At 64.1% G+C, this 135,224-nt stretch overlaps 6 protein-coding genes across 11 annotated transcripts; 3 read left to right on the top strand and 3 right to left on the bottom strand.

Moving 5' to 3' along the window:
• Positions 1-4,117: 4,117 nt before the first annotated feature.
• Positions 4,118-22,260, top strand: BRD2 (bromodomain containing 2). Of its 5 annotated transcripts, none has more exons than XM_075917112.1 (12): positions 4,118-4,268; positions 12,793-13,093; positions 14,177-14,365; positions 14,480-14,621; positions 14,724-14,938; positions 15,097-15,468; positions 15,632-15,760; positions 15,869-16,120; positions 17,574-17,800; positions 18,063-18,373; positions 20,116-20,238; positions 21,335-22,260. In XM_075917112.1, the coding sequence occupies exons 2-12, from the start codon at positions 12,821-12,823 to the stop codon at positions 21,463-21,465; spliced, it is 2,364 nt and encodes a 787-aa protein (XP_075773227.1). In that variant the 5' UTR covers positions 4,118-4,268; positions 12,793-12,820; the 3' UTR covers positions 21,466-22,260. The 5 variants fall into 5 exon arrangements, with proteins under 5 accessions (XP_075773227.1, XP_075773228.1, XP_075773225.1 ...); XM_075917110.1 differs by lacking the exon at positions 4,118-4,268 and adding an exon at positions 8,286-9,319; XM_075917111.1 differs by lacking the exon at positions 4,118-4,268 and adding an exon at positions 8,290-9,319 and having other exon boundaries at positions 14,228-14,365.
• A 13,126-nt stretch (positions 22,261-35,386) lies between these two features.
• LOC142825293 (HLA class II histocompatibility antigen, DR beta 4 chain-like) lies at positions 35,387-49,648 on the bottom strand. Its single transcript, XM_075917122.1, has 6 exons — positions 49,469-49,648; positions 45,232-45,501; positions 44,431-44,712; positions 38,826-38,936; positions 38,466-38,489; positions 35,387-38,372 (listed from the first exon to the last, which is right to left on the bottom strand). Exons 1-6 carry the CDS (start codon positions 49,572-49,574, stop codon positions 38,359-38,361), a joined length of 807 nt encoding a protein of 268 aa, XP_075773237.1. The 5' UTR covers positions 49,575-49,648; the 3' UTR covers positions 35,387-38,358.
• Positions 49,649-51,849: 2,201 nt separating this feature from the next.
• LOC102453680 (HLA class II histocompatibility antigen, DR alpha chain-like) lies at positions 51,850-77,182 on the top strand. 2 transcript variants are annotated; one of them, XM_075917121.1, is made up of 10 exons: positions 51,851-52,002; positions 60,789-61,046; positions 61,337-61,618; positions 62,042-62,192; positions 64,163-64,910; positions 73,464-75,320; positions 75,419-75,476; positions 75,574-75,637; positions 76,759-76,878; positions 77,019-77,182. In XM_075917121.1, the coding sequence occupies exons 1-5, from the start codon at positions 51,921-51,923 to the stop codon at positions 64,164-64,166; spliced, it is 777 nt and encodes a 258-aa protein (XP_075773236.1). In that variant the 5' UTR covers positions 51,851-51,920; the 3' UTR covers positions 64,167-64,910; positions 73,464-75,320; positions 75,419-75,476; positions 75,574-75,637; positions 76,759-76,878; positions 77,019-77,182. The 2 variants fall into 2 exon arrangements, with proteins under 2 accessions (XP_075773235.1, XP_075773236.1); XM_075917120.1 differs by lacking the exon at positions 64,163-64,910 and having other exon boundaries at positions 51,850-52,002.
• A 1,988-nt stretch (positions 77,183-79,170) lies between these two features.
• Positions 79,171-91,907, bottom strand: LOC142825296 (HLA class II histocompatibility antigen, DR beta 4 chain-like). Its single transcript, XM_075917126.1, has 6 exons — positions 91,817-91,907; positions 84,934-85,053; positions 80,216-80,491; positions 79,705-79,815; positions 79,412-79,435; positions 79,171-79,319 (listed from the first exon to the last, which is right to left on the bottom strand). Exons 1-6 carry the CDS (start codon positions 91,905-91,907, stop codon positions 79,306-79,308), a joined length of 636 nt encoding a protein of 211 aa, XP_075773241.1. The 3' UTR covers positions 79,171-79,305.
• Positions 91,908-99,599: 7,692 nt separating this feature from the next.
• On the bottom strand, positions 99,600-104,515 carry LOC142825290 (HLA class II histocompatibility antigen, DR alpha chain-like). The gene is given in 5 exon segments (XM_075917117.1): positions 99,600-99,754; positions 100,095-100,376; positions 100,696-100,953; positions 104,381-104,473; positions 104,476-104,515. Coding segments are annotated over 5 exon segments (828 nt in total).
• A 7,868-nt stretch (positions 104,516-112,383) lies between these two features.
• On the top strand, positions 112,384-116,846 carry LOC142825292 (HLA class II histocompatibility antigen, DR beta 4 chain-like). Its single transcript, XM_075917119.1, has 6 exons — positions 112,384-112,550; positions 114,042-114,311; positions 114,944-115,225; positions 116,156-116,266; positions 116,579-116,602; positions 116,694-116,846. Exons 1-6 carry the CDS (start codon positions 112,445-112,447, stop codon positions 116,705-116,707), a joined length of 807 nt encoding a protein of 268 aa, XP_075773234.1. The 5' UTR covers positions 112,384-112,444; the 3' UTR covers positions 116,708-116,846.
• Positions 116,847-135,224: the final 18,378 nt, after the last annotated feature.

Below are 135,224 nucleotides of genomic sequence, written 5' to 3'. Positions count from 1 at the left end.
GCGAAGTCTCGGTTCCACGGGGGCTCTGGCTTTCAAAAGTGACTTTCTAGCCTCAATGGTTGTGGAGGAAAACTTGACGGGGCGACTCCCTCCGGCTCCCGCGCGCCAACCCCGAAAGCCGCGAGGCGGAGAGAAAAGCACCCGGCGTTCCTCTCTTTCCGCTGGGAGATTTCCAGTCACGCCGCTTTAATTCTGCGCCTCTGACTCGCACCAGATGCTCCGTCGGGGGCAATTCTGAAATGGTGCGTCGCTCTTTCCACCAGCTCTTCTAGCTCAGAGGGGTGAATCCAGGGTACCTGGTGGCCTGTACTGGACTATGTCCGATCCCTCTCTGCTCTTTGCATGCGGCGTGTCCCTGCCTGCCCTGTGCTGGTCAGGACCGCACCCCCAGGGCGCGGGAGAGGAAACTGTCCAAGTTAATGTTGCTTGTTCGGGTAATTCCTCCTGAGTCCACTGCATGCAAATCCCAGCCTTCGCGTCCCATCCGCGGAGTCAGCGGTCAAAAGGTCGAGCTGTGAGTGGAGTAACTTCAGTGAGAGCCAGGCCTGGGGGCTGTAAACACCCATTATAGGACCGCGGGAAACTCAGCCACCCCACGAAACGTGGACATCCGGCTCACTGAAATCATGCTGGACCACGGATGTTGCCGGACGAGAGAGGTTCGACCTGCGTTCAATTCCTGCAGCGCTATTTGGGCTCCCAGAGTAAGAAGCAGCGACAGGGTTAGCTTCATCTGTGCCGCACAACTCCACAGAAATCAAATCTTAACTGTGCAGGAGACGGCCCGTGGACTAACCTCTCGCCAGTGCCCCAGGGCCTGTAGCCGGTTCCGGCAGCAGCTAGAGCCCGATTTGCTTTGGGATTCCTGCCTGCCCGGCGCGGGGCCTGAGCCCCTCACGCACGAGGAGCAGCAGGGAAGGGGCGTTCAGAGCTGTACAGCACCTGCCTGCTTCCTCTGCCAGGGAAGCGCGTGACTTGGGCAACGTGACGTTCGTAGTGCCTCGCTCACCACTCTTTCGCCTTGCACAATTAGCCACGGGGCTTCAGGGGCCTGCCCTGTTCCGGGCTGTGGCTGGCGGTCGTGCATTGCATCGCACTTGCCTTTCCATTGTGTGGAGTTATTTCCTGGGCACACGTCTCCACTTGCACAGTGCATTAGTCACCCGGGCACTATTCTACGTGGCACCCCCGCTGCGTTATTTCAGCCTGTGCGGCCTTGTGTGTTTCACAGGCCACAGGCCCTGGCCCTGCGCCCCTGACGGTCGATAGGAGGCTTGCTCCCTGCGTGATCCTGCCACAAGCTGGAGTGCTGATAGCTCTGGAGGTGGGGGGGGGGGCTGACCTCCCCGCACTGCAAAAGGTGGTGCACATGTCGCACGCAAAGCACCACAGGCGTCGGGTCGTGGTGTTCATCTGTCTATGCAAAACAAGCAGGAGTGCTGCGGCACCTGCGCGATGCACGGGTGGGACCTGGTGCGAGTAACACCCTGCACTGCACACTGCAGGGACTGCTTGTGTCACTGCAATATCCACCCCCACGCCCCCACCCAGTGCGCCCTCGCGGATTCTGCACTGCACACTGCAGGGACTGCTTGTGTCACTGCAATATCCACCCCCACGCCCCCACCCAGTGCGCCCTCGCGGATTCTGCACTGCACACTTCAGGGACTGCTTATGTCACTGCAATATCCACCCCCACGCCCCCACCCAGTGCGCCCTCGCGGATTCTGCACTGCACACTGCAGGGACTGCTTGTGTCACTGCAATATCCACCCCCACACCCCCACCCAGTGCGCCCCCGCAGATTCTGCACTGCACACTGCAGGGACTGCTTGTGTTACTGCAATATCCACCCCCACGCCCCCACCCAGTGCGCCCCCACCCAGTGCGCCCTCGCGGATTCTGCACTGCACACTGCAGGGACTGCTTGTGTCACTGCAATATCCACCCCCACGCCCCCACCCAGTGCGCCCTCGCGGATTCTGCACTGCACACTGCAGGGACTGCTCGTGTCACTTGTGTCCAGGTGAGCCCAACCCCGTCTCACGTGGCGCCCTGTGTTGTTAAGCAGCACTTGGCACTGCCCCAGGGCAGCTTTGCCTTGGCAGAGCTGCCAGCGTCTGTGCGTGGCAGGCTGGGTGAGCGAGGCAGTGGGAAACCCAGCGCCACCATGGGCTGCGTCTACGTGTTGCACCGAGCAGCCAGCTGCTGGCCCTGGGCGCTAGCTCCCAGCTCACCGGGCCAGGCCCTGAGCTCTGCTCCCAGCTAGCTGTCAGGCCCTAGGGCTGGCCACTGCACAAGGCTGGGCCTGCCCCCCCTTTCTATGAGTGAGTGGGGGCTCATTGCAGGGGCTGCCTATTTCACTGCAGTATCCCCCCTGCAGGATTCAGCACTTCCACTGCAGGGACTGCTTCTGTCTCTGCAATACCCCCCCCCCCCAGCGAGCCCCCATCCAGTGTCCCCCTGCTCAATTTATCACTGCAAACTGCAGAGACTGCATGCGCGTCTGCAATACCCCCCCCCCGTGAGCCCTAATGCAGTGCCCCCTGCAGGATTTATCACTGCAAACTGCAGAGACTGCATGTGTGTCTGCAATATCCTCCCCCCCCCCGTGATCCCCCATGCAGTGCCCCCTGCGGGATTTATCACTGCAAACTGCAGAGACTGCATGCGCGTCTGCAATATCCGCCCAGCAGTGAGCCCCCATCCAGTGCCAGCGGATTCCACACTGCAGGGATTACTTGTGTCACTGCAATAACCCCCCCAGCAGTGACCTCCCCATCCAGTGTCCCCCTGGTGGGATTCAGCACTGCACACTGCAGGGACTGCTCGCGTCACTGCAATCCCCCCCCCGCAGTGAGCCCCCATGCAGTGCCCCCCCCACCGGGAAACGACACTGCTCACTGCAGGGACTGCTCGCGTCACTGCAATCCCCCCCCCGCAGTGAGCCCCCATGCAGTGCCCCCCCCCACCGGGAAACGACACTGCTCACTGCAGGGACTGCTCGCGTCACTGCAATCCCCCCCCGCAGTGAGCCCCCATGCAGTGCCCCCCCCACCAGGAAACGACACTGCTCACTGCAGGGACTGCTCGCGACACTGCAATCCCCCCCCGCAGTGAGCCCCCATGCAGTGCCCCCCCACCAGGAAACGACACTGCTCACTGCAGGGACTGCTCGCGTCACTGCAATCCCCCCCCGCAGTGAGCCCCCATGCAGTGCCCCCCCCACCAGGAAACGACACTGCTCACTGCAGGGACTGCTCCCGTCACTGCAATCCCCCCCCCGCAGTGAGCCCCCATGCAGTGCCCCCCCACCGGGAAACAACACTGCTCACTGCAGGGACTGCTCGCGTCACTGCAATCCCCCCCCGCAGTGAGCCCCCATGCAGTGCCCCCCCCACCAGGAAACGACACTGCTCACTGCAGGGACTGCTCCCGTCACTGCAATCCCCCCCCCGCAGTGAGCCCCCATGCAGTGCCCCCCCACCAGGAAACGACACTGCTCACTGCAGGGACTGCTCCCGTCACTGCAATCCCCCCCCCGCAGTGAGCCCCCATGCAGTGCCCCCCCACCAGGAAACGACACTGCTCACTGCAGGGACTGCTCCCGTCACTGCAATCCCCCCCCCCGCAGTGAGCCCCCCATGCAGTGCCCCCCCACCGGGAAACAACACTGCTCACTGCAGGGGCTGCCCCTGATACTCCCACCCCCCCCCCCAGTGCCCACGGGGTTCCGCGCTGCTCACTGCAGGGGCTGCCCGACACTGCACTACCCCGGGGCGGCACGTGGCGCGCCGCGCGCACTGCACCAGGGCCACGTGCGCCACGCCCGGGCGCTGCAGCCCCGCCCCCTCCCCGGCGCCGCAGCGGAAGCCCAGCGCGCATGCGCCCCCTCCCGGCGCGCGCCCCCTCTCCCCGCGCATGCGCGCTGGGCTCCGCGCGCCGCCGCCATGCGGCCGTTGACCCAGCCGGAGCCCGGGCGGGGGGGCCAGGAGGGGAAGAGCGCCCCTCCCCCCGCGCGGGTCCCGCGGCTCGCGCCCGGCCGGCGCGCGGCCCCGCCTCCCTCCCGTGGCGGGCTCCCCGCGCGGCCCCGCGGCGGGGGCGGGGCTTGGCGCGGCGTCACGTGCGCGCGGCGGCCAATGGGCGCGGCGCTGACGCAGCGGCTGGCGGCGCCCCGGGAGGCGGCGGGTCCCGGCCGGGCGGGGCGCCGGGGGACCGCGGCGATGGGAGGCCCCGGGCCGCGCCGGGCCGGGGGGGCCGCGCAGCCGGTGAGTGCGCGCCGCGGGGGGGCCGGGCCCGGCGGCGGGGGGGGCGCGCCACGTGGCGGGCGGGGCTGTCAATCACGCCGAGGGCCCGCCCCCTCCGCCGCCGCCCGCCAATCGGGGCCGCGCGCGGCGAGTGGGGGGGGGGCGCTCGCGCCGCTCGGTGCGTCACGTGGGAGGTGGGGGGGCGCCGGGCATGGGGGCAATGAACGGATGGGGGTAATTAGCATAAATTAGCATGGGGGCGAGGGGGGCTGGGGTTTGCTGGGGAAGGGAACCAGGAGTGGGGGGGCTGTGCTGGGGGGGAGGGGGATGAGGAGTGGGGGGGCTGGGGTTTCCTGCGGGAATGGGGGGCTGGGGTTTGCTGGGGGGGAGGGGGATGAGGAGTGGGGGGGCTGGGGTTTCCTGCGGGAATGGGGGGCTGGGGTTTGCTGGGGGGGAGGGGGATGAGGAGTGGGGGGGCTGGGGTTTCCTGCGGGAATGGGGGGGCTGGGGTTTCCTGCGGGGAATGGGGGGGCTGGGGTTTCCTGCGGGAATGGGGGGGCTGGGGTTTGCTGGGGGGGAGGGGGATGAGTGGGGGGGCTGGGGTTTTCTGCGGGAATGGGGGGGCTGGGGTTTCCTGCGGGGAATGGGGGGGCTGGGGTTTCCTGCGGGGAATGGGGGGGCTGGGGTTTGCTGGGGGGGAGGGGGATGAGGAGTGGGGGGGCTGGGGTTTCCTGCGGGAATGGGGGGGCTGGGGTTTGCTGGGGGGGAGGGGGATGAGGAGTGGGGGGGCTGGGGTTTCCTGCGGGGAATGGGGGGGCTGGGGTTTGCTGGGGAAGGGAACGAGGAATGGGGGGGCTGGGATTTTCTGGGGGGGAGGAGGCAGTGAGAGCCTGGGGGGCAGTGAGAAGGGGAAGGGGGGCCGGCTCTGCAGTGGGGATTGCTTGCAGGGGGCGTCCCTGGGGGAAGCGAATGGGGGTGCCTCTTATCTCGGGGTTTGCGGGGGGGTTGGGGTCTGGGTTTCTGGCTGAGTGGGGCAGGGAGGCACAGGCAATGAGCAGGGCCTGGTTGTTTTGCCTTGGGCCAGGGTCTCCTGCTGACCTTGAACAGAATGGGGCGTGGTCCCGTGGGGAAGCAGCTGTGGGGGTGATCCAGGCAGGGGGTTCTGGGGGGCAGAGACAGGCGGGGAGCTGGGGCCAGCCAGCACAGCCACTTCCAACCGAACAAGACAAAGCAAGCGGGTCCCACGTAGCCAGTCTGCTGTCTGCCCGGCAGAACGGGGGCTGCTCCGTGGGATTGTGGGGCGCGGTGCCCCCAGGAGCACCCCCACGGGCGGGCCTGGCCCCGCAGGAGCAAGCACTGTAACGTGTCCGCCTGGTTTCCTGGTGCCGCGCTGAAACTGCTGTGTCACGGCCGTGGGGGGGAGCAGGCCCGGCACCGGGGTGGGCCGACCCGGCACAGAGCCCTGGTGACTTCAGGGGCTGGAGTGACTCATGTGCCTCGCTGGCTGCCTCGTGGTGCCACCCCGTGGGGGCCGTGCCAGAGCCGGGTGGCTGGGGCATGGGACCCGCGCGCTGGTACAGCAGCCGTTTCCTAGGGAAAATGGCTGCCGTGCTCAGACCCGAAGGGTGGGTGGGATGTGTCTCCTGGCTGTGTGTGGCACTCCTCCCCCCCCATTGCTCACTGTTCCCCCCCAAACACACACACACTCCACCGTCCCTTCTGGGGGGCCAGACCCCAGCCAGAGCGGGGAATTTCCACCCTGCCGAGGCCGAGGAGTGTCGAGGGGAAGTGGGGCGGGACCGAGGGGAGGGAGGGATCCAATGCCTGCAGGAAAAGGGGGGGGAAGCTACCAGACGCTCCCGCGACTCACCCCGCATTTGCTCCCCTTTCCCCGCCCCCCCAGAGAGCTTTTGGGAGGAGATTTGTTGCCTGGGATGAAGGGGGGGGCGTGGAGGGAGCTGCCAAGATGGCGGCTGCCTGCGCCTTGGAGACAGGCTGACAAGGGGGGGGAGACAAGCGAGAGCGAGCGTAGGCCGAAGCCTTAGCTGTTTGGGGGGGGATCGTGTGACTTGGGAGAAGCCTGGCTGGCTTGTCTGGGCTAGTCACTGGTGGGGGAGGGGGGCGCTAGAAACCCTGGGGGGTGCTTCCCCCTCTTGGGAAGCAGGGATTGATGGCAGTGTCAGCTGGTGGCGGGTGTGTGTGTTTGGGTGGGGGGGTGGCACCGGTAGCATCTGTGCTGGGGGCTCAGCGGAGAAGGGGGCAGCTATGTGGGGCTGGTAACAAGAAGGTGGGGAGGTTGGTGGAGTCTGCTGGGGGGGGTGCCGGCAGAGTTACATGGGGGAGGGGGAAGGACTGGAGTTGTCTGACTTGATTTTGGGTGATGTCTGTGTTTGATGGGGGAGTGCTGGGTTATGGGGTGAGGTGGGGCGGGAGGGGACATGCACTGATGGGGCGCTGAGAGGGGTTGGCAGGAGAACAGGCGGGGGGCACAGGGCTGTGCTCCTGGGGAGTACCCCTGTGTTTGGGGGGGTTAGTGTCTACATGGGGAGGACAGTGACATCCATGGGGGGGAGCACAGGGCTGTGATTCTGGGGAGTACCCCTGTGTTTGGGGGGGTTAGTGTGTACAGGGGGGGACGGGGCCAGTGACATCCATGGGGGGGCAGAGAGGGGCACTGGGAATGGGGGGGCACAGGGCTGTGCTCCTGGGGAGTACCCCTGTGTTTGGGGGGGCCATTGTGTACTGGGGGGACGGGGCCAGTGACATCCATGGGGGGGCACAGGGCTGTGCTCCTGGGGAGTACCCCTGTGTTTGGGGGGGGCCATTGTGTACTGGGGGGACGGGGCCAGTGACATCCATGGGGGGGCACAGGGCTGTGCTCCTGGGGAGTACCCCTGTGTTTGGGGGGGGCCATTGTGTACGGGGGGGACGGGGCCAGTGACATCCATGGGGGGGCACAGGGCTGTGACTCTGGGGAGTACCCCTGTGTTTTGGGGGGGTTAGTGTGTACGGGGGGGACGGGGCCAGTGACATCCATGGGGGGGCACAGGGCTGTGACTCTGGGGAGTACCCCTGTGTTTGGGGGGGTTAGTGTGTACGGGGGGGACGGGGCCAGTGACATCCATGGGGGGGCACAGGGCTGTGATTTTGGGGAGTACCCCTGTGTTTGGGGGGGGCCATTGTGTACAGGGGGGGACGGGGCCAGTGACATCCATGGGGGGGCACAGGGCTGTGACTCTGGGGAGTACCCCTGTGTTTTGGGGGGCCATTGTGTACAGGGGGGGACGGGGCCAGTGACATCCATGGGGGGGCACAGGGCTGTGACTCTGGGGAGTACCCCTGTGTTTTGGGGGGCCATTGTGTACAGGGGGGGACGGGGCCAGTGACATCCATGGGGGGGCACAGGGCTGTGACTCTGGGGAGTACCCCTGTGTTTTGGGGGGCCATTGTGTACAGGGGGGGACGGGGCCAGTGACATCCATGGGGGGGCACAGGGCTGTGACTCTGGGGAGTACCCCTGTGTTTTGGGGGGCCATTGTGTACAGGGGGGGACGGGGCCAGTGACATCCATGGGGGGGCACAGGGCTGTGACTCTGGGGAGTACCCCTGTGTTTTGGGGGGGTTAGTGTGTACGGGGGGGACGGGGCCAGTGACATCCATGGGGGGGCACAGGGCTGTGACTCTGGGGAGTACCCCTGTGTTTTGGGGGGCCATTGTGTACTGGGGGGACGGGGCCAGTGACATCCATGGGGGGGCACAGGGCTGTGACTCTGGGGAGTACCCCTGTTTGGGGGGGTTAGTGTCTACATGGGGGGCAGCGAGGGGCACGGGGCTGTGATTTTGGGGAGTACCCCTGTGTTTGGGGGGGCCATTGTGTACTGGGGGGACGGGGCCAGTGACATCCATGGGGGCGGGGGGCACGGAGCTGCGGTTGGGGGGACCCCGTGGGGGGAATGTGCCGGGGGCGGGGCGTTTTGGGGCACCCCGGGGGGAGGTGTGTGACGGGGGGGGGCGGGGAGCGGCGGCTGCATTGTCCGGCCGCGCCGCCGCCGCCGCAGCTCAAAATGGCGCCTCCGCGTTCGCCCCTCCCCCTCCCCCGCGGGGAGCGAACAACAAGACCCAACGGCCGGCGCCAACCGCCGCCCCGCCCCCACGTGACTCGGCAGCCAATCGGCCGGCCACGAATGGCAGCGCCGGCCAATGGGTGCGCGCGCCGCCCGGGCCTCTGGCTCGAGCGTCCGGCGAGGGGGCGGGGGAAAGGGAGAGGCGAGGGGTGATCGGTGACTGACAGGCGCACGGACCCATCGGAGCGCGCCGCCTGCCCAGCTTCCGCCCAATGAGGCGGCAGAGGGGCGAGCCCGGGCGGCGAGGTGATGTCACGACCGCCGTCCGCCAATCAGAAGCGAGCCGCTGTCTTTATAAGGCGGGCCGGGGCTAGGCCGAGCGGCGCCATTTCGCTGAAGCGGAGGACGGAGCTGGTCTAGGCCTGGTCCGCGAAGGGGGCGGACTCAATCCGGATCCATCCTCCGACAGGCGGCCCCTTTCCCCCGCCTCCGCACTGCCGACGGGCTCGCAGCGCCTCCCCGGCTTCCGTAGCGGCCCCCGCCCGCCGCCTGCAGGGCCCTCGCGCAGCGCCCCGTCCCGGGCAGCCAAGATGGAGCCCTGCCGGTGACCCCGCGCAATCCAGTGCCATCCGCCTCCCGGACCGGCCCCCGCCCGCCGGGCACCCGCCCCCCCGGGCGCAGCAGGCGCCGAGCGACCCAGCCAGCCCTATATTGACCGGATCCCCAGCGGACTGGGAGCCCGCGGGGGCTCCGAAGAGGCCGCCCCCCGGCCGCCGCCATTTTCTGCGCGCCCGTTCATGTGAGGGCCGCTGGATGGTGCTGGGCGGCGCGCTAGCCTGAGCCCCGGCCCCTGGGCGCGAGCCGCCGGCTGGGGGAGGGGGGCCGGCTCATCCCCCTCCCCGGGGCCGCCCGCCCGGCATGTGCCGCTAGGCCCCGCGCGCAGCTGGGCGCCGTGGGGGCCGGGACGCCGCCTGCAGGCATGTTGCAGAATGTGAATCCCCACAGCAAGTAGGTACCCCGGGCTGCGTGGGGCGGGGGTGGCACTGGGCCCCTGTGGGGCTGCGTGGGGCGGGGGTGGCACTGGGCCCCTGTGGGGCTGCGTGGGGCGGGGGTGCCACTGGGCCCCTGTGGGGCTGCGTGGGGCGGGGGTGCCACTGGGCCCCTGTGGGGCTGCGTGGGGCGGGGGTGGCACTGGGCCCCTGTGGGGCTGCGTGGGGCGGGGGTGGCACTGGGCCCCTGTGGGGCTGCGTGGGGCGGGGGTGCCACTGGGCCCCTGTGGGGCTGCGTGGGGCGGGGGTGCCACTGGGCCCCTGTGGGGCTGGCGGGGTGCTCAATGTGCCCTGGGGCTGCGTGGGGCGGGGGTGGCACTGGTACCCTGTGGGGCTGGCGGGGTGCTCAGTGTGCCCGGGGGCTGTGTGGGGCAGGGGTGGCACTGGTACCATGTGGGGCTGGCAGGGTGCTCAGAGTGCCCGGGGGCTGTGTGGGGCGGGGGTGGCACTGGGCCCCTGTGGGGCTGCGTGGGGCGGGGGTGGCACTGGTACCCTGTGGGGCTGGCGGGGTGCTCAGTGTGCCCTGTGGGGCTGGCGGGGTGCTCAGAGTGCCCGGGGGCTGTGTGGGGCAGGGGTGGCACTGGTACCATGTGGGGCTGGCAGGGTGCTCAGAGTGCCCGGGGGCTGTGTGGGGCAGGGGTGGCACTGGGCCCCTGTGGGGCTGCGTGGGGCGGGGGTGGCACTGGTACCCTGAGGGGCTGGTGGGGTGCTCAGAGTGTGCCCTGCAGGCAGGTGGGGGTTGCTCTGGTACCTTGTGGGTGCTCAGTGCGCCCAGTGCCCTGGGGGCTGCAGGCAGGTGGGGGTTGCACTGGTACCTTGTGGGGCTGTCGGGCGCTCAGCAGGCGGGCGGGGTTGGCAGCCCCATGGTGCTGGGCGGGGGGGGGGGGGGTTGCCCTGATACCTTGTGACGCTGTGCAGTGTGAGGGGTTTGTATTGGTCCCTTATGGGGCCGGTGCCCGGGGGGCTGCAGGCGGGCGCACGGGCTTGGTGGCACCTTGTGGGGCTAACTGGGGGTGCCTGCTGGGCCCTGCTCAGCTGGCTGCTGTGGGCGGGTGGGCGGGCGAGTGCCAGTTCTGTTCGGGGGTGATTGCTGGCTCTGTTAGGTTAAGTGGGGACGGGTGTCGGAGTGGGGGTTTGTGGGGGGGGCTGGGGGTCTTCTGGACCATGTCGGTGGGAGGTTCCCTTGGGCTTATTTACACAGCGTTGTATTGGGGAGCTTCTAAGCTAGCAGCTACCGGGCTAGGACTGGCCTGGTGTGTGTGTGGGGGGGGGGGGGTGCATTGATGGGTCCTTGGCGAAGGGCTTTCATTTGCTGTTCATCTTGTGGTGGTGTTTCTCTGTTGGGGAGCAGCGGGGGGGGGGGGGCTGTGCTGTCACTGCTGGGGGGCCTAGCTGCAGGGCCCTTGGAGTGGGCTCAGGGGCTGCCTCTTGCCATGCCTTGGCTGTCTGGGTAGCGGCTTGGGGAGGGTGCCTTGTGTTCAGGCACATGCCAGCTCTGTGTGGGTGGCCAGGTTGTCCCTGGAGCGGAGTCCTAGTGAGCAAAGGCAGGGGCTCCTACCTGTGAGCTCTTCCTCCTGCCCCCAGAGCCACAGGTGTGAGGGCAGCCCTTTGGGACTGCGTGCACGGCCACCTGTCCCCAGCCTGCCCACGGGGCGGCCCTGGCTCTGAACCCAGCCAGGTGTGCGGCCTTGGTGGGGTGACTCCGAGACATGAGCAGGCCCAGCTAGCTTGCCTAGTTGCCTGGCCTCCATAGGGTGCACCGGCCTGCTCTGTGGCCTGGGGGGCTTACAAGGCCCTGCCCTGGGTGTAGGGAGGGTCCCTTCTCCTTCCTGTCCTTCTATTACATCCCTTGCGTTGGAGCCTTGGCTTGCCCGGCTGCAGGGAGACATTGCTGCTGCTTGCCCCTGTGTCAGCTCAGGGCATGGCAAGGAGACCGCCTGGCCCCTCGGAGTCTCCCAGCTAGCCCCCTGGCACAGCCGTTTGCCTGAAGTGAAGAGGTGGGGATTTTGTTGGGAGTCTCCCAGTGTTGGGGAAACCTGTCTCCAGGTGACAGCAGCCAGGCACCTGGTGCTGCTTTGCTGCTGCAGGTTTCATCCTCTCCTGGCTTCCATGGGCCAGCCCCCCCAGGCCCTGTCTGAGGGGGTGGATTTTCCCAGCAGGCACCACCATCTCAGTACCCCAAGATTACACCCTGACCACCCAGCTTCCCACTGGAGCCAGGACACCCCCACCCAGTCCTTGTCAGCGTGCTGTGAGGTTTGAGCTGGGATTCGAACACTGCTCAGGCCCCTTGGTTCTTGAGGGCTGTGCTCGGAGAGCCTGTCTCAACCTGTGTGCCGCCAAGGAGAGCAGTGCCTGGGTGTGGTTCCTTGGCGTGTGGTCCTGGGGATGCTGCTCCCTTGCCTGCGTGCTGTGGCTATGCTCTGCACAGCTCCCTACAGCACAGCTGGCTTGGTTCCCAAGGGGCCCCAAAGTGAGTCTTAGCCCCATTTTAATGGGGTTGCCAGGGCTGACTTAGACATCCTTAGGGAACCAGGCTTAGGGGCTTTAGGGTCCAGGCCATCGGCCGGGGGCTGAAGTCTTGGGCTTTGGTCCCCTTCCTCGGTGGCAGGCTTGGGGCTTTGATCCCCCTCTTGGTGGGTAGTAGTTTTCGTTGCCCAAAGGGGGCTGTGGTGCAGTAAGGTTTGAGACCCTGCCTGCATTAGAGGGAAATGGGTGGAAGGTGCCTGTGGCACTTGAAGTCAGGTTGGCCTTGGTCTGTACCACCTTTCATGCTAGATGGCTGAGCAATAGGAGAGCTCGGGGCTGCAGAGATGGAGCCCAACCTCCTGTCCCTTCCACTTGCTGGGCCGTGGCATGAGCTGCCTTCTGGGTGGGACGTCAGGCAGTGATTTACAGAGAACAGCCCTGTCCAGAGAGTACAGGAACAGATGAGGCTTTTCACAGATCTAATCTGCCACCCTTTGTTTCCAGACATAAGCTGGATGTGTGCCAAACCCATGGCTCTGCAGCCCTGAACCCCTCCGGCGTCTGTAGTCTGTCACTGGTGACACACTGCTGTGTGCGCAGCATGAGACCATGAGATCTCGGGGGTTGGGACGCGGGGGCTCATGCTCCCCTGGAAACAGCTGGGAAGGCAGGCCTGGACTAGACAGCTAGAGTGCACGGCGTGAATTCACCTGCAGGCTGCCTTTGTACACCTGGCCTTGCCCTTGCTCCCGGCCCCAGCTGTGTCCCGGGAGTGGGTGCGTGTCAGACGGTCACCTCCGCTTTGCTTCGGGACTGGTCTTGGGGGCTGGGACCCAAGAGGCACCGGGCAAGTGTGTCCTGCCCCTGTGGTGTCTGCAGGCCCTTGTGCTCAGGGCCGCGGTCGGTGCTGAGCGCCTGGGTTCTGGGGCTGCCCTGCTAACGGTGTCTTTGCTCCCATTTCAGGATTTTGGGGGAGGGCAATCCTGGGCTCATGGGCCTGGCAACGGAGTCGACCCCCGGCAAGCGGATCCGCAAGCCATCCCTGCTCTACGAGGGCTTCGAGAGCCCCACCATGGCGTCGGTGCCAGCCCTTCACCTGCCTCAGGTGAACCCTCCACCGCCGGAGGTGGCCAACCCCAAAAAGCCAGGCAGGATCACCAACCAGCTGCAGTATCTCCACAAGGTGGTGATGAAGGCCCTGTGGAAACACCAGTTCGCCTGGCCCTTCCGCCAGCCCGTGGATGCTGTCAAGTTGGGCCTGCCGGTAAAGAGCCCTGGGGGGCTGGGCATGGGGGCGGGAGGCGGGCGGCGGGTGCGTCTGCGTCCCCGGTTGGTGGTTATTGGCTGGGGCAGTGTGTGTGTGTGTGTGCGTGTGCGTGTGCGTGTGCGCGCGCAGTTCCAGGCGTGTTAGGAGGGTGCGGCGTTCAACTCTTGTGTGATCATGTGGGCTGACCTGAGGTGTCCCCTCTCCCCCCAGCCTGACCGCCCCATAGACAGCACTGTCCTGGGCTCTGTGCCACAAACATTCAGCTGCAGGTGCCTGGGCTGTGCCGTCCTACCCCACCCCAACCTGTGGCGTTCACTCAGCTGGTTCCATGTGGTCCCAGAGCTGAGGTTCCCCAGGTCCCTGTAGATCCGGCCTGCTTGGCTTGTCCCGGGGGCGCCCCCCGCTCCCTACAAAGGTATGGATGAGATGCTGCAGCCACTTGCCACGGACCCCAGCCACTTCCCCGCCTAATCTCTTGTGCCCTGAATGCGTTTTGCAGATTCCCATCCATGAATTTGTAGAAGACATCACGTGACCCCAATATTAAAGGCCAGCCCCCCGTGCACCTGTGGCGCTCAAGGATTTAAAGCCCGGAGGTAAATTCCACTTAGGTTTGCTCTTTCCTTAGCTTTAGTCTCCCCTGCCCCGTCGTGCCTTGCCTGGCACTGGAGTAGTCCAGGCTGTGGGTCCCAGGGATCACCAGCTGGCCCCACAGCCCAGAGTTCCGCTCCAGGTCCCTGAGACGCCAGGAGAGCTTTTTGTACCAAGCCTGAGTGTGGGGCTGGCTGGAACGCTGCAGGTGTTTCCCTGAGCCGACGAGTCACCCGAGAACAGGCAGGAGCTGAGAGTGAGGTCTGCGTGTGTGTGTGTGACGTTACACCGCGCCCCTGACTGCGTGCTCCCCGTGGGTATTTCTGGACCAAGATCCCCCCCTGGATCGTCTGCCCACGGCCCGGACAGGGCCCAGAGGTCTGGAGGAGCGGGGCTAGCAGGAGGCTGCTGTGTGAGTGCTGGGGGCTGACTGGCCAGGAGACGGTCCTGTGCGCAGGGGAACAGGCGTGACTGGGATCCTTGTTGTAGGGCTCGGCTGCTCTGACTGACCTCCGGCCCCTTGTGCTCTTCTGCCGGCAGGATTATCACAAGATCATCAAGCAGCCCATGGACATGGGGACCATCAAGCGGCGCCTGGAGAACAACTATTACTGGGGGGCGGCGGAGTGCATGCAGGACTTCAACACCATGTTCACCAACTGCTACATCTACAACAAGGTGAGCGCCGGCCCGGCCCGCCCCGCAGCCGGCTGGCCCGCGGCCTTCCCCTGGCGCAGGCCGGAGCCCCTGCCCGCCCCCTCTCATCCCTCCTCTCCCTGCCTCGGCCTGCAGCCCACGGATGACATCGTGCTGATGGCTCAGACCCTGGAGAAGATTTTTCTGCAGAAAGTGGCTCAGATGCCCCCGGAGGAGCAGGAGATCATCATCACCGTGGCCAAGAACAGCCACAAGAAGGGGGCCTCGCGGGCGGCAGGTAGGTGTTGGCTGCGGCGTGGGGGCTCCGAGGGGGAGGCTTGTGGCCGGGAGCCGGTGTTCCCAGGGGCTGGTGTTAACTGGCGCTTGCGTATTCTCCCAGCTCTCCTGGCAGGGGCAGTGGCTGCCGCTCACCAAGTACCCGCGGTCTCCTCGGTCTCCCACACCTCGCTCTACACCCCGAGCACTGAGATCCCCACCACGGTCCTCAGCATTCCCCACCCCTCGGTGATCTCTGCCCCGCTTCTCAAGTCGCTGCACTCCGCTGCCTCCCAGCCAGTGCTGGCTGTGCCTGCTCCCACGCAGCCTGTGGCCAAGGTAGGCACTGCCTGGGGGGGCTGCAGCCAGGCCTCTTGTGGGGGGGTGGCCCTGGCAGGGTGGTTGTGGGCTGGCTCGGACCTGCAGTATGGGAACGGGGTGGGGGGCTGATCCCACACGGCACCAGCGCCCACAGATTCTCTGTCCCTGCCCCACAGAAGAAGGGCGTGAAGCGGAAAGCGGACACCACCACCCCCACCACCACAGCCATCATTGCCACGAGCGGGGAGTCATCCCCCTCGGCCAGCCTCCTGGAGACCAAAGCGGCCAAGATCCCCGCCCGGCGGGAGAGCGGGCGCCCCATCAAGCCCCCCCGCAAGGACCTGCCCGACTCGCAGCAGCACCAGACCTCCAAGAAGGGCAAGCTGTCGGAGCAGCTCAAGTACTGCAACGGCATCCTCAAGGACCTGGTGTCCAAGAAGCACGCGGCCTACGCCTGGCCCTTCTACAAGCCCGTCGACGCCTCGGCCCTGGGCCTGCACGACTACCACGAGATCATCAAGTGCCCCATGGACCTCAGCACCATCAAGGTAGGCCTGGGGCGCGGCCGGGGCTAGGGAGCAGGCTTCCTAGTGCGGGGTCCCGCCCTGGGGAGGGCTCTGGCCGTGGTAACTGCCTGCTGGGTTGGGACGAGCCTCTTGCTGCAGCCCGGTCTGGGCCCCGCTCACCCTGTGTTCTCTGCCCATGGCGCAGCGGAAGATGGAGAACCGGGATTACCATGACGCGCAGGAATTTGCTGCCGACGTCCGGTTAATGTTCTCCAATTGCTACAAGTACAACCCGCCCGACCACGACGTGGTGGCCATGGCGCGCAAGCTGCAGGTGAGCGGGGCGGGCTAGGCGATCCCCCCCCCCCCCCCCCAACACGCGCACACACGCCTCTGCCTCCCGCTGGCGCCCGCTAACCCTCCCCTCCCCTCCCTCCTGCAGGATGTGTTTGAGTTCAGCTACGCCAAGATGCCGGATGAGCCCCTGGACAGCAACCCGCCCTCGGCCACGCTGTCGGGGGGAGTCCTGAAGTCCTCCTCCGAGGAGTCGTCCAGCGACGACGAGGATGAGGACGACGATGATGAGGATGACGAGGAGGAGGAGGAGAGCAGCAGCGAGAGCTCGTCGGAGAGCGAGGAGAGCTCCGACTCAGAGGAGGAGCGCGCCAACCGGCTGGCTGAGCTGCAGGAGCAGGTGAGGTGTCAGCCCTGGCAGGAGGGGGGGTGTGTGGAGCAGGAGCCTTCTCGAGGCATGGGGGGGGAGGGGGTCCAGCACTCCACTCTGTGGGCAGCTGCTTCCTTGCCATGGGGCCTGGCCGTCACCGTCTCCCTCCTGGCCACAGGCAGCGCCTTGGGTTCCCTGGCTGTGTCCCGGCCCCTGTGCAGGGGGAGGGAGCTCGTCTCTGGGCTGGTGTGGAGCCGCCTGGGCCCTTCCCTTGTTCCTGGCATCTCCCAGCCCTGCGACAGGGCTGAGTGTGAGCAGCCTGTGTCTCTGGGGCCTCCCCCTGGCGTGGGGGCCTCCCCACCCCCGGCTACAGGCAGTGCACGAGCAGCTGGCTGCCCTGTCGCAGGGCTCAGCAGCCCCTAGTGTCTCTGGGGGCCTCTGACTGTGTGTCTCCCCCCAGCTGCGGGCGGTGCATGAGCAGCTGGCTGCACTGTCACAGGGCTCAGCAGCCCCTAGTGTCTCTGGGGGCCTCTGACTGTGTGTCTCCCCCCAGCTGCGGGCGGTGCATGAGCAGCTGGCTGCACTGTCGCAGGGCTCAGCAGCCCCTAGTGTCTCTGGGGGCCTCTGACTGTGTGTCTCCCCCCAGCTGCGGGCGGTGCACGAGCAGCTGGCTGCACTGTCACAGGGCTCAGCAGCCCCTAGTGTCTCTGGGGGCCTCTGACTGTGTGTCTCCCCCCAGCTGCGGGCGGTGCACGAGCAGCTGGCTGCCCTGTCGCAGGGCTCAGCAGCCCCTAGTGTCTCTGGGGGCCTCTGACTGTGTGTCTCCCCCCAGCTGCGGGCGGTGCATGAGCAGCTGGCTGCACTGTCGCAGGGCTCAGCAGCCCCTAGTGTCTCTGGGGGCCTCTGACTGTGTGTCTCCCCCCAGCTGCGGGCGGTGCACGAGCAGCTGGCTGCACTGTCACAGGGCTCAGCAGCCCCTAGTGTCTCTGGGGGCCTCTGACTGTGTGTCTCCCCCCAGCTGCGGGCGGTGCATGAGCAGCTGGCTGCACTGTCGCAGGGCTCAGCAGCCCCTAGTGTCTCTGGGGGCCTCTGACTGTGTGTCTCCCCCCAGCTGCGGGCGGTGCACGAGCAGCTGGCTGCCCTGTCGCAGGGCTCAGCAGCCCCTAGTGTCTCTGGGGGCCTCTGACTGTGTGTCTCCCCCCAGCTGCGGGCGGTGCACGAGCAGCTGGCTGCACTGTCGCAGGGCTCAGCAGCCCCTAGTGTCTCTGGGGGCCTCTGACTGTGTGTCTCCCCCCAGCTGCGGGCGGTGCATGAGCAGCTGGCTGCACTGTCGCAGGGCTCAGCAGCCCCTAGTGTCTCTGGGGGCCTCTGACTGTGTGTCTCCCCCCAGCTGCGGGCGGTGCATGAGCAGCTGGCTGCCCTGTCGCAGGGCTCAGCAGCCCCTAGTGTCTCTGGGGGCCTCTGACTGTGTGTCTCCCCCCAGCTGCGGGCGGTGCATGAGCAGCTGGCTGCACTGTCGCAGGGCCCGGTCTCCAAGCCCAAGAAGAAGCGGGAGCGGAAGGAGAAGAAGAAGAAGAAGAAGTCGGAAAAGCACAAGGGCCGGGGTGGTGACGAGGAGGCCCGGGCCCGCCAGGCCCAGCTGAAGAAGGCCAAGAAGGCGGGGGGAGGCAGCGGAGGGACCAGCGGGAGCAGCAGCAGCAGCATCACCAAGTGAGTGGGGGGCCGTGGGGGGGATGGGGCAGCAGGGCGGGCAGCGGTGTGATGACTCTCTTTCCCCGGCGGATCGACCGTGGCGATGGCCTTGTTTGAGCAAGCCAAATCCTGTCTGACTGCTGCTGGGCCAGAGACCCCCAGGCATGTCCGTCGGGCTCCCCTCCCCGCAGGAGCCCCTCGGCTGGGCCTTGGGGGCGGAGATGGGGCCGGGACTCGGAGGCGGGGCGCCGGCCCTGCGTGACACCCCTGTGCCCCCCAGGACTTCCAGCAAGCTGTCGAAGGCCGTGCTGCCGGTGCCCCCAATGCTCTACGACTCGGAGGAGGAGGAGGAGAGCAAGCCCATGACCTACGACGAGAAACGCCAGCTCAGCCTGGACATCAACAAGCTGCCGGGGGAGAAGCTGGGCCGGGTGGTGCACATCATCCAGTCGCGGGAGCCCTCGCTGCGCGACTCCAACCCCGAGGAGATCGAGATCGACTTCGAGACCCTCAAGCCCTCCACCCTGCGGGAGCTGGAGCGCTACGTGCTCTCCTGCCTGCGCAAGAAGCCCCGCAAGCCCTACAGCGAGAGTGAGTGGGGGCGGCGGGGGCTGGGTTCTGCCCCCCACGGCCAGGCCCCTGCCCGGCTGCCCAGTATAGCGCGGGGTGGGGGTGGGGGTGTGCTGGGGGTAAAGTTAAGGTGAGAAGTGGACACGCCTTGGGGGGTTGGGGAGCCTCCCAGAGAGATGGTGTGTAGGGGGGTGGGGGGGGGGGAGTCATTGGGGCAGTCCCCCACTGTCCTGCCTTGACACACTGCTGTGCCCCTTACAAGGGAGGGGGTGGGGAACTCTTAGCCCTGTCTCCATGGCCCAGACAGGCTGTAGTGGGGGGGGGGGGGGAGTCATTGGGGCAGTCCCCCACTGTCCTGCCTTGACACACTGCTGTGCCCCTTACAAGGGAGGGGGTGGGGAACTCTTAGCCCTGTCTCCATGGCCCAGACAGGCTGTAGGGGGTGGGGGGGAGTCATTGGGGCAGTCCCCCACTGTCCTGCCTTGACACACTGCCGTGCGCCTTACAAGGGAGGGGGTGGGGAACACTTAGCCCTGTCTCCATGGCCCAGACAGGCTGTAGTGGGGTGGGGGGGGAGTCATTGGGGCAGTCCCCCACTGTCCTGCCTTGGCACACTGCCGTGCCCCTTACAAGGGAGGGGGTGGGGAACTCTTAGCCCTGTCTCCATGGCCCAGACAGGCTGTAGGGGGTGGGGGGGAGTCATTGGGGCAGTCCCCCACTGTCCTGCCTTGACACACTGCCGTGCGCCTTACAAGGGAGGGGGTGGGGAACACTTAGCCCTGTCTCCATGGCCCAGACAGGCTGTAGTGGGGTGGGGGGGGAGTCATTGGGGCAGTCCCCCACTGTCCTGCCTTGGCACACTGCCGTGCCCCTTACAAGGGAGGGGGTGGGGAACTCTTAGCCCTGTCTCCATGGCCCAGACAGGCTGTAGGGGGTGGGGGGGAGTCATTGGGGCAGTCCCCCACTGTCCTGCCTTGACACACTGCCGTGCGCCTTACAAGGGAGGGGGTGGGGAACACTTAGCCCTGTCTCCATGGCCCAGACAGGCTGTAGTGTGGGGGGGGGGGGGGGGGGGAGTCATTGGGGCAGTCCCCCACTGTCCTGCCTTGACACACTGCCGTGCGCCTTACAAGGGAGGGGGTGGGGAACTCTTAGCCCATGGCCCAGACAGGCTGTAGGGGGTGGGGGGGAGTCATTGGGGCAGTCCCCCACTGTCCTGCCTTGACACACTGCCGTGCGCCTTACAAGGGAGGGGGTGGGGAACTCTTAGCCCTGTCTCCATGGCCCAGACAGGCTGTAGGGGGGTGGGGGGGAGTCATTGGGGCAGTCCCCCACTGTCCTGCCTTGGCACACTGCCGTGCGCCTTACAAGGGAGGGGGTGGGGAACTCTTAGCCCTGTCTCCATGGCCCAGACAGGCTGTAGGGGGGTGGGGGGGATTCATTGGGGCAGTCCCCCACTGTCCTGCCTTGGCACACTGCCGTGCGCCTTACAAGGGAGGGGGTGGGGAACACTTAGCCCTGTCTCCATGGCCCAGACAGGCTGTAGTGGGGTGGGGGGGGGTCATTGGGGCAGTCCCCCACTGTCCTGCCTTGGCACACTGCCGTGCGCCTTACAAGGGAGGGGGTGGGGAACACTTAGCCCTGTCTCCATGGCCCAGACAGGCTGGGGGTGAAGGCGGGCCCCCCGGGAATCCATCAGCTGCCCCTTGCCCTGGGCAGGAGCCATTGGGGCCCCTCTGAGCAGGCCTGTGCCCCCCTTGCAGCCATGAAGAAGCCGGTGGGCAAGACGAAGGAGGAGCTGGCCCTGGAGAAGAAGCGGGAGCTGGAGAAGCGGCTGCAGGATGTGAGTGGGCAGCTCAACTCTGCCAAGAAGCCTCCCAAGAAGGGTGAGTGCTGGGCGGGCGGCGCGAGGGTCTGCCGAGGCGGGGAGTCCGGCCCTGGGCTGCCCCGCTTCTGCCCCTTCGCCCCTGCCTCAAGAAGGGTGAGTGCTGGGCGGGCGGCGCGAGGGTCTGCCGAGGCGGGGAGTCCGGCCCTGGGCTGCCCCGCTTCTGCCCCTCAGCCCCTCCCCCAAGAAGGGTGAGTGCTGGGCGGGCGGCGCGAGGGTCTGCCCAGGTGGGGAGTCCGGCCCTGGGCTGCCCTGCTTCTGCCCCTTCGCCCCTGCCCCAAGAAGGGTGAGTGCTGGGCGGGCGGCGCGAGGGTCTGCCCAGGTGGGGAGTCCGGCCCTGGGCTGCCCTGCTTCTGCCCCTCCCCCAAGAAGGGTGAGTGCTGGGCGGGCGGCGCGAGGGTCTGCCGAGGCGGGGAGACCGGCCCTGGGCTGCCCCGCTTCTGCCCCTCCGCCCCTCCCCCCAGGAAGGGTGAGTGCTGGGCGGGCGGCGCGAGGGTCTGCCGAGGCGGGGAGTCCGGCCCTGGGCTGCCCCGCTTCTGCCCCTCCGCCCCTCCCCCCCAAGAAGGGTGAGTGCTGGGCAGGCGGCGCGAGGGTCTGCCGAGGCGGGGAGTCCGGCCCTGGCTGCCCCGCTTCTGCCCCTCCGCCCCTCCCCCCAAGAAGGGTGAGTGCTGGGCGGGCGGCGCGAGGGTCTGCCGAGGCGGGGAGACCGGCCCTGGGCTGCCCCGCTTCTGCCCCTCCGCCCCTCCCCCCAGGAAGGGTGAGTGCTGGGCGGGCGGCGCGAGGGTCTGCCGAGGCGGGGAGACCGGCCCTGGGCTGCCCCGCTTCTGCCCCTGGGCTGCCCCGCTTCTGCCCCTCCGCCCCTCCCCCCAGGAAGGGTGAGTGCTGGGCGGGCGGCACGAGGGTCTGCCGAGGCGGGGAGTCCGGACCTGGCTGCCCCGCTTCTGATCCTCCAGCCCAGCTGGGAGCCCTTCCCAATTTCCCTGGCGGTGCCCCTCCCCCTTGCCCCTGCCGGTGCCCCTCCTGCCCCCCAGCTCTGCCCCCCAGGGTAGGAGACGGCTTGGGCTTGGTTTGCTGAGTGGCTCCTCCCTTCCCTGCAGCCAACGAGAAGCCGGAGTCTGCCCAGCAGGTGCCCGTGTCGCGGCTCAGCGCCAGCAGCTCCAGCTCGGACTCCAGCAGCAGCAGCTCCAGCTCCTCGTCCTCGGACACCAGCGACTCGGACTCCGGCTAGAGCGGCCGGTGCGATAGCGGCGATGGCGGCGGGCGGGTGGCGTCGCAGCTGGGCGCAGGCACGGGCAGGTTCAGGAGAGGCTCTGCGGGCCCGGACCCCACGTGAACCGGACTGAGCGGCTCCCCCGGCGGGCCAGGGAGGCGCCGGGACTGCTCCCTGCGTGGCCGGGGGCTGCCCCGTGTTTACAGTTGAGAGGCCCGTGGGGCTGTGGGCGCAGAGGCGCCTGCGGACACAGCCTGTGCAGGCCCGGGGCGACCCCAGCCAGGTTTTACTGGGTTTGGTTTGGTTTGATTCCGGCATCTGGGAGCCTTTCCCAGGCCCCTGTTGGGGTTTTTAAAGGGGTTGGAAGCCTCCACGTTTGGGTTTGCTCTTGGCGGGCTGGAGACTTGGGGTCTGGCCGGAGATGGACGCGTGGCTGGGCCCCCCATCTCATGTCCTGACAGCGGCCTCGGCCCCGCTCCAGGGCGGGTTTATTTATTTGAGCAGCGGCTGGGCGCGCGGGGCCCTGCGGAGACAGGCCGCCCGCCCGGCTCCAGGACTGCGCAGTGTACAGAGCCCGCCGGGCACGGCCCGGGCAGCATGCTCCTACCGGGGAGGGGGGCGGGGCGGGACGGGCGGGGGGGCTGTTTTTTATGTTGACTGTACAATTGTTTTCTACTTTTCCTCCCTTTTTCCCTCTCCCTCCCTCCCCCCAATCCCCTGCCGGCCCCTGTGAGACCTGGGGGGCGGGATTGTGACTGGCTCTGTTCATACCTTTCCAGCCTGGAACATGTAAATAAAGAAAATATTATTGGAGGTCCCGCTTGTCTGCAGCCAGGGCCCGCTGGCCCCGGGTACCCCTCCCCTGGCCAGTGGGGTGCTGTGCTGACTCCCCCAGCCCAGGGGCTCAGCTAGGGTGGGCTGGGCAGTGCCCCCCAGTGGCTGGGAACGGGGCCCACTGGGGCTCGAGTGGGGGATTGCTGGGCTCTCGGGAGGTCCCCTTCCTTCCCACTGCCTGGCCCTGGGGGGGGGGAATCTCGAGATTCTGGCCACGGATGGAGGTGAGGGCCCTGGGCCCGCCACCTCCCCTTCCTGGCACAGCCTGGAGCTGGGCTGTGCTCTGGGCTAGTAACCCCCAGGGCCCCTAGCACTGTGGTGTACACCATTGGGCGTAGGCATCTGCCCTTGCTGAAGGCACCTCTGGGCCGCGCGGGACCTGGGTGGCTCACGTGGCCTGTGAAATCTGTCGGAGGGAGAGGCCACACGGGGACCCCCCTTCCCCTTGGCACGATGGCTCCCACCCTTCCACGGGGCCTGCGCTGGAGGCCAGCCGGGGACCCCCCTTCCCCTGGGCGTGATGGCTCCCATCCCTTCCCCGGGGCGTGCGCTGGAGGCCACACGGGGACCCCCCTTCCCCTGGGCGTGATGGCTCCCATCCCTTCCCCGGGGCGTGCGCTGGAGGCCACACGGGGACCCCCCTTCCCCTGGGCGTGATGGCTCCCATCCTTCCACGGGGCCTGCGCTGGAGGCCACACGGGGACCCCCCTTCCCCTGGGCACGATGGCTCCCATCCCTTCCCCGGGGCGTGCGCTGGAGGCCAGCCGGGGACCCCGCCTTCCCCTTGGCACGATGGCTCCCACCCTTCCACGGGGCCTGCGCTGGAGGCCAGCCGGGGACCCCGCCTTCCCCTTGGCACGATGGCTCCCATCCCTTCCACGGGGCATGCGCTGGAGGCCAGCCGGGGACCCCCCTTCCCCTGGGCGTGATGGCTCCCATCCTTCCCCGGGGCGTGCGCTGCAGGCCAGCCGGGGACCCCCCTTCCCCTGGGCGTGATGGCTCCCATCCCTTCCACGGGGCGTGCGCTGGAGGCCAGCCGGGGACCCCCCTTCCCCTGGGCGTGATGGCTCCCATACCTTCCACGGGGCGTGCGCTGGAGGCCACACGGGGACCCACCTTCCCCTGGGCGTGATGGCTCCCATCCCTTCCACGGGGCCTGCGCTGGAGGCCACACGGGGACCCCCCTTCCCCTGGGCGTGATGGCTCCCATCCCTTCCACGGGGCCTGCGCTGGAGGCCAGCCGGGGACCCCCCTTCCCCTGGGCGTGATGGCTCCCATCCCTTCCACGGGGCCTGCGCTGCAGGCCAGCCGGGGACCCCCCTTCCCCTGGGCGTGATGGCTCCCATCCCTTCCACGGGGCGTGCGCTGGAGGCCAGCCGGGGACCCCCCTTCCCCTGGGCGTGATGGCTCCCATCCCTTCCACGGGGCGTGCGCTGGAGGCCAGCCGGGGACCCCCCTTCCCCTGGGCGTGATGGCTCCCATCCCTTCCACGGGGCCTGCACTGGAGGCCACACGGGGACCCCCCTTCCCCTGGGCGTGATGGCTCCCATCCCTTCCCCGGGGCGTGTGCTGCAGGCCAGCCGGGGACCCCCCTTCCCCTGGGCGTGATGGCTCCCATCCTTCCACGGGGCGTGTGCTGGAGGCCAGCCGGGGACCCCCCTTCCCCTGGGCGTGATGGCTCCCATCCTTCCACGGGGCGTGCGCTGGAGGCCAGCCGGGGACCCCCCTTCCCCTGGGCGTGATGGCTCCCATCCCTTCCACGGGGCGTGTGCTGCAGGCCAGCCGGGGACCCCCCTTCCCCTGGGCGTGATGGCTCCCATCCCTTCCACGGGGCGTGCGCTGCAGGCCACACAGGGTCCCCGCCTTCCCCTTACGCAGGGAACGGGATTTGAGTCCTGGCACCACTCCGGCACTGGTAACCGTGGCGCCGGGCCCTGTGTGCAGCCCTGGCTCTGCCATCCGCTCCTCCGCTCTGGCCCTTGTAATGCCATCTCCTTGGTGCTGGGAAGCCTGACTGGCCGGGCCCTGTGTGCGGCCCTGGCTCTGCCATCCGCTCCTCCGCTCTGGCCCTTGTAATGCCATCTCCTTGGTGCTGGGAAGCCTGACTGGCCAGGCCCTGTGTGCGGCCCTGGCTCTGCCATCCGCTCCTCCGCTCTGGCCCTTGTAATGCCATCTCCTTGGTGCTGGGAAGCCTGACTGGCCAGGCCCTGTGTGCGGCCCTGGCTCTGCCATCCGCTCCTCCGCTCTGGCCCTTGTAATGCCATCTCCTTGGTGCTGGGAAGTCTGACTGGCCCGGCCCTGTGTGCGGCCCTGGCTCTGCCATCCGCTCCTCCGCTCTGCCCTTGTAATGCCATCTCCTTGGTGCTGGGAAGCCTGACTGGCCGGGCCCTGTGTGCGGCCCTGGCTCTGCCATCCGCTCCTCCGCTCTGGCCCTTGTAATGCCATCTCCTTGGTGCTGGGAAGCCTGACTGGCCGGGCCCTGTGTGCGGCCCTGGCTCTGCCATCCGCTCCTCCGCTCTGGCCCTTGTAATGCCATCTCCTTGGTGCTGGGAAGCCTGACTGGCCAGGCCCTGTGTGCAGCCCTGGCTCTGCCATCCGCTCCTCCGCTCTGCCCTTGTAATGCCATCTCCTTGGTGCTGGGAAGCCTGACTGGCCTGGCCCTGTGTGCGGCCCTGGCTCTGCCATCCGCTCCTCCCCTCTGGCCCTTGTAATGCCATCTCCTTGGTGCTGGGAAGCCTGACTGGCCGGGCCCTGTGTGCGGCCCTGGCTCTGCCATCCGCTCCTCCGCTCTGCCCTTGTAATGCCATCTCCTTGGTGCTGGGAAGCCTGACTGGCCGGGCCTGCCGCAAGCTGCGGGTCAGTTTTCCACCGCTACCGCGTTGCCCTGGTTGGCTTCTGTGACGGCGCGTTGGGGGTTCCCCGTCTCCTGCACCCCGAAATGGCACAAACAGACTGCACCAGCCAGTGGAATTGAGGGTGGTTTATTGCTCCTCCAGCACAGCGCAGCACAGATGTAATCTGGTCACAGGAACTGGGCTAGGATGCCTCAGGCCCCCTTGAGATGGGGGAGACTGGGCCCCTAAACTCCAGCCCCTTCTCCTAGGCTCTCCTCCATGCCCTCCGACAGCCAGCAACCAACTCACTCACTTCCAGCCCTGCCCCCCAGCCAGGGCAGCATTCCACCTTCCTTTGTTCCTCTCCATGGGGGGTGTCTGGCCACTGGTTTGCATAGTGACTCATCCTGTTTTGCTGGGTCGTGGTACCCACGGCAGCCAGTGGGGGTTACCCCAGAGCCAGCAGCATAGAAACCAGCCAGGTACCCCCACTACGTCACAGCTTCCAGATACTTCAAGCACTCGGAGGCTGTTCTTTCACCCCGGCCGTCAGCTCCAGATTGTGGCCTGGGTCCTACTCCCCGCGTTCCCAGCAGTCCTGGCCCCCTCAGCCTGCTCCACCCGCAGCAGCAAACCCCCAGCTGGTGCCTGTCCTGGACAGCCTGGGCCTACCATCAGACCTGGGGCGTGGGCCCCTCCGGGCCAGGGTCTGTCTACTTGGGGACCAGGGTTCCCCCCTCCGTGATCCCAGTGGTGCGCTCCCCCACAGCGGGACAGTCGGTGCCTCCGGAGTGCCACCTACAGCTCCGCCCACGATGGCATCTCGGGCTGCCTCATGCCCGTCCGCTGCCCCTTTGTGAGGAAGATCGAGCCCCCGGCCTCTGTCCTGCCGCCTGACACGGGCGATGCGATGCTTTGTGCTGCAGGAGGGGAGGGCGCGCCACTTCTCCCCCCTCCCCGGGGCTCTCTGCTTGTCCAGGGTGTCTCAACACGAGGGGCAGGGCCGCCGGACCCATGGGCCTTCTGGGGCAGTTGTGAACCAGCGAGTGTTGCCTAGTCGCCATGGTAAGTTAGGGCGGGACTCCAGGCCTTGTCCCTCACTGAAGAGGAGGGGGGTTCCCCGTACAGGCGGCCCCCACGGTGGCAACAGGCACGCAGTTCATGGCAGCAGGTGTGTGGGGAGCCCCCTCCACTCCAGACCTGCCTCTTGAGGGGCCGAGTCTCGGAGCAGACCGGTGATCGTTTGCATGGGCTGGGAGCCACGCTCACGGCCTTGGGGATTCGCACCCCTGCCCCCGGAAACATTCCCCCTCGGGAAGAGACGCTCCCCAGCCCCCTCAACAGGGTAGTGGGGTAGTAGGGGGAAAGGCAGGGACAACGGGTGCCGTTCATGTCCCTGGGCCGGGCCCTCCAGCACGGCCCTTGCTGGGGGTTCAAGGGGAGCCCGAGGACAGCCTGCCAGCCACTTACCCCTTTCTCGTGCGCGTGGGAGCCCATCGCCCGGGCCCAGTGGGTCCTAGAGCCAGGAGGGAGGGGCTACGCCATCCCCCTCCCCCTCGCCTTGTCCCTCACAAGCGTCTGTGGGGGGAGATGCAGCAGCTCCTCCGGCTGGGGGCGGCTGCAATTGTGCCCCGGGGTTTGAGGAGGGGTTTCCACTCCCGGAACTTCCTGGTCCCCAAAGTGGGGGGAGGAGGGAGAAGAGAGGAGATGGTTCCAGCCCCCTGGGGACTTCATTGCCGAAGCCAAGTTCATCCTGGTGCCGCTGGCGTCTGGCTCCCTCCCTCGGGCGAGGAGGCGGGTACGTGGCCCTGGCTGGCCAAGTTCATCCTGGTGCCGCTGGCGTCTGGCTCCCTCCCTCGGGCGAGGAGGCGGGTACGTGGCCCTGGCTGGCCAAGTTCATCCTGGTGCCGCTGGCGTCTGGTTCCCTCCCTCGGGCAAGGAGACGGGTACGTGGGTTCATCCTGGTGCCGCTGGCGTCTGACTCCCTCCCTCGGGCGAGGAGGCGGGTACGTGGCCCTGGCTGGCCAAGTTCATCCTGGTGCCGCTGGCGTCTGGCTCCCTCCCTCGGGCGAGGAGACGGGTACGTGGCCCTGGCTGGCCAAGTTCATCCTGGTGCCGCTGGCGTCTGGTTCCCTCCCTCGGGCGAGGAGGCGGGTACGTGGCCCTGGCTGGCCAAGTTCATCCTGGTGCCGCTGGCGTCTGGCTCCCTCCCTCGGGCGAGGAGGCGGGTACGTGGGTTCATCCTGGTGCCGCTGGCGTCTGGCTCCCTCCCTCGGGCGAGGAGGCGGGTACGTGGCCCTGGCTGGCCAAGTCCATCCTGGTGCCGCTGGCGTCTGGCTCCCTCCCTCGGGCGAGGAGGCGGGTACGTGGCCCTGGCTGGCCAAGTCCATCCTGGTGTCGCTGGCGTCTGGTTCCCTCCCTCGGGCGAGGAGGCGGGTACGTGGCCCTGGCTGGCCAAGTCCATCCTGGTGCCGCTGGCGTCTGGCTCCCTCCCTCGGGCGAGGAGGCGGGTACGTGGCCCTGGCTGACGGCCCTTGCCACGGAAAGTTCCCGCGATTCACTGCGCTGCCATCACTGCCGGTTTACAGCCCTTCCCTGTGGCCTCCCCGCAGCGCCGTGGGACTTTGCGCAGGGCCTGGCCCCCAAGCATGTGGCCCGGAATTTCCCTCTGGACCGCTGGCTTTGGTAATAGTTTGTGGGCGCTCGCCTGGCCGCAGCCTTGGCTCCAGCCCCACGGCTGGTCCCACTTCCCAACCAGCGGGGAGCCTCTTCTGGCCACGGCTGCAAACTGCACCCGCCTCCTGGAGCTCGTGGCCACCTGTGCCGAGGGCGTGCGGCCGTGGCTGGCTCGGCTGCAGCCTGGCTTGCACCTGTGGTGACTGCTCCCTGCTCCCGGGGCTGGTGGCTGGGAGGAGGCGGTCTGCAGGCCTGTCCCCTTCCCCAGGTCTGATGGGGGGCGTCCCACCCTTTGGGGAGCCTGTCTCGGGGGTAGGAGGACTCAAGGTAGGGGGCACCAGGAGGACCTCTCCCTGCTTGTCAGTCTCCTGGGTCGGGCCTGTCTCCCCGGCTTCTCCACCCGCCCCACATACATGGGCAGGATGGTGCACGTTCCCCTCCCTCTGGCTCGGGGATCTGTGTATTGAGGTGGCACCCAGAGCTCTCAGGCAGTTTGCTGGCCACGCGGGCGCTCAGGGTGACTGTCCCTCCAAGTCTTCCACGCGTTGGGGGGTTCCCCTCCTGGATGTGCTCGCAACCCCCCAGAACAGGCCGTGTCCCAGGTTCTGCTCCCTCGGGGCCGCCGCCCTCACCCTGTGGCCAAGGCATCCCTGCCATTCCCACAGCTACACGGTAATCCCGGGCGGGTGGGGCTTCCCGCGCTCTTAGTGCCGGCGTAGCCCGGGCAGCGCTGGTACACGCCTTTCCCCTGGATCTGGATGTGCTAGCCCAGGTCGGTGGCAGGCTCTGACGTCCCTGTGCCGGCTGGCTCGGAGCCCCATGGCTGAGAGCCTTCCTCTAGACCCTCTGCCTGGCCAGACGGAAGCGTTTCTGGGGGTGTCTGCCCTACAAGGGTGTTTTGAAATCTGTCATTCTGGAGTAACAACTGCCAAGAACCCTTTCCACATGGCACGTCCACGCCCGGGGGCCTCGAGATCGCTCCGAGGCAGGTTCCCGTGGGGCCAGGCCCCTCAACGTAAAGCGCTGGGCCACGACGCCTGCACGTGGCCCTGGGCAGGCGCCATTCTGGCAGCGGGGAAGCCGCTGTTCTGGAACAGCCCTTTGGAAGTCAGCAGGAGCGCGTGGAAGGAGGGCGGCTTGTTCCCGCTTGTTCCGTGGTAGCATGAAATGATTTGGAAATACAGGGCTGCAATGTAGACACTTCGGGGGCCTGTACTCCGGTACTGACCCTGGGCCTGGCTCGCTGCTTCACCTGGCCTGGAAGGTGCTGCTCTTAGTGACTATCCCGGCAGGCAGGTGAGTATCTGAGCTCAGGGCTCTTCCCTCAGGACCCCTGGGCCTTCCATGGTGCTTCCCCCCCCAAGGATCAGGTCTGGCTCTGCCCCCACTCCGCCTTCCTGCTGACAGTGGTGTCTGTCGTGTCTCCCAAGACACTTCTCTTCGTATTTCCTTCTGCCAAAGAACAAGCTATGTTTACGCTGGCGGCTTCTTGCGCAAGAACGACCGTTCTTGTTGTGGAGCGTCTACACGGCACGTGCGTTCTTGCACAAGTAAGTTTACAGTACAGCGTCAGAACGGGGCTTCTTGTGCAAGAGTTATTCCTCTCCCCACGAGGAATAAGCCCTCTTGTGCAAGAAGGCAGTGTAGATGGGCAACAGCGGTTTCTCGCACAAGAGTGTCTGTACTGCCACGGACACGCTTGCGTGAAAGCACATGGCGGTGTGGACGTGCTCTTGTGCAAGAACTCTTGTGCAAAACAGTTCTTGTGCAAGAAACTGCAGTGTAGACAGAGCCTAGCTGGTAGGGAGAGGCCCAGGACCCGGCTCCTTCCTTAAGTCCCCCTGGCTGTTTGGCCACTGCAGGGAGGCTGAAGGCGCAGCTGGACTCTGCTCAGAGGCTTTCTCTGTGTGTCAAGCAGTGTTACGCTCTGGCCAGGGTACTGGTCCTCTCCCCTAGGCCCAGGCCTCCGCTTCTGCCATCCTGCACAGCCGTGGGGTGGCCCCATGGCCTCGGGGCCGCACTGCTGGCTAACCCGCTTGGGGAGGAGGCTGCTCGTGGCACTGGCGTGGCTTAGAGCTCCGCCCCGCCGCTGTGGGTGCTGCTTGGGAGGCAGCGTCATGAGCTGGATGCGGGTCCTTCCGCGACTGGCCCTTAGGAAGGCGAGAGCCCGTTTCGTGTCTCCGACCTGCCGTTACTGTTTCCTGTGGCCTCAGCACCGTGCGCGGCCCCTCGCCACGGCAGCTCTGCACCGGGACCCGTGGTTCTCACGACGCTGCAGCCTGGGCTGTTCCCACCACCTGTGCCCTGCCCGGCCTGCCAGGGGCAGCCACCAGGGGGCAGCACAGGCCAGTGCAGGGAGCCAGAACTCCCTTTCCAGCCATGTCAGTAACCCAGCTCCTCTGGGGCAAGTTCCTGGGGGTCTAGTCCCTCCCCCCCTTTGTCCTGTGGGCCGAGCCCCCGGGTCTGGGCAAGCCCTGAGGCCGGCTGCGTGCAGCCCTGGGGCAGAGGGGGGACGGGCTGCAAACCCCTCTCGCCCTGCACCCCAAAGGCAGGGGATGTGGGGCCACCGCCCGCCCAGCTTGTGGGCTGGCCAGGCAGGTCTCGCTGGGCACCTGGGCCGCGGCGCGGGGCTAACACCCGGCGAGGCAAGGCCAGTCCACCAGGCGAGGGGGGACGCCGGAGCCTGCTCCCTCTGCAGCGGCCTCGCGCTCTGGAGGGCGCCCTCTTTGCAGGCTGCGGGTTGTCTGCCCCCCACGGGGGGGCCCTACCCCTAAACCTCCCTCTCCAGGGCTGGCCAAACCCCTTGTCCCCAGCCGAGCCCTTGGGGGGGGGGGCAGCCTGCCCCGCCCCTTCCGGCTGCACCCACCCCCCCTGGGGCCAGCAGCCACCCTCCCGAGGGACGCTGCAGGCAGCAACTGGGCCCCTCCCCCTCTTCCTGGACGGTCTCGGCCCCTTCTGGGCGCGGGTAACCTCCGGCTGGTGCGGCCTGGGCATCGTAACCCGGGGCTGCACCCTGCAACGGGGGGCTCCTCTCGGCAGCAGCTCCTGGGGCAGCAGGTCACAGCCTCGTGGCCCCGAGGCCCTTTTACTCCCTTGAATTCCTAATCGCGAAGGGCCCCGGGGCCTGTGGGGCTGTCCATCTCCCCTCCCCCCCGCTGGAAGGGGGTTCCCTGCTCCGTGAGCCCGGGGCCCAGGCTGGGTCCTGCAGGTGCCACCTCTGGGCACTCCGGCCCGTCGGCCCCCGGGGGTTCACCCAGCACGTGGTACTAGCCACCCCCCCCCAAGATGTCAGGCATCAGGTTTTCCTGTGTCCTCGAGGGCAGGGCCCTGGGCCGGGGGGGGCTTGATGTGGGGCGTTGCACGGGCCGTGGCCTGGGCCTGTTGGTGCACGTGGGAAGGTCCGTGCTCACGGGTCCCACGCCGGCAGAAACCTCCCACCCCCTGCTGTGGGCTGGGACGGACGTGGGCCCCACCTCTTGAACAGCCGGTGGGAGGGCTGGTACCTGGTCTGCTGGTGCAGGTGCAGGCTGGCTGGGCCCGGGGCCCTTTGGCCCCTGAAAGTGGGGTCTGGGGCCTGCAGGGGGCCCGAGCCCCCTAGCCTGCCCTGGGGGCTGCCCCGATGGAGGATGGCCTGCCCTGCTGTTCCTGCCGTACCCTGCAGAGGGCGCCCTCCCCTTCCCATGGGGCTGGCTGGGGACTCCAGAGCGGCTGGCCCTGGGGGGCTCGGCGTGGGGGGCTCTTGCCCATGGCTCTGTCCCCAGGCTGAGGCCGGGGCTTGTTCTGCCCCACGTTTGGGGCACCAGTTGGTTAAAGTTGCGGTTTTGAGCCCTGGTAAAATAATTGCTCTTCTGCCCCCCATCCAGCCCTCCTGCCCCTGCTCCCTGTGGGGGGGGCTGCCCTGGGGGAGTCAGTGGGGCATGGCCCAGGCTCCCCTCCACCCTGTTGGGCCCTGCCCCACGGGCTCTTCCAGCCCCCCGGGTGTGGATGCCCCGTAGCCGGCGTGACTGTGCCAGGCCCTGCACCCCCCCCCCCCCCCCCCCCGCCACTCAGCCCCGGGGGGAAGCTGCGGCCCTGGGGCGCCCGGAGCGTTGTGGTTATCACAACCCTGCAGCCCGGGCTGGGCCCACAGCCTGCACCCTGGGGCGGTCTGGCAGCCGCCGGCTGGGAGGGGTGTGAGGAGGGGCAGCCCCCAGGGCCAGCCCAGACGTGCAGGGGCGGGGGCGTCTGGGAGTCCACACTGGATTCACCTCCCCCTTTGCCACTAACCCGGCTCATCTCGGGCAAGTCCCTGGGTGCCTGGTCCCAGCTGCCCTTCGGGGACCCACTGTCCCCCCTTTGTCCTGGCGGCGCCTGCGGGCCAAGCCCCACGTCTGGCAAACAGGCCCTGCTCTCAGCTGGGGCCGTACAGCCCCTGGGGGTGGGGGGCTGGGCCCTGGGGCCCTCCCCTCGAGAGGGCCAAGCTCTGAGCTGACCCCAGGCTGCGGGCGCTGGCAGGCTCAGGGGCAGCGGGAGGGGCCCAGTGCCCCCTGTAAGCTGGGGCTCTGCAGCCGCTCAGGAAAGAGTCCAGCCAGGTGGTGTTTCTCCTGGTGGTGCACATTGGCGCAGGCCTCGGTGCAGAACATAAAATTGATTCTGCCCATGGATGGGAAAAGATTGGCAGGCACCCGGACGGGAGCGGGGCCGTTCTTCACGCGTTGGCTCGTGTCCTCTCCGTGTCAGGTTTGAGCCGCATGCACCGTGCCTGGAGATATTCCCCCCACACCAATAGACGGCTGGCCCTGTGCCCCCGGGGGCCCACACTCCTGCCAGCCAGTCGTCCCACCAATCTTTTTCCATCCGTGTGCGGAATAATTCTGCATGTGCACCACCACTGGGGCGCTCTGCCAATCAGAGGGTGCTCCTTTGAGTGCTAACTCACGTCCATGCAGCGGCGGGGGGAGGGTTCACCGTGTGCCATGGGGCTGGCAGATTTCTCCCAGCAGTACCCGTAGGGCACCGGGTCCCAGCGCCCCCGGGGTGGTGCGCAGGCAGCACTATATAGGCCGCTCCCGTGTCCCTCCCTCTCCAGTCCCCTCTTGCCGCCCATGATGGTGCTTGTGTGACGGTGCGTCGGGGACCCCCGACCCTGCCCCCCCGTAGCAGCCAGACCAGACCCCTCCAGCTGGTAGAACAGGGGGGTTTATTGCTTCTCCAGGACACGGCCCAGCACAGACGCGATGTGGGTACCGGAGCCAGGGCCAGGCAGCCTCAGCCCCCTTGGGGTGGGGTCCCTGACCCCTAAACTTCGCTTAGTCCGTTCTCTTCATGGTTCCCAGCTAAAGCTGACCCTTCCCCCACGCTCCCTTCCCCCACGGGTAGGACCGGTGGGGTCACTGTCTAGGTGACCTCAGGCTCTTCAGCCGACCCCCCGCTGGGCAGTGCTACAGACACCGGCCAGTAGGGGTCGCCCACCGCCCACAGCCACCAGTGACTGCCCAGCCCGGCCCGCCCGCTGCTCTCAGCTTGGACCCGGCGCCGGCTGCCGCGTTCCTGGCCCGGCTCTCCCGGAGCCGTGTCCCTTGCAGGCTCCGCTCGGCGTGGCCCCGGGGCCCCGGCTTCCAGCCGTCTGGCGGTTCCCTTTGCCGCCCCGGGGCCCCGCTGTGCCTGCGGACCGGGTCGAGGAACAGCCGGGCCAGGGAGACCTGCCGGGTTTGCAAACCTCCCTGAGCCAGGGACCCAGGAGAGGGCCTCTCGCCCCCTCTCCCCCTGGCCTCCGCCCCCGCGCCGGAGTGTAGTGTGCGGGGCCCTTCCCTGCCACCATGGGGTGGGTCCCTGGGGTCCAGGAGGGCCGAGATGCGGCAGCCGGCCACTCCCGCCCTGGCACCCTCCCCGGGCAACTCCGGCTCTGCAAACGGCCCAAGATGCCATGTCCCTACTGGTGCCCCCCCCGTAATTGCTGGGCCCCCCGGAACCGCCCCAGTCTCAGCGGAGACCACCCAGGGAAGGGCCCAGAGCCCGAAGCCCTTCCCCAAGGGCGTTGGAGCCCTGCGGACAGGAGCAGAGACACCCCCCCCCCAGCACACTCGGGGCTGGTGCTCCCCCGGTCCGATCGCTGTTCCCGGGGCAGCTGGCCGGCTGGCTCCCTTCCCTGCAGCATGGATGGGAGGAGCGCGGGGGCTGAGATCCCCTTTGGCCTCTCGGCACCGCTCCCAAAGCTGCTCATGGCCTCCAGGGCCTGGTTACGGGGCTGGGTCGTGTCTCCGGCATCCTCGGCCAGGCGTGGTACCACGCCCACCCCAGACTGGCCTGGGACCCGGCCTCTGGCTCAGGCTCCCTCCCGACGCCCTCGGCACAGCAGCCAGGCTCCAGGTGGCTCAGTGGCCGCAGGCCTGGCTGTCCCAGTGGTACCTGGGGAAGCTGTGGGGGTCTCCCTGTGCCACCCCACGTACCCCGCTCGGTGTCCCCTAACATCGCCAGCCTCCTGCCTGCTCGGCGCCCTCGGCCTCCCCCTACGCATCCCCCTGGCGCCGGATCTTCCCCAGTGCCGCTCCGCGGGTCCCTGCTACCTGACAAGGTCCCGTCAGCGCAAGCCACCAACTCCTCCTCCTGCCCCGAAGCCCCCAGGTTCCCAGCCGCTTGCCCCTTCTAGCAAGGAGCTGGGGGTCATGGAGGAACCTGTCGGGGAGCTTGGTTGGGCAGCCCCCGCCAGGGTGGCCTTCCCCTGCACGAGGGGGTGGCCAGGCCGGCCAGCAGTCTGGGGCAGGCCCCTCCTCCCAACCCCCATCCCCCAGAAGCACGTTGGCTGGAGATCTCTGTACCCGCCCTGCCCCGAACTCCCCCGGGATGAAGAGCAGGCGTTTCCGCCGGGTGCACAGGCCCCGGTGCGCAGAACAATGTTCATTCTCCGAGAGCAGCGCCCCGTGGGGCTCCACGTGGTCACGGTGCGTCCCAGCCCCGGGGGTGGGAGTTTCTCAGCGCCCCCCTCAGCTCCTTGTGACAGGGAGTTACGGGGCTCCCTCGTTCCCACGCCGATGGGTCGTTAGTGTCCTTCCTGTGTGTTAACCCCCCTTCGACTCGCCGCTCCAAGCGCCAGCCCTCGTGTGAGGGGGCGTCCCTGTGTCTGACGGGATGCACCGTCCCATCCCCCCGTCCCCGTCCCTCTTCAGGGACCCCTCTCAGAGGAGCAAGGCCTCCTCCACCTGGCTACTCGCTGGTTCCCTCGTGACGAGCTAGTGAGCTCAGAACCGGCTCGCACGACCCTCCTTGTGACGGGCCGGGCCGGGCCGGGCCGTGTCCGGGCACCACTGAGGGCGTCCGCTCGGGGCGAATTGCTCCAAACCAGGGCTCCTTACAGCCCCAGACTGGAGCCCTTCCCAACAGGCCACACACCAGTCCCACCGAGCGCTCCAGCTGCCTGCCTGGCCAGCCAGAAACCTCATGAGCAAACCCCCCCCCCCCCGACACCCCAGCTCTTCCTGTGCCCCAAACAGCCCCGGGCCTGCCCACAGGTGAGGGGTTATAGAACCCATCTCACCCACCCCAAATGGGTTCTTCCGGTCCCAAGAAACCAGCCATAGATCCCTGGTCAATTTACACTCTAGATCTTACCCACAAATCACGCTGGGCCAATCCTTTAGCATCTAACATCTAAAGGTTTATTATTACAAGAAAGAAAACCCTGAGAGTGAGGCTGTTAAAGTATCAGACGTTACATGCACCGAATCTCCCAGTTCTCGATGCAGGCTCTAGCAGAGATGTTACAGCTGCTGGCTTAACAGTCCTTGGTGCACATCCTATGCCAGGATGGGTCCACAGATCTTCCCGGCTCGTTGGTCCCTGCAAGGCTGCCTCTGGGACGAAGAGCTGAGCTGAGCACCAAGATGGAGTCAGCCACATGGCATATTTATGTCCCTCCCTGGCTTCTTCCGAGCTGGAGAGAGTCACGTGGTCAGTGGCCAGGCACCTATATCCCTTCCCAGGTGGGTCCGGGTACTGAAGAGACCGATTGTCCCTGGAGTCTCGCTCCTCAGCACGTCCGTAGGCTGAGCCCATCGCTCATTGCTCAGCCACAAACAGAAGTTTCCAGTATTCACAGAGTCCATATTCCTAACTCCACACACAGGCATTATACAATCACATGAAGAGCATCTACACAACCAGCCAACAGTGAGCTTTCGTTTGACACCTCACAGGGCCCCCTTTGTGCCTACTTTTGGGGCAACCCCAAGGATACAGCAGAGATCTGGCTGCTCCCTTCAAAATCCAGTCACCGGCTGTGAGATGCAGCAGCTCTGGGCTGCATGGCCGTGCTGAAGAAAAACCCGGAGGTCATGATCCAGATGTCCAACTGCATGCGGAGCCTGAATGGAACGGGGGGGGGGGGGCTTCCCTAGCCCCCCCATTCATCCATGGCACTTCCCAGCCACAGGTGGGGCCAGCACCTGAGAGGTGCTAAACCCTGGGGGTCCTCACTGAGATCCCTCTGTCTGCGCCTGGGGGTCAGGGCACGGGGGTCCCCCCACTCCATGACGGGGTCCTCACTGAGATCCCCTCCATGAGCCAGGGAGAGCTCTGGGGAGCCGGGCAGATTCCAACCTCCCTGGCTGGTGAGACTCCCCCTGCTCTGTGTCCCCAGCCATCCGCACCCTCTGGGACATAGTGCAGGAGTCCTTTAGCTTCCCTTAGCAGCTCCCTGCGTTATTAGTTACCATTGATATTCCTTGCCATTCGCTTCCCCTTTCCCGTCCCCTACTGGCCAGGCTTTGCCCCTCCCAGCTCGGTGCCTGCACATCCCAGCCGTCCCCCTGGTGTTCTTAAAAGGTCTCTGGGTCCCCCCCCCCCCCCGGCCTGGGCGCTGCCAGGGGCTGTGGGCAGGATCCTGGCTGTGGGTGGGGCTCCCCAGACACACGCTCGGCTTGTGCTGGTCCATGCCCAGGACCGTGGCTGGGTTTGGGGAGCAGCTGGCTCCCCCGGTTCTGCTGTTCCCATGGGGGGGGGGATCCTTTGCCCCTTCTTCCAGCCTGAGTTCATCACCCAGCCGCCGGCTCTCGCTGCCTCAGAGCCCCCTGCTCCCAGAGGGTGCAATAGGCCTCCTGCACCCCCGTAGCGGCCGAACAGACTCCCCCAGCCGGTAGAACAGAGGAGTTTATTGCTTCTCCAGGATACAGCACAGCACAGATGGAATCCGGTCACAGGGCAGGCCTAGGATGCCTCAGACCCCTTGAGATGGGGGAGCCTGGGCCCCTAAATCCCAGCCCCTTGCCTAGGCTGCTTCCCCCATGATTCCAGACAGAAACTAAAACTCTCTCCCAGCCCTGCCCCCCAGCAAGGAGCTGGTCTCCCCCTTCCCTGTGTCTCTCCCTGTGGGGCTGAGCCTGGGTGTCTGGGTTAACACACATTCGGGAGAGTCAGTGAGAATCCCCCATCCCAGCGCAGGGGGACCCCGGGTCACAGAGCAGACAGCCCCCCACTGCGCCCCACACACCTCACTGCACAGGGGGACCCCGGGTCACAGAGCAGACAGCCCCCCACTGCGCCCCACACACCTCACCGCACAGGGGGACCCCGGGTCACAGAGCAGACAGCCCCCCACTACACCCCACACACCTCACCGCACAGGGGGACCCCGGGTCACAGAGCAGACAGCCCCCACTGTGCCCCACACACCTCACCGCACAGGGGGATCCCGGGTCACAGAGCAGACAGCCCCCCCACTGCGCCCCACACACCTCACCGCACAGGGGGCCCCGGGTCACAGAGCAGACAGCCCCCCACTGCGCCCCACACACCTCACCGCGCAGGGGGCCCCGGGTCACAGAGCAGACAGCCCCCCACTGCGCCCCACACACCTCAAAGCACAGGGGGACCCCGGGTCACAGAGCAGGCAGCCCCCCACTGCGCCCCACACACCTCACCATGTAGGGGGACCCCGGGGTATGGAGCAGACAGCCCCCCACTGCGCCCCACACACCTCACCATGTAGGGGGACCCCGGGTCACAGAGCAGACAGCCCCCCACTGCGCCCCACACACCTCACTGCGCAGGGGGACCCCGGGGTACGGAGCAGACAGCCCCCCACTGCGCTACACACACCTCACCGCACAGGGGGACCCCGGGTCACAGAGCAGACAGCCCCCCCACTGCGCCCCACACACCTCACCGCACAGGGGGACCCCGGGTCACAGAGCAGACAGCCCCCCACTGCGCCCCACACACCTCACCGCACAGGGGGACCCTGGATCACAGAGCAGACAGACCCCCACTGCGCCCCACACACCTCACCATGTAGGGGGACCCCGGGGTATGGAGCAGACAGCCCCCCCCACTACGTCACAGCGACACGGCCCCAGCCCCAGGGCACCCCACGCTCTTTCCCCCCCAGAGTTTGAAAAGAAAAGAGCAAACCCCAGCTGCGTCCGTGGCGGCTGCTCCCTCGGCAGAGGCCCCGACCTGCAGACAGTGTCCGTGGCTGGGGCGTCTGGCACAGGGAGGGCGGATCACAGGGGAGGCGGCTGGGCAGAATCTCGGCATAGAACTCAGACAGACGGACGGACGGACGCTCCTGCCGGGCGGGGTCGGAGGCCTGGGTCTAGCTCAGGAGCCCTGCTGGGAGAGGGGGAGAAATCAGCCCCGGCCGGGCCATGGGCCCAGGGACAGACGCAGCCGCCCCACGGATTGAAGGGGGGGGAGTGTTACCTGCGGGCTGGGGGATGGGGCGCCCTGAAAAAGAGAGAGAGACACGGTCAGAGCCAGGGCAGGGGGAGCCGGTTCCTGGGGTCAGAGCCGGGGGCGGGAAACTGTCCCCCCATGGGGCCTTGGCCGGGGGAGGGGAGAGTGGGACCCCCAGCCTGGCCCTGGGACCCCTATGGCCCTGTCCCAGCCCTGCCCTGGGGGGAGGCTCTGTCCCAGCCCTGCCCCAGGGGAATAGAAACCAGGAGATCCCAGCCCAATTCAGAGCAGCCCCAGAACAGGCAGCTGAGCCCAGATTCCAATGAGCCCCCCCAGCACCCACCCCCAGACACCCCCCGGTGTCCCTTCCCCCCCGCAACTTCTCACCTTTCTTGTTCCTCAGGTAGACGACCAGTCCGGGCACCAGGAAGATCAGCCCCAGCACGAAGCCCCCGACGCCCGTCAGCATCTTGCTCCTGGCCGAGTCCGACTGCGCCTCTGGGGGACAGGGACAGGGACGGGCAGCCGGTCAGAGCCAGGGGCCCCGGGGCCCCTCTGGGCAGGGACCAGCCCCGGCCGCTCAGAGCCAGGGGCCCCGGGTCCCCTCTGGGCAGGGACCAGCCCTGGCTGGTCAGAGCCAGGGGCCCCGGGTCCCCTCTGGGCAGGGACCAGCCCTGGCCGGTCAGAGCCAGGGGCCCCGGGTCCCCTCTGGACAGGGACCAGCCCCGGCTGCTCAGAGCCAGGGGCCCCGGGTCCCCTCTGGGCAGGGACCAGCCCCGGCCGGCCAGAGCCAGGGGCCCCGGGTCCCCTCTGGGCAGGGACCAGCCCCGGCTGTCCAGAGCCAGGGGCCCTTGGTCCTGTCCAGCTAACCGCCAGGCTCTTACCCCAGTGCGCGGCCAGGGGGCAGGGCTGGGACGTGTGGGGCTGGCTGACTGTGATGGCGCGTTGTGGTTTTCCCATCTCCTGCACCCCCGAAATGGCACGAACAGACTCCCCCATCCGGTAGAACAGAGGGAGTTTATTGCTTCTCCAGGATACAGCACAGATGGAATCCGGTCACAGGGCAGGCCTAGGATGCCTCAGCCCCCTTGAGATGGGGGAGCCTGGGCTCCTAAGTCCCAATCTGTTGCTTAGGCTGCTTCCTCCATGATCCCAGACAGAGACTAACCAACTCTCCTCCAGCCCTGCCCCCCAGCCAGGGCAGCATCCACCTTCCTTTGTTTCTCCCCACGGAGGGTGGCTGGTCAGACAGGTTTGGAGCCCCCTTTGCATAATGACCCACCCCTACCCTGCTGGGTCTTGCTCCAGACAGCAGGGGTCACCACAGCCCAGCAAGTACCCCCACTACGTCACAGTTCTCCCCCCTCCGAGAGCGAGCTGAGCAGGGTCACTCCGCCTGTGGCCCGGGGAAGTTCGGGCCCCCCACGGGACAGCGCGTCGGCGATGATGTTGGCCTCCCCTTGCCGTGGATCACTTCCATGTCGTAGTCCTGCAGGAGCAGGCTCCACCGCAGCAGCTTGGCGTTCGTCCCTTTCATCTGGTGCAGCCAGGTCGGGGGCAGTGGTTGGTGAACACCGGAAACGCCGGCCAAACAGGTACGGCTGCAGCTTTTGCAGGGCCCACACCATGGCCAGGCGTCCCTCTCTACGGTCGCGTAGCTCCGCTCCCGGGGCAGCAGCTTCCTGCTCAGGTACACGATGGGGTGACGTTCCCCTTTCTCGTCCGCCTGCATCAGCACCGCCCCCAGCCCAGTGTCCGAGGCGTCCGTAAACACGATAAAGGGCTTGTCGAAGTCTGGGTTTACCAACACTGGGGCCTTGGCCAGGGCTTCCTTCAGTGAAAATAGTCAGCAGTGCGTCTGCCACCGTGTCTGCCTCGATGGAGGGCAGGGGCAGGGCCACGGCCTCGGGGTAGCGGGTGGCGAAGTCCACCACCACCAGGATGTTTTTCTTCCCTGTCCGGGTCGCTCTGTTGAAGGGCCCCACAATATCCATCGCCACCTTCTGGAAAGGCTCCTCTATGATGGGCAGGGGTCTCAATGCAGCTTTCTTCCTGTCTTGGGCCTTCCCCACTCGTTGGCAGGAGTCGCAGGACCGGCAGTACCGCTGGACAGCTGCAAACATCCCCGGCCAGTAGAAGTTTTGGAGCAGCCTCAGCCGCGTGCGCCGGATCCCCTGGTGTCCCGAGAACGGGATGTCATGGGCCAGGTGTAGCAGCTTGCGGCGATACCTTTGGGGAACCACCAGCTGCCGCTGGAGCCCCCACTTCCCTACCGTCCCGGGGGAAAGCCATTCCCGGTACAGAAATCCCCTCTCCCACCGGAACTTCTCCTGGCAATCTCCTCCTAGGGGTTGAGCGGCACCCAGGTCAGCCCGGTCCCTCAGGGCCTGCAAGGAGGGATCCGCTCGCACCTCCGCCTGGAATTCAGCGGCTGGGGCTGGGACAGGGCCGTGGTTCCCCCCACTGCCTAGGTCCAACTCTAGGTCTGCTGGGACGGGGCCCTGGGCCCCCTGTTGGGGAACCTCCTCGAGTTCCAGGTCGCCAGCCCCTCGCTTGCTCTGGCTACGGGTGGTGACCAGCATCCTGTGGGGTCCATCTGGCCACTCCTCTAGGTCACTCCCCATTAGCACGTCGGTGGGCAAGTGCGGGTGCACCCCCACTTCCTTGGGGCCCTCCTTGGCCTCCCATTTCAGATGCACCCTGGCTACGGGTACCTTAAAGGGGGTGCCGCCTATGCCCCTCAGTGTCAGCTGAGTGTCGGGTAGAATACGGTCTGGGGCCACTATGCCGGGTCGGGCCAGCGTCACCTCCGCCCCCGTGTCCCAGAAACCCGTCACCTTCCTGCCATCCACCTCCAGGGGTACGAGGCACTCGCTCCGCAGGGGCCGCCCCGCCCCCACCCGGTACACGGATAAATCTGTCTCCCGCGGGTCAGACCTCCCAGGGGAGGGGCACTGAGCATCCTTCCCCTCTCTCTGAGCTGAGGTTTGCCGGCCAGCCCCTGCCACTGGGGCAGCCTGCCCTTCATAGAATCATAGGACTGGAAGGAACCTCGAGAGGTCATTGAGTCCAGCCCCCCGCCCTCAAGGCAGGATCAAGCTCCGTCTACACCATCCCTGACAGATGTCTATCTAACCTGTTCTTAAATATCTCCAGAGAGGGAGATTCCACCACCTCCCTTGGCAATTTATTCCAATATTTGACCATCCTGACAGTTAGGAATTTTTTCCTAATGTCCAATCTAAACCTCCCCTGCTGCACTTTAAGCCCATTACTCCTTGTCCTGTCCAAGAGGAACAAAGAGGAACAAAACCAAGAGGAACAAATTTTCTCCTTCCTCCTTGTGACACCCTTTTAGATATTTGAAAACCGCTATCATGTCCCCCCTTAATCTTCTTTTTTCCAAACTAAACAAGCCCAGTTCATGAAGCCTGGCTTCATAGGTCATGTTCTCTAGACCTTTAATCATTCTTGTCGCTCTTCTCTGTACCCTTTCCAATTTCTCCACATCTTTCTTGAAATGTGGCGCCCAGAACTGGACACAGTACTCCAGCTGAGGCCTAACTAGTGCAGAATAGAGCGGCAGAATGACTTCACGAGTTTTGCTTACAACACACCTGTTAATACAACCTAGAATCATATTTGCTTTTTTTGCAACAGCATCACACTGTTGGCTCATATTCAACTTGTGGTCCACTATGACCCCTAGATCCCTTTCCGCCATGTTCCTTCCTAGACAGTCGCTTCCCATCTTGTATGTATGATTCTGGGGCAGCCTGCCCTTCCTCCAGCCTCAGCCAGTTAACCCTGGAAAGTCCCCGGTCATGGGACCTGTTCTTGAGCCTTGTGCATTGAGCCCTCTTGTGGCCTCATTGCCCACAGCGATGGCAAGTTAGGTTCTGCGGGCCCTGGCTGGTTCTCTGGGGTATCGATGACTGGTCCTGGTCCCTGGGGCTCGCCTCGGAGGTGTCTCTCTCGGTCGCTCAGCCGAGATCCGGTCTCTGCGCGGTTCCCTCTCTCTCCGGGACTCCCGTTCACACCCGGACCGGCTCTCCGTGAACTCATCCGCCAGTCTCCCGGCCTCCTGGGGGTTCTCTGGTCTCCGGTCCTTGAGCCACAGCCTCAGTCTGGGTGGGCACGCTTCATAGAACTGCTCCATCAGGACCAGCTTGAGCAGCTCCTCTGCGGTCTGGGCTCCGACTCCAGACACCCACTTGCGGCAGTATTGCGCCAGGCGGGAGGCCAGATCCACATAGGTCTCCCGTGGCCCTTTCTGTACCCCCCGGAACTTCTTCCTGTACATCTCGGGGGTCAGCCCGAACTTGTGCAGCAGGGCCTCCTTGACTCGGTTGTAATCCCCTGGCTCCGGCCGCCTCCTGGCCCAGTGCGGGGATGAGCTTCTGCAGCCAGTCAGCTGGGGGGACCCGTTGCAGTCCACAGGCCCTCTCAAAGGAGCTGAGGAACCCATCTATGTCACCCATGTCCTTCAATTGGGCCACCACGAGCCTCTCCAAGCGTCTGGCAGTCCCGGGACCCTGGGGCCCATCCGCACTTGGCGCAGCCGGTGCCCCGCCGGTTCTCCGCTCTGCCATGGCCAGCTCATGCTGCCGCTGCCTCTCTCGGTCCTGGCGCTCCTTCTCTCGGTCCTCTACTTCCAATTCCCTGATCCGCAGCTGGATCTCCAGCCGCCGCAGCTCCGCTGGGCTGGCCCCTGCCCTAGATGGGCTACGGCTTGCAGGCCTCCCGGGGGAAGCTGTCCCATCTCTCCTGAAGGCTCCAGTGCTCTGCCCACCCTCAGCGCCTGACACGCTCCCAGGGGAGGTCTGGCTGCTTTTCCTGGGAACAGATTCCTGGCCCCGTGGCTGGTCATTCTCTTCCAGCTGGGCAATCAGCTGGGCCTTGGTTGCTTTCTGCACAGGCAAGTCCCTCTCTCTGCACAGCCCCACCAGCTCTGCCTTCAAGAGTCGGGCGTAGGCCATCTGCCCGCTGGGCCCCTCGGTGCAGACTCACCAGTCTAGTGCTGCAGCGCCCCACGATTCCCAGGAACCGCTTCGCTCTGTCTCCAGCACGCCTGGCTCCAGGGCTCTTGCTTCTACTGCGCCTTGTCGCTTGCCGCTGGGAGCTTCATCCACGGGGTGCAGTGCATCCCGCTCCTGACACCAGTGTGACGGCGCGTTGGGGGTTCCCCGTCTCCTGCACCCCGAAATGGCAAGAACAGACTCCCCCAGCCGGTAGAACAGAGGGAGTTTATTGCTTCTCCAGGATACAGCCCAGCACAGATGGAATCTGGTTACAGGGCAGGCCTAGGATGCCTCAGCCCCCTTGAGATTGGACGGGGGGGGGGTCTAGGCTCCTAAATCCCAGCCTGTTGCCTAGGCTGCTTCCTCTATGATCCCTCGACAGAGACTAACCAACTCTCTTCCAGCCCTGCCCCCCAGCCAGGGGTGGCATCCACCTTCCTTTGTCTCTCTCCCTGGGGGGTAGCTGGTCAGACAGGTTTGGAGCCCCCTTTGCATAATGTCTCACCCCTGCCCTGCTGGGTTGTGCTACAGACAGCAGAGGTCGCCCACAGCCCACTGCCCAGAATAGCAACCAGCAAGGCACCCCCCACTACGTCACACTGACCCAGGCTCTTATCCCAGTGCAGGGCCAGGGGGCGGGGCTGGGACGTGTGGGGCTGGCTGACCCATGGCCAGGGGGCGGGGCTGTACGTGTAGGACCGACTGACCCACGGCCAGGGGGTGGGGCTGAGACGTGTGGGGCTGGCTGACCCACGACCAGGGGGCAGGGCTGGGACGTGTGGGGCTGGCTGACCCACGGCCGGGGGCGGGGCTGTACGTGTGGGGCTGGCTGACCCAAGGCCAGGGGGCGGGGCTGTACGTGTGGGGCTGGCTGACCCACGGCCAGGGGGCGGGGCTGTATGTGTGGGGCTGGCTGACCCACGGCCGGGGGCGGGGCTGTACGTGTGGGGCCGGCTGCCCCAAGCTCTCACCCCAGCGCACTTCCAGGGGGCCGGGCAGGCTGACGTGCTGCACCCGGCAGGTGTAGACGTCCCCAGCCCGGGGGCTCATCTCCAGCATGAGCAGGATCTGGAAGGTCCAGTCTCCGTTCTGCAGCAGCTCCGTGGACACCACCCCGGTCGTCTGCTCCTGCCCGTTCCTCAGCCACGTCACGTCCACCAGCCCAGGGTAGAAGCCCGTCACGGCGCACACCAGCAGGTGGGGGTGGGGCTGGGGGCCCGAGCCCGAGGGGAACACTTTCAGCTTGGGCTGGACTGGGGGGCGGAGATATCAGTTGATAAGGGGCCATAGGAAGAGCAGGGCTCAGAGGCTCTGGGGTTCCCTTCTGGGGACAGGGCCCAGCCCCCCGAGCTCCCTGCACCACATGGCTGGTTCCCTCCTGCCCCATTCCCTGGGCTGGCTGTGGCAAAAGAGCCCCAGGGGAGTCGTGTCCAGCCGTGGGCTGTCTGACCTCAGGGCTTGGGGTGATGGGGTGTCAGTCCAGGGAGTAGCCGCTGCTCTCAATTGCTGGGCATGGGGACTCTGAGGGGGAGAGGGGGCTAGAGAAGATCTCTGCCCTGGGGGTCTGAGTGGGGTGCTGGGGCAGAGTGAGCGTCAGGCACCCTTCCCCCCGAAGACTGACCCATCCTGTTTCTTGCCTCAGCTGGTGCTGGACCCTGGTTCCCTCCCCACCCTGCCTCTGAGTGACCCGCCCATCTGCTGCCTCTGCCCCTCCTCTTGCCCATCCCTCGGCTTGGCCCCGGCACAGGAGCAGCTGAGCTCCCCCCACGCACCTCGCCGGTCGACGGTGTAAGGCTTGTCCACACCGTAGTTGTACCGGCAGCCTCGGTCCACCTCTCCCCGTAACTGTGCCAGCAGGTCGAGCTGCTTGTTCCAGTACTCGACGTCCGGCCGGCCCAGCTCCGTGTCCACCACGAACTCCCCCACCTCGCTGTCAAAGTGCGCGAGCTGCTGCTGGTCATAGATGTGGCGGAACAGGTACTGCACCCGCTCTAGGCCCCTCAGGAAGTGACATTCATGCTTCATCTGGTACAGGAACCGCCCTGGAGGAGGGAAAGGACATAAAACTCATGGACCCACCACCTAGAAACCCAGAGCAGAGACACAAAAAGACCCTGACCCTCCTGCCCCCCCACACCTCTGTACACCCAGCCTTGCCTGGGACGGCCCCCCGGGACCGGGATCTGACCTCCTTGTGACGTAGTGGGGTGCTGTCTGCTCTGTATCCTGGGGTGTGATTCCCACTGACTCACTGTGACGTAGTGGGGATACCTGGCTGCTTTCTATGCTGGGGTGTGGTAACCTCCACTGGCTGCCGTGGGTACCACGGCCCAGCAGGGCAGGGGATGAGTCATTATGCAAGCGGGCTCCGAACCTGTCTGACCAGTGACCCCCCAGGGAGAGACAAAGGAAGGAGAGAGGAGGCCAGCTCCTGGCTGGGGGGCAGGGCTGGAAGGGGCTTTTTAGTTTCTGTTTGGAATCATGGGGGAAGCAGCCTAGGCAACGGGCTGGGATTTAGGGGCCCAGGCTCCCCCATCTCAAGGGGGCTGAGGCATCCTAGGCCTGCCCTGTGACCGGATTCCATCTGTGCTGTATCCTGGAGAAGCAATAAACTCCCTCTGTTCTACCGGCTGGGGGAGTCTGTTCGGCCACTACGGGGGTGCAGGGCAGGGGAACCCCGACGCACCGTCACAATCGGTACCTGTTCCCCACCTTTGCCTAGGTCCAGAGTCCCAGCCTGTCTGGGCCCTGTGTCCACTGGGATGGGACCCTGAGCCCCCTGTAGGGGGTTCTCTCCTGGGTCAGGGTCGCCAGCCCCTCGCTGGCTCTGGCTACAGGTGGTGACCAGGCACCTGTGGGGTCCGTCCGGCCACTGCTCTAGGTCCCCCCCCATCAGCACCTCCATGGGCAAGTGCCAGTGACCCCCACTTCCTTGGGGCCTCCTTGGCCCCCCATTTCAGATGCACCCGGACTACAGGCACCTTAAACGGGGACCCGTCTATGACCCTCAGGGTCAGCTGAGTGTCGGGCACCATGTGGTCTGGGGCTACGAGCTTGGGCTGGGCCAGAGTCACCTCCGCCCCCGTGTCCCAGAAACCCGTCACCTCCCTGCCACCCACCTCCAGGGGTACGAGGCTCTCGCTCCGCAGGGGCCGCCCTGCCCCCACCCGGTACATGGAGAAATCCGCCTCCTGAGAATCAGACCTCCCAGGGGAGGTGCACTGAGCATCCTTCCCCTCTCTCTGAGCTGAGGTTTGCCGGCCAGCCCCTGCCTCTGGGGCAGCCTGCCCTTCCTCCCGCCCCAGCCAGTTAACCCTGGAAAGTCCCCGGTCCTGGGACCTGGTGCACTGAGCCCTCTTGTGGCCTTTTTGCCCACAGCGCTGGCAGGTCAGGTCCTGCGAGCCCCTTTGGGCCGGCTCTGCCCAGGCCCTGGCTGGTTCTTTGGGGGGCGGACGGCTGGTCCTTGTCTCTGGGGCTCGTCTCGCAGGTGCCTCTCTCCACCGCTGAGCCAAGAGCCGGTCTCTGCGCAATTCTCTCTCTCTCTGGGACTCCCGTTCACACAGAGACGTGACCCTCTTACCTGGGGAGCAGACACTGGTGGGGGAGGGGCTGTTGCAGGAGTGTTGGGGGCTCTGCTGGGGTACTGGGGCTGTTTTGGGGGCTGAGGGCAGAGCAGGCAGGACTCAGCCGGCTGCGGGGAGGCTGACGTGGGGCTGGGGGCCAGGCCGACTGGCTGGAGGGATCCTTTGCTGTTCAAAGATCAATAAACCCGCCTGTTTGGTGCTGGCTGGGGGTCGCTCTGGGCTGGAGAGCAGGGGAGCACCGTTCCTTCTGGGGGTGGAGGCCCCGGGGACCAGGGAGGGGACCCCCAAGGGGCTCATGGTGGAGGCAGGTGGCTGGAAGCCCTGAGAGGCGCCGTCCCAGAAGTGGAGGGGCAGACCTCCAGGTGAGAGTGGGCCCCCCCCAAGAAAGGGTCATCGCACTGGATTGGACTCCCTGAGAAAAGGCTGTCTCACTGCACTGGGCGGGGGGTCCACCCAGGAGCCAAGGGGCCAAGTGTGGGCACGACCTGTGAGCCATGACAGGGGTGACCTAGAGGAGGGGCCAGACGGACCCCACAGGACCCTGGTCACCACCTGCAGCCAGAGCCAGCGAGGGGCTGGGGACCCTGACCCAGGGGAGGGCTCCCTGCAGGGGGCGCAGGGCCCCATCCCAGTGGACACGGGGTCCAGCCAGGCTGGGACTCTGGACCCGGGCAAGGGCAGGGAACAGGTCCCGATCCCTGCCCCAGTGGCTGAATTCCAGGCAGACCCCTCCTTGCAGATACTGAGAGACCGGACTGGCCTCAGCAGAGCTCAGCCCCTGGAGGGGGCGAGGGGCAGGAGAGATTCCTGTGGGAGCGGGGATTCCTGTTCCGGGAATGGCTCCCCCCAAGGAAGGTGAGGGTATGGGGGGTCCAGCTGTAGGTGGTCATCCCCCAAAAATATCGCCCCCATCTGCTGTATCTGGCCCATGGCGTTCCCTTTGCGGGCCATTGGGGGATCCGGAGCACCCAGCTGAGCTACTCCAACACTTCTATTGGCCGGGAATCTTTACAGCCGTGCAGCGGTGCTGCCGGTCCTGTGACTCCTGCCAGAGGGGCGGGAAGGCCCAAGATGGGAGGGAAGCTGCTCGGGGGCCCCTACCCCATAGAGAGGAGCGGTTCCGCAAGGCAGCATTAGAGACAGTGGGGCCAGTCGGCCAGGCAACCCGGACAGGGAACAAATACATCCTGGGAGCCGTGGATACGGCCACCCACTGCCCCGGGGCTGTGGCTCTGCCCTCTATCCAGGCAGACACGGTGGCAGACGCTGCTGGCCCTGTTCAGCAGGGGGGTCCCCAGGAGTCCTCACGGACCAGAGACCCCGCTTCATGTCGGCCCCGCTCCGGTGCTTGTGGGAGACGCACGGGGCCCGGCCTGAGCCAAGGGGAGCGCCAATGTCCCCGCTGCTGTTTTCCTGGGCAGAGGAGTGACCCTGCTCAGTTCGCTCTCGGAGGGGGCAGAGATGTGACGTAGTGGAGGAAGGGGCTATCAGCTCTGTGACCCGGGGTCCCCTTGTGCTGTGATGCAGTGTCAGTCCCTTGTGGGTTGGGGTGCTCGGGCGGTGACTGACCCCTACTGGCCTCGGCCTGCGAGCACGGCCCCACGGGGGGCTGCCTAGGGCACTAGACAGAGACCCGACAGAGCGGGGAGGAGCAGCGAGGGGCCTCGGGGAGTGAGTGTCGGGGGAGGGGCAGCCTGGGGCTGGAACCATGAAGGAGACGGGCTAAGGAGGAGGCTGGAATCCAGGGGCCCAGGGACCCATCTCAAGGGGTCTGAGGCTGCCTGGCCCTGACTCCGGTACCCACATCCCGTCTGTGCTGGGCCGTGTCCTGGAGAAGCAACAAACCCCCCTGTTCTACCGGCCTGGGGAGTCTGGTCTGGCTGCTACGGGGGGTTGTATTGTTGGGCGAACCCCGACACGTCATCACACTCCCCGTACACCCAGCCCTGCCTGGGGGGGGCCCAGGGGTCACCGGGGTCTGACCCCCCCGTACACCCAGCCCTGCCTGGGGGGGGCCCAGGGGTCGCCGGGGTCTGACCCCCCCCGTACACCCAGCCCTGCCTGGGGGGGGCCCAGGGGTCACCGGGGTCTGACCCCCCCGTACACCCAGCCCTGCCTGGGGGGGGCCCAGGGGTCACCGGGGTCTGACCCCCCCCGTACACCCAGCCCTGCCTGGGGGGGGCCCAGGGGTCACCGGGGTCTGACCCCCCCGTACACCCAGCCCTGCCTGGGGGGGGCCCAGGGGTCGCCGGGGTCTGACCCCCCCGTACACCCAGCCCTGCCTGGGGGGCCCAGGGGTCGCCGGGGTCTGACCCCCCCGTACACCCAGCCCTGCCTGGGGGGCCCAGGGGTCACCGGGGTCTGACCCCCCCCATACACCCAGCCCTGCCTGGGGGGCCCAGGGGTCGCCGGGGTCTCTACTCACCTGGGGGCTCCGTGCCCTGGGCCAGGGGGGGTCCCAGCAGCGCCAGTGTCACTAGCAGGGCCCCCGCCCAGCGGCTCCCGGCCCCCAGGGTCCCACCCGGCCCCATGGCTGCGCCGCAGGGAGAGATCTGGGAAGTGCTGGGCCCCCCCAGCCTGAGACACTGCTCCCCCCCGCCCACGGGTCAGGGATCGGGCCCCCGCGCCCAGGGGCCAATCGGCACCCAGAGCTGGGCAGCGTCATCGGTCGCCAGGCGGAGCCGCCCCCAGCAGGTCTAGGTCTCCTACTTCTCTTTTGCAGGGCTCAGCTGAGCTGGGTTGGGCTGCAGGACTCTGTCCTGTACACTCAGCGCTGCCTGGGATGGGCACCCTGGGCACCAGGGTCTGACACCCGTGTACCTGGTATGTAGGGTCAGCAGGGGAGCAGCCCCCACCAGAGCAGGGCCCCCAGTAAGAAGCCAGGGACCCTCCCTCCTCTCCCCCTGGTTCTCGACCCCCTGCTGCATGTGGGGCCAGCTGTGGTTGAGGAGCGGGGTGTCTGGTTCGTCTGGGTGTGTGGGGGCAGGGCACGGTTCAGGGCTGGTCTCACGGAGGTTGGGAGCTTTTCTCTTTCTTCTGTGGGCTGGATCCTCACCCCACAGGCTTCCCGAGAGAGTCTATGTGGGGGTGTGTCTACACTACTGCCGGTTTTCTGCTTTACATCCACACTCTAAGACTCTGTCTACAATGGCATGATTTTCTGCAAATGCTTTTAACGGAAAAGTTTTCCATTAAAAGCATTTTTGGAAAAGCGCGTCTAGATTGGCAGGACACTTTTCTGTAAAAGCACTTTTTGCGGAAAAGCGTCCGTGCCAATCTAGACGCGCTTTTGCGCAAAAAAGCCCCAATCGCCATTTTTGTGATCGGGCCTTTTTTGCAGAAAACAAATCTGAGCTGTCTACACTGGCCCTTTCGCGCAAAGAAAGGGACTTTTGCCCGAACGGGAGCAGCACAGTATTTCCGCAAGAAGCACGGATTTCAGACAGTAGGAAGTCAGTGTTCTTGTGGAAATTCAAGCGGCCAGTGTAGACAGCTGGCAAGTTTTTCCGCAAAAGCGGCTGATTTTCCGAAATAACTGGCCAGTCTAGACACAGCCTTCCAATAGCAAATTAAAAGAACGGAGAGGTTTTTCTGGCATTGATACTCCTCTTTGCACGCTTTTTTGATGCACTTGGGCAGTGTGGATGCTCTCTGTCGGAAGAAGTTTTTTCGGAAGATCTCTTCTGGAAAAGCTTCTTCCGCAAGAAGCCTGCAGTCTGGACATAGCCTGGGTTAGGCACAGCTCAGTCCATGCAGCACCCCCAGCCCTCAGTGCAGACACTCCCTTTCTCTCTACTAATCAGGAAGGAATCATCCCAGCTCCACAGGACTCCACGAGCCTGGATGTGATGCCATGGGGGGGCTGCCTGCTCTGTACCCCGGGTCCCCTGCTCTGTGCTGTGCGATTCCCACTGACTCCCCCACATGTGTATGGCCCAGACACCCCGTCCCAGCCTGGGCAGGGAACAAGGCTCTTCCTGGGGGAGAGACAAAGAGAGGGAGGCAGAGACAGCCCCTGGCTGGGGGCAGGGCTGGGGGCTGGGCAGTTTCTGGCTGGGCAGCATGAAGGGAACAGACTGAGCTGGGGGCTGGGGAGCTGGGGGGGATGGCATCCTGGCCCTGACTCCGGTACCCACATCCTGTCTGTGCTGGGCTGTGTCCTGGAGGAGCAGTAACCCCCCTGTTCTACTGGCTGGGGGAGTCTGGTCTGGCTGCTACGGAGATGCAGGGTCGGGGGGATCCCAACGCGCCGTCACACAGGGTTTCAGGGAAACCTGAACAATCCTGAGACTCATGAGAGCCAGGAACACGGGTCTCTCCACCTCTGCTCAGCGGGGCTGGGTGGGGCCGTGTCCACACTGGGCGGCTGGGCAGTCGCCCTGCTCCACACCCCGCTGGCAGCCCTAGGCCCGGGAGGGGGGAGGGTGTCTCTGGCTGGGGATTTGTGCTGCTGTCCGCTTCAAATGTTCCCACCCCCTGAGATTACACAGCTCCCCCCGGGAGGTCATTTCCCTCCTGCGCTGTGAGCCCGTGGGGCGCCGGGGGTCACAGGGTGACGCTCTCCCCCCGGCCCCGAGGGCTGGACACCCCTTTGCCCCCCCCAGAGCTGGGGTTTTGGGGAACCACAGGAACGGTGCTGAGAGCTGGGAGCCAGGGTCTCTCCATCTGCTCGGTGCGGGGCCGGGCGCTGCGGCTCTGCCCGGTAACAGCCTGGTCGGTGCAGGGATTCCTGCCATTGGGTGCGGGCCCCGGGGCCGGGCTCCCCTGGCCAATGACAGGCGCTGCCCCCCCATCCTTCCCCCCAGGGTGTGACATGTGCCTCCCCCCAACCTCCTAGCGCATCCGGCCCCACACCCAGCCCAGTGCCGGGAGAGGAGATGGGCGCGGGACGGGGCGGCCCCATGGCCCAGCTGGCCCTGCTCACCCTGCTGGCCCTGCCGGGCGCCGGGGCGGTGAAAGGTACGAGCGGGGTGGGGACTCGGTTTGGGGTGGCACCCAGCTTCCCCACTAGCGAGGGGACACATGGGGGCCGATGGGGCAGGGAGGGGCACAGGGGAGAGTCAGGATATATCAGCCTAATTCGAACTAGGATGGCTAGTGTAGACATACCCTTAGATTGTGGTGGGACCTGCCGGGAGGAAGGTCTTGCCCCATGGCAGGAAGGGAATGGGGTGGGTGGGGAGGGGTTGGGGCTGATCATCATGTGACAGAGGCGGGATGGGCAGGGAGGGACTGGGGGGCTGCTCTCAGCATGGGAGCTGTGAGGGGGGTCTCAGCCCATGGTGGAGTGGAGGGGAGGCTGGCACAGGGGCAGCAGGGGGATCATGGGAAAGTGGTCGTGGTTTGGGTGTGACACAGCCCTGCCTGTGGGGTGCAGCTACTGTACCCCACAGGGATTGGGGGCTGGACCCACAAGGGGGCACCCGGGACACAGGGAGAGGGGAGATTTCCCCAAGGAACCAGGGACAGACCCCTCTGAGCAGTGAGTGCATCTGTGTGGAACAGAGCCCCTGGCCCTGCACCTGGCCTGGCCCCATTGTCCCCTGGCACCCCTGGGAGGTCCTGGGGGCAGGTTTTCCTTGGCTAGTGGTGGCAGGTTCCCTCCTTCTCAATCGCTCTGTGCGATCTGGCCGGGCAAGCTGGGATCAGAGACCGGCTCCCTGGGGTGTAGGTGCCCAAATCACTTGGGTCTTTGGGAACCCAGCTTCAGCCTCGTGATGATGTATCAGGGTTCCCCCACCTGCACCCCCGTAGCGGCCGAACAGACTCCCCCAGCCGGTAGAACAGAGGGAGTTTATTGCTTCTCCAGGATACAGCACAGCACAGATGTCATCTGGTTCCAGGAACTGGGGCTAGGAGGCCTCAGTGCCCCACCTTGATATGGGGGGTAGCTGGGCCCTACAATCCCAGCCCCCTCCCTAGCTCCTTCTCCCCTGCTTCCCAGTCAGAAACTGACTCCCTTCCAGCCCTGCCCCCCAGCCAGGGGTTGGACCCCACCCTCCTCCCTTTGTCTCTCCCTCTGGGAGGTGACATCAGAGAGGTTGTGAGACCCTTGCCTAGTGACTCATCCACTGTCCTGCCCAGGAAAATAGCCACCAGTGAGGGTCACCCACACCGCACTGCCCAAGCCCAGCCACCAGCAAGGTCTCCACACTACACCACATCTGTCCTCCTCTCCAAGGCTGCTCTGCTGGTGGCCTGGGGACGTTCGGGCCCCCCCTTGGGAGAGCGCGTCGGCGATGACGTTGGCCTCCCCTTGACGTGGATCACTTCCATGTCGTAGTCCTGCAGGAGCAGGCTCCACCGCAGCAGCTTGGCGTTCGTCCCTTTCATCTGGTGTAGCCAGGTCAGGGGGCAGTGGTCGGTTACACCGTGAAACGCCGGCCAAACAGGTACGGCTGCAGCTTTTGCAGGGCCCACACCATGGCCAGGCATTCCCTCTCTACGGTCGCGTAGCTCCGCTCCCGGGGCAGCAGCTTCCTGCTCAGGTACACGATGGGGTGACGTTCCCCTTTCTCGTCCGCCTGCATCAGCACCGCCCCCAGCCCGGTGTCCGAGGCGTCCGTAAACACGATAAAGGGCTTGTCGAAGTCTGGGTTTACCAGCACTGGGGCCTTGGCCAGGGCTCCCTTCAGTGCACAGAGAGCCCTCTGGCACTGCTCCGTCCAGACCACCCTGTCGGGCCTCCCCTTCCTGCACAGCTCTGTGATCGGGGCAGCGATGGAGCTGAAGTTGGGCACAAACCTCCGGTAGTACCCCCCATCCCAATGAAAGCCTGGACCTGCTTCTTGGTCTGGGGCACAGGCCAGTCCCGGATGGCCTCCACTTTGGCCGGCTCTGGCTTCAAGCAGCCACTCCCCACCTTATGGCCCAGGTAGGACACTTCGGCCATTCCAACCTTGCACTTCCCAGCCTTTACGGTCAGCCCAGCCTCCCTCAGCCGATCCAGTACCTGGCTGACCTGGGCCACGTGGTCCTCCCAGGACTGGCTGAAGACGCAGATGTCATCTATGTACGCTAGGGCACAGTTCTCCATTCCCTGCAGCAGCTGGTCCACCAGGCGCTGGAAGGTGGCCGGCACCCCTTTGAGGCCGAAGGGCAGGACCAGGAACTCATAGAGCCCCAGTGGCGGGATGAAAGCTGATTTCAGTCTGGCCTCCTGGTCTAGCGGCACCTGCCAGTAGCCCTTGGTTAGGTCCAGGGTGGTGAGGTAGCGAGCTCCCCCCAGCTTGTCCAGGAGCTCATCGGGCCTTGGCATTGGGTAGGCGTCGGACACCGTGATGGCGTTGAGCTTCCGGTAGTCCACGCAGAACCGGATCGACCCGTCCTTCTTGGGGACCAGCACCACGGGAGAGGCCCAGGGGCTGGAGGATGGCTGGATCACCCCCAGGGCCAACATGTCCTGGACCTCTCTCTCCAGGTCCTGGGCTGTTTTCCCTGTGACCCTGAATGGGGAGCAGCGCACCGGGGGGTGAGTGCCCGTCTGCACCCGGTGGACAGCCAGGTTGGTGAGACCCGGCTTGTTGGAGAACAGCTGCTGGTGGGAGCGCAGCACCTCCCGGATCTCGGCCTGCTGGGCCGGGGTGAGCTGGTCCGAGAGGGAAATTGACTCCAGCTGAGTCCTCTCCGGTCCCAGGGAACAGGCCCACCAGGGGGTCCTCCCCCAGCTCCTCCCAGGGCTTACACACGGCCAGCACCAAGTTCTCCCTGTCCCAGTACGGCTTCATCATGTTAACATGATATACCCGCTGGCCGCGCGTCCGGCCCGTCAGCTCCACCACGTAGTTCACCTCGTTCAGCTGCTTAACCACCTTGAAGGGGCCGTCCCAGGCGGCTTGCAGCTTGTTCTTCCGCACGGGGATCAGGACCATCACCTGGTCCCCGGTAGCGTAGGCACGGGCCCGTGCATTGCGGTCGTACCAGACCTTCTGCTTCCTCTGGGCCCTGCTCAGGTTCTCTCTGGCCAGGCCCATGAGCTCGGCAAGTCTTTCCCGGAACGTCAGGACGTATTCCACGACCGGCTCACCCTCCGGGGAGACCTTCCCCTCCCACTCGTCTTTCAGTAAGTCCAGGGGGCCCCTCACTCGCCTCCCATATAACAGCTCGAACGGCGAGAACCCCGTGGACTCCTGGGGCACTTCCCTGTACGCAAACAGCAGGTGGGGTAGGTACTTGTCCCAGTCCTGCGGGTGTTTGTGCATAAAGGTCCGTAGCATCTGCTTCAGAGTCCCATTGAACCTCTCCACCAACCCGTTGGGCTGGGGGTGATACGCCGAGGCCCAGGTGTATTGCACCCCACTCTTCTCCCACAAGCACCGGAGCGGGGCCGACATGAAGTTGGATCCCTGGTCCGTGAGAACCTCCTGGGGAAACCCCACCCTGCTGAAAATGGTCAGCAGTGCGTCTGCCACCGTGTCTGCCTCGATGGAGGGCAGGGCCACGGCCTCGGGGTAGCGGGTGGCGAAGTCCACCACCACCAGGATGTATTTCTTCCCCGTCCGGGTCGCTCTGCTGAAGGGCCCCACAATATCCATCGCCACCTTCTGGAAAGGCTCCTCTATGATGGGCAGGGGTCTCAATGCAGCTTTCTTCCTGTCTTGGGCCTTCCCCACTCGGCAGGAGTCGCAGGACCGGCAGTACCGCTGGACAGCTGCAAACATCCCCGGCCAATAGAAGTTCTGGAGCAGCCTCAGCCGCGTGCGCCGGATCCCCTGGTGTCCCGAGAACGGGATGTCATGGGCCAGGTGTAGCAGCTTGCGGCGATACCTTTGGGGAACCACCAGCTGCCGCTGGAGCCCCCACTTGCCTACCGTCCCGGGGGAAAGCCATTCCCGGTACAGAAATCCCCTCTCCCACCGGAACTTCTCCTGGCAATCTCCTCCTAGGGGTTGAGCGGCACCCAGGTCAGCCCGGTCCCTCAGGGCCTGCAAGGAGGGATCCGCTCGCACCTCCGCCTGGAATTCAGCGGCTGGGGCTGGGCCAGGGCCGTGGTTCCCCCCACTGCCTAGGTCCAACTCTAGGTCTGCTGGGACGGGGCCCTGGGCCCCCTGTTGGGGAACCTCCTCGAGTTCCAGGTCGCCAGCCCCTCGCTTGCTCTGGCTACGGGTGGTGACCAGCGTCCTGTGGGGTCCGTCTGGCCACTCCTCTAGGTCACTCCCCATCAGCACCTCGGTGGGCAAGTGCGGGTGCACCCCCACTTCCTTGGGGCCCTCCTTGGCCTCCCATTTCAGATGCACCCTGGCTACGGGTACCTTAAAGGGGGTGCCGCCTATGCCCCTCAGTGTCAGCTGAGTGTCGGGTAGCATACGGTCTGGGCCCACTATGTCGGGTCGGGCCAGCGTCACCTCCGCCCCCGTGTCCCAGAAACCCGTCACCTTCCTACCATCCACCTCCAGGGGTACGAGGCAGTCCCTCCGCAGGGGCCGCCCTGCCCCCACCCGGTACATGGAGAAATCCGCCTCCTGAGGGTCAGACCTCCCAGGGGAGGTGCACTGAGCATCCTTCCCCTCTCTCTGAGCTGAGGTTTGCCTGCCAGCCCCTGCCTCTGGGGCAGCCTGCCCTTCCTCCCGCCCCAGCCAGTTAACCCTGGAAAGTCCCCGGTCCTGGGACCTGGTGCACTGAGCCCTCTTGTGGCCTTTTTGCCCACAGTGCTGGCAAGTTAGGCTTTGGGCTGTCTCTGTCCAGGGCCTGGCTGGTTCTCTGGGGTATCGATGACTGGTCCTGGTCCCTGGGGCTTGCCTCGGAGGTGCCTCTCTCCGTTGCTCCGCCGAGAACCGGTCTCTGCGCGATTCCCTTTCTCTCCGGGACTCCCATTCACACCCGGACCGGCTCTCCGTGAACTCATCCGCCAGTCTCCCGGCCTCCTGGGGGTTCTCTGGTCTCCGGTCCTTGAGCCACAGCCTCAGTTTGGGTGGGCACGCTTCATAGAGCTGCTCCATCATGACCAGCTTGAGCAGCTCCTCTGCGGTCTGGGCTCCGACTCCAGACACCCACTTGCGGCCGTATTGCGCCAGGCGGGAGACCAGATCCACATAGGTCTCCCGTGGCCCTTTCTGTACCCCCCGGAACTTTCTCCTGTACATCTCGGGGGTCAGCCCGAACTTGTGCAGCAGGGCCTCCTTGACTCGGTTGTAATCCCCTGGCTGTAGGTCCTCCAGCTGACTGAGCACTCCGGCCACCTCCTGGTTCAGTGCGGGGATGAGCTCCTGCAGCTAGTCAGCTGGGGGGACCCGTTGCAGTCCACAGGCCCTCTCAAAGGAGCTGAGGAACGCCCACGTCCTTCAATTGGGCCACCACGAGCCTCTCCAAGCGTCTGGCAGTCCTGGGACCTTGGGGCCCATCTGCACTCGGCGCAGCCAGGGCCCCGCCAATTCTCCGCTCTGCCATGACCAGCTCATGCTGTCGCTGCCTCTCTCAGTCCTGGCGCTCCTTCTCTCGATCTTGGCTGTCCCTCTCTCAGTCCTGGCGGTCCCTCTCTCGATCTTGGCTGTCCCTCTCTCAGTCCTGGCAGTCCCTTTCTCGATCTTGGCGCTCCTTCTCTCAGTCCGGGCAGTCCCTTTCTCGAGCCTCTACTTTCAATTCCTTGATCCGCAGCTGGATCTCCAGCCGTCGCAGCTCTGCTGGGCTGGACCCGCTCCTGGAAATATCGCAGCTTGCAGGCCTTCCCTGGGAACCTGTCCCCTCTCTCCGGCAGGCTCCAGTGCTCCGCCCCCTCTCAGAGCCTGAGACGCTCCCAGGGGGGGTCTGGCTGCTCCCCACTGGGACAGGATCCAGGCGCCTGGATGGGTCATTCGCTTCCAGCCGGGCAATCAGCTGGGCCTTGCTCGCTTTCCCCACGGGCAGACCCCTCTCTCTGCACAGCCTCACCAGCTCTGCCTTCAAGAGTCGGGCGTAGGCCATCTGCCCGCTGGGCCCCTCGGTGCAGACTCACCAGTCTAGTGCTGCAGCGCCCCACGATTCCCAGGAACCGCTTCGCTCTGTCTCCAGCACGCCTGGCTCCAGGGCTCTTGCTTCTACTGCGCCTTGTCGCTTGCCGCTGGAAGCTCCATCCACGGGGTGCAGTGCATCCCACTCCTGACACCAGTGTGACGGCGCGTTGGGGGTCCCCCGTCTCCTGCACCCCCGTAGTGGTGCGAACAAGACTCCCCCAGCCGGTAGAACAGAGGGAGTTTATTGCTTCTCCAGGATACAGCACAGCACAGATGGAATCTGGTTAAGGGAACTGGAGCCAGGAGGCCGCAGGCCCCCCCTTGAGATGGGGGGTGGCTGGGCCCTACAATCCCAGCCCCCTCCCTAGCTCCTTCTCCTCTGCTTTCCAGACAGAAACTAATTCACTTCCAGCCCTGCCCCCAGCCAGTTGATGGTCTCCGCCCTCCTCCTTTTGTCTCTCTCTGGGAGGCGACCTGTCAGACAGGTTGAGAGACCCTTGTCTAGTGACTCATCCACTGTCCTGCTGGGCCGTGCTACAAACAGCCGCCAGTGGAGTCACCCACAGCCCAAGCTCAGCCACTGTCAGCTGATGGTCAGGGCAGTGTGTGTGTGTTACACCCGAGTCTTTAACTTCTGGGACACAAGGCCCTGTCACAGTGGGCAGCTTAGGAGAGACTGACGGGCACCCCGAGAAGTTTAACGTCCGTGTCTTTATCGCTAGGACTGGGGTCCCATCGCAGAGGTCAGCCAACAGGTCGACAGACGCCCCAGAGTTTATAGGAAGAGCTTATTACATCTCAGATTTTAACTGCTAGGATACAGGATCCCTTCACAGTGGGCAGCCTAGGGAAGGCTGAGAGGTGCCCCTACGGATCTGTCCTCTGGAAGTGACACGATCCAAATGCCCAAGCTCCCCCTATACCTGTCCCTTATGACCGGCTGAAGTTCTTTTAAATTGTGCTTGATTCTGTTACAGCAACTGAAGGAGTCAGGTTAAAGCTTTAACCAGTTACAGGTTTATTAAGGAAGCTTATAAATCATATGGTTACAATGGCTATTGCTCTATTTCTTAACTGCTAGCAAATACAGATCTTAAAATGGTTACAAAGAAAATAAAGATAGAAAATAGAAGCAATGGTACCAAGTGACAGCTTAATCTTTAAAGAGCTCTAAGTCTATGTGTACACTTAAGACAAAGGACACATCCAGGTACAATTTTTACCCCCTTCTGTGCCTCTCGACTCCAGCGGGTCAAGCCAGGGCCGGTCCCTCAATTCCTAGGAAAGCCAAATATGAGGTGGGTGTCCCCGTGGAACCTCGGGAGGTCAAACACCTAACCCGACCAGCAGATAGATGGTAAAAAGTAAGGCTGTGTCTACATTGGCCACTTATTCCGGAAAATCAGCCGCTTTTCCGGAATAACTTGCCAGCTGTCTACACTGGCCCCTTGAATTTCCGGAAAAGCACTGATGATCTAATGTAAAATCAACAGTGCTTTTCCGGAAAAACTATGCTGTTCCCGTTCGGGCAAAAGTCCTTTTCCGGAAAACTGTTCCGGAAAAGGGCCAGTGTAGACAGCACAGTAGTCTTTTCCGCAAAAAAGCCCTGATGGCGAAAATGGTGATCGGGGCTTTTTTGCAGAAAAGCGCGTCTAGATTGGCCACGGACGCTTTTCCGCAAAACGTGCTTTTCCAGAAAAGCATCCTGCCAATGTAGACACGCTTTTTCCGAAAATGCTTATAATGGAAAAGTTTTCCGTTATAATCATTTCCGGAAAATCATGCCAGTGTAGATGTAGCCTAAATGTGCTGCTGGACCCATCTTTATATACATAGGGGCCCGTATCCTCTTTCTTATCTAAGATGCCAAATTGTACTGGTCCGTGTTGTGGCGCCAGTTCTTACAAGCAAGTTTCAAGTTAATTTACACTTGCAAGAGAGAGAACTAAATTGTGAGTACTGGACATTCTTTACTGGGCGGGAGATTCCTCCCCCCGCAGACGGATGTGTGTTCGTATCACTATGGGTTAAGTCAAGGGCACTCCTCTGCAGCCTCTTGGTCAGCAATTGGCGTATCTCTGTTTACAGCCATTCAGGGCCACAGCAGCCTGCATATCTGGGCCTTCTGTTCAAGGCTTACTGTTCTGTGTGCCCTGTATGCTCCAGGCAAGCAAAGATGGATGTTACAGGGGGTTCCTGTCTGGCTACAGCCACCAGCAAGGTACCACACTACACCACAAGCCCCCAGCCAGATTTCCCCTCCTTGTCCTGGAGCATGTTTGACCCTCCCCCCACCCCATCCCCCCAGTGCAGCGCTAACATCTCTGACCAGGGAGTTCCTTGGCCCCCAGTGAGCGGCCCTGGGGTGAGGGTTGGGGGAGGGGGCGAAGATGGGTTGAGAGCCGGGACGCTGGGACATGGAGCCAGGCCCCCGCACAGACGGGAGCATGAAATCACCAGCAGTGAGAACCTGCATCATCCCTCCACCACCCACCTCTGAGGCCTGGGGCCACGTCCCCTTCCCAAGCCAAGTGGGGAGAGGCCCGGCCACTCCCTGGCTGGGAGCCCTGCAGAGAACAAACAAGTCATGGGGAGCACAGCAGGAGTGGGGGGGCTGTCCCCACCCAGGCAGGACTGACCCCAGCCTGATGCCAGGGAGCTCTGGATCCCCTGCCACTGCTCTCCCCTGACCCTGGGGAGACATGGCGCCAGCTGCCACTGCCAGGGGGCGGGAGGGTTGTAACCTGCAGGGAAAGGCTCAGAAATCGGGGGCAGGGGCTGGTGTGGGGGCTGCTGCTGACTCCTGTCTCCCCACAGTGGAACATGTGACCTCCCAGGTGGAGTTCTACCAGCGCACGGACCGGCCCCAGCAGGAGTCTGGGGAGTTCATGGCTGAGTTCGACCAGGACGAGATCTTCCACGTGGACCTGGACAAGAAGGAGACCGTCTGGCGCCTGCCCGAATTCAGCAAGTTCACCAGTGTCAAGGGGCAGGATGCCCTGGGCATCATTGCAACAGTCAAACACAACCTGGATACCCTGATGAAGAGATCCAACTACACGCGGGCCCAGAACGGTACCGCACAGGGGACGGCCCCTCCCTGCCAGCGTCCCCCCGGATCCCTTCCCCATGCGCCTCAGTGCAAGTCCCCACTCAGCTCCCCCACCCACTCTCCTCCCAGGCTGAGCCCTTGCTGAGGGCTGTTCACTGCCCCTGCTCTGCCTTGCCCCTTGTGCTCCATGAGCCATGGTGCAGGGAGCTGGGCCCCCCTCAGTGGTGGGGAAAGACCCTGAGCTAGGCCGTGGGCACCAAGGACTGACCGGCTGGGAGCAGGCCATGGGACCCACTGCCCCCTTTCTCCCCAGTGCCCCCGGAGGTGACCGTGTTCCACGAGGACCCCGTGGAGCTGGGGGAGCCCAACGTCCTGATCTGCTTGGCCGACAAGTTCTCCCCACCCGCGCTCAGCGTGACGTGGCTGAGGAACGGGGAGGAGGTGGCCGAGGGCGTCTACGAGACCGACTTCTACCCCCGCCCGGACCACGCCTTCCGCAAGTTCTCCTACCTGCCCTTCCTGCCCCGCCAGGGCGACTACTACGACTGCCGGGTGCAGCACCAGGGGCTGGCCCAGAACTTCACCAAGCACTGGGGTGAGGCCGGGCCGGGGACCCGCCAGGCAGGGCTGGGAGCCAGGCACCTGGGGTCTGTGCATGGTGCTGGGAGGGGAGTGGGGACCAGTGGTTAGAGCAGGGGGCTGGGAGCCAGGGCACCTGGGGTCTGTCCATGGTGCTGGGAGGGGAGTGGGGGCCAGTGGTTAGAGCAGGGGGCTGGGAGCCAGGGCACCTGGGGTCTGTCCATGGTGCTGGGAGGGGAGTGGGGGCCAGTGGTTAGAGCAGGGGGCTGGGAGCCAGGGCACCTGGGGTCTGTCCATGGTGCTGGGAGGGGAGTGGGGGCCAGTGGTTAGAGCAGGGGGATGGGAGCTAGGACACCTGAGTTCTCTCCCATCTCTTGGAGGATTGGGGAGCTAAGGCTGGGAAGAGTCCCCCCCTCACTCCATGTCCCCCCCCCCGCAGAAGCCCAGGTGCCCACCCCGGTGCCCGAGACCACAGAGACCCTGGTGTGCGCCCTGGGCCTGGCCGTGGGCATCGTGGGCATCGTCGCGGGAACCGTCCTCATCATCAAGGGCATGAAGATGAACGCGGCCCGGAACCCGCGGGGACCCCTGTGAGTAGCCGCTGCCTGGGGGGGGGGCAGCTGAACCCACAGCCCCTGGGCACCCAGCACCCCCCACTGTGCCCCCCAGCCACCCACAGCCCCTGGGCACCCAGCACCCCCCACTGTGCCCCCCAGCCACCCACAGCCCCTGGGCACCCGGCACCCCCCACTGTGCCCCCCCAGCACCCACAGCTCCTGGGCACCCAGCACCCCCCACTGTGCCCCCCCAGCACCCACAGCACCTGGGCACCCGGCACCCCCCACTGTGCCCCCCCAGCCCCTGGGCACCCAGCACCCCCCACTGTGCCCCCCCCAGCCACCCACAGCCCCTGGGCACCCAGAACCCCCCTCTGTGCCCCCCCAGCCACCCACAGCCCCTGGGCACCCAGCACCCCCCACTGTGCCCCCCCCAGCCACCCACAGCCCCTGGGCACCCGGCACCCCCCACTGTGCCCCCCCAGCACCCACAGACCCTGGGCACCCAGCACCCCCCACTGTGCCCCCCCAGCACCCACAGCCCCTGGGCACCCAGCACCCCCCCACTGTGCCCCCCCAGCACCCACAGCCCCTGGGCACCCAGCACCCCTCTGTGCCCCCCAGCCACCCACAGCCACTGGGCACCCGGCACCCCCCACTGTGCCCCCCCAGCGCCCACAGCTCCTGGGCACCCGGCACCCCCCACTGTGCCCCCCCAGCCACCCACAGCCCCTGGGCACCCAGCACCCCTCTGTGCCCCCCAGCCACCCACAGCCCCTGGGTACCCGGCACCCCCCACTGTGCCCCCCCAGCCACCCACAGCCCCTGGGCACCCAGCACCCCTCTGTGCCCCCCAGCCACCCACAGCCCCTGGGCACCCGGCACCCCCCACTGTGCTCCCCCAGCACCCACAGCCCCTGGGCACCCGGCACCCCCCACTGTGCCCCCCCAGCCACCCACAGCCCCTGGGCACCCAGCACCCCTCTGTGCCCCCCAGCCACCCACAGCCCCTGGGCACCCAGCACCCCCCACTGTGCCCCCCCAGCCACCCCCAGCCACCCACAGCCCCTGGGCACCCGGCACCCCCCACTGTGCCCCCCCAGCCACCCACAGCCCCATGGCACCCAGCACCCCCCACTGTGCCCCCCCAGCACCCACAGCCCCTGGGCACCCGGCACCCCCCACTGTGCCCCCCCAGCCACCCACAGCCCCTGGGCACCCAGCACCCCCCACTGTGCCCCCCCAGCCACCCACAGCCCCTGGGCACCCGGCTCCCCCCACTGTGTCCCCCCAGCCACCCACAGCCCCTGGGCACCCGGCTCCCCCCACAATGTGCCCCCCCAGACCCCCACAGCCCCTGGGCACCCGGCACCCCCCACTGTGCCCCCCCAGCCACCCACAGCCCCTGGGCACCTGGCACCCCCCCCCCACTGTGCCCCCCCAGCCCCTGTGTGAATGGGAGACTCCCTGGGGACTGGCCCTGCTCCCTGCAGCCTCGCTGGGGCCCAGGCTGCTGGTCACTGAGGGTATGTCTACACTACCCCACTAGTTCGAACTAGGAGGGTAATGTAGGCATACCGCACTTGCTAATGAAGCCCGGGATTTGAATTTCCCGGGCTTCATTTGCATAAGCGGGGAGCCGCCATTTTTAAAACCCTGCTGGTTCGAACCCCGTGCAGCGCGACTACACGGGGCACGAACTAGGTAGTTTGAACTAGGTTCCTATTCCGAACTATCGTTACTCCTCGTGGAATGAGGTGTACCGGTAGTTCGGAATAGGCACCCTAGTCCGAACTACCTAGTTCGAGCCCCGTGTAGCCGCGCTGCACGGGGTTCGAACCAGCGGGGTTTTAAAAATGGCGGCTCCCCGCTTATGCTAATGAAGCCCGGGAAATTCAAATCCCGGGCTTCATTTGCAAGTGCGGTATGCCTACATTACCCCACTAGTTCGAACTAGTGGGGTAGTGTAGACATACCCTGACTTGACCCTCTTTCCCTTCCAGGTAAACGCCGGGAGGAGCCGGGCCCCGAATCCTTCCCAGGGGCCTTTGTAAGACCCGCTCGCCCCCCATGTCCTGACCCCCCTCCGCCAGTGCCAGATGCTGTAGCCCCCCCCTGGAACTCCCCAGGGAGCTGGCCCCTCGGGCTGCCCCTGCCGGGCTTGGGGGGCTGCCCAGGGCGAGGGCTGCTGCCCCCTGGGGCTGGGAATGGGGGTCGTCCCTTGTCGGGGGCAGGGCCCATGGGGCTGATCCGACCCCATGGGGACAGTCTCTCTCCTCTCCAGTGGGCGCTGGGTTGCGCCCAGAACCCGGCCCCTATTGGCTGGGGCTGCTGTCAGTCACCCCAGGTGAAGCTCCCCCCACCAGCCATTACCCAGCAGGCGTTCAGCCAGACTTGGCCATTCCAGGGCAGTGGGGTCCCGTGGGGCAGGATCGGGCCCATGGGTGGGGGAGGGGCGGGAACTCCAGCGCCAGGGCCCAGCTGACGTCCCCGTTGTGCCCACGTGCGGCTCCCACGGGTCCAGCGCTGCTGAGCCCAGTGGGGTCTGTGGGGGGGGCCCACCCCTGAAACACCCCCCCACCCGACCCCACCCCCTGTGCCCAGGTGTGTCCTCGGCCTGGCCGCCCGGCCCCCACCCTGCAGCTTTGCTCCCTGCAATAAAGGGGCTTTGGGGACATTTCCAGCCTTGGATCCTGATTCCCCACAGCAACCGGAGTCACCCGGCCCAGCCCGGCCTGTCCCAGGCACCAGGTTATAACAGGAGTCAGGGGAGTTTGGTGGGAAGCCAGGGCACTGGGGCAGTGGGGTGTAGTGGTTATAGCAGGGGGCTGTGGCAGTGGGGTGCAGTGGTTATAGCAGGGTGCTGGGGCAGTGGGGTGCAGTGGTTATAGCAGGGGGCTCTGGGGCAGTGGGGTGCAGTGGTTATAGCAGGGCTCTGGGGCAGTGGGGTGCGGTGGTTATAGCAGGGGGCTGGGGCACTGGGGTGTAGTGGTTATAGCAGGGTGCTGGGGCAGTGGGGTGCAGTGTTTATAGCAGGGGGCTGGGGCAGTGGGGTGTAGTGGTTATAGCAGGGGGCTCTGGGGCAGTGGGGTGCAGTGGTTATAGCAGGGGGCTGGGGCAGTGGGGTGCAGTGGTTATAGCAGGGGGCTCTGGGGCAGTGGGGTGCAGTGGTTATAGCAGGGGGCTGGGGCAGTAGGGTGCAGTGGTTATAGCAGGGGGCTCTGGGGCAGTGGGGTGTAGTGGTTATAGCAGGGGGCTTTGGGGCAGTGGGGTGCAGTGGTTATAGCAGGAGCCTGGGGCAGTGGGGTGTAGTGGTTATAGCAGGGGGCTGGGGCAGTAGGGTGCAGTGGTTATAGCAGGGGGCTGGGGCAGTGGGGTGTAGTGGTTATAGCAGGGGGCTCTGGGGCAGTGGGGTGTAGTGGTTATAGCAGGGGGCTCTGGGGCAGTGGGGTGCAGTGGTTATAGCAGGGGGCTCTGGGGCAGTGGGGTGTAGTGGTTATAGCAGGGAGCTGGGGCAGTGGGGTGCAGTGGTTATAGCAGGGGGCTCTGGGGCAGTGGGGTGCAGTGGTTATAGCAGGGCTCTGGGGCAGTGGGGTGTAGTGGTTATAGCAGGGGGCTCTGGGGCAGTGGGGTGTAGTGGTTATAGCAGGGGGCTCTGGGGCAGTGGGGTGCAGTGGTTATAGCAGGGTCCTGGGGCAGTGGGGTGCAGTGGTTATAGCAGGGCTCTGGGGCAGTGGGGTGTAGTGGTTATAGCAGGGGGCTCTGGGGCAGTGGGGTGCAGTGGTTATAGCAGGGGGCTGGGGGAGTGGGATGTAGTGGTTATAGCAGGGGGCTGGGGCAGTGGGGTGCAGTGGTTATAGCAGGGGGCTGGGGGAGTGGGGTGTAGTGGTTATAGCGGGGAGCTGGGGCAGTGGGGTGCAGTGGTTATAGCAGGGGGCTGGGGGAGTGGGGTGTAGTGGTTATAGCAGGGGGGGCTGGGGCAGTGGGGTGCAGTGGTTATAGCAGAGGGCTCTGGGGCAGTGGGGTGCAGTGGTTATAGCAGGGGGCTCTGGGGCAGTGGGGTGCAGTGGTTATAGCAGGGGGCTGGGGCAGTGGGGTGCAGTGGTTATAGCAGGGGGCTCTGGGAAGTGGGGTGTAGTGGTTATAGCAGGGGGCTCTGGGGCAGTGGGGTGTAGTGGTTATAGCAGGGTGCTGGGGCAGTGGGGTGCAGTGGTTATAGCAGGGGGCTCTGGGGCAGTGGGGTGCAGTGGTTATAGCAGGGGGGCTGGGGCAGTGGGGTGCAGTGGTTATAGCGGGGAGCCTGGGGCAGTGGGGTGTAGTGGTTATAGCAGGGGGCTCTGGGGCAGTAGGGTGCAGTGGTTATAGAAGGGGGCTGGGGCAGTGGGGTGTAGTTGTTATAGCAGGGGGCTGGGGCAGTGGGGTGTAGTGGTTATAGCAGGGGGCTGGGGCAGTGGGGTGCAGTGGTTATAGAAGGGGGCTCTGGGGCAGTGGGGTGCAGTGGTTATAGCAGGGGGCTGGGGCAGTGGGGTGCAGTGGTTATAGCAGGGGGCTCTGGGGCAGTGGGGTGCAGTGGTTATAGCAGGGGGCTGGGGCAGTGGGGTGCAGTGGTTATAGCAGGGGGCTCTGGGGCAGTGGGGTGCAGTGGTTATAGCAGGGGGCTCTGGGGCAGTGGGGTGTAGTGGTTATAGCAGGGGGCTGGGGCAGTGGGGTGTAGTTGTTATAGCAGGGTGCTGGGGTAGTGGGGTGTAATGGTTATAGCAGGGGGCTCTGGGGCAGTGGGGTGCAGTGGTTATAGCAGGGGGCTCTGGGGCAGTGGGGTGCAGTGGTTATAGCAGGGGGCTGGGGCAGTGGGGTGTAGTGGTTATAGCAGGGGGCTGAGGCAGTGGGGTGCAGTGGTTATAGCAGGGCACTGGGGCAGTGGGGTGTAGTGGTTATAGCAGGGGGCTGGGGGAGTGGGGTGTAGTGGTTATAGCAGGGGGCTCTGGGGCAGTGGGGTGTAGTGGTTATAGCAGGGGGCTCTGGGGCAGTGGGGTGCAGTGGTTATAGCAGGGGGCTGGGGCAGTGGGGTGCAGTGGTTATAGCAGGGGGCTCTGGGGCAGTGGGGTGCAGTGGTTATAGCAGGGGGCTCTGGGGCAGTGGGGTGTAGTGGTTATAGCAGGGGGCTGGGGCAGTGGGGTGCAGTGGTTATAGCAGGGGGCTCTGGGGCAGTGGGGTGCAGTGGTTATAGCAGGGTGCTGGGGCAGTGGGGTGTAGTGGTTATAGCAGGGGGCTCTGGGGCAGTGGGGTGTAGTGGTTATAGCAGGGTGCTGGGGCAGTGGGGTGCAGTGGTTATAGCAGGGGGCTGGGGGAGTGGGGTGTAGTGGTTATAGCAGGGTGCTGGGGCAGTGGGGTGCAGTGGTTATAGCAGGGGGCTGGGGTAGTGGGGTGCAGTGGTTATAGCAGGGGGCTGGGGGAGTGGGGTGCAGTGGTTATAGCAGGGGGCTCTGGGGCAGTGGGGTGCAGTGGTTATAGCAGGGGGCTGGGGGAGTGGGGTGCAGTGGTTATAGCAGGGGGCTCTGGGGCAGTGGGGTGCAGTGGTTATAGCAGGGGGCTGGGGGAGTGGGGTGTAGTGGTTATAGCGGGGAGCTGGGGCAGTGGGGTGCAGTGGTTATAGCAGGGGGCTGGGGGAGTGGGGTGTAGTGGTTATAGCAGGGGGGCTGGGGCAGTGGGGTGCAGTGGTTATAGCAGGGGGCTCTGGGGCAGTAGGGTGCAGTGGTTATAGCAGGGGGCTCTGGGGCAGTGGGGTGCAGTGGTTATAGCAGGGGGCTCTGGGGCAGTGGGGTGTAGTGGTTATAGCAGGGGGATGGGGCAGTGGGGTGCAGTGGTTATAGCAGGGGGCTGGGGCAGTGGGGTGCAGTGGTTATAGCAGGGGGCTCTGGGCAGTGGGGTGTAGTGGTTATAGCAGGGTGCTGGGGCAGTGGGGTGCAGTGGTTATAGCAGGGGGCTCTGGGGCAGTGGGGTGTAGTGGTTATAGCAGGGTGCTGGGGCAGTGGGGTGCAGTGGTTATAGCAGGGGGCTCTGGGGCAGTGGGGTGCAGTGGTTATAGCAGGGTGCTGGGGCAGTGGGGTGTAGTGGTTATAGCAGGGGGCTCTGGGGGAGTGGGGTGCAGGGGTTATAGCAGGGGGCTCTGGGGCAGTGGGGTGCAGTGGTTATAGCAGGGGGCTGGGGCAGTGGGGTGTAGTGGTTATAGCAGGGGGCTCTGGGGCAGTGGGGTGTAGTGGTTATAGCAGGGGGCTCTGGGGGAGTGGGGTGCAGTGGTTATAGCAGGGGGCTCTGGGGGAGTGGGGTGCAGGGGTTATAGCAGGGGGCTCTGGGGCAGTGGGGTGCAGTGGTTATAGCAGGGGGCTGGGGCAGTGGGGTGTAGTGGTTATAGCAGGGGGCTCTGGGGCAGTGGGGTGCAGTGGTTATAGCAGGGGGCTGGGGCAGTGGGGTGTAGTGGTTATAGCAGGGGGCTCTGGGGCAGTGGGGTGCAGTGGTTATAGCAGGGGGCTCTGGGGCAGTAGGGTGCAGTGGTTATAGCAGGGGGCTCTGGGGCAGTGGGGTGCAGTGTTTATAGCAGGGGCTGGGGCAGTGGGGTGCAGTGGTTATAGCAGCGGGGCTGGGGCAGTGGGGTGCAGTGGTTATAGCAGGGGGCTCTGGGCAGTGGGGTGTAGTGGTTATAGCAGGGTGCTGGGGCAGTGGGGTGCAGTGGTTATAGCAGGGGGCTCTGGGGCAGTGGGGTGCAGTGGTTATAGCAGGGAGGGCTGGGGCATTGGGGTGTAGTGGTTATAGCAGGGTGCTGGGGCAGTGGGGTGCAGTGGTTATAGCAGGGGGCTCTGGGGCAGTGGGGTGCAGTGGTTATAGCAGGGGGGGCTGGGGCATTGGGGTGTAGTGGTTATAGCAGGGGGCTGGGGCAGTGGGGTGCAGTGGTTATAGCAGGGGGCTCTGGGGCAGTGGGGTGCAGTGGTTATAGCAGGGTGCTGGGGCAGTGGGGTGTAGTGGTTATAGCAGGGGGCTCTGGGGGAGTGGGGTGCAGGGGTTATAGCAGGGGGCTCTGGGGCAGTGGGGTGCAGTGGTTATAGCAGGGAGCCTGGGGCAGTGGGGTGCAGTGGTTATAGCAGGGGGCTGGGGCAGTGGGGTGTAGTGGTTATAGCAGGGGGCTCTGGGGCAGTGGGGTGTAGTGGTTATAGCAGGGGGCTCTGGGGCAGTGGGGTGCAGTGGTTATAGCAGGGGGCTCTGGGGGAGTGGGGTGCAGTGGTTATAGCAGGGGGCTCTGGGGGAGTGGGGTGCAGGGGTTATAGCAGGGGGCTCTGGGGCAGTGGGGTGCAGTGGTTATAGCAGGGGGCTGGGGCAGTGGGGTGTAGTGGTTATAGCAGGGGGCTCTGGGGCAGTGGGGTGCAGTGGTTATAGCAGGGGGCTGGGGCAGTGGGGTGTAGTGGTTATAGCAGGGGGCTCTGGGGCAGTGGGGTGCAGTGGTTATAGCAGGGGGCTCTGGGGCAGTAGGGTGCAGTGGTTATAGCAGGGGGCTCTGGGGCAGTGGGGTGCAGTGTTTATAGCAGGGGGCTGGGGCAGTGGGGTGCAGTGGTTATAGCAGCGGGGCTGGGGCAGTGGGGTGCAGTGGTTATAGCAGGGGGCTCTGGGCAGTGGGGTGCAGTGGTTATAGCAGGGGGCTCTGGGGCAGTGGGGTGCAGTGGTTATAGCAGGGGGGGCTGGGGCATTGGGGTGTAGTGGTTATAGCAGGGTGCTGGGGCAGTGGGGTGCAGTGGTTATAGCAGGGGGCTCTGGGGCAGTGGGGTGCAGTGGTTATAGCAGGGGGGGCTGGGGCATTGGGGTGTAGTGGTTATAGCAGGGGGCTGGGGCAGTGGGGTGCAGTGGTTATAGCAGGGGGCTCTGGGGCAGTGGGGTACAGTGGTTATAGTGGGGAGCCTGGGGCAGTGGGGTGTAGTGGTTATAGCAGGAGGCTGGGGCAGTGGGGTGCAGTGGTTATAGCAGGGGGCTGGGGGCCCTAGTTCCATTTCTTACACTTGGTGCAAGGCCTCACTCTGTGTGAGAAACGCCTTCCTGTGCCTCAGTTTCCCCTCGTGTGGAATGCGGCTGTTCCCCCCGGGGCAGTGGTGGGGCCCTGGGGCTGGGGCCTGGTCGGGGAAGTGCCGTGAGCTCGTTCCCTGGCCGGGGGCCCTGGGGTGGGGGGGCTCGTTGGCAGGCTCCCCGGGATGGGCCCCGAGGGGCGGGCGGCGGAGAGACCCTGGCCGGTCTGTGCAGCAGGGACCCCCCCAGGCTGGGGTCAGGGGGTTGCAGGGGCGGTTCCTGCCCCCCCATAGGGCACTGAGACCCCAGCCTGGCCCCCCCACCCCGCTCCTGGCTCAGGCTGGGAGACCCCCTCCGCCCCTTCCCCTCCCCCGCAGCCATTGGCTGCCCAGACCAGCCAGTAAAACCCTGAACCAACGGCACTGGCCCACTGGGCTCTGGACCCGCCCCCTGGCCATTCCCATTGGCTGCGGGAGTTGGCACCGACCCGCTGCCCCACCGGCCCGTCCAGACACGGGCTGGGCTCCTGCCGGCTGGGAGTGCCGGGGGGCTGCTGGGGAGGGTTTCCAGGGGGTCTGGGTGTGTCTGCAGGTGGCACCGAGCCGGATGGGCTGGGTCAGTTCACTCCCAGCCAGCGCAGCCGGGTCCCGCGGGGGGCTGGGTTCACTCCAGCGGGTTCAGTGGGGCCACGGGCCTGGCTGTGCCACTGGGGACCCGGGCTGGGGGCTGCGGGGGCTGGGGGTGTGGGGTAGGCTGCACTCGGCAGGCAGGGACTGCGGCCAGACACAACCCGAGCCCCCAGGATATGGGGAGAACCCGGCCGGGGTGACCCCTCCCTGCCCGGCCCCGCCCACAGAAGGGACACAGGGACGTCGGCGGGTTCCGAGAGGAGATTTCAGAGCCCCCTTTGCTGGGGGAAGCGGGGCCTGTTCTCCCCGTTTCTCCAGGGGAAGGTCTAGGGGGGCCTGACCCCGCTCTGCAGGTGCCCCCTGGTAGCAGGTTTCTGGGAGCAGGGGGCTCTGAGGCAGCGAGAGCCGGCGGCTGGGTGATGAACTCAGGCTGGAAGAAGGGGCAGAGGATCCCCCCCCATGGGAACACCAGAATGGGGGGGAGCTGGCTGCTCCCCAAACCCAGCCAGGATCCTGGGAATGGACCAGCACAAGCCGAGCGTGTTTCTGGGGAGCCCCACCCACAGACAGGACCCGCCCACAGCCCCTGGCAGCACCCAGGCCGGGGGGGGGGGACCCAAAGACCTTTTAAGAACGCTGGGCAGACGGCTGGGATGTGCAAGCACCGAGCTGGGAGGGGCAAAGCCCAGCCAATGGGGGACGGGAAAGGGGAAGCGAATGGCAAGGAATTTAAATGGCAAGTAATAACGCAGGCAGCTGCTAAGGGAAGCTAAAGGACTCAGTGGCCAAGACTGTCAAGGGCAATAAGAAAACATCCGAAAAAACCTCGGGAGCAAACATCCCCCTGGGTCAGGCACAGGACCAGTGCCAGATGCCACTGCTAACACTCTTAAGTAGGGGAGCAACTAAGGCTGAAATGCCCCACGGCCCTTCCTGGCTGTGTGGGGCGGGAGGCAGCAGGCTGGGGCTGTCCCTGCTGATGCCGTGGGGGAACCAGAGGTGAAGCAACAGCTGCTAAAATCAAACACGTTGATGCCCACTGTCCCGGATCACTGACGCCCAAGAGTGCTAAAGGAACTGGCCGAGGGGTGACGCATCTGAATACAGCCCCGGGCCAGGCTGGCCGGCGGGCACCAGGAACACAGATTAGCCTGGCTAAATGGGGATTGGTGGGGGAGTCACAACCCAGAGTGGGGTTCAGGGGGGCTCTGTGGCTCCCTGCCCCCGACGGGAGCTCTGCTGTAGCTGGCCAGGTCCCAGTGTCTCAGGGAGATGCAAGGGGGGGGGAGAGGGGAGGTCAGAGGCTTGACTGGACCCACTTCTGTGAGTGTCCAACCCGAGATCCGGAGCAGCCAGAGCTCTCCCCCCCCCCTCCCCAGCACAGTGTCACCCCCACCCCAGAATTCTCGGGGCTTTCCCCAGGAAGCTTCCACTCCGCCTTGAACCCAAGTAGCCCCCCAGCCCGGCCAATCAGGACCCAGCTCTGGGCCGTGTCATTGGTCTCCGGCAGATTCCAGGCGGCAGTGGCAGGTTGGGCTGAGCAGGGCTGCAGGGAGGGGTGGGAGGCTGGGGGCAGGGGCAGCGGCTTCCCTACCCCCCACAGACTCACCCTGCCCCCAGGAGGGAGCTGACTCCAGGTGCCCTCTGCCCCAGGGAGTTTTGCACAGACTGGAATCGGGCCCGGCGCATGCGGGTGAGACACAGCAGGGGGGGGGCAAAGCCTGAACTGCCCCCACCTGGGTCCTGCTGACCCCCCTCCCCAGGGCCCAGCTCACCCCAGGGCAGCCAGGGGGGCCCTGCACATGGAGACTGGGAGCCCGACCAGGCCGGGTCCTATTCCTGCTCTGCAAGGCTGGTGGGTTGGGGGAGGGGCTGGGAACCCGGAATCCTGGGTTCAGGTCCCCCCTCCTGTGGGCGCTGGGTCCCCCCTCCCTGCTCGGGGGCCGATCCCTCTTTGGCTGGTCGCCTTTGGCTCCTGCAGGCAGGGCTGACACGGCCCTGATCCCAGCTGGGTTCAGGACAGCCCCTGGGACTGAGGCGGGGGGGGGGGGCGCTGGCTGCCTGGGGGGACCTGGGACAGCCCAGGGGCCTTTCCCATCTGGGCTGCACCACCTTCCATCCCACCTGATTCGGCTCCTTGGCCGCCTGCCCCAGCAGCCAGAACCCGCCCAGAAGTGGGTCATGTGATCCCTCTAGGAACTCACCCCACCTTCCTCTACCAATCAGAAAGGCTTTTTCCCCTGTAGGATTGCCCCGCAAATCACTTTGACCAATCGGGGGGGAAGTTCCGGGACCGTTGACCAGACCGGAAGCGGGTCATGTGACCCCTATAAGAGCTTCCCGTGACACCCTGTGCCAATCAGAGCATAGCACTTCCCCATAAGTTCTAGCGCCACACAAAAGAGGCCATCTTGTTCCAAGAGTGCATGTTTCACAGAGCGTGCAAATGCTGAGCGGAAACATGGACTCTTTCACCAGCTTTGTTTTGGTGCCGAGAAGAAAGCGCTACGTCAGCGACATTTCCGAGGAAGGAGACGTTGAAGGGAGCCCTTTGGCCCAGCCGCTGATGGATACACCAGTATCTGACCAGGGCATCTTACATTATTTCTTTCTGGCAATCTCTCGACAGCTCGACGATGCCTTTCTAGCCGACCCTCAGAGCCAGGACAGCATTGCATCGGACAAGGCAGACGAACCGGGCCCACCTTGGTTTTGCTCAACACCGATACAAAGCATTGGAGAGAAAGCCAAGGATGACGGCCGTGAAGAATTCAGGCGGTGGCTTGGCATTGACCTAGTTGAGCCAGTAGCACATCATAAGCGTAAAAAAGTGATGTGCTCTATTGTACGCATTGGTGTTTATACCGTCCTTACTCACTGTCTTAGGGAAAAGCTTTTTGAGGACTGGGAGGGTTGTGTCATAGATGCGCCAGCCCAGCAGCACCATGACTGTGTGACTTGGACTCCAGAGGATATAAACCGCAAGCTCCGGGGCCGATGTGCTGAACTGTGTTTGGAAAGCTTATTAAGTACTGTTATTGCTGTAGGTTATGCTATGCAATGTCTGTGCTTAACTCAAGAACACTTAGCACAAGGGGTGACTTTGGTAAATGCAGTGCAATTCAGTCAAGATCCTCACAGTGTTTTAAAGACCATGACCAAGCCAAAAGACGCCTGCTTAGAGCGTTATATTGAACGTCTGGTGCGTACAAAAAGTTACAGAACCCTGCTTAAGAGAAAGACTGTTTGTAAGATGTCTAGAAGGATGAAGTTAGAGAATGGTGAGGGGACACACACCAGATATAAAACTCGGTAGCTGTAAATATCTTCTGAAAAGGGGCTTTTGTGACTCAGAAGATTTGTGTGATTCTTACATGAGTAAAAGTTTTGGTGGAACACATGGTCTGTATGTTTTTTAAATAAAATCAGTTAAAAAAAATAAAGTTTGTGAGAATCCATTTTGTATAAAGGGGCCCATTTACTGAAAACCCCTGAAAGTGTATGGTAGAAACTCGGGGGAAGGAAAAACCCTTCAAATGTTTTGTTTTTTAAATAAAAGGAAAAAATTCCCCCCCCCCCCCCCCCCAGTTAGGATTTATTAGACATGAACTCAATGGTTTAACCACACCTCACTGAATAGCCAGGGGCTCTAGTCAATGATTAGGTTTAGGTGTGACCACTTACCCTTGTTGAGGATAATGTTCAGTAATTAAATTTGATGGGTTGGATGGGTAGGCTCTGATGAATATTTAATTAAATAACACCTCAGGAGTTTGCAGATGCTATTGGACAGTTTAAATATAACCCCTGGGGCTGGTAGAGCGCTATTGGACAGTTTAAAGGACACAGGAATTGGTAGAAACGCTAGCGGACAGTTTAAATATGACCCAGGAGTTGGTTAAGTGCTAGGGGCTACTTTTTCTAGCCATTAAAAGTTAAAAAAAAATTAAGGGTCTAACCCAAAACTGAAATGTTTCAAACTTTTACCCATACTTTAGAACAAGCATTTGCTCTAAAGACAATCAAACATTTAAAAGCATTTTATTTAAACCTCAAGCCTTAAGCATGAAAGAAGCATGTTTAAAAAACAAACCCCAAGACATGTGTTGATATCTGCAAAGGGTCCCACATGGAAATGGGCACAGCTACATTAAGGATTGGTGCTTTTACTGTTAATACGGTAAGAAAGCCCTACAAAAAATGTATTTTAACTAAAAGAAAAAATAATGTAGCCAAAAGCAACTCAGGTGTGGAGACAGCTTAATTCCTCCACCCCCAGATCACAAAAGGCCATGCTAGGGAGGGGTGCCTATGTCTTTAAGGAGCTATTATGTTTGAGTTGCAGTGATCAAATTCACCTGTTAGCTACTAGGTTGAAGTTGTTTGAAACAATGGGTTAGCAGGGTATAGAAAACCTAGGTATGGTGGAGACTGTCCTTTTCAACAGAAACTTTCTTGAATGGCTGCTGGACTGCAACAGGAGAAGGTATGGTCCCTGTTTGTAACTTTGAAAATATATATTCTATAATGCCACTCTTTGGCCATGCTCTTTTAGTAAAACAATGGTGGCTATCTTTATTGCAGTGTGATCAGTTTAACATGGAACCAGTCATTTTAAGCTGCAGTTCACCACCAGGCCAAGGTAAAAACCATTTTTAACTGTAGTTGTGCTTAATACTGTTTTTAAAAAACCCCTGAGTAATACTAATGAACATTTGTGCTTATTTTTTAACCTTAAGGCTCAAACACACATGGGGGAACAGAACAAGCGTGTGCCTGCAACACTTTACCCCATAGTGAAAGGTAACTTTTTTGCACTTGGCTTTTAAATGTATGTGGGGTTTGTGTGTGGGGGGGGTTTGTGAGAGAGAGATGAGGTCTGTGCAAGACATAGGTGTGTTTTTAAAAAGTATTTGGTTGCTAACTGTTGGCTTGTTTCAAACTAACAGGTTTTTTACTGTGCAAAATGTGATGTGTTTCTAAAATGGGTTTGAGGCATTTGGGTGTAATCCTAACTAACCAAAAGCCCAAACACACATGTGCCTTTTAAATACATATGGTGCTACTGGGTGTGTGTGAGAGAGGGGGGCTCTGTGCAAGACACAGGTGTGTTTTTAAACTATATGTTGGCAAACTGCTGGTATAGAGTGTTTGGGGGGTTGCTCTTTCTGTGCCAAATGTGTTTTCAAAATAAACGTTCAATTCTGAGTTGGGGGAGGAGGTGGTGGGGTTAGGCTAAAAGTATCTGGGATGGTTACAAAAATGTGGTGTGTTTTTACCTGGGGGTTCTTATTTTAAAAAAAAGCTGGCTGGAGGGGTTAAGTTGTGGGTGATTCAGGGGCTTATGCTAGAGATAAGTGGTTTAAAAAAAACCTAGTTTGTTGCATACCGCTGCTTTTAAAAAGTATTGTTGCAAATGGTTTTAAAACTGTTGTGGGGAGTTTTTGAAGGTGTGTATGTGTGATGGGAGTGTGTGACAGACACAGGTGTGTTTTTAAAATATGTTGGCAAACTGCTGGTATAGAGTGTTTGGTGGGTTGCTTTTTCTGTGCAAAATGTGATGTGTTAAATGCAGGTGGGTTTGAAAAGCATATGGCTGCAAACTTGGTTTGGTGTGTTTTATAAAGCTGCTGTTTAGTGTGTGTGTGTGTGGAGGGAGGGGGCTGTGCAAGGAATAGGTGTAGGGTTTTTAAAGTACTTGGTTTGTTTAAACTAACAAGGGGTTTTAAAAGCAGTTTTGGTTTTTATTCTGCAAAATGAGATGTATTTAAAAAAATGTTTATGGGGTTTTTTGTTGTTTGTTGTACAGCCTGAAATGGATGATTTTGTTTTAAAGCTATAACTTTTGAAATAGAAAAACCCCCTAATGATTTTAAAGTTTACAAGAGGGTTTCATGTGTTTTATAATGTTGTTTGCTCCACAGAACAGTCAAAACATGAGAGATCCTTAGACCAGAGGGAAAACAAGCTCGAAAGAAAAAGGAAAGAGACAGCTGAGAAGGAAAATTCACCAGCATCAGTGACTGATGGATCGATGAAGCCCAGTAAATATATTTTGCTTATCGGTTTGGTTGTTCTATGAGGTTTTAAGTAAATACATAGGTGTGGGGGTGAGAGATGGTAAAGTTCAGGTGTGGTGTGTGTGTTTTTACCAAAAAAAAAAAGTTTTTCCCCCACCTCATAGGCATGGACATCTTTTCTGACAATGCTGTAGTCAGAGCTACAAGGACAACTCCTCCAGAACCGCCAAAGAACCAGGAATCTGCTTTGAGACCTTTAACAACGCAAAACAGCACAAGACTGCAGATGAAGCATCCGGGCGGTCCAAACCTCACATACGTCAAACCCGAGGACAAAACAAAAGACTCTGGTAAGAAACAACCATGCAACCACAACTCCAGTTCCTCAGCGGCCACTGCCACACCATACCCTGAGAGAACTGTGAGTGAAAACGCCCACATTCACAAACCCAGAGCAGGCGCTCTAGGGGTTCTGAACGTGCGCAAAACCACACACATTCACAAACCCGGAGCAGGCGCTCTAGGGGTTGTGAATAAACAACCAAGGACTGAAAACTCCTGCAATGCCGAGGTGTTGCAGCCACACAAACACAACTCCAGTTCCTCAGCGGTCACCACCACACCATGCCCTGAGGAAACTGAGCGAAAATGCCCACATTCACAAACCCGGAGCAGGCGCTCTAGGGGTTCTGAACGTGCGCAAAACCACACACATTCACAAACCCGGAGCAGGCGCTCTAGGGGTTGTGAATAAAACACCAAGGACTGAAAACTCCTGCAATGCCGAGGTGTTGCAGCCACACAAACACAACTCCAGTTCCTCAGCGGCCACTGCCACACCAAGCCTTGAGAACTGTGAGTGAAAACGCCCACATTCACAAACCCGGAGCAGGCGCTCTAGGGGTTCTGAACGTGCGTAAAACCACACCCATTCACAAACCCGGAGCAGGCGCTCTAGGGGTTCTGAACGTGCGTAAAACCACACCCATTCACAAACCCGGAGCAGGCGCTCTAGGGGTTCTGAACGTGTGCAAAACCACACACATTCACAAACCCGGAGCAGGCGCTCTAGGGGTTCTGAACGTGCGTAAAACCACACACATTCACAAACCCGGAGCATGCGCTCTAGGGGTTGTGAATAAACAACCAAGGACTGAAAACTCCTGCAATGCCGAGGTGTTGCAGCCACACAAACACAACTCCAGTTCCTCAGCGGTCACCGCCACACCATGCCCTGAGGAAACTGAGCGAAAATGCCCACATTCACAAACCCGGAGCATGCGCTCTAGGGGTTCTGAACGTGCGCAAAACCACACACATTCACAAACCCGGAGCATGCGCTCTAGGGGTTCTGAACGTGCGTAAAACCACACACATTCACAAACCCGGAGCACGCGCTCTAGGGGTTGTGAATAAAACACCAAGGACTGAAAACTCCTGCAATGCCGAGGTGTTGCAGCCACACAAACACAACCCCAGTTCCTCAGCGGCCACTGCCACACCAAGCCCTGAGAACTGTGAGCGAAAATGCCCACATTCACAAACCCGGAGCAGGCACTCTAGGGGTTCTGAACGTGCGCAAAACCACACACATTCACAAACCCGGAGCAGGCGCTCTAGGGGTTGTGAATAAAACACCAAGGACTGACAAACCATTCTCCCGAAACCATAAGCTCATCACAGCTCCCCCATATTCTCGTATGGGGGAAGTTTGATGCTTCATTCAGAAAACTGGTGAACTCTGTACCCTCAGGAGGCCTAAAAGAAAGGGGCCTGGGGAAAAGGGGCATCCTCAGGGGTCCCCCTCAGATAAGGTGTAAACAAAAGGGGGGACAGCGTTTGGCGGATAAACGGGTGGCTGCCAAAACGTTCCAGGCCAAGATCACTGCAAAATTTTTAAAAAAGGCTAAAGAGGTGATGAGGAAAAATACCCAAAAGAGATGCCCCCTGCTGGAGGCTCACACAATGGCTTATCTGACTCCATAAACCGTTTTCCAGACCGTCAGAGAATTCGCAGGGTTCACATCAGCAGGTCTGGTATGTATAGTTCTTCGAGTGGTTGCTCATGTCCATTTGCAGTAGGTGTGCGCGCCGCGTGCACCGCGCCTTCCGGAGCGTTTTCCCTAGCGGTACCCGTAGCGCCGGCAGGGCGCCCCCTGGAGCGGCGGGGCGTAAGTACCCCTGCCGGCACTGCCCCACCTCCGTTCCTTCTTACCGCTGTGAACAGTCGTTGGAGCGTCTCTCTAGTTAGTTAATGGTTCCCGCTCTATTTCATCTGTAAATAGCTGCTGTTAATTAGATAGTTAGGTTCTTTGCTTTTTCTTCCTCTCCCTGGCAGATGGCGACATGAAGGGACAGGCCCCAGTTCTGCGTTCTCCAGGCTGGGCGCGGTGCTGGGACAGACAGAAGGACGGTCGGACGCTCCTGCCGGGCGGGGTCGGAGGCCTGGGTCTAGCTCAGGAGCCCTGCGGGGAGAGGGGGAGAAATCAGCCCTGGCCGGGCCATGGGCCCAGGGACAGACGCAGCCGCCCCACGGATTGAAGGGGGGGGGAGTTACCTGCGGGCTGGGGAACAGGGCGCCCTGAAAAAGAGAGAGACACGGTCAGAGCCAGGGCAGGAAATTGTCCCCCCATGAGGCCTTGGCCGGGGGGGAAGAGTGGGACCCCCCCCAGCCTGGCCCGGGGACCCCCACGGCCCAGCCCTCCCCCAGGGGACTAGAAGCCGGGAGGCCCCTGCCGGACTCAGAGCAGCCCCGGGAGCTGCGGAGGGCTGCAGCCAGACCCCACTTCTCTTGACCCCCCCCCAACATTCCCCCCGAAACCCTGTGGTGCCCCCCCCGACAGCCCCCACCTTTCTTGTTCCTCAGGTAGACGACCAGTCCGGGCACCAGGAAGATCAGCCCCAGCACGAAGCCCCCGACGCCCGTCAGCATCTTGCTCCTGGCCGAGTCCGACTGTGCCTCTGGGGGACAGGGACAGGGACGGGCAGCCGGTCAGAGCCAGGGGCCCCGGGGCCCCTCTGGGCAGGGGCCAGCCCCGGCCGCTCAGAGCCAGGGGCCCCAGGGCCCCTCTGGGCAGGGACCAGCCCCGGCCGCTCAGAGCCAGGGGCCCCAGGGCCCCTCTGGGCAGGGACCAGCCCCGGCCAGTCAGAGCAGGGAAAACGCTGCAGGACGTGAGACTGTAGCCTTGAGTGGAACCCACTGGATGCCTGAGCTTACCCCAGTGCATGGCCAGGGGGCGGGGCTGTATGTGTGGGGCTGGCTGACCCGGGGCCAGGGGGCGGGGCTGTACGTGTGTGACTGGCTGACCCACGGCCAGGGGGCGGGGCTGTACGTGGGGGGCTGGCTGCCCCAGGCTCTCACCCCAGCGCACTTCCAGGGGGCTGGGCAGGCTGATGTGTTGCACCCGGCAGGTGTAGACGTCCCCGGGCCGGGGGCTCATCTCCAGCATGAGCAGGATCTGGAAGGTCCAGTCTCCGTTCTGCAGCAGCTCCGTGGACACCACCCCGGTCGTCTGCTCCTGCCCGTTCCTCAGCCACGTCACCTCCACCAGCCCGGGGTAGAAGCCCGTCACGGCGCACACCAGCAGGTGGGGGTGGGGCTGGGGGCCCGAGGGGTACACCGTCGCCTGGGGCTGCACTGGGGGGGGGGGGAGAGGGAGGCTCAGGAAAACCTGCCCCAGAGAGACCCCAGCCCCCACCCCAGGGCCAGGGTCTCTTGCCCACCCCTGTATTCTGGCCCAGCTCACCCAGAAAGGGCCCAGGAGTGTTGCCAGCCTCGGTGTGTGGGGGAGCGTGGAGGGAGCAGACTAACCAGCGTGGGGGATTCAGCGACCCCTAGCCCTTCCCCAGGGGAAGTGGGGCTGCCAGCCTGGCGTCTTACGCCTGCATCTCGGCGCAGCAATACGCCCTCCCTAGTCTACTGGCTGGCAGAGCCTCATGGTGCTGCGGACGGGGGGACCCCCATGCGCCGTCACAGCTTCTCACAAGCATAACGTGGCCCCACTCTGCAGACCGGGCCCCCGCAGCCATGTCTGGCCGGGAATTCGCCCTCCCCAAACGTTCACAGATCAGGGGTCGTGGGCGAACCTCAGCGGTTGGGCCTTGGAATTGGCCTGTTGCTTCTCCCTCCGCTCGGTGCGGGGCCGGGCGCTGGGGCTCTGCCCGGTAACAGCCTGGTCGGCGCAGGGGTTTCTGCCATTGGGCCTGCTGAATGGTGGGTGCTGCCCCCAACAGTCCCCCCCCCCCGGGGGTAGGACATGCACCCCCCCAGCGCAGCCGGCCCCACACCAGCCCGGTGCCGGGAGAGGAGATGGGCGCGGGACAGGGCGGCCCCATGGCCCAGCTGGCCCTGCCCATCCTGTCCCCAGTGAGACCCCCTACCCTGCACTGTGTCCCCAGCCACCCGCCCCCTCTGGGACAGCCCCAGTGAGGGCCCCCCCCGCACTGTGTCCCCAGCCACCCGCCCCCTCTGGGACAGCCCCAGTGAGGGCCCCCCCCGCACTGTGTCCCCAGCCACCCGCCCCCTCTGGGACAGCCCCAGTGAGGGCCCCCCCCCCCGCACTGTGTCCCCAGCCACCCACCCCCTCTGGGACAGCCCCAGTGAGACCCCCCCCGCACTGTGTCCCCGGAGAGACCCAGTGAGACCACACAGTCCTGGGGAGACCCTGGAGCTGGAGTGAGTGCCCCTCCCCCCATGTCCAACCCCCTCTCCCCATCTCCAGGGACTGGCTGACTTGGGGGGCAGGGATGGGGGCAGGGCTTGGTCCCCTCCCAGGACAGCCAGCTCCCATCCGACCTCAGGGCAGGGACACTCAGCGTGACGTGGCTGAGGAACGGGCAGGAGGTGGCCGAGGGCGTCTACGAGACCGACTTCTACCCCCGCCCGGACCACGCCTTCCGCAAGTTCTCCTACCTGCCCTTCCTGCCCCGCCAGGCGACTACTACGTCTGCCGGGTGCAGCACTGGGGGCTGACCCAGAACTTCACCAAGCACTGGGGTGAGGCCGGGCCGGGGACCCGCTGGGCAGGGCTGGGAGCTAGGCAGCTGGGGTCTGTCCATGGTGCTGGGAGGGGAGTGGGGGCCAGTGGTTAGAGCAGGGGGCTGGGAGCCAGGGCACCTGGGGTCTGTCTCAGCTCTGGGGGGGAAGACTAAGGCTGGGAAGAGTTCCCCCCTCACTCCATGTCCCTCCCCCCCGCAGAAGCCCAGGTGCCCACCCCGGTGCCCGAGACCACAGAGACCCTGGTGTGTGCCCTGGGCCTGGCCGTGGGCATCGTCGCGGGAACCATCCTCATCATCAAGGGCATGAAGATGAACGCGGCCCGGAACCCGCGGGGACCCCTGTGAGTAGCCGCTGCCTGGGGGGGGGCCAGCCGTACCCACAGCCCCTGGGCACCCGGCACCTCCCCCCAGTGTTCCCCCCCAGCCACCCACAGCCCCTGGGCACCCGGCACCCCCCCCCACTGTGCCCCCCCAGCACCCCACAGCCCTTGGGCACCCGGCACCTCCCCCCAGTGTTCCCCCCCAGCACCCACAGCCCCTGGGCACCCAGCACCCTCCACTGGGCCCCCCAACCACCCACAGCCCCTGGGCGCTCCCCCCAACCACCCACAGCCCCTACACTCATGTGCCTGCATCCTGACCCCTCCCCCCCCCCGATGCCAGATGCTGTAGCCCCCTTTTGGAACTCCCCGAGGAGCCGGCCCCTCGCGCTGCCCCTGCTGGGCTTGGGGGGCTGCCCAGGGAGAGGGCTGCTGCCCCCTGGGGCTGGCAATGGGGGTCACCCCTTGTCGGGGGCAGGGCCCATGGGGCTGATCCAACCCCCGTTACCCCACGGGGGCAGTTTTTCTCATCTCCACTGGGCGCTGGGTTGGGCCCTGAGCCCAGTCCCTATTGGCCAGAGGCTGCTGTCAGTCACCCAGGTGCAACCCGCCCCCCTCCCCAGCCATTACCCAACAGGCCTTGGGCCAGACTTGGCCATTCCAGGGCAGTGGGGTCCCGTGGGGCAGGATCGGGCCCATGGGTGGGGGAGGGGCGGGAACTCCAGGGCCAGGGCCCAGCTGACGTCCCCATTGTGCCCATGTGTGGCCCCCACGGGTCCAGCGCTGCTGAGCCCAGACGACTGGGGCTGTGTGTTTGGGGGGGCTGCCCCGTATAACCCCCGCCCCCTCCTCCCCGTGCCCTGGGTGTGTCCCCAGCCCGGCCCTCGCCCTGCAGCCTTGCTCCCTGCAATAAAGGGGCTTTGGGGACATTTCTAATGTTGGATCCTGATTCACCATCGGTCCCGTCTGCACCGTCCCCACGGCAACCGGAGTCACCCGGCCCAGCCCGTCCCTGGGCACTGGGTTATAGCAGGAGCTGGGTGGGAGGGGGGAGCCAGAACACCTGGGGCAGTGGGGTGCAGTGGTTATAGCAGGGGGCTCTGGGGCAGTGGGGTGCAGTGGTTATAGCGGGGGAGCTGGGGCAGTGGGGTGCAGTGGTTATAGCGGGGGCTCTGGGGCAGTGGGGTGCAGTGGTTATAGCGGGGGGCGCTGGGGCAGTGGGGTGCAGTGGTTATAGCAGGGGGCAGTGGGGTGCAGTGGTTATAGCAGGGGGCAGTGGGGTGCAGTGGTTATAGCAGAGGGCTCTGGGGCAGTGGGGTGTAGTGGTTATAGCAGGGGGGCTGGTGCAGTGGTTATAGCAGGGGGCTCTGGGGCAGTGGGGTGCAGTGGTTATAGCGGGGGAGCTGGGGCAGTGGGGTGCAGTGGTTATAGCGGGGGGCACTGGGGCAGTGGGGTGCAGTGGTTATAGCGGGGGAGCTGGGGCAGTGGTGTGCAGTGGTTATAGCGGGGGAGCTGGGGCAGTGGGGTGCAGTGGTTATAGCGGGGGAGCTGGGGCAGTGGTGTGCAGTGGTTATAGTGGGGGGCTGGGGGTTCTAGTCCCATTTCTCTCTCACTCACTGCAAGGCCTCAGACTAGCATGAGAAACGCCTTCCCGAGCCTCAGTTTCTCCCAGTGTGGAATGCGGTTGCTCCCCCTGGGGCAGTGACGGGGGCCCTGGGGCTGGTGGGGGAAGTGCTTGTCCCCTGGCCAGAGCCCTGGGGCAGTGATGGGGGCCTGGTGCTGGTTGGGGAAGCTCCGTGAGCTCGTCCCCTGGCCGGAGCCCTGGGGCAGGGCTGGGGCAGGACTCGTGGGCTGGCTCCCTGGGATGGGCCCCGTGGGGCGGGCGGCGGGGAAAGACCCTGGCCGGTCTGTGCAGCGGGTTCACCATCCCTGGGTTATGTGACCGACCCATTGCTGCCTCACTCCTGGGCCTGCGTCCCGGCTAACGCCAGGGTCACGCTGCCTTGCACTGACCCCCGTCCCTGCTAGCAATAAGCCCTTTCGCCGTGCGCTGGCCCAATGGACCATCTCCGGGGAATATCTGCTGCCCCGTTTCTGGTTCCGAGGGGGGTGCCGGGTGGGTTTCCACTTCCCGTGGTTGAGGCCGGATCTCTGGGTGGGGCCAGGCCAATGGCTAATCCCGTCTTACCCCGACCCGTGTAACGCCCAGCGTGGGAGTCTCGTTCGGCCCCCCCCCCCGGCTGCCACAGGGACTCCACCAGCCTTCGGGCGTTCGCACTGAGATCGTCTTAGGGCAGCTGCACCTCCGGGGCCTCCCCTGTCCTGCCCCTTACCGAGACGGGAGCTGCTACCAAGACGCCCTCTTCTACCTTCCAGCGGCGCCCAGTGTCCTGGTGCATTCAGCTGGGCGTGCGAGACGCTCCCATTGACACTGATTCTCCCCAGTAGCCAGTGTTCAGACGCTTCCTTTCCCTTGGGAATTTCACTTTGTGCGTCAGGATCTTTAATATCCATGATCTGTATTTGCACCCCCACATCCACCTCGTGCTCTGGGCGTATCCGCCTTTCGCTGCACCTCTCCCCTCTGGGTGTCGTCTTTTCCCAAGCCTGTTCCTTGGCCCTTGTGCTCCTGCTCCGCGGCTGTCTGGACACGGCTGCAGGGCTGAGGGATCCCTTCTGCCTAACGGGGTAGAACCCCTGGAACAGGCTCGCCCCGTGTTGATGGGGTGGCTGAAGGGGGGCTCTTGCCACATTCACTCACCTGCCTCCAGGCGATCCGTGTCCAGTCCGTGGCCGAGGTCCAGGCCTCTCCTTTTAACCCCCCCCCCCGCGAGTGTGCAAGTGGGTAGAGGGACCCAGGCCTGCCCATCCCCTGGGCTACCTGCCAAGTTTCAAAGTCCATAATTGTCACCACATCCCTGGGCCACGTCCCCGGGTCGCCGTTTCACCTGCCCTTCTCTCGGGCCTTGTTGCTGAATTCCCCTTGTCCGGGGCCCCGCAGAGCTGTCTCCTGCTACCCCTCAGCCCCAGGGTCTAGCTCCGCCCAGCGCCCACTGGAGCTGTCCAAGGTTCCCCACTCAGCCCACAGGTCTGCCTGGGTGGAGCTCCAGGAGGGAACTGACACACCTGACCTATCAGCTCCTTATATAGCAGCCTGTCGCATCCTGATTGGCTGCTGTGAAGGCTGCCCCTCTGCCCTGCTCGGAGGACCTCTCCACTGCTCCTGCTGCTGGCCAGGGTGCTGAAGGGCCTCCAGCGGGGAGGTCTGGCTTTGTCCGCCCCCTCACTCACCCCCTTTCCTAGACACCATCCACAGCAATGCCACACGGGCACCGGGACGGCCGTAAGAAGCTGTCCAGCCCGGGGCCAGGAGCTCTGGTGCTGGGGCCGGACACGGAGGGTGTTCGTACATTGGTAACAACTGGGCAGAGCCTGGAACCTGCCTCAGACAAGCGCTGTGCATCACCCGCACCCCAGCCCCACCTGGAAAGGGGGCAGGGCAGGCCGGGGTGACAAAAGGAGGGCACAGAATCACAGAGCTGGAAGGGACCTCGAGAGTCATCGATTCCAGTTCCCCACCCACCTCCCACTGGCCATGCACGGGCTTTGCCTGCCTCACGAGCGGCCAGAGTCTAAAGAGCACACGCACGGCCCTCAGTTCCTTCTCCACCATGGACAAGTCTCACATCCGAAGTGGAGGGAGGCGGGGGGGGGGGGGCCGCACCCACAGGGACACCCATCTGGAAGAACAGCAGCTGCTGCACAGGTGAGCGACCTCGTCTCCTTCGAGGGATGACCTGGGGTGCTCCACTCAGGTGGCCGTAAGCAGCGTCCCTCCGGAGGGCAGGGGCCGGGTCAGGCTGGAAGGCTGCGGACGAAACAGCTCTGCCCAGTCTCCTGTCACTCACCGCAGTGTCCGGTCAGCGGGCAGAGGGCCGTGCCAACTGAGAAGTGGCGCCCACGGGGCTGCCTTGCTCGTGTCGACATCGGAAGGGTGCAGGCCTGGACACGGACGGTGTAGAAAGCGCCCTGATGGAGGCAGGAGACTGGGCTTGTTAGAGCTGGTCGCCCAAGTGTATCTATCAGCTCCCTGTTTAGACCAGCCAGTGGGACGCGGACCTCGGGGTGCCCGAGAGAAGTCTGGGGGGGCGTCAGCACCACTGGCGTCTGGAGAAAATGGAATGTTTGTTTGACCTTTCAAAGCGCTTTAGTGTTTTTGTCCTTTTTACACCCCAAAATGCCATTGCCTGCCTGGCTAAGATTGGGGTGTTTAAACAAATGTGTTGGAATGGTAGAAAAAGATTGTGTGTGTCTGAAAACTGCAGTGACTGGGGGTGGTATACGTATATATATTTTATAAAGAGGGTGAGAAACCCTGGTTCAGATCATCTCGGCGTGGATGGCGCGTGGCTTCGGGAAGAATGCCGGGAAGGGATTGGGTTCGCTGAGATGGAAAGGAGAACGCGCGTTGGGTAGAAGTTTAGGGGGGTGTGAAGCACGGCTTGATCTCGAGAGGTGCAGGTCTGTGGAGCGCTGAGCTCTCCCCTCCCCCGCCTTCTGGCACAGGCCATTGCGCCCAAGAAGGCTGTTTTCACGGATTGGTGCGAGAGCGGGCACGTGGCTGAAGGGACCATGCACGAGCGCATTGAGGACAAGATGTCGATCCCAGGGATGTGGTGGGGTCTGATATCGGGTGCAAGGCCTGGACGCCCTTCAGAAATCCTTCGGCAACTGCACATGGAAATACGGAGTGTGGCCTTACCTCCCTCGGTGAGGCACGGCCGCGAGTGGCCCTGGCCGGCGTGGGTCGAGCGGCCGGTGGATCTAAGTTCCAGTCAATAACTGAGGATGGAGTGAGGAGGTGCCGAGGCTGGGGAGGCACCAAGCAGCAAACCTCCTCTATCTCTGGAGGTGGGCAGTGCAGTGCGTGGGGTCAGTGTCCGGCTGTGCAGGAGGGTCGTGTGCACCGGTTCTGAGCTCACTAGCTCCTCACGAGGGAACCAGCGAGTAGCCAGGTGGAAGAGGCCTTGCTCCTCTGACTGGCCCGTGAGAGGGGTCCCTGAAGAGGGACGGGGGTGGGGGTTGGGGGGATGTGAATGGGACGGTGCATCCCGATTGGATGATCTCCAGGGCCCAGCGGTCTGGAGGTCCCAGTTACGCAGCCTGGTCGTAGGCAGACGGGGAAGGGCGGCTGGTCACTGGAAGCGCTGGAGAGAGTCGATTGAAGCATCGAGAGCACTGGAGACCAATTGGCTTCCCGGGGGCTGGCTCACCCCGGCGGTGGGGGGGTTACGAGTCCCATGTTCCGGTGCTGCGCTTGGTGTGAGTGAGGGGCAGCGCTGGCGTCGGCGCGGCGGAGACCTGCGCCGTGTTTCCTTTGGCGAGGTGTCCGTTCGCCCGAGGACCTCCGGGCTGCCCGAGAGTCCTTCATGGAGCGGAGGTGTCCACAGAGCTGGTGCCCTCAAACGGCCGATCCTCCGTCGCCGGGCGGCTTTCCCCGGGCGGAGGAAGGCGAGAGCCAGGAAGCGCGACGCATGACGACCGCTGTGACTACGGACGTGCTGCCACAGCCATGTCAAGTGCGGCTTGGGGCACCATGCGGGGTGTTCACTGGCCTTGGAGACCAAGGCCTGTGGGTGTGTCCTGTCTCCAGGCACGTCAGCCACGCGCCTGGAGCTGGGAGTCCTTTCCGTGGCCGTGTTCCGCCAGCAGCGCCACGGAACGGGCCGCCCGGAATCGCCGGGTCACTTCCCGCCCCCGGCCTCCGCCTGCCCGTTCCCTGCGACGGATGAAGGGGTCCGGCACGGAGGGGCTCCTTGTTCTTCTGGCGGCTGCTCCGCGCGGGGGAGCAGGGTGCGTGGGAGGAACTCAGTGTCCCGAGAGGGAGCAAGGCACTTCCCACCCGTGCGCTCGCTCGTGGGCCGACGGAGGCAGGGTGTGTGCGTGGGCTGCAGGGCGGCTGTGTGGACGGGGAGGGCTGTGGCGGAGCTGGCCGTGGCTTGCAATGGATCTATGGGCTCCTGTCGGTGAGCCGGGACTTCCTCCCAGGCAACACTGGGCCGCCCTCCGCCCTCCGAGAGAGGACCCGGCCGTGGGAGAGCCAGTAGCATGGGGGGTTTCTTGCTTCTCAGAGATCCAGCCTGGCCCGGGTTCCATGTGGACATTGGAGTGAGGGGCCGGCAGCCTCAGACCCTTTGGGGCAGGGACACACGAGTGTCTGGTCCCCCAGTGCCCGGTTTAGTCCCTTCTCGCCATGTGTCCCCAGCCCAGCCTGCCCATCTCCAAACCACCGAGCACCCCTCCCCCTGGCAGCCCCCCTTTGTCACACCCCTTCCCCTGGCCAGGTGGGAATTCTCCGCCGGCCATGGCCTCCCTGCTTCTGCTCGGGGTGAACTTCCCCCACCCCTTGGGCAGCGCTTACAGACACCGGCCAGCAGGGGTCACCCTCAGCCCAACCAGAATACACCCAGGGCCACAAGAGCGGACAGCCCAGCCCAAGGTGGACAGCCCCCCCCCCCCCCCCAACAACGTCACCTCTCCCCCCGCCCTGAGAGCGAGCTGAGCAGGGCCGCTGCGTCCGTGGCCTGGGGAGGTTCAGGCCCCCCCACGGGACAGCGCATCGGCGATGATGTTGGCCTCCCCTTGACGTGGATCACTTCCATGTCGTAGTCCTGCAGGAGCAGGCTCCACCGCAGCAGCTTGGCGTTCGTCCCTTTCATCTGGTGCAGCCAGGTCAGGGGGCAGTGGTCGGTGTCACCGTGAAACGCCGGCCAGACAGGTACGGCTGCAGCTTTTGCAGGGCCCACACCATGGCCAGGCGTCCCTCTCTACGGTCGCGTAGCTCCGCTCCCGGGGCAGCAGCTTCCTGCTCAGGTACACGATGGGGTGACGTTCCCCTTTCTCGTCCACCTGCATCAGCACCGCCCCCAGCCCAGTGTCCGAGGCGTCCGTAAACACGATAAAGGGCTTGTCGAAGTCTGGGTTTACCAGCACTGGGGCTTTGGCCAGGGCTCCCTTCAGTGCACAGAGAGCCCTCTGGCACTGCTCCGTCCAGACCACCCTGTCGGGCCTCCCCTTCCTGCACAGCTCTGTGATCGGGGCAGCGATGGAGCTGAAGTTGGGCACAAACCTCCGGTAGTACCCCGCCATCCCAATGAAAGCCTGGACCTGCTTCTTGGTCTGGGGCACAGGCCAGTCCCGGATGGCCTCCACTTTGGCCGGCTCTGGCTTCAAGCAGCCGCTCCCCAACTTACGGCCCAGGTAGGACACTTCGGCCATTCCAACCTTGCACTTCCCAGCCTTTACAGTCAGCCCAGCCTCCCTCAGCCGATCCAGTACCTGGCTGACCTGGGCCACGTGGTCCTCCCAGGACTGGCTGAAGACGCAGATGTCATCGATGTACGCTAGGGCACAGTTCTCCATTCCCCTCAGCAGCTGGTCCACCAGGCGCTGGAAGGTGGCCGGCGCCCCTTTGAGGCCAAAGGGCAGGACCAGGAACTCAGAGCCCCAGTGGCGTGATGAAAGCCGATTTCAGTCTGGCCTCCTGGTCTAGCGGCACCTGCCAGTAGCCCTTGGTGAGGTCCAGGGTGGTGAGATAGCGAGCTCCCCCCAGCTTGTCCAGGAGCTTGTCGGGCCTTGGCATCGGGCAGGCGTCAGACACCGTGATGGCGTTGAGCTTCCGGTAGTCCACGCAGAACCGGATCGACCCGTCCTTCTTGGGGACCAGCACCACCCATGAGCTCAGTGAGTCTGTCCTGGAAAACCAGGACGTATTGACCACCGGCTCCTCCTCGGGGGAGGCCTCCCCCTCCCACTCATCCCGCAGCAGGTCCAGGGTCCCCTCACTCGCCTCCCATATAACAGCTCGAATGGGGAGAACCCTGTGGACTCCTGGGGCACCTCCCGGTGCAGACAGCAGGGGGACAGGTACTGGCCCCAGTCCTGTGGGTGCTGGTGCATAAAGGTCTCCAGCATCTGCTTCAGGGTCCCCTGGAACCTCCCACCAGCCCGCTGGGCCGGGCGCCCTACGCTGGGGTCCAGGTGAGCCGGGCCCCGTGCGTCTCCCACAAGCACCGGAGCGGGGCCGACATGAAGCGGGGTCCCTGGTCCGTGAGGACTCCTGGGGGAACCCCCCTGCTGAACAGGGCCAGCAGCGTCTGCCACCGTGTCTGCCTGGATAGAGGGCAGGGCCACGTCCTGGGGTAGCGGGTGGTGAAATCCACCCCCACCAGGATGCAATTGCTCCCTGTCCGGGTGTGATGGTGCATAGGGCCCCCCGATCCCGCACCCCATCGGCAGCGAGATGAGACTCCCCCGGCCGGTAGAACAGGGGGGTCTATTGCTCCTCCAGACAGCCCAGCACGGACGGGACGTGGACATAGGAGCCGGGGCTGGAAGGGCTGCACAGGCTCTGAACCCCCCGCACTCCCCTCAGGCTGTTCTGTCCAGGCGTGTCCAGCCCAGACGGCCCTTCTCCCAAACCACCAACCCCCCCACAGCCACCCCCTCCCTTGTTCAGGGGAGAAGCCCCGGCCCCCCACTGTGTACCTGCTGGAGCTCAGGGCAATGCCCCGCTGGGCCGTGCTTGCAGACACCGGCCAGTAGGGGTCACCCACCGCCCAAGCCTAGGGAGCAGAGTGCACGCCCCCCCCCCCAACAGATCACCCTGCTGAAGGGTCCCACTAGATCCATCGCCCCCTTCCTGAGCCGCTCCTCTCTATGGGGCAGGGCCCCCAGGCAGCTTCCCCCACCTTGGGCCTTCCCCCCCCCCCCCCCTCCGCCCCAGGCAGGAGTCGCAGGACCGGCAGTACCGCTGCACAGCCACAGATACCCCCGGCTAGTGGATGTGTTGGAGCAGCCGCAGCCGGGTCAGCCGGCCTCCCGAGGGTCAGATCTTCGGGGGGAGTTGGCTTGAGCGGCTTCCTACCCCTTTGAGCTGAGCCCCCCCCCCCCCACTTTGGTTTGCCTGCCGGCCCCTGACTGTGGGGCAGCTGCTCCTCTTCCAGCCCCACCCAGTTACCCCGGGAGGTCTCCAGTTGTGGGGCCTGTCCTGGTGCCTGGTGCACTGAGCCCGTTTGTGGCCCCTTTGCCCGCAGCGATGGCAGGTCAGGTCCTGCGGGTCCCTTTGGGCTGGCTCTGCCCAGACCCTGGCCGGTTCTCTGGGGCGCAGGTGGCTGGTCCTTGTCTCTGGGGCTCGCCCCGTCGGTGCCTCTCTCCATTGCTCAGCCGAGATCCGGTCTCTGCGCGGTTCCCTCTCTCTCCGGGACTCCCGTTCACACCCGGACCGGCTCTCCGTGAACTCGTCCGCCAGCCTCCCGGCCTCCTGGGGGTTCTCTGGTCTCCGGTCCTTGAGCCACAGCCTCAGTTTGGGTGGGCACGCTTCATAGAGCTGCTCCATCATGAACAGCTTGAGCAGCACCTCTGCGGTCTGGGCTCCGACTCCAGACACCCACTTGCGGCAGGATTGCGCCAGGCGGGAGGCCAGGTCCACATAGGTCTCCCCTGGCCCCTTCTGCGCCCCCCGGAACTTCTTCCTGTACATCTCGGGGGTCAGCCCGAACCTGTGCAGCAGGGCCTGTTTGAACCGTTCGTAGTCGCCCGGCTTCAGGTCCTCCAGCTGGCTGAGCCCCCTGCGGCCTCCTGACCCAGCAAGGGGGTGAGGTGCCGGAGCCGGTCCGCCGGGGGGATCCGGTGCAGCTCACAGGCCCGCTCGAAGGCGCTGAGGAACCCGTCCATGTCCCCCACGTCCTTACACGGGGCCAACATGAGCTGCTCCAAGCGTCTGGCTGCCCCGGGCCCCCTGGGGTCCTCACTGCAGCCGGGACCCCTCGGCTTCTCCGTTCCACCATGGCCAGCTCATGCTGCCGCTGCCTCGCTCGGTCCTGGCGCTCCTCCCAAGGGTCTTGCTGCTCTTTCTCTTGTGACTCCAGTTCCTTTAGCCGCAGCTCGATCTCCAGCTGCCGTAGCTCTGCCAGGCTGGACCCCGCCCTGGATGAACCACTGCTGGCAGAGCATGGCCTGGTGGGCACCACGTCCAGCCCTCCGTCCGGTCTGAGAGCCTGAGATGCCCCCAGGGGGGTCTGGCTGCTCCCTGCTGGGACAGGATCCAGGTCCCTGGACGGGTCATTCTCTTCCAGCCGGGCAATCAGCTGGGCCTTGCTCGCTTTCCCCACGGGCAGGCCCCTCTGCACAGCCCCACCAGCTCTGCCTTCAGGACTCGGGCGTAGGCCATCGGCCCGCCAATCCCCGGGGTGCAGACTCACTGACCAACACCCCACGACTCCCAGGAATCCCTTCGCTCTGGCTCCAGCCCGCCTGGCTCTAAGCCCCTTGCTTCTACTGCGCCTTGGCACTCGCTGCTGGAGGCTCCATCCACGGGGTGCAGGGCATCCCACCCCAATGCCACTGTGACGGTGCGTCAGGTACCCCCTGATCCTGCACCCCTGGAGCAGCCAGATGTGACTCCACCAGCGAGTAGAACAGGGGGGTTTATTGCAGGGGGGTTTCTTGCTTCTCCGAGATACAGCCCGGCCCGGGTTAAATGGGGACATCGGAGTGAGGGGCCGGCAGCCTCAGCCCCCTTGGGGCGGGTCCACAGGCGCCTGGTCCCCCAGTGCCCGGTTTAGTCCCTTCTCTCCATGTCTGCGCAGCCAGCCCATCTCCAAACCACCGAGCACCCCTCCCCCCAGGCAGCCCCCCCCCCCCCCCGCCTCCGTCACACCCCTTCCCCTGGCCAGGTGAGAAGACGCTGGGCCATTTCCTACCTGCTTGTGCTCAGGGCATCTCCCCCCCCCCCCCCCCCCCCCGGCCCTGCTGGGCAGTGCTACAGACACCGGCCAGTAGGGGTCACCCCCCAACCCACAGCCACCAGTGACGGCCCGGCCAGCGTGAGCCCAGGGCCACACGAGTGGACAGCCCCCCCCAGAGAGTACAGCCCCCCCCACTGCGTCACAGGGGGAATCCAACTGTCCTCCGGAGTGATGCCCCCCCCAGACTGGAGCTGGTCACATGACCACCTAGCCCGTCGGGGCCCTCGCTAGGCGGGGCGGCTGCCGGCCCCTGGGGTCACTGGGCAGCACGGAGCCGTGTCCCCGCGGCGTTACCGGTCCGTGGGCCCCCCCCCACAGGCAGGGACGGGTCAGTGCCCGCCCGGGCCGTGCTCAGCGTCACACCCACCACCCGTGTGCGAGCGCCTGGCCAGGCTCCGCAGAGCAGTGTCCCCGGGCGCCTCGCGGGGCCAGTGTGCTCCGACCTCGGGGCGAGCACCCACCAGCGGGTGCCCAGGGCTGTGCGGGTGCCTGGTGCAGGCCAGGGACGTGCCGGGGTGCTGGCTGGGAGCAGGGTTGGCCCGGGCACTGGCTGTTTGCCTGCAGGGAGCAGCCGCCCGGCCCCGCTGCCCTGGGCTCTGCGCTCCCCTTGCCCCGGAGACGGGTGACGTGGGGCCCTTCTCCCTCCCCACTGGCCTGGTCCAGGGAACCGCCCCGCCAGGGCCGCTTCCCCTCCGAGCCGCCGACCCACCGCTTCCCCCTTTCGCTTCCCCGAGTGCTGGACCCTGCCCGGGGGAGGAACCGAAACCCGGCGTCTGCAGCGTCCCTCAGCCAGCGAGACACGGGACCCGGGTCGGCCTCCTGGGGGTGGGGGCTTCCCACACGAGAGCTGGCCCCGATCCAGCCCCAGCCTCAGTCACAGAACATGGGGACTGGCAGGGCCCTTGAGAGGCACCGAGTCCAGTCCCCGGCCCCCACGGCAGGACCCAGCATCCTGCCCGGTGTGTGTCCAACCTGCTCCTAAATATCTCCAGAGATGGAGACTCCACAACCCCCCTGGGCAATTTATTCCAGTGTTTGACACCCTGACAGGCAGGACGCTTTTCCTCATGTCCAACCTAAACCTCCCTTGCTGCAGTTTAAGCCCATTGCTGCTTGTCCTGTCCTCAGAGGCCAAGAACAATTTTCCTCCCTCCTCCTTGTGACACTGTGACAGCCCATCGGGGACCCCCCACCCTGCACCCCCATCTGCAGCCAGTAGAGCAGGGCGGGGTTATTGCTTCTCGGAGACACAGCCCGGCGTAGGCTCAGTGCAGGCACAGGAGGACGGCCCGACGGCCCTAGTTCCCCTGGGGGGAGGGGTTCACAGGCCCCTGAACCCCCCCCTCCTGGTGTTAGCTTCCCTCCCGCCGCTCACACTGCCCCTTCTCCCAGACAGACACCCCCCTCCCCCCAGGCAGCCCCCCCTTTGTTCACACCCCTTCTCCCAGACACAGACACACCCCCCTCCCCCCAGGCAGCCCCCCCCTTTGTTCACACCCCTTCTCCCAGACACAGACACACCCCCCTTCCCCCAGGCAGCCCCCCTTTGTTCACACCCCTTCTCCCAGACACAGACACACCCCCCTTCCCCCAGGCAGCCCCCCTTTGTTCACACCCCTTCTCCCAGACACAGACACACACCCCTCCCCCCAGGCAGCCCCCCCCTTTGTTCACACCCCTTCTCCCAGACACAGACACACCCCTCCCCCCAGGCAGCCCCCCCCTTGTTCACACCCCTTCCCCTGGCCAGGGGCGAGTTGCTGGGCCGTGGCCTAAGTGTCTGCCCCCAGGAACCCCCTCCCCCTCCTCGCCCCCCTTGGGCAGTGCACACAGACACCAGCCAGCAGGGGTCACCCACAGTCCAACACAGCACCAGTGACCACCCAGCCAGAGTGGGCCGGGGGTCACCAGCGTGGACAGCCCCCCTCCCCCCCCCCCCCGCACACACTGTCAGACACCTTTTAAATACTTGAAAACCGCTCCCATGTCCCCCTTGGTCTTCTCCTTTTCAACTAACCCGATTCCTTCGCCTCCCCCCGGCTCCAGTTCTCTATGTAGGGAGGAGTACCGGTAGTTGGGAATAGGAAGCCTGGTCCGAACTACCTAGTCCGTGCTGCATGTACCCACGGACACGGAGTCCGCACTAGCGGGCATTTAAAAATGGCGGCGCCCGGCAAGATGCAAATGGAGCCCGGGAAATTCAAATCCCGCTTCATTTGCAACTCCGGTTGCCTAAGTTAACCACCCTAGTTCGAAGTAGAGTGTTAGTGTAGACAGACCCTTAGGCCGCCAGCGCCCCCGGTCCCAGGGTCGGGGCTGTCCTGAACCCAGCTGGGACCAGGGCTCCTGCAGGAGCCAAAGGCGACCAGCTAATTGGAGATCGGCCCCCGAGCAGGGAGGGGGACCCAGCACCCACAGGAGGGGGGACCTGAACCCAGGAGTCCGGGCTCCCAGCCCCTCCCCCAACCCACCAGCCTTGCAGAGCAGGAATAGGACCCAGCCCGGCCGGGCTCCCAGTCCCCATGTGCGGGCCCCCCTGGCTGCCCCGGGGTGAGCTGGGCCCTGGGGTGGGGTGTCAGCGGGACCCAGGTGGGGGCAGGTCAGGCTTTGCCCCCCCGCCCACTGCTGGGTCTTACCCACACCCGCCGGGCCCCTGATTCCAGTCTGTGCAAAACTCCCTGGGATAGAGGGCGCCTGGAGTCAGCTCCCTGCTGGGGTGGGGGGGGGACTCTGTGGGGTGCCCCTGACCCCAGCCTCCCCCCTTCCCCCACAGCCCCGCTCAGCCCAACCTGCCCCTGCAGCCTGGCCCGGCCGGAATCTGCCGGAGACCGATGACACGGCCCAGAGCTGGGTCCTGATTGGCCGGGCTGGGGGGTTACTTGAGTTCAAGGCGGAATGGAAGCTTCCTGGGGAAAGCCCTGAGAATTCTGGGGGGGGGGGGGGGTGACACTGTGCTGGGGGGAGGGGAAGGGATAACTCTCTGCTGGGGGAGGGGGAGGGGTGACGAGCTCTGGGCCACTCGCGATCTTGGGTTGGACACTCACAGAAGTGGGTCCAGTCAAAGCTCTGACCTCCCATCCCCCCCGGCCCCCCCAAGACCCTGGGACCCGGCCGGCTACAGCAGAGCTCCCATCGGGGGCAGGGAGCCACAGAGCCCCCCTGAACCCCACTCTGGGTTGTGGCTCCCCCGCCAATCCCCATCATGCCGGGCTGATCTGTGTCCCTGGTGCCCGCCGGCCGGCCCAGCACAGGGCTGTATTCAGACGTGTCACCCCTCGGCCAGTTCCTTTAGCACTCTTGGGGGTCAGTGATCCAGGACAGTGGGCGTGAACGTGTCTGATTTTAGCAGCTGTTCTTGAACCTCTGGTTCCCCCACAGCATCAGCAGGGACAGCCCCAGCCTGCTGCCTCCCTCCCCACGCAGCCAGGAAGGGCCGTGGGGCATTTCAGCCTTAGTTGCTCCCCCAGTTACAGTTTTACCAGCAGCATCGGGGGCTGGGCCTGCGCCTGACCCAGGGGGATGTTTGCTCCCACGGTGCTTTTCAGATGTTTTATTATTGTCCTTTAGCTTCCCTTAGCAGCTGCCTGCGTTATTCCTTACCATTTATATTCCTTGCCATTCGCTTCCCCTTTCTCATCCCCTCCCAGCTCGGTGCTTGCACATCCCAGCTGTCTGCTCGGTGTTCTTAAAAGGTCTCGGTCTGGGCGCTGCCAGGGGCTGTGGGCGGGTCCTGGCTGTGGGTGGGGCTCCCCAGAAACACGCTCGGCTTGTGCTGGTCCATGCCCAGGACCGTGGCTGGGTTTGGGGAGCAGCCAGCTCTGCAGTTCCGATGGGGGAGGGATCCTTTGCCCCTTCTTCCAGCCTGAGTTCATCTCCCAGCCACCGGCTCTCGGTGCCTCAGAGCCCCCTGATCCCAGAAATCTGCACCTCAAGGGGGCACCTGCAGAGCGGGGTCAGGATCCCCTGGACCTTCCCCTGGAGAAATGGGGAGATCGGGTCCCTCCCCCCCAAAGGCGGCTCTGAAATCTTCGCTCTGAACCCACCGACTTATCCGTGTCCATTCTGCAGGGCGGGGCCAGGGCTGGGCGGGGGCGTCAGGGCCCTCAGGTTGTGTCTGGCCTTGGTCCCTGCCCACCGGGTGCAGCTCCCCCCCGTGACCCCCAGCTCCTCCCCACAGCCCCCAGTCTTGGTCCCCAGCGGCCCCCAGCCTCCCCCTCCTGCAACACCCCCCCCCGTGGTCCCCAGCCCCCGCCCGACTCGCAGCCCCCCAGACGTGGTCCCCAGCGGCCAGCCAGGCCCGTGGCCCCCTGAAACACACTGGGTGGGAGCGAACTGACCCGGCCCATCCCCCCCCAACCCCACTGCACCCCCCGGCTCGGTGCCACCTGCAGACACACCCAGACCCACCAGCAACTCCCTCCCAGCTCGGCGCCATCTGCAGACACTGAGACCCCACTAGAACCCCCCCCCAGCCGCCCCCCTGTACCCTCAGCTGGCAGGAGCCCAGTGCCACTGGGGTGGTGCCAACTCCCGCAGCTAACAGTTATGGCCGGGGGGCGGGTCCAGAGCCCAGTGGGCCGGTGCGGTTGGTTCAAAGTTTTACCTGCTGGTCTGGGCAGCCAATGGCTGCGGGAGGGGGCGGGGGGGGGCCGGGCTGGGGTCTAGGTGCCCTATGGGGGGGCAGGAACCGCCCCTCCAGCCCCCGACCCCAGCCTGGGGGGTCCCTGCCACGCAGACCGGCCAGGGTCTCTCCGCTGCCCGCCCCGTGGGGTCCGTCCCGGGGAGCCTGCCAACGAGCCCCCCAGGGCCCCCGGCCAGAGAACGAGCTCACGGCGCTTCCCCGACCAGTCCCCAGCCCCAGGGCCCCCGCCACTGCCCCGGGGGGAACAGCCGCATTCCACATGAGGGGAAACTGAGGCACGGGAAGGCGTTTCTCACACAGAGCGAGGCCTTGCACCGAGTGTGAGAAATGGGACTAGGACCCCCAGCCCCCTGCTATAACCACTGCACCCCACTGCCCCAGCCCCCTGCTATAACCACTGCACCCCACTGCCCCAGCCCCCTGCTATAACCACTACACCCCACTGCCCCAGCCTCCTGCGATAACCACTGCACCCCACTCCCCCAGCCTCCTGCTATAACCACTGCACCCCACTGCCCCATCCCCCCTGCTATAACCACTGCACCCCACTGCCCCAGCACCCTGCTATAACCACTGCACCCCACTGCCCCAGAGCCCCCTGCTATAACCACTGCACCCCACTGCCCCAGCACCCTGCTATAACCACTGCACCCCACTGCCCCAGCCCAGCGCTATAACCACTGCACCCCACTGCCCCAGAGCCCCCTGCTATAACCACTGCACCCCACTGCCCCCTGCTATAACCACTGCACCCCACTGCCCCAGTGTCCCTGCTATAACCACTGCACCCCACTGCCCCAGGTATCCTGGCTTCCTCCCTCCCTCCCCCCTCCCACCAAACTCCCCTGACTCCCGTTATAACGCGGTGCTGGGGACAGGCCGGGCTGGGCCGGGTGACTCCGGTTGCCGTGGGGACGGCGCAGACGGGACTGATTGTGAATCAGGATCCAAGGCTGGAAATGTCCCCAAAGCCCCTTTATTGCGGGGAGCAAAGCTGCAGGGCGAGAGCCAGGCCGGGGACACACCCAGGGCACGGGGTGGGAGAGGGGGGCTGTACAGGGGCCCCCCCACACTGACCCCCCCCCCCAGGGCATCTGGGCTCAGCAGCGCTGGACCCGTGGGAGCCGTACGTGGGCACAACGGGGATGTCAGCTGGGCCCTGGTGCTGGAGTTCCTGCCCCTCCCCCACCCATGGGCCCGATCCTGCCCCACGAGACCCCACTGCCCTGGAATGGCCCAAGGCCTGCTGGGTAATGGCTGGGGGGGGGGGAGCTTCACTTGGGGTGACTGACAGAAACCTCTTGGCCAATAGGGGCCAAGCTCAGGGCACAATTTAGCACCTACAAGCATCAAGAAACTGTCCCGGCCTGTGGGGGCAATGGGGGTTGGATCAGCCCCATGGGCCCTGCCCCCGACAAGGGGCGACCCCCGTTCCCAGCCCCAGGGGGCAGCAGCCCTCGTCCTGGGCAGCCCCCCAAGCCCAGCAGGGGCAGCCCAAGGGGCCGGCTCCCTGGGGAGTTCTAGGGGGGGCTACAGCATCTGGCACCGGCAGGAGGAGGGAGGCAGGACGCGGGGGCATGGCTGGGGGGGAGGGCGAGCGAGTCCCCTGAAGGCCCCTGGGAAGGATTCGGGGCCCGGCTCCTCCTGGCGTTTACCTGGAAGAAAAAGAGGGTCAGTTAGGGTACGTATACATTAGTCCACTAGTTCGAACTAGGGTGGCTAATGTCGGCATTCGAAGTTGCAAATGAAGCCCGGGATTTAAATATCCTGGGCTTCATTTGCATGTTCCCGGGAGCCGCCATTTTTAAATCCCCCTTAGACCGAACTAACTGCCCGCGGCTACACACGGCCGTCAAACGTTAACTCCAACTAAGCCCTTAGTCCACCTCGTGGAATGAGATGAAACAGTTAACTAGAACTAAGGGCTTAGCTGTGGGTGCAGCTGGCCCCCCCCCCCCCCCCACAGGCAGCGGCTACTCACAGGGGTCCCCGCGGGTTCCGGGCCGCGTTCATCTTCATGCCCTTGATGATGAGGACGGTTCCCGCGACGATGCCCACGATGCCCACGGCCAGGCCCAGGGCGCACACCAGGGTCTCTGTGGTCTCGGGCACCGGGGTGGGCGCCTGGGCTTCTGCGGGGGGGGGGGGGGACATGGAGTGAGCGGGGAGGAACTCTTCCCAGCCTTAGCCCTCCCCACAGAACCCAGGAGTGCTGGCTTCCAGCCCCCCTGCTCTAACCACTGGCCCCCACTCCTCTCCCAGCACCATGGACAGACCCCAGGTGCCTGGCTCCCAGCCCCCTGCTCTAACCACTGGCCCCCACTCCCCTCCCAGCACCATGGACAGACCCCAGGTGCCTGGCTCCCAGCCCCCTGCTCTAACCACTGGCCCCCACTCCCCTCCCAGCACCATGGACAGACCCCAGGTGCCTGGCTCCCAGCCCTGCCCGGCAGGTCCCCGGCCCGGCCTCACCCCAGTGCTTGGTGAAGGGCTCGGCCAGCCCCTGGTGCTGCACCCGGCAGTCGTAGTAGTCGCCCTGGCGGGGCAGGAAGGGCAGGTAGGAGAACTTGCGGAAGGCGTGGTCCGGGCGGGGGTAGAAGTCGGTCTCGTAGACGCCCTCGGCCACCTCCTGCCCGTTCCTCAGCCACGTCACGCTGAGCGCGGGCGGGGAGAACTTGTCGGCCAAGCAGACCAGGACGTTGGGCTCCCCCAGCTCCACGGGGTCCTCGGGGAACACGGTCACCTCCGGGGGCACTGGGGAGAGAGGGGGGAGTGGGTCCCACGGCCTGCCCCTGCCCCAGCCAGTCTGTGGTGCCCACGCTCTGCATCAGGGTATCTCCCCAGCACTTGGGGGTGCCAGCTCCATGTACTGTGGCTCATGGAGCACAAAGGGCAGGGCAGAGAACCCCCACCAGCAGGGCCTAGTGCTGGGCAGTTGCTGGGCTAAGGGGGGATGCGCAGTTTGGTGGGGGCTGGTCCTGGGCCGTGAGAGGCGGGAGGGTCCCTGGTGAGCCCGGTGGGAGGAGGGCCCCGGGGGGACGCTGGCAGGGAGGGGCCGGTCTCTGTGAGGTACCGTTCTGGGCCCGCGTGTAGTTGGATCTCTTGATCATGATATCCAGGTTGAATTTGTCTGCCGCGATGTTGCCCAGGGCTTGCTGCGCCTCAAAGCTGGCGAACTTGGTGAACTCAGGCAGGCGCCAGACGGTCTCCTTCCTGTCCAGGTCCACGTAGAAGATCTCGTCCTGGTCCATCTCCTGTATGAACTGCCCCGACTCCTGCCGGGTCCGGTCCGTGCGCTGGTAGAACTCCGCCTGGACGTGCGTGTGCTCCACTGTGGGGAGACGGGCGTCAGCAGCGCCAGCCTGGGGGCAGGGCTCTGAGCACCGGCCCTCAGCCACGTCCCTCCACCCCCCGCCCCAGGCCATGACACTGGCCCTGGGGCTCCCTTGGGATGAGGGCAGAGCAGCGACAGGGGGCCCAAGGCCCCTGGCATCAGGCTGGGGTCAGCCCTGCCTGGGAGGGAACAGACTCCCTGCTGTGCGCCCCCCCCCCCAGCTCGTTTGTTCTCTGCAGGCCACTCACCATACCGAGGTCCGGCTACACCCGCCTGGCTTGCGAAGGCGGCATGACCCCCTTGACAAAGTGCGATTGAACATCCAAGTGGCCGGGCTGGTGCAGAGCAAAGGCCCATCCAGCCCCGTGTCCTGTGGGCCACAGTGGACAGTGCCCAGAGCCCCAGAGGGAGGAACGGAACAGGGAACCATCCAGGGATCCCTCCCATCCTTCATTCCCAGCCCCGACATAGAGTCCAGGGACCCCAGCCCTGCCCAGCCTGGCTACCGGCCATCGATGGACCCAACCTCCCTGGATCAATCCAGCTCTTTATTGAACCCTGTTAAAGTCCTGGTCTTCACCACATCCTCTGGTGAGGAGTTCCACAGGTTAACCGTGCTCTGAGTGAAGAAAAACTCCTTTTGGTTTGTTTTAAACCTGCTGCCCATTCATTTCATTTGGGTGACCCCTAGTTCTTCTGTTTTGGGAACAAGGCAATAACTTTTCCTTATTCACTTTCTCCACCCCAGCCATGATTTTATAGACTCCATTTCCCCTTCATCTCTTTGCTAAGCTGAAAAATCCCCAGTTTGATTATTCTTTCTTCATACGGGACCCTGTGAGGTTGTGGGGATGGCGCCCACTCCTGTAGTCCACTGCGTTCACTCTGCTTTGGCAGTCACTGGTCGCTTTGTTGTGCTTTATGCAATTCCTACTGTCCTGTGCTGCTCCGGAGTGACTCTGTGTGTCTCTGTGTGTGTGCTCGTGCCTCGGTTTCCCTGGGCCCTGCAGTACTATCAGGACAAGGAGGGTGGCGGCTGGGTGTGACTTGCTGGGAAGTATGTTCAGTCTTTGAGAGGCCCACGGGACAGAAGATAACACCTGGGCTGGGGAAGCAGGAGAACGCAGGAGGTGGGGCGGCCTGGGGCTCCTAATCCCCTGGGAGTGGGATTGACTTTAAAAACCAACCAATGGTCTGGTAGCACTTTACAGAGGAACCCAACATGTCGCCGGGATCCTGAGCTTTGTGGGCACAGCCCCCTTCTTCAGACGACCTGAGTGCTGAGTTTAGGATGTGCAGGCCCAAAATAAATAGCGGAGAAGGGAGGGGGGATGGTGGACAGGAAACAAGGAGCAGAGGGAATTAAAATATGAAAGGGAAAACCAAATGGGGGCACAGGGAGCACTGGGGTGTGTGAGGGGAGGTGGGGGATGGGTTATAACCTCTCCCCTGTGTAAGGGGGGATGAGGGGGCACAGGGAGCACTGGGGTGTGAGAGGGGAGGTGGGGGATGGGTTATAACCTCTCCCCTGTGTAAGGGGGGCTGGGGGGGCACAGGGAGCACTGGGGTGTGAGAGGGGAGGTGGGGGATGGGTTATAACCTCTCCCTTGTGTAAGGGGGGATGAGGGGGCACAGGGAGCACTGGGGTGTGTGAGGGGAGGTGGGGGATGGGTTATAACCTCTCCCCTGTGTAAGGGGGGATGAGGGGGCACAGGGAGCACTGGGGTGTGAGAGGGGAGGTGGGGGATGGGTTATAACCTCTCCCCTGTGTAAGGGGGGCTGGGGGGGCACAGGGAGCACTGGGGTGTGAGAGGGGAGGTGGGGGATGGGTTATAACCTCTCCCTTGTGTAAGGGGGGATGAGGGGGCACAGGGAGCACTGGGGTGTGTGAGGGGAGGTGGGGGATGGGTTATAACCTCTCCCCTGTGTAAGGGGGGATGAGGGGGCACAGGGAGCACTGGGGTGTGAGAGGGGAGGTGGGGGATGGGTTATAACCTCTCCCCTGTGTAAGGAGGACTGGGGGGGCACAGGGAGCACTGGGGTGTGAGAGGGGAGGTGGGGGATGGGTTATAACCTCTCCCCTGTGTAAGGGGGGCTGGGGGGGCACAGGGAGCACTGGGGTGTGTGAGGGGAGGTGGGGGATGGGTTTTGAGGAGATTTGAGGATGGGGGATGAGGAGATTTGCTTGTGGGGTTCCTTGCTGGGCCGGCTGGCAGCTGAGGTGCTCGGTGGCTGGTTTGGTGCCATGTAGAGTCAGGCCGCAGGCTGGGGCTGTGAGTAGCCTGGTTCTAGGCAATCCCCTCTGCTCTGCCCCTCTCCGCGGTGCTACGGGACAGCCTGACCTATTCCAGGCTGGGCCATCTCCCGGCATCACCCCGACTTGGTTCTGGGGGCGATTCCCTGCCCTGCCCTCAGCTCCCCCCCCCCTTATCTCTTGCCTGTGCCCTGCCTGTGACCTACTCACCACCACAGACAGCCGGCTGGTTGGCTCAAGTTCCCCCCCCCCCCCCCACACACACACACACAGTCCCTGGGCTGTGGCTGCCTCTCACTAGAACTGGGCGCAGCCTTAGGGACCCTGCACTGGGGTTCCCGTGCGCCGTGCACAGAGCAGGGTGCACAAGTCACCGTGGTACCTCACGGCACTGACGGGCTGGCGCTTTCCAGGCAGCTTGTGGGAAACCCAGGCCAGCGTCCGGGGGGGGGGGGGGAGGGTGCCCCAGGGACTGTGGGTGAACCCCAGACGTGCGTGTACCCCGTGGAGATGCACTGCCCTGGGACGGGGAATCCTCCCTGATCCCCGCTCGCCCGGCCGGATCTCAGAGTGACAGCAACACAGGGAACCGCTAGTTAGAGAGTGTCTGCCCCACGGAGACCCCTCACCCCGTGGGTCTGAGCTATGGGGAGGATGGGGGACACTGGGGTCAGGCCAGGAGAGGAGCCAGCCTGCTCTACACAAACACATGCACTGCTGGGTGGGGTCTGGCCCTGCTGCAGTAATTTGGGGAGTGCTCCCCCTCCCCCTGTGTCTGGTGCCCCCTTGGGGGGGGGTCAGCCCCCAACACCCTGTAGGGGAAAGGTGGCTGCACCCCTAGGGTAGGGCTGTTGTACCCAGACCACGGCCTCTTCCCTGCAGTACCCCCTGCTGCACCCAGATCGGGCTCCCCTCCCTCCCAGCCATGGGGTGAGACCCCCCCTATAGCCCCAACCCTAATCCAGCTCCCCCATTATATCCCCTTCCTGCAGCCCCCTCCTTGCCCATCCATCACCTCTCCTCTACGGGATGGGACCTTCCCTCCCCCTGATCCGCCCAACTGGCTCCCCCCAACCCCTCCCTGCCCTTCAGCTCCCCTATTGCCCCTCTGGGGGTGGAACCACCTTCCCCCCCCAGCCCCAAGTGTCCCAGCCCCCACCCCGCTCGTACCTTTCACTGCCCCGGCGCCCGGCAGGGCCAGCAGGGTGAGCAGGGCCAGCTGGGCCATGGGGCCGCCCCGTCCCGCGCCCATCTCCTCTCCCGGCACTGGGCTGGGTGTGGGGATGGCTGTGCTGGGGGGCACATGTCACACCCCGGGGGGGGGCAGCGTTGGGGGCAGCGCCCGTCATTGGCCAGGGGAGCCCGGCCCCGGGGCCCGCGCCCAATGGCAGGAATCCCTGCGCCGACCAGGCTGTTACCGGGCAGAGCCGCAGCGCCCGGCCCCGCACCGAGCAGATGGAGAGATCCTGGCTCTGGGGCTGTGCAGTGGGGCCCAGAGGAGGGCGGCTCCGCGCAGCAGCCCAGGGAGGGGGCATCTCTGCCCATAGACACCCTGTTCAGCAGCACAGCTGTGTGCATGGGGGGGGGCATGGCCAGTACAGCTCTGGGCTTTTGGGGGGCAATGCCAGTACAGCCCTGCGCTGGGGGGGGGGCATGGCCAGTACAGCCCTGCGCTGGGAGGGGCCATGGCTGGTGCAGCTCTGGGCTTTTGGGGGGCATGGCCGGCACAGCTCTGCATGGGGGGGGCCATGGCTGGTGCAGCTCTGTGCTGGGGGGGCACTGTGACCCCCAAGGAGAAGGGTTCAGTGCAGCCCAGCCATGAAGAGGGGTTGGGGATCATCCAAGGAGACAGCCTGGGACACAGAAACTTCCCCCTGAAGGGGCCACCCGCTCCCACCCGGCCCCAGGGCAGGGCCTGGCTGGCCCAGAGGGGGGATGGGGGGGGACTCAGGCTCTGCCCTCTATCCCAACAGGGAGCAGATTCCTACAATACCCACTGGGTGCCCTGCACTCGGCCCCCTCAGCCGCCCCGGGACAGACACCAGCACGCTGGGCCCTGCCCCACACTGCATGGGACCCGTCACTGGCTGCTCTGGGCCACCCCCCCGCTGGGCCCTGGGGGCACTGGCCCTGCCCACCCCATGGGGGGGTGACTGCAGCGGAGAGGGGGAGGGGCTCAGAGCCTGGGGGCCAGAGAAGACCCTTAGGGGGGCTGGATGATGGGACCAGCTGAGGTCAAGCTCTGCCTGCCTGTGATCGGGGGGGGAGCCGGTTATCTGCTCGGCGGCCCGGGGCCCACTGTGGTTGGGCAGTCGCTGGTGGCCGTGTTGGGCTGTGGGTGGCCCGTGCTGGCCCCTGTCTGTGAGCGCTGCCCAGTGGGGGTCAGCCCTCAGCACCGGCAGGTAGACAAAGACCAGCGGCTTCTCGCCTGGCCGGGGGAGGGTTTGAACAAAGGAAGGGGGGTGGCTGCTCTCACATGGTTGGATTTTAACGATCACTGCTGCACCCACGGAGGGGGGGGGGTTGCCCCCACAGTCTGTACAAAGGGGCCATGTGGGGTGTCACATGAAAGCTCGTGTCCTACTGATCCTGTGTGTGACACTCATGTACCTGTGTGAGGTCTGTGTGGGGAGTTAGAAACATGCACTCTGGGCTTATGCTGGGAGACCCTCTGTCGGAGGCAGAGCAATGGGCCAGGAATGTCCTGCCCGTGACTGTGCTAATTAGCAAAACTCCAGGGACAATGGCTCTAGGTGCCAATCGACACCTGAGGAATGTGTCTGGGAATCTGGACACCTGCAAACCAGCCAGTATCCGATAGCCGCTGACATGGGGCACAGGGATAGGTCACTGGAAGATGCCAGGAGAGGGATGGAAAGTGCCACGTGGCACCCTCCATCTGGTCTGCAATTCTGCTCCTGATCCCAGAGGCAGCCTTGCGAGGGACAGAGCCGGGAAGGATGGCTGACCCATCCTGACATAGGATGTGCACCAAGGACTGTTAAGCCAGCAGCTGTAACATCTCTGCTAGAGCCTGCATCGAGAACTGGGAGATTCGGTGCATGTAACGTCGGATACTTTAACAACCTCACTTCTAGAAGGGGAAAAAGGCCAGCACAGGAATCCCCCGATGCTATAGAGGTAAGCAATCGCTTGCAAGCTCTCTCCACAGACTCTGCAGTGCTGAACGCTCTGGAAGGGACCTCACAAGGAAGAAACCGGAAGGGAACACCATCTACTGGAAGGCATGGGATGCGTAGTCCTAGGGATGGGGGTTCCACGGCCACCACCCCCAAAAGGAAACGACGGGTGGTGATGGTCAGGGACTCCCTCCTAAGAGGGACTGAGCCATCCAGCTGCCATCCAGACCTGGAATCTCGAGAGGTGTGCTGCTTACCGGGAGCTCGCATTCGGGATGTCACTGAGAGGCTTACCAAGCTGATCAAACCTTCGGATCGCTACCCCTTCCTGCTTCTCCACGTGGGAACTAACGATACGGCCAAGAATGACCTTGAGCGTGTTACTGCGGATTATGTAGCGCTGGGAAGAAGGATCCAAGACTTTGGAGCGCAAGTGGTGTTCTCGTCCATCCTCCCTGTTGAAGGGAAAGGACTGGGCAGGGATCGTCGAATTGAGGACGTAAATGCGTGGTTGGACAGGTGGTGTCGCAGAGAGGGCTTTGGTTTCTTCGACCATGGGACTCTGTTCCGGGCACAAGGATTGTTAGGAAGAGATAACAGATGGGATCCACCTAACGAAGAGAGGAAGGAGCATCTTCGCGGGCAGGCTTGCAAACCTAGTGAGGAGGCTTTAAACTAGGTTCGTCTGGGGACGGTGACCAAAACCCTGCGGGGAGTGGGAAAGTCGGATACCGGGAAGAAATGCAGAGAGGAAGGGGCAAGAAAGGAGGACCCCAATTCGAATGGAGAAGATAGGACGATCAACTGGTTACCTGAAGTGTTTGTACACTAATGCGAGAAGCCTGGGCAACAAGCAGGAAGAACTGGAGGCCCTGGCCCAGACCAAGAAATATGATTTAATTGGGATAACAGAGACTTGGCGGGATGACTCGCATGACAGGAGCGCTGTCATGGAAGGGTATAGACTGTTCAGGAAGAACAGGCAGGGGAGAAAAGGAGGAGGAGTTGCACTATATGTAAGAGAGCACTACGATTGCTCTGAACTCCAGTATAAAGAGGGAGAAAAACCTGTTGAGAGTCTATGGGTTAAGTTTAAAGGAGCAAACAACAGCAGTGATGTTGTGGTTGGTGTCTGCTACAGGCCACCGAACCAGGTGGATGAGGTAGATGAGGCTTTCTTCGGACAACTGAGCGAAGCTTCCAGATCGCAGGCCCTGGTTCTCGTGGGGGACTTTAATCACCCTGACATCTGCTGGGAAACCTATACGGCAGTACACAGGCAATCCAGGAAGTTTTTGGACAGTGTTGGGGATAACTTCTTGGTACAAGTGCTGAAGGATCCGACCAGGGGCCGTGCGCAGCTTGACCTTCTGCTCACAAACAGGGAGGAACTAATAGGGGAAGTGGAGGTGGGTGACAACCTTGGAGGCAGTGATAATGAGATGGTAGATTTCAGGGTCCTGAGCAAAGGAAGAAAAGAGAGTAGTAAAATACACACCTTGGAATTCAGAAAAGCAGATTTTGACTCCCTCAGAGATCTGATGGAAAGAATCCCCTGGGATGCTAACATGAAGGGGAAAGGAGGCCAGGACAGCTGGCAGTATTTTAAAGAAGCCTTATTGAAGGCACAGAAAGAAACCATCCCGACACGTAGCAAGAGAGGCAAACATGGTAGGAGACCGGACTGGCTTACAGGGGAAATCCTTGGTGAAGTTAAGCACAAAAAGGAAGCTTACAAAAAGTGGAAACTTGGACAGATGACCAGGGAGGAGTTTAAAGGTCTAGCTCAAGAATTCCGGGGGGTTATCAGGAAGGCGAAAGCACAAATGGAATTGCGACTGGCTAAGGATGTGAAGGATACAAGAAAGGTTTCTACAGGCATGTTAACAAGAAGAAGGTGATCAGAAAGGGTGTGCGGCCCCTACTGGATGAAGGAGGTAACCTAGTGACAGAGGATGTGGGGAAAGCTGAAGTACTCAATGCTTTCTTTGCCTCTGTATTCACGGACAAGGTCGGCTCCTGGACTTCTGTGCTAAGTGACGCAAGACGAGAAGAAGACGGACAGCCCGTGGTGGGTAAAGAACAGGTTAGGAACTATTTAGAAAAGCTAAATGTACATAAATCCATGGGTCCGGACTTAGTGCATCCGAGGGGACTGAGGGAGTTGGCAAATGTCATTGTGGAGCCTTTGGCCATTATCTTTGAAAAGTCGTGGAGATCGGGAGAAATCCCGGATGACTGGAAAAAGGCAAATGTAGTGCCCATCTTCAAAAAAGGGAAGGATGATCCAGGGAACTATAGGCTGGTCAGTCTTACCTCGGTTCCTGGAAAAATCATGGAAGGGATCCTTAAGGAATCCATATTGAGGCAGTTGGACGAGAGGAAAGTGATCAGGAATAGTCAGCATGGATTCACAAAGGGCAAGTCGTGCCTGACCAATCTGATTAGCTTCTATGATGAGGTAACTGGCTCGGTGGACATGGGAAAGTCAGTGGATGTGATAGACCTTGACTTTAGCAAGGCTTTTGATACGGTCTCCCACAATATTCTTGCCAGTGAGTTAAGGGAATGCGGATTGGATAAATGGATGGTAAGATGGATAGAAAGATGGCTAGAAGGCTGGGCCCAGCGGGTAGTGATCAACGGCTCGATGTCAGGATGACGGTCGGTTTCTAGTGGAGTGCCCCAAGGTTCGGTTCTAGGACCGGTTTTGTTCAGTATCTTTATTAATGACCTGGATGAGGGGATGGATTGCACCCTCAGCAAGTTTGCAGATGACACTAAGCTAGGGGAGAGGTAGATACGCTTAAGGGCAGAGCTAGGGTCCAGAGTGACTTAGACAAATTGGAGGATTGGGCCACAAGAAATCTGATGAGGTTCAACAAGGACAAGTGTAGAGTCCTGCACTTGGGACGGAAGAATCCCAAGCATAGTTACAAGCTGGGGACCAACTGGTTAAGTTGTAGTTCTGCAGAAAAGGCCCTGGGGGTTACAGTGGATGAGAAGCTGGAGATGAGTCAACAGTGTGCCCTGGTAGCCAAGAAGGCTAATGGCATATTAGGATGCATTAGGAGGAGCATTGCCAGCAGATCCAGAGATGTCATTATTCCCCTTTATTCGGCTTTGGTGAGGCCACATCTGGAGTATTGTGTCCAGTTCTGGGCCCCCCACTACAGAAAGGATGTGGACACATTGGAGAGGGTCCAGCGGAGGGCAACCAAAATGATTAGGGGGCTGGAGCATATGACCTATGAGGAGAGGCTGAGGGACTTGGGTCTGTTTAGTCTGCAGAAGAGAAGAGTGAGGGGGGATTTGAGAGCAGCCTTCAACTTCCTGAAGGGAGGTTCCACAGAGGATGGAGAGAGGCTGTTCTCCGTGGTGACAGATGGCAGAACAAGGAGCAATGGTCTCAAGTTGTGGTGGGAGAGATCCAGGTTGGATATTAGGAAAAACTATTTCACTAGGCGGGTGGTGAAGCACTGGAATGGGTTCCCTAGGGAGGTGGTGGAGTCTCCATCCCTAGAGGTGTTTAAGTCTCGGCTTGACAAAGCCCTGGCCGGGTTGATTTAGTTGGAATTGGTCCTGCCTAGAGCAGGGGGCTGGACTTGATGACCTTCTGAGGTCTCTTCCAGTTCTCTGATTCTATGATTCTATGATTCAGGCTACATCTAGACTGGCATGATTTTGCAGAAATACTTTTAACGGGAAAAGTTTTTCCTTTAAAAGTATTTCCGCAAAAGAGTGTCTAGATTGGCACGGATGCTTTCCTGCAAAAAGTGCTTTTGCACAAAAGCATCCGTGGCCAGTATAGACGTGATTTTGCGCAAGAAAGCTCCGGCCGCCATTTTCGCCATCGGGGCTTTCTTACGCAAAAAAGTCCTTTCCTGTCTACACTGGCCCTCTTGCGTAAGAACACTTGAGCAAGAGGGTTTTATCCCGAGCGGGAGCGTTAGAGTTATTGTGCAAGAACACTGAGAATCTTACATTAGATCGTCAGTGTTCTTGTGCAAATTCTCACAGCCAGTTTAGACAGCTGGCAAGATTTTGCACGAAATCTTGCCAGTCTAGACGCAGCCTCAAGCTTTTCTTTCTGGTAGTAATAAACCTTTAGGGTATGTCTACACTACCACCCTAGTTCGAACTAGGGTGGTAATGTAGTCAATCGAAGTTGCAAATGAAGCCCGGGATTTGAATTTCCAGGCTTCGTTTGCATCTTGCCAGGCGCCGCCATTTTTAAATCCCCGGTAGTTTGGACTCCGTGCTTGCGGCTACACGCGGCACAGACTAGGTAGTTCGAATTAAGCTTTCTAATTCAAACTACCATTACTCCACGAGGAGTGTAGCCGTGGGCATGGAGTCCGAACTACCAGGGATTTAAAAATGGCGGCGCCCGGCAAGATGCAAATGAAGCCTGGGATATTTAAATCCCGGGCTTCATTTGCAACTTCGATTGACTACATTACCACCCTAGTTCGAACTAGGGTGGTAGTGTAGATATACCCCCAGATGTTAGATTCTAAAGCACTGGCCCAGTGTGGTTTGTGGGTAGGATCCAGAGGGTAAATTGACTTGGGATCTGTGGCTGTGTGACGTAGAGTGAGTATCTTGCTGGTTGCTATGCTGGGCAGTGGGCTGTGAGTGACCTCCACTGGCTGCTGGCTGCAGCATGGCCCAGCAAGGCAGGGGAGGAGTCATTATGCAAGGGGGCTTCGAACCTGTCTGACCAGTTACCTCCCAGGGAGCAGAACAATGGGAAGAAGGGGAGTGGAGCCCTGGCTGGGGGCAGGGCTGGAAGTGAGTGAGTAAGGGAGGTTGCTGGCTGGTATCATGGAGGAAGCAGCCTAAGCAAGGGGCTGGAATTTAGGGGCCCAGGCTCCCCCATCTCAAGGGGGGCTGAGGCATCCTAGGCCTGCCCTGGAACCAGATGACATCTGTGCTGTATTCTGGAGAAGCAATAAACTCCCTCTGTTCTACTGGCTGGTGGAGTCTGTCCGTGCCATTACGGGGGTGCAGGAGATGGGAAAACCCCAACGCGCCGTCACAGGCTGGTTTCTTGGAACCATAAAAACCCGTTCAGGGGAGGTGAGATCGGGTTCTATAACCCTTCAGCTATGTGCAGGCCCAGGGCTGAGTGTGGCACAGGGAGAGCTGGGGTGTCTGTGGGGTTTTGCTCTGTGGGACTGGTGTGTGGTCTGTTTGGGAAGGTCTCCAGTCTGGGGGCTAGAGAGAGCCCCGAATTTGAGCAATTCGCCCTCAGTGGTGCCCAGTCCCAGCCTGGTCTGTTACAGCTGCTTGGGGGGCTGTGTGTTCTGTGGTTCAGAGAAAGGCAGTCTGGGCTGGGCAAACATGAAGAGAACAGACTGAACCAAGTGCTGGGGGTTCAGGGGCCTGTGGACCCCCACCCCAAGGGGTCTGAGGATCCTGGCCCTGACTCCTGTGCCCACATCACATCAGTGCTGGGCAGTGTCCTGGAGAAGCAACAAACCTCCCTGTTCTACCGGCTGGCGGAGCCTGTTCTGGCTACTACGGGGGTGCAGGGTCGTGGGGGCCCTTGTGCGGGCAGGACTCAGGCCCAGGGGCTGGGAGCTCAGAGCTTTTGCCCACCAGAACAAGCCACAGGGATCCTGCCCCTCCCCCTCTGTTCCCTACCCCAGCTGGGAAGGGGGGGAGGGTTGGTGTGCCAAGCCCGGGGGATGGGCTGGAGTATCCAAGGCCCTTTGCTGCCTAGTGGGTCAGGTGCCTGGTCCCAGGTGCCTTGGTGCCATCTGGCCCTGCTGATCCCTGCCCTGCTGCCTCAGGACTGTCCGGGGGCCATGGAACGTGAGGGGGGGGGGGGCGGGACTGATCCCGATCCCTGCAGCCTGACTCAGCCCAGCTCTGCCCTGCGAGGGAGAAGTGGGGATCCAGCCCTGCCGGGAGCGGCTCTGCCTGGCGACCGATGATGCTGCCCAGCTCTGGGTGCTGATTGGCCCCTGAGCACGGGGGCCCAATCCCTGGCTTGTGGGCAGGGCCGGGGCAGGTAGGGGGAGCGGGGCAGAGCCGGGCTCAGGCTGGGGGGCCCAGCACTTCCCAGATCTCTCCCTGCGGTGCAGCCATGGGGCCGGGTGGGACCCTGGGGGCCGGGAGCCGCTGGGCGGGGGTCCTGCTAGTGACACTGGCGCTGCTGGGACCCCCCCTGGCCCAGGGCATGGAGCTCGAAGGTGAGTAGAGACCCCTGGGCCCCCCAGGCAGGGCTGGGTGTATGGGGGGGTCAGACCCTGGCGACCCCTGGGCCCCCCAGGCAGGGTTGGGTGTACGGGGGGGGTCAGACCCTGGCGACCCCTGGGCCCCCCAGGCAGGGCTGGGTGTACGGGGGGGGTCAGACCCCGGCGATCCCTGGGCCCCCCCCAGGCAGGGCTGGGTGTACGGGGGGGGTCAGACCCCGGCGATCCCTGGGCCCCCCCCAGGCAGGGCTGGGTGTACGGGGGGGGTCAGACCCTGGCGATCCCTGGGCCCCCCAGGCAGGGCTGGGTGTACGGGGGGGGTCAGACCCTGGCGATCCCTGGGCCCCCCAGGCAGGGTTGGGTGTACGGGGGGGGTCAGACCCTGGCGATCCCTGGGCCCCCCAGGCAGGGCTGGGTGTACGGGGGGGGTCAGACCCCGGCGATCCCTGGGCCCCCCAGGCAGGGCTGGGTGTACGGGGGGGGGTCAGACCCCGGCGACCCCTGGCCCCCCCCAGGCAGTGCTGGGTGTACGGGGGGGGGTCAGACCCCGGCGATCCCTGGGCCCCCCCAGGCAGGGCTGGGTGTACGGGGGGGGGTCAGACCCCGGCGATCCCTGGGCCCCCCAGGCAGGGCTGGGTGTACGGGGGGGGTCAGACCCCGGCGATCCCTGGGCCCCCCCAGGCAGGGCTGGGTGTACGGGGGGTCAGACCCCGGCGATCCCTGGGCCCCCCCCAGGCAGGGCTGGGTGTACGGGGGAGGTCAGACCCCGGCGACCCCTGGGCCCCCCCAGGCAGGGTTGGGTGTACGGGGGGGTCAGACCCCGGCGACCCCTGGGCCCCCCCAGGCAGGGCTGGGTGTACGGGGGGGTCAGACCCCGGCGATCCCTGGGCCCCCCCAGGCAGGGCTGGGTGTACGGGGGAGGTCAGACCCCGGCGACCCCTGGGCCCCCCCCAGGCAGGGCTGGGTGTACGGGGGGGTCAGACCCCGGCGATCCCTGGGCCCCCCCCAGGCAGGGCTGGGTGTACGGGGGAGGTCAGACCCCGGCGACCCCTGGGCCCCCCCAGGCAGGGTTGGGTGTACGGGGGGGGGTCAGACCCCGGTGATCCCTGGGGCCCCCAGGCAGGGCTGGGTGTACGGGGGGGGTCAGACCCCAGCGACCCCTGGGCCCCCCCAGGCAGGGCTGGGTGTACGGGGGGGTCAGACCCTGGTGCGGGGGTGCGTATGGTGCCTGCTCCCTGTGCGAGGTCTGTGCTGTTGCCTGGCCCCGGGGCAGGTCTGCTCTGTGCCCCGCAGTGCCCTGGTGGGTCGGGACCCCTGATTCTGGTGCCTCTTGGCAGCCCCTGAGCGCGGGGACCAGAACCCAGAGCCCCCCCACAGTGCTGCCGGGCCGGGCCCCGCCCCCATAGTGGGAGTGTCGCTGCCTGGTGCCTGGAGGGGGCTCTGCGGGGGGGGGCAGGCGGCGGGTCCCTGAGCCGAGTCCCCCCCCAGGGCGATTCCTGCTGCAGTACAAGGGGGAGTGTCAGTACAGCAACGGCACGGAGCGGGTGCGGCTCCTGGCGCGCTGCATCTACGACCGGGAGCCCTACGCGCACTTTGACAGCGAGGTCGGGGAGTTCGTGGCGGACTCGGAGCTGGGCCGGCCGGACGCCGAGTACTGGAACAGCCAGCCCGACCTCCTGGCGCAGTTTCGGGCCGAGGTGGACCGGGTCTGCCGCCACAACTACGGGGTGTACGGGCCGTTCAGCATCGACCGGAGAGGTGCGGGGGGGGGGCAGGGGTCCGCCTTGCACCCGCTGGTGGCCGGCTCCGCGCATGCGCACTCGCATTCCCCTGCCCTCGGGCGGGCCGTGCGGGACGGGGGGGGCGCGCTGCCCTGGCCCACGTGACCAGCAGAGACCCGGGGGCTGTCCGCACGACCCCCCCTCCCGCCGCTGCGAGCCCGGGGCCGGAGCAGCCGCTTGGCCGGTCAGACCCCCCCTGTGCCGGGCGGGGGCGCGAGGGAGCCCTGCTCCACGGGGGGGGGGGGATGCCTCTGCGGGTGGGGGCCGGGGGCGGCGGGTGCACCGGCTGTCACTGCTGGTGCCTGACAACTTCCCCCCCTTCGGTCTCCCCCTTCTTTCCCCTCGAACAGCCTTTTTCCTGGTGGGTTTTTTTGCGCAGGGTGTTAAGCCCTGGGCTGCCCCGTCTGTGCCTGGGCCTGGGGTCAGACAGTCCCTGGCTCTGTCCGGGGGGGGGGGCAGGACATGACTCCTCCTGGGCCTTTCCTGCCACAGTCGGCCCAGAACAACAACGGGTGGGCAAGAGACCCTGGCCCTGGGGTGGGGGCTGGGCTCTTTCTCCAGGGCAGGAGGTTTTCCTGAGCCCCCCTCTCCCCTTCTCCCCCCCCCCAGTCCAGCCCAAGGTGAAAGTGTTCCCCTCGGGCTCGGGCCCCGAGCCCCACCCCCACCTGCTGGTGTGCGCCGTGACGGGCTTCTACCCTGGGCTGGTGGAGGTGACGTGGCTGAGGAACGGGCAGGAGCAGACGACCGGGGTGGTGTCCACGGAGCTGCTGCAGAACGGAGACTGGACCTTCCAGATCCTGGTCATGCTGGAGATGAGCCCCCGGGCCGGGGACATCTACACCTGCCGGGTGCAGCACGTCAGCCTGCCCAGCCCCCTGGAAGTGCGCTGGGGTGAGAGCCTGGGGCAGCCGGCCCCACACGTACAGCCCCGCCCCCGGCCGTGGGTCAGCCAGTCACACACGTACAGCCCCGCCCCCTGGCCGTGGGTCAGCCAGCCCCACACGTACAGCCCCGCCCCCTGGCCGTGGGTCAGCCAGCCCCACACGTACAGCCCCGCCCCCTGGCCGTGGGTCAGCCAGCCCCACACGTACAGCCCCGCCCCCTGGCCGTGGGTCAGCCAGCCCCACACGTACAGCCCCGCCCCCTGGCCTTGGGTCAGCCAGCCCCACACGTACAGCCCCGCCCCCTGGCCATGGGTCAGCCAGCCCCACACGTACAGCCCCGCCCCCTGGCCTTGGGTCAGCCAGCCCCACACGTACAGCCCCGCCCCCTGGCCTTGGGTCAGCCAGCCCCACACGTACAGCCCCGCCCCCTGGCCTTGGGTCAGCCAGCCCCACACGTACAGCCCCGCCCCCTGGCCGTGGGTCAGCCAGCCCCACACGTACAGTCCCGCCCCCTGGCCGTGGGTCAGCCAGCCCCACACGTACAGTCCCGCCCCCTGGCCGTGGGTCAGCCAGCCCCACACGTACAGCCCCACCCCCTGGCCGTGGGTCAGCCAGCCCCACACGTACAGCCCCGCCCCCTGGCTGTGGGTCAGCCAGCCCCACACATACAGCCCCACCCCCTCGCCGTGGGTCAGCCAGCCCCACACGTCCCAGCCCTGCCCCCTGGCCCCAGGTCAGCCAGCCCCACACGTACAGCCCCGCCTCCTGGCCGTGGGTCAGCCAGCCCCACACACCCCACTCTGAGCGGCCGGAGCTGGTCCCTACCCAGAGGGGACCCGGGGCCCCTGGCTCTGACCGGCCGGGGCTGGTCCCTGCCCAGAGGGGCCCCGGGGCCCCTGGCTCTGACTGGCTGCCCGTCCCTGTCCCTGTCCCCCAGAGGCACAGTCGGACTCGGCCAGGAGCAAGATGCTGACGGGCGTCGGGGGCTTCGTGCTGGGGCTGATCTTCCTGGTGCCCGGACTGGTCGTCTACCTGAGGAACAAGAAAGGTGGGGGGCTGCCGGCGGGGGAGGGGCACCAGGGAGTTTCGGGGGGAGGTGCTGGGGCATCTCAGGGGAAGCTGGACCTGGGTGTAGGCTTCCCCTCCACCCCCCTGAGGGCCTGCTCTGAGTCAGGCAGGGGCCTCCCGGCTTCTAGGGACAGAGCAGGGCCGTGGGGGTCCCAGGGCCAGGCTGGGGGGTCCCACTCTCCCCTCCCCCGGACAAGGCCCCTTGGGGGGACAGTTCCCCCCCCCGGGCTCTGACCCCAGGAACCGGCTCCCCCTGCCCAGGGCTCTGACCGTGTCTCTCTCTGTTTTTCAGGGCGCCCCGTCCCCCAGCCCGCAGGTAACTCCCCCCCCTTCAATCCGTGGGGCGGCTGCGTCTGCCCCTGGGCCCATGGCCCGGCCGGGGCTGATTTCTCCCCCTCTCCCCGCAGGGCTCCTGAGCTAGACCCAGGCCTCCGACCCCGCCCGGCAGGAGCGTCCGTCCGTCTGTCCCAGCACCGCGCCCAGCCTGGAGAACGCAGAACCGGGGCCCATCCCTTCATGTCGCCATCTGCTCCCCCCCCCCCCCCCACTGGCTGCTCCCTCCTGGGACCCGTCCCTGCCCCCGTCCCAGCAAGCCCCTGGTACAGCCCCGTGCACCCATTGCAGTGTGACCCCGCGCCCGGCCGCCTACCCGCCCGGCCACAGACAGACCCCCAGCGCCCGGCCGCCTACCCCTGTGATCAGACATCCCTGCGCCAGACGTCCCAGCCATGGACTGGAAGCAGCGCCCGACCCGCCCAGCACCCTCGTATCTCACCCCCCAGACAGCGCCTGTGGCCAGCCCCGTATCACCCCACTAAAGAGCTGTACCCAGACAGAGCCGCGCCTGTTCTTTGTCACACACACCAGGGAGTTATGGTGACACAGGCACCAGGGCGTGCTGGTCTCTCCCTCTGTCTCTCACACACACAGACACACACACACGCCTCCCCCCCAGGAGTTCTGGTCTCACACACACACACACACACACACACACACACACACACACACACACACACACACACCGGGGAGTGCTGGTCACACACACACCGGGGAGTGCTGGTCACACACACACAGCGGGCAGTGCTGGTCACACACACACAGGGGAGTGCTGGTCACACACACACACACCGGGGAGTGCTGGTCACACACACACAGGGGAGTGCTGGTCACACACACAGGGGAGTGCTGGTCACACACACACACACACACAGCGGGCAGTGCTGGTCACACACACAGGGGAGTGCTGGTCACACACACACACACAGGGGAGTGCTGGTCACACACACACACACACACACAGCGGGCAGTGCTGGTCACACACACAGGGGAGTGCTGGTCACACACACATACACCGGGGAGTGCTGGTCACACATACACCGGGGAGTGCTGGTCACACACACACAGGGGAGTGCTGGTCACACACACACACACACCGGGGAGTGCTGGTCACACATACGCCGGGCAGTGCTGGTCACACACAGCAGGGGTCACTCCTGGCCTTCCAGGGGTCCCAGGGCCGCCCGGAGGACGCCAGCGCTGTGGGGCCGACCCGGCCCAGCCTGGGGACCCGGCGCTTACGCCAAGTCTCTCCTGCCCGTTGGGAGCTCAGGCAGCCCCCGCCCGCCCCAGGGTCGATCCCCTCCCCGGCTGGAGGTTCCCGAGCGCGAGTCCTTCGCTCAGCCCAGGGCACGGCTGTGGTGGGCGGGATGGGGTGGGGGGGGCGGCCGAGCGGCATCTCAGAGTGTTTACACGGGGCTGGTCTCACGCCCGTTCCCAGCAACCCCAGAGCTCCAGGGTCTCTCCGGGGGGCGTCTGGGACCTGCTAACAGCTGCACCCCAATAAACCACCCCAGCCCCCACTGGCTCCGTGCTCGTTGCTCCCCTTGCTGGGATGGGCAGGGGGGCTCTGAGAGGGGGAGCAGCAGGACACAGACCAGCAGCCATGGGGGAGGGGCGCCCCAGACACGCTCATGGGCCGTTCCAATGGCTGGAGGAATCAGGGCAGTGTGTGGGGTGGGGGCTGGATCTGACGAGGGGGCGCAGGAGTCCTGGGATGGGGGCAGGGGAATGATCCTTCGGGGGGGGCTGTGGGTTTCCCCCAGGCTGGCCGGGCTCCTTCCCCATCAGTCGGGGAGCAGGGAGGGGCCATGGGGAGCCCCAGGGAAGGGGACCCCACATCCCTGTCCCAGGGCAGAGGCTGCAGCTGCAGAGACCCTCCTGTCCTGAGCCCGGCTGCAGCAACCGGCCTGGCACCACCAAGGGTTTCACTGGGGGCAGGGCTGGGGCGCAGCTCACGGGGGTGGGGTCCTAGTACCCAGGTTTGCAGCTGTTGTAGAGCAGGGGCTCTGGGGCACCGGTGGGAGTCTCCAGGCAGGTGAATTGCTCAGAACCAGGGCGACCTACAGCCCCAGCCGGGGGTTCTTCTTCAAGGACTGTCCCCGTGGGCGCCCCCCTTCGGTGCTTCCGCGCGCAGAGCCCGGGGCAGAGACCTGTGACAGGGGAACTGCCAAGCCGCTCCGCGAGCGCCAGGAACCCCAGACAAAACTGAGCCACGGAGAGGAACAGACGCTCTCCCTGCCGCAGACACACAAATGCCTCTCACATGCCGGTGTCTGCGCCTCCGCGCTCCCAGGGCAAAACTCCACCAGTAGCGCCCACCACCAGCCGTACCCAACTGGCCATGCTGATCCCAGAAATCCGGAACTGTCCTGCAAAACCCCAAATTTGTCCTGGAAAAAGGCCCCTCGCTGCTTCTCCTCCTTCCCCCCCCTCCTGTTCTGCTTAAACGAGATCTTTTATGGGGGAGAAGGCAGGACGCCGCGTTTATTGAGAATACAACAGCTGCATGTGCTCTTCAGTCACACACACACACAACATCATGAACACATCATCCTGCCAGATGGTATCAGAGTTACCAGTCCAGAGTCTGTGTCAATCTAGTGGCCAGCTAGATCGAACACGGGGGAGCGGGGCCTTTTGTCGGGCGCGATCCGATGCTCCTCTCGGGACGGTGTCTCGGCGAGACGAACCCAACGTTCCAGAGCAAAGCTCCCTGCTGGGTATAATCCTCCTTCTCTGCTAAAATCCATGGATCCCGCTGCCAGCCTGTGACCGGAATGTTACCTTTTTGATGTCAGTCGGTCCCAGACATCTCTTCCAGGCTCATCCTGTAATCAGTCGCCCTTTTGGGAGTGCCCGCTCCACTTCAAGGCTCGTCAGTCTGCCGGTCTGATCCATTCCTTGACCGTGGGTCCGCACTGACGGGTTCTCTGCTCGTCGCAGTCTGTCTTTTACAGTTTGTCTTCACCGCACATTCTCCCCCTTCTCTGGCCATTGGGCGCTAAGGACCTTCACTCCGTATCTCTTGCATACAAACAGTCTCACACAGAATCCTTCAAAGGTTCAGAATATTGGTTTAGATTAAGCAAAAGAATTCCCATTGAAGACCCGGGCCTTCGATATTTCTAATCTCATTAACATAGACACGAAACCAGAACTCTGTCTCTTTCCACACTCCACTTTAAAACAAGGAGCTATAGGAGATCTATGCTTAACTAGAAGGACTCCATTCAATACAGTTTTCAATGTATATTGCTAGATTACTGTATAGCCAAACCTAAAATGCAAATATAAAAAGAATAAAGCTGTCGGCCCTAACGCTCCCTGGGGGCAGAGTGCAGGAGGTTTCCGGGACTCCCCTGCGGCCGGGATCCAGCCAATAGAGGAGGCGGCGCTGGAGGAGCTGGAGGGAGGGGCGGGGCTGGGGGCCAAATGGCGGAAAAGCCTCTTCTGGAAAAACAACTGGGAAAAGCCGAGCGCAATTTCCGTAGCTTTAAAAAAACCAAACAGCCACAAAAACCCTCCTGCACCCACCGTTCCTCCGGCACCCTCCTCCGCCCACACCTGCCAGAAATAATCTACCCTTAAAAACAACCAGCGGCCTGGTAGCACTTTAGAGACTAGCAAACCACGTAGCTGGGATCATGGTGGGCACAGCCCCCCTCTTCACATGCCCATCTCTATAGGTAGAGGACGGTGGGAGGAGTTCTTAGAGGGGTCACACGACACCCTTTACTTCTGGCCATGTGTTCATCTTGACCTCGGAAATACTATCCCAGGGGTGGGTCTTCCTGTGGCAGGTGGGTGGGGCCTAAGGGGTTGGGTGTGGCTAATGGCTTCAGGGGGTGTGGCCAAGGTGTCCCTATTTTTGGTTCAGAAAATATGGTCACTGTAGATATACCACAGAGGTAGTTTTCCCTCCTCCCCTCCAGAGCAAGCCACGGACATGTCCCTTGGGGACTCCTTAACGGTCCCAACACCCATGGGGGTGTTTCAAGGACTGTTCAAGAGAGAGGTAGAGACATTAGACATCAGACTCTCAGCCACCCCCCAAACCCAGCACAAGCTCACGACTGTCCTACAAGCAGCTGCATCTTCAAAACTGGCCACCCCCATGAATGAGGCGCTAATGGACCCGGCAAAGGTGATATGGGCCACCCCAGCCACAATCCCCCCCGTATAAGAGAGCAGACAAGAGATACCGGGTAGCTCCCAAAGGGGCAGCATTCCTTTTCTCCCACCCAGCGCCAAACTCACTGGTGGTAGAGGCAGTCGCTCAAAGGGGCAGGCAACAAAACTTGTGCCCAGCCCCCAGTGACAGAGACAGGAAGAGATTGGACGTGATGGGAAAAAGGGTTATTCTGCCACAAGCCTGCAGATGAGAATCGCGAACTACCCAGCCCTCTTAGCGAAATACACTCATCCCGTTTTTGATCAAATGTCAACTTGTATGGAGGGCGTTCCAGACACCAAATCAGAACACGTTAAAGCAAACGTTAAAGACGGCTTTTGAAAGCACAGATCTGTTTGTGGAGGCCACAAATACCTCTCCACACGCTGAAGGGTTCCAGGGCTACCCTGCAAACATTAGGCATCCAAGTAATGAGAAGAAGACAGACGAGGTCTTTCCAACAACGGTACAGACCTACAGCCTTCAGCCAGCAACAAAGACACTTCAACAACAGACGTGGACAAAGAGAAAACAGGGGCAGGCAACCATCCGACCAGTCAGCCAACCAACAGCCCATGACGCCAGGCAGCAAATGTGAAGGTCTGGTCGAGAGTCTGACGTCACCCGAATCTCTAGGACAGCGAATAAAGCCATCTCCATCATTGGGCAACAGAGAAGCCAATTTGTATCCATCTCGGCAGGACAGCGCCGCTGCCAAGTGGGTGTTGGAAATCATAAGAGATAATTACTGCATCCCCTTCACATCCATCCCTCCGCCCCACCCCCCTTCCCCGGCCCTCCTCAGGGACTCTCTCACGAGACCTTACCCTTGCAAGAGGCGGAACACCTCCCGGCAATAGGAGCCAGAGAGAAGGTCCCCAAACAGCTCAGGGGAAGGGATTTTACTCCCATTATTCTCCCACGACCAAAAAGTCAGGGGATGGAGACATGTCCAATACCAGCGCTGCAGGACGGTGACCTTGGCTGCGATGGTTCCGACCCTGGAGAGAGGAGCTTGGCTGTCTGCCCTCGACCTGCAAGCTGCGTATTTCCACACCCTAATTCACCCATCGCACGGAAGATTCCTCCGCTCCCCTGTAGGACGCAGACACTTCCAATACCGGGCGCTGCCTTTCGGCCTCTCCACGGCTCCGAGAGTCTCCCAAGTCCTGGCAGTCGTGGGCGCCCACGTACGCAAGAGCCCCCTTACACAGGGGAGAGGTTATAATCCATCGCCCACCTCCCCTCAGACACCCCAGTGCTCCCTGTGCCCCCCAGCCCCTCTTACACAGGGGAGAGGTTATAACCCATCCCCCACCTCCCCTCACACACCCCAGTGCTCCCTGTGCCCCCCAGCCCCTCTTACACAGGGGAGAGGTTATAACCCATCCCCCACCTCCCCTCACACACCCCAGTGCTCCCTGTGCCCCCCAGCTCCCCTTACACAGGGGAGAGGTTATAACCCATCCCCCACCTCCCCTCACACACCCCAGTGCTCCCTGTGCCCCCCAGCCCCTCTTACACAGGGGAGAGGTTATAACCCATCCCCCCACCTCCCCTCAGACACCCCAGTGCTCCCTGTGCCCCCCAGCCCCCCTCACACAGGGGAGAGGTTATAACCCATCGCCCACCTCCCCTCACACACCCCAGTGCTCCCTGTGCCCCCCCAGCCCCCCTCACACAGGGGAGAGGTTATAACCCATCCCCCACCTCCCCTCAGACACCCCAGTGCTCCCTGTGCCCCCCCAGCCCCCCTCACACAGGGGAGAGGCTATAACCCATCCCCCACCTCCCCTCAGACACCCCAGTGCTCCCTGTGCCCCCCAGCCCCCCTTACACAGGGGAGAGGTTATAACCCATCCCCCACCCCCCTCACACACCCCAGTGCTCCCTGTGCCCCCCAGCCCCCCCTTACACAGGGGAGAGGTTATAACCCATCCCCCACCTCCCCTCAGACACCCCAGTGCTCCCTGTGCCCCCCCAGCCCCCCTTACACAGGGGAGAGGTTATAACCCATCCCCCACCTCCCCTCAGACACCCCAGTGCTCCCTGTGTCCCCCAGCCCCCCTTACACAGGGGAGAGGTTATAACCCATCCCCCACCTCCCCTCACACACCCCAGTGCTCCCTGTGCCCCCCCAGCCCCCCCTTACACAGGGGAGAGGTTATAACCCATCCCCCACCTCCCCTCACACACCCCAGTGCTCCCTGTGCCCCCCCAGCCCCCCCTTACACAGGGGAGAGGTTATAACCCATCCCCCACCTCCCCTCAGACACCCCAGTGCTCCCTGTGCCCCCCCAGCCCCTCTTACACAGGGGAGAGGTTATAACCCATCCCCCACCTCCCCTCAGACACCCCAGTGCTCCCTGTGTCCCCCAGCCCCCCTTACACAGGGGAGAGGTTATAACCCATCCCCCACCCCCCTCACACACCCCAGTGCTCCCTGTGCCCCCCCAGTCCCCCTTACACAGGGGAGAGGTTATAACCCATCCCCCACCTCCCCTCAGATACCCCAGTGCTCCCTGTGCCCCCCAGTCCCCCTTACACAGGGGAGAGGTTATAACCCATCCCCCACCCCCCTCACACACCCCAGTGCTCCCTGTGCCCCCCCAGCCCCCCTTACACAGGGGAGAGGTTATAACCCATCCCCCACCTCCCCTCAGACACCCCAGTGTTCCCTGTGCCCCCCAGCCCCCCTTACACAGGGGAGAGGTTATAACCCATCCCCCACCTCCCCTCTCACACCCCAGTGTTCCCTGTGCCCCCCCCAGCCCCCCTTACACAGGGGAGAGGTTATAACCCATCCCCCACCTCCCCTCAGACACCCTAGTGTTCCCTGTGCCCCCCCAGCCCCCCTCACACAGGGGAGAGGCTATAACCCATCCCCCACCTCCCCTCAGACACCCCAGTGCTCCCTGTGCCCCCCAGCCCCCCTTACACAGGGGAGAGGTTATAACCCATCCCCCACCTCCCCTCACACACCCCAGTGCTCCCTGTGCCCCCCAGCCCCCCTTACACAGGGGAGAGGTTATAACCCATCCCCCACCTCCCCTCAGACACCCCAGTGCTCCCTGTGCCCCCCAGCCCCCCTTACACAGGGGAGAGGTTCTAACCCATCCCCCACCTCCCCTCACACACCCCAGTGCTCCCTGTGCCCCCCAGCCCCCCCTACACAGGGGAGAGGCTATAACCCATCGCCCACCTGCCCTCACACACCTCAGTGCTCCCTGTGCCCCCCCAGCCCCCCTTACACAGGGGAGAGGTTCTAACCCATCCCCCACCTCCCCTCACACACCCCAGTGCTCCCTGTGCCCCCCAGCCCCCCTTACACAGGGGAGAGGTTATAACCCATCGCCCACCTGCCCTCACACACCCCAGTGCTCCCTGTGCCCCCCAGCCCCCCTTACACAGGGGAGAGGTTATAACCCATCCCCCACCTCCCCTCAGACACCCCAGTGCTCCCTGTGCCCCCCCAGCCCCCCTTACACAGGGGAGAGGTTATAACCCATCCCCCACCTCCCCTCACACACCCCAGTGCTCCCTGTGTCCCCCAGCCCCCCTTACACAGGGGAGAGGTTATAACCCATCCCCCACCTCCCCTCACACACCCCAGTGTTCCCTGTGCCCCCCCCAGCCCCCCTTACACAGGGGAGAGGTTATAACCCATCCCCCACCTCCCCTCACACACCCCAGTGTTCCCTGTGCCCCCCAGCCCCCCTTACACAGGGGAGAGGGTATAACCCATCCCCCACCTCCCCTCACACACCCCAGTGCTCCCTGTGCCCCCCAGCCCCCCCTACACAGGGGAGAGGTTATAACCCATCCCCCACCTCCCCTCACACACCCCAGTGCTCCCTGTGCCCCCCCAGCCCCCCCTCACACAGGGGAGAGGTTATAACCCATCCCCCACCTCCCCTCACACACCCCAGTGCTCCCTGTGCCCCCCCAGCTCCCCCTCACACAGGGGAGACATTATAACCCATCCCCCACCTCCCCTCACACACCCCAGTGCTCCCTGTGCCCCCCCAGCCCCCCTTACACAGGGGAGAGGTTATAACCCATCCCCCACCTCCCCTCACACACCCCAGTGTTCCCTGTGCCCCCCAGCCCCACCTTACACAGGGGAGAGGTTATAACCCATCCCCCACCTCCCCTCACACACCCCAGTGCTCCCTGTGCCCCCCCAGCCCCCCTTACACAGGGGAGAGGTTATAACCCATCCCCCACCTCCCCTCACACACCCCAGTGTTCCCTGTGCCCCCCAGCCCCACCTTACACAGGGGAGAGGTTATAACCCATCCCCCACCTCCCCTCACACACCCCAGTGCTCCCTGTGTCCCCCCAACCCCCCTTACACAGGGGAGAGGTTATAACCCATCCCCCACCTCCCCTCACACACCCCAGTGCTCCCTGTGCCCCCCCAGTCCCCCTCACACAGGGGAGAGGTTATAACCCATCCCCCACCTCCCCTCACACACCCCAGTGCTCCCTGTGCCCCCCAGCCCCCCTTACACAGGGGAGAGGTTATAACCCATCCCCCACCTCCCCTCACACACCCCAGTGCTCCCTGTGCCCCCCAGCCCCCCTTACACAGGGGAGAGGTTATGCTCTGTCAGCCCGGGCAGCAGTGGACGGGTGGAGCCGGGGCTGCGCCGGGGGCAGGGTCACACACGGTGCACCGGAGGGATGGTGCCACATCAGCGTGGCGTTGTGGCACCGTTTTTAAAAACGGCCAGCCGCGGCTCGGGAAGGAGGAGGAAGGAGACGCACCGAGCGGGCCGTGGGGGAGCAGAGCCTGGCTAGAGATGGGGTGGTCGTGTTGTGATGGGCCGGGGCTGTGAACGCCGAGTGGCCCAGCTCCAGGACTGACTCGTGGTCTGGGGCCCGATGGCAGCAGAGTTCAGCCTTGCAAACTGGAAGGGAGGGGAGGGGGGAAAAATAGGGGGAAGGGGCTTGTGCGGAGGGGGAGGGAGAAGGAAGGGGAAGGTACGAAGGGACAGGGGTTCAGGAGAGACAAATGCCAGGGGGCTAAGCGGAGACAATGAGGGAAAGGGCAGGAGGGGAGGTGTCAGTGGGAGGGGGACAGGGTGATGCTGGGAGGGGAGAGAGGAAGGGCATTGGGGGCTAGAGGGGGGAAGGGGAGGTGCTGGGAGAAGGATTGAAAGGAGGGGTGGGCATGAGGGAGGCTGGGATGGAGCAAGTCATGTGAGAGGGCACAGGGGCAGGAGGAGAATGGGGGCAGAGGGTGGTGAGGGGGTGGGCATCAGGGAAAAAGAGGGCAAAGGGGGCGGGGCCGTGAGGGAAGGGGGCGGCACCAGGAGGGTGCAGGGCTAAGGGAAGGTGCAGGTGTCAGAGGATTCTGGGGTGAAGCAGAAGGGCAGACACCTGCAGGGGAGGGACCAGCACCAGAGGAGAGAGGCAGGGCAGGTGCAGAGGGAGGTGTTAGGAGAGGGGATAAGGAGGGTTAGCTCACATGATCAGAGTGGGGCTACTGGAGGAGTAGGCACGGGGGGGAGAAGGGCTGGTGGAGGGGGGCAGGTCGCAGGAGGGCTGAGGGCAGTGAGAAGGGCAGGAGTCAGGACAGCAGAGGAGGGTGAGGAGTTGGGGGGCAGCAGGCACCAGGGGAGCTGATGGAGCAAGGGGAGGAGACAGGGCAGCAGAGGGAAAGGGTTGAGGTTTATAAGATATTTATTAATACTTGGGTGCCACAGGCACATCCGAACAAGCCCCATGAACTCAGTGCTGGTGCACCACACAAAATCCATTCTGCTCATGGGAGGAAACTCTTAGGCTGTGTCTAGACTGGCCTGTTTTTCCACAAAATCATTTGATTTTCCGGAAAAACTTGCCAGCTGTCTACACTGGCTGCTTGAATTTCCGGAAAAGCACCGACGAGCTCATGGAAAATCATCAGAGCTTTTCCGGAAAAACTATGCTGCTCCCGTTTGGGCAAGAGGGCCAGTGTAGACAGCACAGGGCTGTTTTCCGCAAAAAAGCCCCGATGGCGAAAATGGCAATTGGGGCTTTTTGCGGAAAAGCGTCCTGCCAATCTAGACGCTCTGTTCTGAAAATGCTTTTAACGGTAAAACGTTTCCATTAAAAGCATTTCCGGAAAATCCTGCCAGTCTAGACGTAGCCCTAGAGGGGAGACTCCCCAGCCTCTCCGCCCCTGAGTTAATGGCACACGTAGGGTTAATGCAACTGCAGGGTAGTTGCATGCGGGGGGGTTGGGGGGGCAAACTAATCCCTTTGGTTGGAGGATGCTGGGAAAAGCCCTTAGAGAGGGGTCACATGACACCACCTACTTCTGGTCATGTGTCCATCTTGCCCCCAGCGTGTTACCTCCAGGGGCCTAGCTAACGGGAGTCAGGGGGTGTGGCTAATGGGGTCAGGGGTGTGGTTAACAGGGGTTGGGGGTGTGGTTAATGGAGTGGGGGTGTGGCTAATGGGGGCAGGGGGTGTGGCTAATGGAGTCGGGGTGTGGCTAATGGGGGTCAAAGAGTACATTTAAAAACATTCTCTGGTACAAAATAAGCCTGGATCAATGGCTGGCGCCCCGCACTCTGCCGAGACCGTGGACGTGCTATTGGCCACAGAAGGGCTGGGGGCCACCGAGTCCTACGCCAGTCGCCAGGCGCTCGCCGCCGGCTCTCAGCGGAGCGGTTCCAAGCTGCCCCTTCGCGGTCCCTGGGGTCCGTGCTGTGCAAGGAGGGGTCGGCAGACCGGCCGGTCTCTGTGCTCACCGGGGGGGTTCTGGGAGCAGCAGTGAGCGACACTGGAGGCCCCCAGGACCCTTTCGCCCCGGCCCATGGGGAGGGGAGTCCCTTGGTCTCTGGCGTGTCGGTGGGTCCCAGAATGGAGCTGGTCACATGATCACTGCTAACGTCCTTCGGGCAGCAGCCCGGGGGTCCCCTGGTCTGTGGGTCCCAGCTGCACCCCCAGGTGTGTGTTGGCCACACTCACGGCCCGTGTCCGGGGATCGCTGCCCACCCCTGGGTCCCCCCTCCCCGTGGGTGGCCACACCTGTCGCTGTCTGCCCGGCAGGGATCACGGAACACGCCAGCTCCGAGCCCACGGATGTGTTGTCTCACAAACCACGCGTGGCATGAGCCCCACAGACAGACCCAGCCACGCCCCAGCCTTCACGCGGCCCCTGTGCACAGAACGTGGGGCCAAGCCCTGCCCAGCCTGCTCCTCTCAAAACCCAGCCACGGCACGAGGGCTCAAGTCAGAGCAAGAGCAATCCCCAGAGGCTGGGTCCATCGACGGCCGGTAGCCGGGCTGGGCAGGGCTGGGTCCCTGGCCTCTGAGTGTCAGGGCTGGGAATGGGCGACAGGAGAGGGGTCCCTGGGTGGTTCCCTGTTCTGGTCACTCCCTCTGGGGCTCCAGGCCCCTGTGGGCAGACAGGAAACAGGGCTGGACGAGCCTTGGGTCTGATCCTACCTGGCCACTCGGATGTTGCTTTGATCCCCACTGCCTGGAACATGCCTGCTGCCCCCCTGCTCCCCCCGCTGAGCCCTGCGCATGGGGTGGGGTGTCCAAGCAGGAGCTGCCAGAGGGTCATGCCCAGGCACTCAGGGTCTGACCGGTCACTGCTCTTGGGTTTGGGACGGAATTTCCCCTCCGATCCCATTGGCAGAGACCCCGGGGCAATGCTCCTGCTAATGCTTGCCATCTGTGCGTGGAATAAATTTTGTTCTGTGCACCAAAGCATGTGGGATGTGCACCACCCGTAGACACTCCTACTGTGGGCTCTGCCTGGCTGTGAGCGCTCTGCCGCTCGGCACCTGACTCTCCCGTTTGGCTGCCCTAGTGCCTCACTTACAGGGAGGGGAGGGGAGGGGGGGTTCTCTGGCCGCGGTGCCCTGGGGCCTGGTCACAGGCAGGTGCAAACCAGAGTCACTGGTGGATTCTCTGTCCCCTGATGGCGTCAGATCGGGGTTTGACCCGTCACTGTCAGTGGGGAGGCTGGACGAGACGATCCCGGCGGGCCCTCAAGTCGCGGGTGAGCCAGCACCTGGGTTCTAGGTGGGGCTGGTGGGTTACAGCAGGGGTGATGTAGCGGGGGGGGGGGTCTGCTTTTGTCACCTTCTCTGTTCCATGTCTGTGCAGGGCCCAGCGGAGACAGGCTGCTGGGGGGGCAGTGAGCTATGGGGCCTGTCCCCTCGGGGGGCGCTGGCTCAGAGCTGGACAGGCCTGGGCACTGGCTGTTTGCCCTCAGGGTTGATTTAGATGGGATTGGTCCTGCCTAGAGCAGGGGGCTGGACTTGATGACCTGCTGAGATCTCTTCCAGCTTTATGGTTCTACGATAAGGGGATGGTTTGATGAGATAACATGATCTTGGTAACTAATTGACCATTCATTATCAGAGGTAAATAGGTCAATGGAGGGATGATAGGAGTTACTATAGAGAACTTTCTGGGTGTCTGGCTGGTGAGTCTTGCCCACATGCTCAGGGTTTAGCTGATCGCCATATTTGGGGTCGGGAAGGAATGTTCCTCCAGGGTAGATTGGCAGAGGCCCTGGAGGTTTTTCGCCTTCCTCTGTAGCATGGGGCACAGATCACAGCTGGAGGATTCTCTGCATCTTGGGGTCTTCAAAGTATTTGAAGGCTTCAATATCTGAGATATAGGTGAGAGGATTATTCTAGGAGGGGTGGGTGAGATTCTGTGGCCTGCACTGTGCAGGGGGTCAGACTAGATGATCATATTGGTCCCTTCTGACCTTAAAGTCTATGAGTCTATGAGCAGCCACCCAGCCCCTCTGCCCTGGGCTCTGCGCTCCCCTTACCCCGGAGACGGGTGACGCGGGGCCCTTCTCCCTCCCCACTGGCCCAGCCCGGGGGAACTGCCCCACCAGGGCCACTTCCCCTCCGAGCCACCAACCTGCCACTTCCCCCTTTCACTTCCCCGAGCGCTGGACCCTGCCCGGGGGGAGGAACCGAAACCCGGCGTCTGCAGCGTCCCTCAGCCAGCGAGACACGGGACTTGGGTCAGAGTCCCAGGGGTGGGGACTTCCCACACAGAGAGCTGGCCCCGATCCAGCCCCAGGCTCAGTTGGGCAGAGCTGGACACAACAGGGCCCTGATCTCTGTGGAGTGAGTCTGGGTGGTGCCTGGCGCAGTGGTGGGGTTTCAGCCTTGGGCGGGGCTGGGGCGGGGTATGTGCAGCACCTAGCACAACAGGGAGTCTGGGGCCCAGACACCCCGTAACAGAAATAATTCACACCAGAGCAAGGGCACGGTCAGTGAAACTGAATCCTGACCAATTAAAGCTGGCCACAGGGAAGATGGGCCTGCGGAACTCACTGCCACAAGATGCCAGTTGGGGCCGAGAGGAACTGGAGGTTTCTAAGGACCATGGAGGTGTCCAGTGCGGGTTGATAAGGGCTTGTGGTGAAACTGAACTGAACCGGGGTTGGGTGCAGGAGCTGAACTCTAGTTATGAGCAGTTAATTGTCCCCTGTGGCAGGCTCCCCCAAGCAGCTGGGCCTCGCTCCCTTTGGAGACAAGAGACCAGGCTGGGATCCCGCCCCGTGAAGGGCTGTTCCTGGCCCACCCAACCCCAGACTCCCCAGGCCGGGGCTGGGCTCAGGGTCTGAGTCTGGCATCCCCGGAGCCGCGAGTGCAGGAAACTGCCCCCCGGGCGCCCGTCGGCACTGGGGCTGCACCCCACAAACCGGCCGCATTTGGCCCACGGGCGGGTTTGGGGTCATGGGGTCAGGCAGCTGAGGAGCCAAACCCGGGGCTGAGGGGGAGCTGGCGTCCCTGGAGGGGAGAGGCCTTGTCCCACTCCCTGCCCTCTGCCCAGACAGGCCCCGCCCTGGGGCTGCCAGCTGGGTCAGGCCCTGCTGGGGCGGGAGCCAATAGGCTGAGACATGGGTGGGCCCATCAGCTGGGAAGGGAGCCCCAGCCGGAGGGGAGTGAGGGGGTTACCCCAGCAAGGGAGAACCAAACCCAGGAGTCCGGGCTCCCAGACCGTCCCTCTTCTAACCCCCTGAGCCAGGATAGAACCCAGGGCTATGTCCACACTCGCGGCCTCTTGTGCAAGTGCGGCTGTTCTTGTGCAAGAACCCACAGAGCAGCCGCACTGCCGGCCTGCTCTTGTGCAAGATTTACAGTCCGGCGTGGGAGGAGAGGGCGTCTTGCACGAGAGCCACGCTCTGTTCTAACGGGTGTGAGCTCCCTTGCACAAGAGGGCAGTGTGGACACTCGGCAGGATTTCTTGTGCAAGAGGCTGTCCGCACGGCCATGGATGCTCTTGTGCAAAAGCCCAGCTCGCACATGGCAGTGTGGACGTGCTCTCGCGCAAGAAGCCGCCAGTGTAGACACAGCCCTGGAGTCCGGGCTCCCAGTTCCACAGGCCTGGGCCCCACTGGCTGCCCTGGGGCGAGCTGGGGGAGGGACTGGGGGGGGCTCAGACATGGGGGCCAAGCCCAGGGGGGCAAGGCCAGTCTCTAGGTCTCCCCCGGATCCGGGGCCCGAGAGGCCTGGACTCAGTTCCTTGCAAGGGGGGCGGGGGCGGACAGAGCCCGGGGGGAAGGGGGGTTGTGAGAGCCAGTGCCCCGCAGCCCCGCTCTGCTCCGCTCCAGCGGCCCGGCCGGAATCTGCCGGAGACCGATGACGCGGCCCGGAGCCGCGCGCTGATTGGCCGGGACGGGGGGTTACTTGCGTTCAAGGTGAAGTGGAAAAACCCGCCGTCGGGGGGGGACCGACGCTCGCACCAGCCCCGCCCTGGAGCGGTGGGGGGGCAGCTGGGGGGCTGTGATGTGGGTCCCCCGGGCACAGGGGCTGGTGCGGGGGGGTGAAGGTTGGGCCCCTCCCCCCGATGATCCTGGGGCTCCCAGCCCCCCTCCCCCCCCCGGGCCATGTGCATCCCAGCGGTGATCGGGGCCGGACTCCCCCGGGGGCGCTGGGCCGGGAGTGAGCCCCCCACCCTGGGGAGCAGCCCCCAGCAGGGCCCCATGGCCCAGCCCAGAGACCCAAAGCGTTTCAGCCCCGGGGACCCAGCTGCTGTGGCCCCACAGAGGGGCTCAGGGGGCCCAGTGCCTGAACCCCTGCGACGGCAGGGACCCCACCCGCGGAGCCCGGCCTGTGACCCACAGTCTGGAGCTGCAGGGGAAGGGGACCCCCATGGGCCTGCCAGTCTGGGGGGGAGGCTCCTTCCCTGCCCCCGTCTGGGGACCCCCCCATGGAGCCAGGCCCAGCAGCCAGGCCCGGGAGTGTCTGGAACCGCTCAGGGGCCCGACCCTCAGCGTGGTGCCCGTCTCCAGCGGGGCCAAGTACTGACAGTTCCCCAGCCGCAGCCAGCGAGGGCCCCGTACCCGCCGGGGGGTCCCTGGTCCCACCACGTTTTAAAAGGCTCGGCCGCCTTCCCAGCCAGAGAGCCAGACGGCAGCAACACTCAGGGCGGGTGGTCGGCAAAGAGCCAGCCCACGAAGACCCCTTGCAGGACTGAAAATACACATGGCCACATTACTGGAGTCAGGGCTGGTGTGTATGGGGAGCTCAGGGCGGGGGTGCAGGAGTCAGGGCTGGTGTGTATGGGGAGCTCAGGGCGGGGGTGCAGGAGTCAGGGCTGGTGTGTATGGGGAGCTCAGGGCGGGGGTGCAGGAGTCAGGGCTGGTGTGTATGGGGGGCTCGGGGCAGGGGGTTGGGGCAGGGGTGCAGGAGTCAGGGCTGGTGTGTATGGGGGGCTCGGGGCAGGGGGTTGGGGCAGGGGTGCAGGAGTCAGGGCTGGTGTGTATGGGGGGCTCGGGGCAGGGGGTTGGGGCGGGGGTGCAGGAGTCAGGGCTGGTGTGTATGGGGGGCTCAGGGCAGGGGGTTGGGGCAGGGGTGCAGGAGTCAGGGCTGGTGTGTATGGGGGGCTCAGGGCAGGGGGTTGGGGTGGGGGTGCAGGAGTCAGGGCTGGTGTGTATGGGGGGCTCAGGGCAGGGGGTTGGGGCGGGGGTGCAGGAGTCAGGGCTGGTGTGTATGGGGGGCTCGGGGCAGGGGGTTGGGGCAGGGGTGCAGGAGTCAGGGCTGGTGTGTATGGGGGGCTCGGGGCAGGGGGTTGGGGCAGGGGTGCAGGAGCCAGGGCTGGTGTGTATGGGGGGCTCAGGGCAGGGGGTTGGGGCAGGGTGCAGGAGCCAGGGCTGGTGTGTATGGGGGGCTCAGGGCAGGGGGTTGGGGCAGGGGTGCAGGAGCCAGGGCTGGTGTGTATGGGGGGCTCGGGGCAGGGGGTTGGGGCGGGGGTGCAGGAGTCAGGGCTGGTGTGTATGGGGGGCTCGGGGCAGGGGGTTAGGGTGGGGGTGCAGGAGTCAGGGCTGGTGTGTATGGGGGGCTCGGGGCAGGGGGTTAGGGTGGGGGTGCAGGAGTCAGGGCTGGTGTGTATGGGGGGCTCGGGGCAGGGGGTTAGGGTGGGGGTGCAGGAGTCAGGGTTGGGGTGTATGGGGGGCTCGGGGCAGGGGGTTGGGGCGGGGGTGCAGGAGTCAGGGCTGGTGTGTATGGGGGCTCAGGGCAGGGGGTTAGGGTGGGGGTGCAGGAGTCAGGGCTGGTGTGTATGGGGGGCTCAGGGCAGGGGGTTAGGGTGGGGGTGCAGGAGTCAGGGCTGGGGTGTATGGGGGGCTCGGGGCAGGGGGTTGGGGCGGGGGTGCAGGAGGAAGGGCAGGGCACTGGGGGTAGGAAGAAGAGTATGGGGGGGAGCTGGGGCTGTGGTACCTTATCTGACCTGGGCTGGGCTGCTGTACCCAGGCAGCAGTAGCTGGATGAGGGTCCGGGCCAGGAGCGCAGCAGCCGGATCGTGGCCTCCCCCCTACCTGTGCCGCAGCGCGGGGGGGGAGGGGGACTGCTGACCACAGGGCCTGTCCCAGGATCGGGGCCGGGGCCAGGACGCTGCAGCCAGACGGGGGCTGGGCCCTTTCTCTTTCTCTTTCTCCCGTTAATTTACCGAACTTCATTGCAAACGAAGTAGAATACGGCGTCCCGCAATAAAGGTCTCCACTGTGTCTGTGCTGATGGCGGGGGCAGGGCCCTTCAGTCAGTCGGGGACCCCACGAGTGAGAAGCCAAAAACCAACCCCCCAAAAGCCCCGTCACTTGCTGGTGGGGCCCCACCGAGACCCCTCGTCCTCCAGCCTAAGGCCAGATGAACTCTTCTGGGGTTCCAGGGCAAGTGGGTTTTGTGGCCCCCCCAGGCTCTGGGGTGGGGACCAAACTGAGGAAATCAGTGTGTGGGACAGGGCTGCCAGGGAGCGGGACAGGGACGGGGGTGCAGGAGCAGGCAGCAGGTAGGGGTCTGGCCAGGGGATGGGGACAAGAGCAGGCTGGGGGTGCAGGGATCTCCGTGCGAGGGGCAGGGGGTGCAGGGATCTCAGTGCGAGGGGCGGGGGTGTCTGAGGGCACAGGGGCTCGCTGGTACAAACTTGCTTGTGCGCCTGCGCGGCTCCCTGTCCCTGGCAGGGCCTCCCGCTGCTCGATGGGCCGGATTCTGGCCAATGGAGCGGTGGGAAAAGCCCCCGGGCAGCGTCTGGGCACTGCTGTTCCCCAGCCGGGGTGGGGGTGGGGGGCTGCTGTCAGAGCCGTTGTGGCTCCACTTCTTCCCCGATCGTGCAGAGGCTCCCGGCTTTCTCCACACACCGCCCCCCACCATTCGCAGGAAGCCAGCGCTGGATCCAGTCCTGTAGGGGGTGCACAATGCAGGCTCCCCATCGCAGGGTGGTGCAAGGTGGGGAGGCTGAGTCAAGCTGTGAGCCATAGGCTGTGGACCTGTCTTAAGATGTCTCCTTGACCTTACCCTGCTGGCTATTGAGTCCTTTAGCTTCCCTTATCAGTGGCCTGCCTTTGTTCAGACCTGTACCATGTCCCTCGCCCGCCGTCCCCTGCCCCCACCCTTCACACATGGACTCTGCAGAGCAGGATCCCCTCCGGCAAGAGGGTTTCATCCTCGCCAAGGGCAACTTTCCCGTGTCTGTGGAGCAGGGGCTAGCAAGCAGCCTCTGAGCTGTGGGGAGGAGCCCCAGGGCCGGGGGGATCTGCGAGCTGGGGGAGGGAAGAGCCGGGATCCCCTGGGCAGGGTGGGTGGGAGCCCGGGGACCCGGCTCTCTGAGGGTAGGGGAGTCCAGGCAGGATTCTCTGAGCAGCCCCACGGCCCAGTCCAGCGGCTCCAGGGTGGGCTGCTCCCTGCCCTGGGTGCTCTAGGAGCTGCTCCCCCCATGCTGGGCCAGCGCCAGGGACTCTCCCAGGCTGATTCTGTGGCCCACGTTCCTGGGAAGGAACTCGGGGCTTTGCCAGGGACTTTCCACGTCTGGGCTGGGACCCAGCTGCACCAATCACAGGCCCCGGGGCAGCCGGGTCACCAGTTACCGGGTGAAACCGCTGCAGGGAGAGCCGGGTCCCTGCTCTGCACGAACCCGTCTGCTCCCTCCCCCCTCAAGGGACGGGGCGCGCCCC

The sequence above is a fragment of the Pelodiscus sinensis genome, unplaced genomic scaffold (genome assembly GCF_049634645.1).
Source record: "Pelodiscus sinensis isolate JC-2024 unplaced genomic scaffold, ASM4963464v1 ctg115, whole genome shotgun sequence".
Lineage (NCBI taxonomy): Eukaryota > Metazoa > Chordata > Testudines > Trionychidae > Pelodiscus > Pelodiscus sinensis.
Note: the sequence above shows the minus strand (reverse complement) of the source record. Positions and strands in the feature narration are given on the sequence as shown.

Bases quoted from the DNA above. Each gene is read 5' to 3' on its own strand.
- BRD2 (XM_075917110.1), top strand. From the start codon at position 9,291: ATGTTGCAGAATGTGAATCCCCACAGCAA. The intron at 9,320-12,792 runs GTAGGTACCCCG...CTCCCATTTCAG, and splicing joins AATGTGAATCCCCACAGCAA to GATTTTGGGGGAGGGCAATC. The intron at 15,761-15,868 runs GTGAGCGGGGCG...TCCCTCCTGCAG, and splicing joins CCATGGCGCGCAAGCTGCAG to GATGTGTTTGAGTTCAGCTA.
- LOC142825293 (XM_075917122.1), bottom strand. From the start codon at position 49,574: ATGGGGCCGGGTGGGACCCTGGGGGCCGGGAGCCGCTGGGCGGGGGCC. The intron at 38,937-44,430 runs GTGAGAGCTTGG...CCTGTCCCCCAG, and splicing joins CCCCCTGGAAGTGCGCTGGG to AGGCGCAGTCGGACTCGGCC. The intron at 38,490-38,825 runs GTGAGAAGTTGC...TCTCTTTTTCAG, and splicing joins CTACCTGAGGAACAAGAAAG to GGCGCCCCATCCCCCAGCCC.
- LOC102453680 (XM_075917120.1), top strand. From the start codon at position 51,921: ATGGGCGCGGGACGGGGCGGCCCCATGGCCCAGCTGGCCCTGCTCACC. The intron at 52,003-60,788 runs GTACGAGCGGGG...GTCTCCCCACAG, and splicing joins GGGCGCCGGGGCGGTGAAAG to TGGAACATGTGACCTCCCAG. The intron at 61,619-62,041 runs GTGAGGCCGGGC...CCCCCCCCGCAG, and splicing joins GAACTTCACCAAGCACTGGG to AAGCCCAGGTGCCCACCCCG.
- LOC142825296 (XM_075917126.1), bottom strand. From the start codon at position 91,907: ATGGACGGGTTCCTCAGCGCCTTCGAGCGGGCCTGTGAGCTGCACCGG. The intron at 85,054-91,816 runs GTCAGGAGGCCG...GAAACTTGGCAG, and splicing joins GCACCTCACCCCCTTGCTGG to GTAGCCCAGGGGATGGGCAG. The intron at 79,436-79,704 runs GTGGGGGCTGTC...TCTCTTTTTCAG, and splicing joins CTACCTGAGGAACAAGAAAG to GGCGCCCTGTTCCCCAGCCC.
- LOC142825292 (XM_075917119.1), top strand. From the start codon at position 112,445: ATGGGGCCGGGTGGGACCCTGGGGGCCGGGAGCCGCTGGGCGGGGGTC. The intron at 112,551-114,041 runs GTGAGTAGAGAC...GTCCCCCCCCAG, and splicing joins CCAGGGCATGGAGCTCGAAG to GGCGATTCCTGCTGCAGTAC. The intron at 115,226-116,155 runs GTGAGAGCCTGG...CCTGTCCCCCAG, and splicing joins CCCCCTGGAAGTGCGCTGGG to AGGCACAGTCGGACTCGGCC.